Source organism: Pseudochaenichthys georgianus, chromosome 17, assembly GCF_902827115.2.
Source record: "Pseudochaenichthys georgianus chromosome 17, fPseGeo1.2, whole genome shotgun sequence".
Classification (NCBI taxonomy): domain Eukaryota; kingdom Metazoa; phylum Chordata; class Actinopteri; order Perciformes; family Channichthyidae; genus Pseudochaenichthys; species Pseudochaenichthys georgianus.
Window position 1 is genome coordinate 8,902,392 of NC_047519.1, and position 120,931 is coordinate 9,023,322.

The 120,931-nt window shown below is 41.8% G+C and overlaps 5 protein-coding genes across 10 annotated transcripts; 1 reads left to right on the plus strand and 4 right to left on the minus strand.

Annotated features, from left to right (window-relative positions):
- Positions 1 to 20,975: 20,975 nt before the first annotated feature.
- Positions 20,976 to 23,590, minus strand: LOC117462957 (neuromedin-U receptor 1-like). The gene is made up of 3 exons (XM_034105330.1): positions 22,903 to 23,590; positions 22,107 to 22,334; positions 20,976 to 21,277 (listed from the first exon to the last, which is right to left on the minus strand). The coding sequence occupies exons 1-3, from the start codon at positions 23,588 to 23,590 to the stop codon at positions 20,976 to 20,978; spliced, it is 1,218 nt and encodes a 405-aa protein (XP_033961221.1).
- Positions 23,591 to 27,268: 3,678 nt separating this feature from the next.
- On the minus strand, positions 27,269 to 33,506 carry LOC117461711 (deoxyribodipyrimidine photo-lyase-like). 4 transcript variants are annotated; one of them, XM_071206211.1, is made up of 10 exons: positions 33,416 to 33,506; positions 32,463 to 32,794; positions 32,223 to 32,371; positions 31,378 to 31,560; positions 30,978 to 31,136; positions 30,223 to 30,421; positions 29,075 to 29,227; positions 27,960 to 28,081; positions 27,715 to 27,874; positions 27,269 to 27,628 (listed from the first exon to the last, which is right to left on the minus strand). In XM_071206211.1, exons 2-10 carry the CDS (start codon positions 32,713 to 32,715, stop codon positions 27,480 to 27,482), a joined length of 1,527 nt encoding a protein of 508 aa, XP_071062312.1. In that variant the 5' UTR covers positions 32,716 to 32,794; positions 33,416 to 33,506; the 3' UTR covers positions 27,269 to 27,479. The 4 variants fall into 4 exon arrangements, with proteins under 4 accessions (XP_071062312.1, XP_071062311.1, XP_033959486.1 ...); XM_071206210.1 differs by having other exon boundaries at positions 32,463 to 32,809; positions 33,416 to 33,500; XM_034103595.2 differs by lacking the exon at positions 33,416 to 33,506 and adding an exon at positions 33,009 to 33,399 and having other exon boundaries at positions 32,463 to 32,809.
- A 1,469-nt stretch (positions 33,507 to 34,975) lies between these two features.
- LOC117462795 (deoxyribodipyrimidine photo-lyase-like) lies at positions 34,976 to 48,167 on the minus strand. 2 transcript variants are annotated; one of them, XM_034105118.1, is made up of 10 exons: positions 48,088 to 48,167; positions 46,990 to 47,345; positions 46,763 to 46,911; positions 45,669 to 45,851; positions 45,296 to 45,454; positions 37,798 to 37,996; positions 36,866 to 37,018; positions 35,809 to 35,930; positions 35,565 to 35,724; positions 34,976 to 35,476 (listed from the first exon to the last, which is right to left on the minus strand). In XM_034105118.1, the coding sequence occupies exons 1-10, from the start codon at positions 48,120 to 48,122 to the stop codon at positions 35,328 to 35,330; spliced, it is 1,665 nt and encodes a 554-aa protein (XP_033961009.1). In that variant the 5' UTR covers positions 48,123 to 48,167; the 3' UTR covers positions 34,976 to 35,327. The 2 variants fall into 2 exon arrangements, with proteins under 2 accessions (XP_033961009.1, XP_033961010.1); XM_034105119.2 differs by lacking the exon at positions 48,088 to 48,167 and adding an exon at positions 47,552 to 47,792.
- LOC117462796 (UAP56-interacting factor-like) lies at positions 47,811 to 57,129 on the plus strand. 2 transcript variants are annotated; one of them, XM_034105121.2, is made up of 9 exons: positions 47,811 to 47,986; positions 48,113 to 48,253; positions 48,365 to 48,528; positions 53,754 to 53,905; positions 54,954 to 55,029; positions 55,126 to 55,226; positions 55,367 to 55,441; positions 55,596 to 55,722; positions 56,679 to 57,129. In XM_034105121.2, the coding sequence occupies exons 1-9, from the start codon at positions 47,917 to 47,919 to the stop codon at positions 56,778 to 56,780; spliced, it is 1,008 nt and encodes a 335-aa protein (XP_033961012.1). In that variant the 5' UTR covers positions 47,811 to 47,916; the 3' UTR covers positions 56,781 to 57,129. The 2 variants fall into 2 exon arrangements, with proteins under 2 accessions (XP_033961012.1, XP_033961013.1); XM_034105122.2 differs by having other exon boundaries at positions 53,757 to 53,905.
- A 2,882-nt stretch (positions 57,130 to 60,011) lies between these two features.
- On the minus strand, positions 60,012 to 95,891 carry LOC117462535 (TSC22 domain family protein 2-like). The gene is made up of 3 exons (XM_071206204.1): positions 93,544 to 95,891; positions 61,239 to 61,290; positions 60,012 to 60,632 (listed from the first exon to the last, which is right to left on the minus strand). The coding sequence occupies exons 1-3, from the start codon at positions 95,199 to 95,201 to the stop codon at positions 60,183 to 60,185; spliced, it is 2,160 nt and encodes a 719-aa protein (XP_071062305.1). The 5' UTR covers positions 95,202 to 95,891; the 3' UTR covers positions 60,012 to 60,182.
- Positions 95,892 to 120,931: the final 25,040 nt, after the last annotated feature.

A 120,931-nucleotide genomic window follows, 5' to 3' on the forward strand; every position in this document is an offset into this window, starting at 1 on the left:
TGATTTATGCCCTACTCTCTGATAAGAGAGTAGGCAGGTTCTTTCCTCTCCTCTCACATCAGGGAGGGGGGCTCCGGACTTAAGGAGAAACACATTGAGGCCTCAAAAAGGTGGTTATGTCATAGTCATAGAATATGTCTAGTCATGTTTTGTGTTTTACACAAACTTGGGAAGGTGTGTCTTATGCCATAGCCAATAGAATATGTTGGTTGGGTATAGAGGAGGTGTTTGTGGGTTTTCTATCCGGTTTTTTGAGCATAAAAAGACTGGCTTTTTTGGATTTCGTGGGGGGAGAGGGGGAAACCCCTGGTATACTCTCTCCTGGTAAGCTCTGGCCCTCAGAGCTGGGTTAGATGGCTCTCGGTAAGTGATACCTGGAAGACGTTGTTAGAACGTACAGGATACATATGATTAGACTCTACCTGGAAGACGTTGTTAGAACGTACAGGATACATATACATGATTAGACTCTACCTGGAAGACGTTGTTAGAACGTACAGGATACATATACATGATTAGACTCTACCTGGAAGACGTTGTTAGAACGTACAGGATACATATACATGATTAGACTCTACCTGGAAGACGTTGTTAGAACGTACAGGATACATATACATGATTAGACTTTACCTGGAAGACGTTGTTAGAACGTACAGGATACATATACATGATTAGACTCTACCTGGAAGACGTTGTTAGAACGTACAGGATACATATACATGATTAGATTACACCAGGGGTGGGGAACCTCCGGCCCCCGGGCCGTATACGGCCCGCGAGGCCATTTGATGCGGCCCTCGAGGTAATTTATAAACACACGCAAAAAATTTAAGAAATCTAGACCGCAAAATAATTAAACAAGAGAGTGCCTGTTTTTCCTGGCCGAGGTCAGGGTCCTTGAACACAACACACGCTTAACGTGTCATCACGTGGTATATGTCTCGTCTGACAGGGGTGCAGTTCTGCCGGAGAGCACCAGAACCAACCTGATCTCACCAGAATGCGTGACTCCACCACGACTCCTTAACACCACAATGCGTGGTGGAGTCACGAACTTTGTTACATTTGCGTGTCGGCACCACGCAAACAACCCCAATGTAAAGTGAATGAGGCTCCTTTGTCGTGGTGCACACACGCATTTCTACAACGTCCCGCAGTGAGCTTTTATTCTATACAACGTTTTTTAAATCTACTTTATAGCGTGTAGTAACTCACGGGAGGCTTCTTTTATTTTATTTGTATTCATAATTATTTTTATTTTTCGTCAGAATGTAAAAATTACATTAGTTACGAATTTGTGTTCTCAAAAAACAGTGCATTGTGTGTAATGCAAATGTTAATTTTATTAAATTAGTTTGTTTTTAAGGAAGGCCAGAGCTTCAGCTGTGTCAAATAGATTGTTCCTTTTAGTTAACGTTATTTAAAAGATAATGATCATGTCTTGTATTACGAGCGTCCATTCCCATTGGATAACGGAGAATTTTACACCCGGAAGTAAGTAGCCTATTCTCCTTACTGTCGATTGATTTTACAGTGATATCTGCACTACTCATCGACTAAAAAACACAAAATTGTCCTTGGTAATTACACAACATTGATTGGTTTGAATTGTGTGCAATGCTTTTGTATTTTCCCCCTTCGATTCGGAGAAACAAATATTTTTTCGGAGTTTTTGGACGGCAGAAGACACTACACTACCCAGAATCCTCAGCTATCGTTTGGGACTACACCATGAACCCCGTGATCAGCCCTCAAGCTCTTTGATTGGTTGACCTCCAACTGCATTCCATATGAAAAAAAACGTTTCGTAAAAGAGAAAATCATACTTTATTCAGCAGTGCTTGCTTTACTCTTTGATAGTCATCACATGAATGCATTGTAATAAATGGTTTGGCTGCATTAAATATTACACATCTGTCTTAGTTCTTTATTTATCTATAGAGATCGGGCATCAGAATAGACCGGAAACTATTCTTTTACCGTTCTGTTTTAATTTCACAATAAAGTTAGTAGTAATATTTTGTTTTGATATTATTGTTTTTTATTAACTACTAGACGACTGGGTCATGTTAAGACCATCTTTTTTTGGTTGCTATGGGTTTTTTCCATCGCTTTTGTGTTACAAATATCAAAACAATAACAAAATAATATTCGTCGTAAACTAAACCGGAAACAGCAGTATATTTTATTTTGTTAACACTGTAAACTTGACAGCCTTTTAACCTATGCTTTTAACCCAAACCACCTACTGGTTAAAGCACGTTATTACACGTTTAGAGTAATTGCAATGCAGGAAGATTGTGTTGCTTTTTAATGACTGTTTAAAATGCCTTTTTCTTAATGTCTTTCATTTTTGTAAAGCACTTTTGAATGTGTTATATTTTATGAAAACATTCAAATATTAATAGTACATACAAAATAGTGGGAAAGTAGAAGGTCAATTATATAAATATAGAATAGAAAATATCAAGAAGATACTCAAATGATATCTAGAGTAAAACAGTTTAGTGCCTGATAGGAGGATGTGCTAACTAATAAGGCTTTATTTAAAGACATGTGCAGAATACGACAGTGTAATGGTGGAAGTATACACACATTGATAGATGTCTTGTAATGCACTGTTGATGAACCTGTGACCCAAGTTTGTCATTCATTGCATAACTACGCTATTGTGTATATGATATGTCAATAAACCTTAGAACATCTTGAAATCTTGAAAGGGATGTGCAAAATAGCAATTATATACAGTCTTTAATGAACTATTAGAGAATAACGAGTAATGAATATGCTTTAAACGGATCTGCAGATAAATATTTAGTCTTCTCAAGCACCAACTATCAAATATCTCTCCTGATTGTTGGCACTTGACAATCACCTTCACTGAATTTCACTCAGGTGTAACTAAAGTCTGATTTAAGGGTTGTTTATATTTCACATCATTAATCCAAATCTGTAAAGTAACTAAAATAAATGTAGTGGAGTAAAAATACCAGGTTAACCTTAAAGAAAGCCCTCAGGATTATAAAAGACCACCATCACCCCAGCCACAAACGGTTCTGTCTGCTGCCGTCTGGCAGGCGGTACCACAGCATTCGGACTAAAACCACCAGACACAGAGACAGCTTCATCCCACAGGCCAGAAGACTATTAAACACCTGAACTTAGAAATAACATTCATCTGGCTGCTACTTAGAAATTATTTATCTAATATATCATATTCCAATCACTTGTATATAGACTCTTATTGCACTATTTCACTATTTTTTCTGTGTATCTGTTTTATTGCGTAGCACTGTTGGAGGAGCCTGTGACCTAAGGGGGGGAGGGGGTAGGACACGTTCGATTCCTGTTTTGAATAGTGTGCCGTCGATGGGTTTCATTCCATTTCAAAGTCCTTTTGGACGCTCTGTGGCGCATCCAATCACAGAGGTTGAGGACTGATCACGGGGTTTGTCAAGCTAAGCACATGGTGTAGTCCCAAACGATAGCTGAGGATTCTGGGTAGTGTAGTGTCTTCGGCCATCCTAAAACTCCGAAAAAATATTTGTTTCTCCGAATCGAAGGGGGAAAATACAAAAGCATTGCACACAATTCAAACCAATCAATGTTGTGTAATTAACAAGGACAATTTGGTGTTTTTTAGTCGATGAGTAGTGCAGATATCACTGTAAAATCAATCGACAGTAAGGAGAATAGGCTACTTACTTCGGGTGTAAAATTCTCCGTTATCCAATGGGAATGGACGCTCGTAATACAATACAGAGGACATGATCATTATCTTTTAAATAACGTTAACTGAGGGGAACAATCTATTTGACACAGCTGAAGCTCTGGCCTTCCTTAAAAACTAACTAATTTAATAAAAATCACAGTTGCATTACACACAATGCACTGTTTTTTGAGAACACAAATTGGTAACTAATGTAATTTTTACATTCTGACGAAAAATAAAAATTATTATGAATACAAATAAAATAAAAGAAGCCTCCCGTGAGCAGTGTTGGGAAAGTTCACTTTCTACATGAACTAGTTCAGTTCACAGTTCACACATTTTAAAATGAACTAGTTCAGTTCATAGTTCATAATTCAAAATGTTGAACTAAAGTTCATGGTTTCAAAAATGAACTAATTTATAGTTCATAGTTATTTTTTCAATACGTTGCTGCGAGCTATTATTTGTCTCCTGTACAATGTTAATCAGGTGAGATCAATGTTAATGGGCCATTTCAATTTTTACAATATCCTCAGAGGGCCGTACAAGTTATTGACCTCTGCTTAAAAAAACTAAAATCACAGCCCATTCATTTCATTCTGTGCAAAGAAAAAGCAACCTCTTCATCCAGATATCTCACCATGACTCGCGTATGCATGCACGTGCAGGGTGTGGCGTGACCACCAACACAGAAAGATATGGATACAAGATGTGTGCAAATGTATTTAGTTTCCTATCCATGTGAACATGATTTAAAGAGCCTGTGACACGGTTTTCCCCCATCATCCAAACCCATCAATTTGAGTACATATTGTCCCCTTGAAAACCGTTACTGAACTGATTTTGGATATTTGTACTTTGATAACCATTAATCTGCCTTGAATGTTGACAATTTTCTGGATCTTCTCGCGGATTCTTCAAGTCCCGCCAAATGATGTGTGACGTCATTGCGGGCACAGCGCTCCAGCTGCACCGTCCAGGATCCCAGCTTCTGCATGTAAACCTTTATATATATACAGTCAGATGTAAACGCACGACGGCGCACACAGCAGCAAGCTCAGACAGCGATGACAGGTTAATGTTGAACGTGTCTGAGAGCTCATATGAGGCTGAAGGATCGGTTTATGTTGTATCTGTTAGAAGTTTAGGAATGAGGTGCGTCAATATGGGCGATCATACGGTCATGTAGCCAGTGGTGGAATGGGACTACAAATCATCCCGGGACTCTCGACCGGCCCACTTCGGTACCGCTAGTAAATTGTCAACGGGGGGAGTGGGGATGTCAGGGGCGGCGGGTGCTGTAGATAGTAAATGTAAATATGTAAATATTTGTGTCACTGCATCCTGGTAAAATACAAATATAATGTATAATGTCTCTGTCTTTGACATTAGCGCTGCTAGCCACCTGTGCCCTGTACTACGAAGCCAGTTCAACAGACCCTGGATATGTTTGAGTAACAAACAAACTAACAACAACAAACTAACAAACGAGATCTCGCTAAGCGGTCCGACGACGCTGGTTATCAACTCGGTAAATCAAGCCAGGTGAGAGCGCGTTCACGTCTAAGACACGAGTGGATCTGACTTTAATTACATTTGTCTCGAGTGTTTCGTCAACATAATGTGTTAAATAATACTTCTGCATCCAGTCTGTGACACTGTGAGTGTTGCACGGCCAGATGAGGCTGGAGAAGCTGACTCAGATAAGGAAATATATGATATATTATGATATTATATGATCGATGATCTGATTGATGATGTAATATGAATGATAAGTGCGACACGTCGGCGTCTTCTCTGCATACGGCAGTTTAAACTGTATTTCCTTTATCCTGTAATATGACTTGAGGGATTTAAACTCCGCACACTGAGTTGATCTCTTTTCTATAGACGCCGGAGGCGGGCAGCGTCAGGTAAAAGAAGTTATTTAGCCTTCTCAAACCTGAGCCTCACACGCCGCCTATGGGGGATGTGCTGGTGACTTATCCGACCGGCCCACTTCGGTACCGGCCCATCGGGATTCGTCCCGATGGCCAGTCCGCCACTGCACCCAGCCCACGTAAACTGTCAACGGGGGGAGCCTCGCTGCGGGGAAACAGTGGACCTAGTGTCCCGATCGGAGTGGGAATAATAATAATAATCCGTGCATTTTATCCATTAATTTCCCCAACATTGTGGTAAAAAAAACACACGTTTAATCCATGTTGTTGGTGTACTACAACTACAAAAAGCATCGGTTTGTTTTCTCATCAGGAAATGCAGACCGGCTCAAACAAACGATCATTTAATGTATCATATGTTCGCCGAATTGACATGAAAGCACTAATAAATGTAGTTTCATCCACTTGAGTTTACAACCACAAAAATAATCGATTTGTTTTTATATCACATCCGACGGGAGTAAATTCAGCAGCTCTCACTCCCGATTTTTAATCCTAATGTAATCATCATCTTCACCACGATCATCTATGTTTATGTCGCCGAATTGACATGAAAGCACTGACACATATGAATATACTGTAGTCAACTTCATTAAAACGTTATTAACGTGCCTAAACTCAGTAATTCACCATTTCTACGCATGACAACACACTTTGTCCGTGTTTGGCTCTCGAAGCGTTCCCGCATTGACGTCACTTCCGGCTTCCCCCAAAACTTCAAAATGAGTCGCAGGAATTTCCCCGCGATGTTCGAAGTTATTGATATTTAACGGAACGGTATCGCTTTTTCTTTTTTAAACTGACGGTTCGAGATTACTAGTAGCCCAATATTTCATTGCACAACAGTTGTTGGGATGGTGTCACAGGCTCTTTAAGTGGGGGGGACCTAACCTCCTCTAGGGGGGTCCGGGGGGCATGCTCCCCTGGCAAGATTGTTTGCACTTTGAGAGCAACATTAGGAGATCTATGGACACATCTCTCAACACCCAAACACAACTGTAAGCAGATTTTCTTTTAATTTATGGATATTTGACAAATCACTCCCCTTTAAAACTGTATTCTTCTTTATTAATAACTGTCATATAGTATTTTATACCTGTTTACTTTATTCTCTTATTTTTTTTATAACTATAATGATCATATAAAGATGTGCCTTTACCTCACTGGTTGTAGACAAAGCTTCTTATATTCGTTAGCATAGCTAGCTAACCAGATGCTAATGATAACAACACAGTTATTGACTGTATGATCAGTGTGTGACAGATGAGCAGATCGCCACTGGGCTTACAACTAAAGACACAGACACGCAGAAACTGCGGCATGTGTATGGACTTATCGGTACTGCAATTTCTGAAGTGCTGGAGTGGCGTTCTGGTGCTCTCCGTCAGAACTGCACCCCTGTCAGTCGAGACCATAGACTGTATATATAAATCGAGACATATACCACGTGATGACACCTTAGGCTCGTGTTGTGTTCAAGGACCCTGACCTTGGCCAGGAAAAACAGGCACTCGCTTGTTTAATTTTTTATATATATTTTTATATTTTTGTATACGGCCCGGAGGCCGGAGGTTCCCCACCCCTGCCGTAGAGTCTCACTCTGAGCGAGTGCTGCTGCAGCTGCTCTCGGCTTCGTCAATACTAATTCATTCATTCATTCAATGCTCGCCGGTTCCGCGGTTCCACATTGTGTGTTGTGAGGAGTCTGATATATTTAGTATATTTATATTTTAGTGCGACAGCCAGGGGTGACAGGCGCGTACGCGTCACAGGCAGCTTGCTGTTGCCAGATTGGGTGGTTTTCCGCATTATTTTGAAGCCTGTTTACGGTGTGTTTTAACTGGGTTTTCGGCTGAAAGGCATATGAAATCTGGCACACTTTTGAACGCCGTTATAATACAGTGCTGAGAATGAACGCACTTTTGAACGCCGTTATACAGCGCTGAGAATGAACGCGTTCTCAATTACGTTCATCTAGCGGAAATACAGTACGTTCAGTTCACGTTCGCCCAAAATATGAACGCGTTCATGAACGATCGTTCATTGAACGCGTTCAGGTACATCACGGGCCGTGAGTTACTACAAGCTTATAGTAGATTTAAAAAACGTTGTATAGAATAAAAGCTCACTGCGGGACGTTGTAGAAATGCGTGTGTGCACCACGACAAAGGAGCCTCATTCACTTTACATTGGGGTTGTTTGCGTGGTGCCGACACGCAAATGTAACAAAGTTCGTGACTCCACCACGCATTGTGGTGTTAAGGAGTCGTGGTGGAGTCACGCATTCTGGTGAGATCAGGTTGACCAGAACGCCACTCCAGCATTTCCAAAAATTGCAGTGTCCATAAGGAGCCGTAGCTACACATGCCGCAGCTTTTGCGTGTCTGTGTCTTTAGTTGAAAGCCCAGTGGTGATCTGTTCATCCGTCATACTGATCATACAGTCAATAACTTGACTGTTATTAGCATCTGGTTAGCTAGCTATGCTAACGAATATAAGAAGCTTTTTCTACAACCAGTGAGGTAAAGGCACATCTTTATATGATCATTATAATTATACAAAAACAAGAGAATAAAGGAAAAACTGGTATAAAATACTATATGACAGTAAAAAAAGTTGTTAAATAAGCAAGAATACAGTTTAAAAGGGAAGTGATTTGTAAAATATCCATAAAGAAAAAGAAAATCTGCTTACAGTTCGGTGTTGAGAGATGTATCCATAGATCTCCTAATGTTGCTCTCACACCAGATTGATGCTTTTAACATCAACATTTAAAAATATATTCCCGGGGGAGCATGCCCCCTAGAGGAGGTTAGGTCCCCCCCCCCCCCACACACACTTAAATCATGTTCACATGGATAGGAAACTAAATACATTTGCACACATCTTGTGTCCACATCTTTGTGTTTTGGTGGTCATGCCACAATCATGCACATGGTTTATGTTTATTAAGGATCCCCATTAGCTTTTGCTCTTGACAAAAGCTACTCTTCCTGGGGTCCACACAATACAACAATAATACAACAACATTCAAGACATAATTCCTGACATCATTAACAACATCACCAATATCATCAACAATTTCCAACATCATCAACAATCTCATCCACTTTCAATATCAATCTCAGTCTCAGCCAAGGATGGTACATGGTAAGAGTCATGGTCAAATGTCTGGATGAAGAGGTTGCTTTTTCTTTGCAAAGCATGAAAGAAAGGCCAAATGAATGGGCTGTGATTTTAGTATTTTTAAGCAGAGGTCAATCATTTGTACGGCCCTCGGAGGATGTTGTAAAAATTGAAATGGCCCTTGAGAGAAAAAAGGTTCCCCACCCCTGGATTAGACTCTACCCGGAAGGCGTACGCACGGGAATAAAATGAATATGAATTAAGATTTTAAAAAATATAACCCCAGCATGATATGTTTTGTATGATTATAATGTGTTAAAAGGTAAAGACTCTGTATTGGTTTGGACCTACTTTTTCTTCAAATAAACTGATCTCACCTTTTGGATTGGGACAATAAAAGGGAAAATCTGTGCTCTCCTCTCCTGCTTCAAAGGTAAGACTGCACCCTGCCACACACACGTTTAGGTAGGAACACACCCCATTTACTGATACCAAAATCCTTCGGGATCGCTTAAACAGATTAAAAAGAGTTGTCTGAATAGAAACAGCAGTTAATTGAACCTGGTTCTTCGGGGAGTTGATAGAGGTGAGATCTTGCTGACGTTTGGTGGATCTGAGCCAAGCAGTAAACTTACATAGACTCAGTAACTTCGGTCAGGTCAATTAGTGAGGTCAGAGTAATTTACCGGAATAAATTATCAGGACCTCATCTACTCTAAACAGTAAAAATAAAAAAAACTCATAAAGAGAAGAAGGAAGATATATTAAAATAGGAAAATAAGTAGAACGAAGAAGAAGAAGAGTGCCAGAGTTATGTGGGGGCCCAATCTGTACACTGGCTTCCCGTTTCATAGATGAGTGATATAATTGTAATCGTAGTCCTCAAATCACTCAGTAATCTCGGGATGAAATCCATTTGTGATTTATTTGAAGATTAGAAACCCGAGGTATAGCCCTTAGGTCTTTAGGAAGCAGTTAATCGGCAGTACCTTAAGACACCAAAACAGAAACAAGTGCGCTTCTTCTGCGCTATGAGATAGAGCCAACATGCTTGCCATTTTCAAATCTAAATGTGAAACTGCTTTTCTCCTGTGTCTGTGATTGATTGACCCCCCATCAGCATTTTTATTTCCTTGCATTTGGGGTAATCTCAATATGAATTCAGAATTTGTAGATATTAGTACTGTAAGCGTTGAGGTTTTTGTTGTGGTCCAAGTAGAATTGACCAATCACATTGGTTATGCAGGTAAACATCGCCTGAAGTCTTGATTTTGATTTTACAGCTACTTGTGAAACAATGTGGCCGTGCAAGTCGTCTCTCAACTCCCCCCTCATGTTTCAAGTTGCTTTTAAAACTATAAACACTGAGTAGCACAAAGAAAAAGTAGTCTTATTATCTAAAGGCTGTTATAGTGACACAATGCAGTTTTGATAATTAGACAGATTTGGGCTTAAATCTTTCACAGAGGAAGATACACTTTATGGATGAAACATTACAACTAGAAAATTAAGTACTTTGAATAGATTTTCTTTAAGATTTTGACTCTTAAAAGCACAATTTAACGATATTTCAGTGAATCAAAGCAGTTTTGTTAACATCAATGATTTTTTGCTTTTTCTTCTACACAGATACTTTTAGATACACTTTTATTCATGCAAAACTTTACACCTGGTAGAATATTAAGTACTTTGTAAGGAGTTGGGTTTCTTTATCGGCAGTTTGTGATTAGTGACAGTTTTGGGCTTATTTCTCTCACAAACGTACTGTAAGATAGACTTGTATCGATGAAAGCTTACAACTAGAAAGTACTTTTCTTTAGGAATGTGAGTCTGAAAGGCCCTTTAAGATTTCAAGGCTATTTCAGTGGAATGCAGTTTTGTTAACATCAATGATTTTTGCTTTTTTTCTCCTACGCAGATACTTTAGCATCAAATGATATAATTATATTATACAGCTTAGTTGAATACTCGATTCTGATTGGTCAATTTGGACATTCTACAGGTTATTAATTTTCGCTAACAGACCACCGCTCCAGTCAATTTAACATTAACTGTGGACAACAAACATTAGTTTTTTCCATCAGAAAACACTGTGGAATACTTTTTGAATATTCGTTTTTATTTGTGTGGAGAACACGACCTTTGGATTCTTTATTGTCCCCAGTAACAGCGCAAAAGAAAGACATTTGCGTGGGGATCCTGATCACCTTCTCTGTGTTCTTTATTCATTATACACCGCTTCACTGCACATTATGACTTACCTAATAGTCATAATTAAATAATCTTTTCTTAATTGATTTAATTCTGTTCTTTACTGCTTATTGTTCCTAAATGTCATTCTAATGCTTTTAATTGCCTATATTCAGCACTTGCCTCGGGTAATGAAGTGTGTGCTGTATAAACAAAGCTGCATTGCCTTGCCTACAAAACATCAAAATGGAAAAACACTCGTCACAATTTCCAAATAGCCCATTGTAACATCTTCAGGCTGCTTCTTTTGTTCGACCAACAGGCTAAAACGCAAAGATATTGACAATAGCATATAACAGAAAAAGCAGCACATCTTCACATCTGAAGCTGGATCCATAGAATGTTTAGTTTAGTTCATCTAAAATGAATGCAAAACCTTTTGTTAAAGGAATCCTTATAAACCAGTGAAGGTCAGAAAGATGTTTTTGTATCTTTGTATGAAGAGTTGTTCTGTCTATCCAGCAGAGGCTCCTCTGAGTAGTCAGTGTGACGCAGGACACACTCCAACCGTGTCTCCGTCCCTAATGGACACTCTCATGGAGGCGTGCTGATTCAACCGGGCAGACTGAGAGGCAGGCGGCCTTTTTAATGGATTCACTCATTAACAGTCCACACACACACTTGTAAAATGTATGTAAAAGATGCAATTATAAACAGTGAGAGAGTGCTCTTAAATGTCAGATTTGTTTAAGTGTGGCTGCATTTACTGCTGTGAAAATACCAGCGTCTAAGTAACCTGCTGCCATTCATTCAGGCCGGCATTACAAATGTCTGCAACTAAATTAAATAGATGAATAGCTGAGGTGGCTTGGTTTTAAAGCTCAAGAGCGTGGGGTTTTGAGAAGAAAGTTGGACGTGCGTAACTTAGTTTTACCGTCAGAATGTATAGTTTTAAAAGAGCTATGAACAAAATACAGCGATTAATTTGAGTTTAAATAATTATTTTTTTAATTAAGTAACATTGTCATAAGATGATGAAGAGTTGACAGTGTTGAAACCTACTGTATGTTTACACTTTACAGTGTTTGAATTATGTTAAATACTAAGTTGAATGTGTATTTCAGAGATACTGAAATTAGCATGATAAGCAGCTAGCCCCAGCCCATCATATCTTGTAATAAAAAGTCGAGAAGAGATACTATGTCACTGTAGCGTAAAGGCAAAGTAGTCCCAGTGGCGGGAGTGAGGGCCCGCTGGATGAGCTAGCTAGCAAGAATTAGCTAGTTAGCTAGTTCTTTCGTCCTTGTTCTTAGTCCCAGAAACACACATTTCCTCAAACCGAATGCTCAATTACTACATTTTAACAATACTGTATCTGATTTTTTTTGAGGGGCCATCGTTTTAAAATGCAACAACAGCTGAATGTTGCTTTATATGTCAAGTAAAGTTTTATGTCAATATGAGCATGATGACCAACATCAACATGCATCAGGCAAACGACAGTAGTGAGACTGGGTTGTCTTTTTACACACACGGAGTTTTGAGACAAACCTTCCGCAGGTCTCGGCTAAAATCTACTCGTGTCACTGGCCGTTTCTCAATCGCGAGGATGCTGGTTTGGTAGTCGCGTACTTCCAAGTCACTTCCTTCAGAAACTAAGCAAGTATGCTTCCAAGCCACGGCTTCGGAAAAGGAGGAAGAATGGAACAGGCTAACAAGTGTGCCACTCTCTCTAACGGTTTCAACATACACTGTACCGAAAAAAAATACCTCACGATGTCTATCTAATTATGAACTTGCTTTACTTTCACGGAACACATTTTTGGTGATAACAAATGTAACAAAGTAACATATTTACCAACACATGTTCTACGCCACTACATACTTACATTTAAATGTGTGCTGTGTCGGTTCAGCCATTCTCCGCAAGGGTTTTTGAAATTGGTCCGTGCGCAAAGCATTGTGGGGATTTTAAGGACGCGAAGTCTACCCATGTGCAGCCTCGAAATTTCCCCCAAACCAAGGACGCGGCCTCGGTGGAATTCCAAGTATGCTGGAGATTGGAACAGTCCTTCGGCGGCACTCGATGACGTAGCATCCTTGAAATATTGGCTTGGAAGCCAGTATCCTCAAGATTGAGAAACGGCAACTCAGTTATTTTCGGAAACCACGTGATGGCCTGCTGATGACGAAATTTCCGCATGATTTCAAAGTAAGAGCATGATGGTTTGTTTAATGCACCATTTTGTATTATTATTATGAACAGCGGAATGTTAGATGCATTCTTTATCACCATCATCATCATCATCATCATCATCATCATCATCATCATCATCATCATCATCATCATGTTATAGTGATACAGTTAGTTTTATTAGTTTATTTGTTCAATACAGCATATATCGAGCACTATCGTATGCATTGATGTTGAAGTAGGCTACGCTACTGTTGGGTCCCGGGAGCTACAGCAGCGAAGCAGCCCAGAGATAACTCTTTCTTCATTGTTTTTTTGTATATTCAGTCAAGCGTGTCAAAGTTACAAAGCACTTCACATCTTATTAATTGGCCTAGTTTTACCTTACCAGTGCAGTGGTAAAGTAATCTGTAGAAAAACACCGTATTTAGGTTAGCCTTCATCTTAAGGCTACATTAAATGTTATAATATCCATTGTGTCCTTTCTACTGTATATGTATCTATTCCTGTCTATTGCTTTTATTTGTATTTAATCTTATTATGTTTATACTTGTTTCCACATATACATTTCACAATTGTATATCTATATATCTATCCATCTAGATAGATAAATAGATAGATCGTAGGGACAGGGATAACCTGTCCAATTTGATGTTTATGAAGGATGAAAATTGTAATAAAGTGTTATCGCTTATGTTTCCTTCCCCTATCATGTGCAGCTTGACCAGATTTGCTTTAATTGGTTTACCATTGTGATTCTAAATTCAATTTGGATCTCTCTTCTTACATTGATTACACCGCGAGTCAAAACATGTCAGGATGATGCATGTAAAATAAAGTACAAGTTTCCATGAGTTTGAACAGATATAAGCCAGCGATGTGAGTCAGAACTATTTGCATTGCATCTCCACAGCGCATCATATTGACATCAATGTTTTTTTGAACAAGCCGTTTCTCTAAATAAAAGTCAAAGTGGAATGCATCATCTGTCTCATTTGGTTTGATTTGTGCTTTAATTAATTCAGCAGTGCCCACATTCCAAGAGTTCTATAAAATTAATTATACAAATGTCCTTTTCGTCATTAAATATTAACCACACTTTTGATTGCATACAATTACTCGGGCGATACTGTGATGCATCGTCTTCAACAATTATATTTCAGTGTTTTCTGTTATTGCGATGGAAGTTCTGGGCTCGTTGTGTTTCATTAGTGTAAAGATCAGGCTTGGGGAGTAACGGATCTCGAAACAAAGAAAGGTTACTGTATTTTCTTATAGTTACATACATTCAAAAAATTATTAAATCAGATTACTGTTACATTTCTAAAACTAGGATTATTAGCAGTATTACTGCTGGTTTTCACTTTCTTTGTTCTGTTTTTAATTCAGTAAGTGAACCCATATGTTCATAAAATGGTGTGTGTGAGCTTAACTGTGTGTATTAAACTAAAACTGAGCATTTTATGTAAGCTCATATTTTATTGTTGCTTTTTAAACTATAGTATGTGCTCATGTGTTTCATTGTTGGTGTATACTGTACTGTATAGGATACTGCCTGAATATGCTTCATGAAAGGCAGGCTTTCCTATTAAAGGGGCCCTAATATTCTTTATGTGATGTTACTTTCCTGTAGTGTGTTATTTTGTTTTTTCTACGTGATAGGCTCATAAGTGGCACATCTAAGTGGTTGACCAATCACAACAGATCCGCCCAGCTAACCAATCAGAGCAGACTGGGCTCTGGTTTCAGACACAGGGTGAAAAGAGGTGCTGCAGCACAGGCAGTATGAGAGAAATAAAGAGCTTTTTGAACATTAAAGCATGGAGACATGTAGAGACACTACATACTATGAAACCTGAATATCAGCAGAATAGGGCCCCTTTAATAAAATCTCTGAGCAGAGGACACGTTTTTTATACTAAATATCTTGGGTTCTTCTTTTCTAAGGTTCCATTGTTCCTACATAATACACATAAGAAAAAAAACATCTCATTGATATTTATTTTCTATATATTTGCATTGCATTTGATATTGATGTGTTCCAAAAGTAACGGAAAGTTATCGGGTTACATTACTTTTATTTTGTGATACTCAGATTACATTACTGATTACATTTGTTTTTACAGGTAAATAGTAATTGTGACAGAATACACTTTTTAGATAACCCTCCCCACCCCAGGGCTGATGTATCATGACTAACCCAGTGACTTTCCCCTCTGCCCTCTTAATCACATTTCCATTTGTATAATGAGTTTTTACTGTGTCCCCCAGAGTTTGAGATGAGACAGCCAAGGGGAAAAAGTTATTGTGGCTTTTGGCAGATGTTGCTTCTCATAACTAACTTTTCACTTTTCACTAAGATGTTTACACAGAAGCCCTGGAGCTGCTCTATAGGAGCTTGAAAACAAGACTCGTTATAAACACATTTGTCCCCAACACTAAACCAGTAATAAGAACAGCATACATTACCTTCAGCACTAATTTTCAAAACAAGGTCCTTTAATCATATATAGTATTTCAAGGGTACAGAAACATGTTTTCATTAAATATTAAAGAATACTGCACCAGGCCTGAGCATTAACTAAATAGATTAATATGTACAAGCCTTTATTACAATTTGCAATAATTCAACACAAGAAACAACAACCTACACTTACACTTACATGTTTTTCTTATCGGAAAGCAATACAGGTGATCTGCTAAACCTGACCGTTTCTAAAGCAAAAACGTTATACATGTAGAATTAATATCGTACAATGTAGATGTTTGAAATACTTACATTTATGTTTAAAATGTAATGCTTGCAAGGCACATGAGTACTCAGCTGCGCCACTGGTTATAAATACCATATACAAACCATTACCTCATGTTATAACACCGCTTGGTTGAATACTTCATTCTGATTGGTCAATTTGGACATTCCAGAGGTTGGCTAAGGAGGATCAAGGGACTTTGTGCAGTCATATCAATCCACAGAAAGAAGTCCGGTCAATTACATGTCAGCTGTGGACAAAAAACATGGAATACTTTTTTAATATTGTGGAGAGCACGAAACTTTGGACTCATGATGGCTAAACTGTCCCCAGTAGAGAAAAGAAAAACAGAACAAGAGAAGGAAAGAGGTTAAAAGACAGAGTGTGCCAGAGAAATCCAAATGCCATAAAAGATTGCATACATTTCCAGTTTCTTATTTTTCCAGTGTGATAGCTGTCAAACAGAAGTTAAATCAATTTAAATCAATTTCTAACAATATACTTATATAGCGTATACAATACACTAAAAGGATTTATTCTCAAATAATCTGGAAATTACGTTGTTAAAACAATAATCATCTCTCTCGTTCAGATTAATGCGGTCGTTTTTTTTTCTTCTTTGCGAAACGCCGCTTTGTCAAATGTCCTGTTTGGATTGCCGTACATCGCTGTCCAATATGGCGGACCAACTCGCGCTTGCACAGTGCAAATCGGGCTGACATGCAAATCGGGTAGTGACACGATCAATGGAAAATAAATGTGAACAGACTTGGACAGTTACCCCTAGATTCCACCGGGTCCGTCTGCGGTACGTTACGGCAGCGCCGCGGTTTTGGTCCGGCCTCCTCCGGCATCATACCTTACCGGGCGCGTTTCAGAAGCATTTCAGAAGCGGAGCGTCTTGCCTGCCGGCTCGCAGTTTTTGTTGATTTGGGCATATTTCCTGGACAGGCTACTTTGTACAGACAAAGTTAATAATAATTGTAATATCCCAGTTATAAACGACATGAATCAAAGATGTGTTGCTGTATTTCAGTGGTAAAAAAATGCATTCATCATCATAAAACGCAACACTTTTGTTTTTGCTCCCATTTTTCATGAGATGAACTCAAAGATCTAAAAAAAAATTAGAAACACAAAATAACCATTTCTCTCAAATATTGTTCAAAAATCTGAAAGACTCTGTGATAGTGAGCACTTCTCCTTTGCCGAGATAATCCATCCCACCTCACAGGTGTGGCATATCAAGATGCTGATTACACAGCATGATTATTGCACAGGTGTGCCTTAGGCTGGCCACAATAAAAGGCCACTCTGAAACGTGCATTTTTGCTTTATTGGGGGGGTCTGGGGGGGTCCGAAAACCAGGCAGTATGAGGGGTAGGGGTAGGGTTAGGGTAATGTTGTGAATCGAGTGGCCCATGGTGGTGGTGGGGTTATGGTATGGGCAGGCGTATGAGGCGAAACGCTTCTGGGACGCTTCTGAGCCGTAACGCGGCGCGTCTGGTGGAATAGCACCCATTGACTAGAGTGGCCGCGATCCTTGCGGACGCCGCGGCGCAGCCGTAACATGACACAGACGGACCCGGTGGAATTTAGGGGTTACAGAAAACCTCGATCTGCACTGTCGCCATTTTAAGTTACATTGCTGTTACGCCACTCCAGGTTTTGGTACGCAGTGGGACAGAATATTTGTTATTAGTGAAAGCAATACGATCGTTTTTTAAATCAACCAAATATTTTTAAATCATTTTTGTCAGTCAAGTTGATGGTATAATTAGTAGAAAGTTGTGTAATAAGCGGGATAATATACAGCGAGGTGGTCATTCATTTAAAAAAAACGACACGGTGACCAAGATCGCAAAGTGAAGATCCTTTGGGGGGCCTTACATCACTTTTCACCCATTACACTTTCCTAGAGAAATGCTCTTTTTTATACAGGATACATGGTACATTTATTCTTTCATATGAAATCTTCATCATTAGTCAGCCTGGAATTGTTTTGCTTCACAATATACACAATAAATACATTTATCATGTACAACAACAGTTAGCCATACACAATCACAGGGAGAAAATGCAAACACCAGACAGTAAGGATTAAACCCTTCTTGGTGTCAGGCGTCAGTTCTAACTACTGTACCCGATTTGGAATGTTGAGACAGTCGATGGGTTGTAATCCCATGAATAACAATGCTGTTGTATCATTTATATGATAATTTCATTGTTCACTGGAACATTGGCGCCAAGAGAGGTCGATGTCATCACTTTTTGCGCTTCATTACGTCCTATAGGTCCTCTCTCTAATAGGTTTTGAGTTACTGTATATATTTCTGGAGACTGGAGGACTGTCCCGGAGCTTAGCTTGTTTTTTCTGAAGTGCACCTCATGAGGCTTGTCAAGTAGCCTTTGGTTGTATCTATATGGGAAAACATCTGTTCAGCGCCATGTAACATTCTCTACCATACCACTTAGATGTCAGGATGTGTGGAAAAAGTAGGAGCCACATGCAGTATTAACAAAAAGCGAGCTTTAATTTACAAAAAAAGCCGATGACAAAAAGAAAACAAGAGACAAACTTAGCATTACCAAAACAGGGGAGCACTAGTAAATAATCCAGGACCAAAACTTCAAGGACAAACATGGAGCGTGACATGAAGGGAAAGACAAACAATGAACCGACAGGGGAACACAGGAAGAGACAAGACTAAATACAGGGAGGGGTAATCACAAGACGAGAAACAGCCGGGCAGGGGAGGAGAAACACAAGGGCAACAGGTGAACACAATTAGACAATCAGACACACCAGGGAAACTAACGACAGGGTGGAAAACACAGGGAGAAAAGAACAGCAAAACAAAACCCATTACCAGACACAAAACTAAAACCGTGACATGACATAAGAATCGTGACAGAACCCCCCCCCCCCCCCCCCCCCCCCCTCAAGGGACGGATTCTAGACGTCTCTAAACACACAAACAAAGTCCAAACTTCGAAAAGGGTGGGTGGAGGGGGTCCAGAGGACGGAGCTCGGGCGGATGGCCCGGGGGCAAGGCAGAGTTCGTGGTGGGGGTCTCAGGCTGACGGCCCGGGGGAAAGGCAGAGTTCATAAAGGGGCGAAGGCCACAGCGGGCGAACTCAGGGGGCCGGGCCCGAGGGCGAGGACCGTGGCCAGGAAAGTCAGGGGGCCGGGCTCGAGGGCGAAGACCACGGCACTCAGGGGGCCAGGCTCGAGGGCGAAGACCGCGGCATTCAGGGGGCTGGGCTCGAGGGCGAAGACCGCGGCTGGGGAACTCAGGGGAGACTGGAGAGGTGACTTGAGAGGGAACTCGAGAGATGACTTGAAAGAGGATTCCAGAGGGAACTCGAGAGGAGACTCGAGAGGGGACCTGAGAAGGAACTTGAGAGGGGACTCGAGAGGAGACTCGAGAGGAGACTTGAGAGGGAACTCGAGAGGAGACTTGAGATGGGACTCGAGAGATGACTTGAAAGGGGACTCGAGAGGGAACTTGAGAGGTGAATCGAGAGGGGAATGGAGAGGGGACTCGAGAGGAGACTTGAGAGGTGACTCGAGAAGAGACTCGAGAGGGGACCTGAGAAGGAACTTGAGAGGGGACTTGAGAGGGGACTTGAGAGGGGACTCGAGAGGAGACTTGAGAGGTGACTCGAGAAGAGACTCGAGAGGGGACTCGAGAGGAGACTCGAGAGGTGACTCGAGAAGAGACTCGAGAGGGGACCTGAGAAGGGACTTGAGAGGGGACTTGAGAGGGGACTTGAGAGGGGACTCGAGAGGGAACTCGAGAGGGAACTCGAGAGGGGACTCGAGAGGAGACTTGAGAGGTGACTCGAGAAGAGACTCGAGAGGGGACTCGAGAGGAGACTTGAGAGGTGACTCGAGAAGAGACTCGAGAGGGGACCTGAGAAGGGACTTGAGAGGGGACTTGAGAGGGGACTTGAGAGGGGACTTGAGAGGGAACTCGAGAGGGAACTCGAGAGGGGACTCGAGAGGAGACTTGAGAGGTGACTCGAGAAGAGACTCGAGAGGGGACTCGAGAGGAGACTTGAGAGGTGACTCGAGAAGAGACTCGAGAGGGGACCTGAGAAGGAACTTGAGAGGGGACTTGAGAGGGCACTCGAGGGGAGACTCGAGAAGAGGACATAAGAATCGTGACGTTAGAGGGTAACAACCTTCTGTTTGAGGACCTTTCCCATTAGACGTTTAATCATGTGGTACTCAAGTACAGATAAGTGGTGTATAACAGAAGAAAAAAAAGTGTAATGCCGCAAGTGAGGCAAGGTTCCGCTTAGAAAATAATGAATGCAGGTCTATCGTCCTGGAGGATGTTAATGTCATGGAGAAATATTGGTCAAATATAATCAGTTTCGTGAGCTTGAAAACAATTGATGGGTATGCCAAGCCATGGCAACAGCAATCTCTATGACTTCAGACTGTAACTCATACTCATTGAGTCATTGTTTTTAGACTTACTTGCATTGGTGTTGATATTGGGAGGCTGGAATGATCCACCTTGCTCATAGCGTGACAGACAGACATTGGTTTAGCCGACCCTTCTTGTTTCTTTTAACACACGCTGTTCAAATGGTTGTTTTGAATTCCTAACCGCAAGGCTGATTGCTCTTGTCGCTTGGGCTTCATCTAAATTAAATGTAACGTAATGTAACCAATGTGTTCAATTTCTTTTTCTTAATAGAAAAAAATATTAAAAAATATTTTAGCCTCTTATCAAATTCAAATTGATATTGATCAATACCGGGTAATTATTGTTAAAGCAAACCCTGCCTTTAGATGAGCTTGAATTATTCTTGCTGTACATTCTTCAAGTCTCTTAGCTCTACTAGTGGTGCGTTGCTGATACTGGTAGCTTGAAATGAGATCTGGCAATGATGGCGTATAGGTCATAAAATCCATACATTTGTCCAAACTAAACCATTCAATGACCCTTTATTCCATGTAGGCCTACTATCTGCACTTCTCTACTCCCAGGTCTTAATTGATCACCTATCCATGTATACAGTTCTTGAATTTCCATTGGCCAAAACTAAGTACTGCTGGGCATTTTCTCACTCAAGGTGCTGCGTTGGGTCATCTGTTGGCTGAAGCGTGCGGGCCAGCTGTTATGATAACAAGTAACGTGACTGAACATTTCTCTGAACCTGGTGGCCATGAGGTTGTAGAGGATGGGGTTGATGGCAGAGCTCAGGTAGAAGAAGACCTCGGAGACGATGTGGACGAGCTCGAAGACCTGGAGGTGCTGCTCGGACAAGGGATCAATGTAGCTCCACATCAGGCGGTCCACAAGGAAGGGGGCCCAGCAAAGTCCGAACACAATCACCAGCACACCTGAGAAGGCCAGATGGATAGTGTAAGGGATTAATGGTCAAATGGGGAGATACAAATTGTATACGCTGTAATATTCCTGGACCATAAACTGTAACCTATAGCCACTTTGACCTCACACAGTTGTTTATGGACTAACATTTAGAAGCACTAAGACGGGCATTTTCATCACCACCATCTCAATTATTCGGTGCCAGAAGTGACCATATTTGAACAGGAAGATAGAGCTGGAGAATACCATGTACCGTAAGACAAACAAAAACACTGAATTTCCAGCTCAAACTAGCGCTAGCTAGTTAACTTGGATAGCACGGTTCGTTCTTGATAACTCTAATAGTGTTTGGGAATGTTTTGCTCGGGAAAAACATGCTGAACACAAAAGAAAAAATGTTGGTATTGATCTGTCAATCATAATGTAACCAGACAACAAAGCACATCCCACTTGAACCACAATTGAATGAACATCAGCCCTTTTTGAAGAAAGCTTGATTATAGACTTCTATACAATCTGAATTATGTTTGCAACCAGTAGAGTTGCCCTGTGTTGGTCATTAAAAGAATACAGGTTTAAGGCAACGTGTCATTGACCTCACTTTTCAGAATCAGAGGTTTTCCTGGACATTTCAATCATACTGTCAATCCAATCACCAGCATGAAACTGACTGCAAGACATAGCTTGGACAGATGGACATGTTACTAAAAATATAGCCTTTAAAGAATATCTTCATATGGGAACAATGGGTGTAAAGACTTACGCACACGCAGATATGGTGAATTGAATTTCAGTTTCTATTTAGCAACATTGAATCAAGCAACATAAAATGAAACCCACACAGCATTTTGGTGACTTGCACGTTGCGTCTGCTCAGTTTCTGCTTGTGGGACCTGGAGAGACTTTCCGGTCCAAAGCTTGTGTCCACCACAGTCATCAACCTGTCCCTCTGCAGCCGCACACCAATAATCAGGTAGAGGATGCTGATTATCATCAAGGGGAGCAGGAAGAACACAAACGTGGAAATCAGGATGATGAGGTTGTACACCCAGATGGGCTTCATCACATCTGTGGATGGAGATGTAAGGACCCAGTCAGCTCAAGGACCCAGGTGTGCCATGGCCATTATAGCTTCATACATTACATAACCAGTGAGCCCTTATAAGAAAGCAGCATGACTCCAAATCCTTTGGGAATTGACTTTTCGCTAAGCGTCATTAGCAGGCTGATGTTTTAGATTTTCTTTACCACTACCTGATAACGGGAATTTGTTACAGATATTAATGTTGCCCATACAATGTACCTTAATGTCTTCAATGATCTTTCCCTGGTTGATTCACCTGTGATTGTTTATTTATTTTCTGTTGAAATGTCAAACTAGCTTTTTGATGGGTTGATATGACATTTTGTACATATAACCTTCTTCCTCAAAGGATCAATGGTAAATACTTTAGGGACCATCTGACATTTCATTTGCACAATCATTAGTTCAACATTTAAATGTGTCCAATAATTGTTGGTAGAAATAAGCTGTACTTTCTTCTAAGTGCAATTACCACATGACACCATGCTAATGCTAACACAAATCTGTAAAAATAGCACCAAAAATAATCTCGATGAATAAATGTATACGTACGGCAGATAGCAGATCGGGGGAACTCTCGTCCAAACCATGAAGGCAGCACCACGATGCCATGCAGACTAGTGTTTGGCACAGCACACAGCATGGAAAGCACCCACAGCATGAAGATGACCCTATTTACGTGAGCCTGTGTGGTCATGTGTTTGACCTTGAGGGGGTGCACCACCACCATGTAGCGCTCCACGCTCAGCGCTGTCACATTAAGGATGGAGGCGAAGCAGACGGTCTCAAATAAGAAGGTTTTAAAGGAGCAACCACCCCCCCCGAGCAGGAAGGGGTAGTTCTGCCACATTTCGTAGAGCTCTAATGGCATGCCCAGCAGCAGCACCAGCAGGTCAGAGACTGCCGGGCTCATCAGGTAGTAGTTGGTGGGCGTCTGTATCACCCTGTTGCGCAAAATCACAGTGCAGGTGAGAGAATTGCCCAGTGCGCCCACCATAAAGATGGTAAGGTAGGTGACACAGGCAGGGAGGAACACAGGGGACTTGACCGGGCCCAGGTGCATGGATAGGTACTCCTCCTCGCTTAAACACATGTAATGCAGATCCTGAGCAGTAGCATTAGCCAACACCCAGGAGATATTCACCCCACACACCACAGAAGCGTCGGGGCAGCCCACGTCACTGAGGACTGTGGCATCGGATGTGAAAAGAGCAGTGAGGGAGCAGTTACGCTGCAGCATTTTGTTGATTGACCGGAAGGTAAATTGGCTTCTAAACCTAATGGAGAGAAGAGAAAGGGTGACTTTAAATAATACCTCCACACATTTTTCACATGATGTGTAGTTTACTCATTACATTCCAAAAGATAATGACTTTTTTGGCTCGAGGTGGAAAAATGTTTGAGGGCAATACGATTTTGGATCGGTTTCCACTGCTGACTTTCTCTCTCAAACTATTTATCAGCAGTTGTTTTGGGTCGGGGTGTTTCTCATGACTGTATGTATTCTTTGCAGTATTAGTATTAGTATTATCTTTGCAGTATTAGTTTCAGAAAATGTAATGTCAAACTGTTGCCAACATCTTTGTAGCTACCAACATATCTCCCCAAGGCATAAAACCCTAACTCTAGCTCTATATGCAAACAGATGAGTTCACACACTTCTGGTACCAAGCAGCTTTGGTATAGCTTCTATTAGAGAAACTGTTCTCATAAGTCCAAGCCACTTCAAGCCAAAACACCTTTTAACATATAAAGAAAGAAAGGATTTGTAGAATGTTCTTGCTAACTTAATAACAATGCTGTCCCTCAGAATGTTAAACAGTCCCAACATTTGACATGAATAAAGTCTTCTATATAATTCAATCTAATGTTGTCTTATCCAGAGTTTATTGTCAGCAGAACACAGACTCTTGAGAGTCTGTGTTTTTAGATTATACAAAGGATTGGTGAATTCGGCCCTGTACTGAGTGATATCATACACACTGCTTTGCTTTCTGCACGGACCTCACAGCTGTTCTCACTGTAAAAATTGTGTTGCGATTCAAGAAGTTCATACAATTATTCAGGGGATACATGCAAAGCTGTCATTGGTTGAGATAAGTCCGGCCGTGCGTCACGACTCTTTTAAACATCGCTGTTGCCGCCGGTAATACCTCCGCGGAGGACCCATTAGTGTATCCTCGATTATAGCTCCTCCAGCAACACTCCAGAGCAGGGGCGGTTCTAGGGGGGGGCAGTGCCCCCCTAACACTGACCTCTGACCCCCCTGTGGCACCCCTAACAATGAAAAGTGTTTTGTTTTTTTAAATGTATATTTTCTGGTACTCGGTTTGCCAAAAACCGCAGGATTTTGTTGCTGTAATGTGAGATTGTGCAGACACCCTTATGTAAAGTAGAGATGTAACTGTTCATTGCCTTTATTTTTATATAAATAGTGCACTATAACATAAGCTGAAGCTAACAGTAATAACTATAAGATCTATCTGAAATAAATAAGTGTACTGAAACAAATACCAATAACTGTATTGCATTGTTTTCTTATGCGCAGTTACTTCATACTGTCTAGTTCTCTTTTTCGTCCTGCATTTATTGTGCCCCCCTCAGAAATAACTGGCCCCCCCCAGTCAAATTGGTCTAGAACCGCCACTGCTCCAGAGAGCCTCCTCCATGCTCGATCCTCGATGTGCATTTAGAGAAATGAGGGCCCAATCCCAAACCACGCCCTACACCCCACCCCTACACACTACCCCTCCGTTCGCGCGGAGGGTCGGCCACAAGTGCTGTTCCAAACCAACGAGTGTGGAGCGGTGTGGAGGGGGAGTGGGCTATCAAGCCATCAAACAGCGAGTCTGCAGCGGTGCTGACTGGAGACCGGTCTTTACCTGACCGGTCTCAACGCTGTGTGTGTCCGTCAGGAAACAAGCTGTTAAGTAGTTCCAGCAAACATCCACTGATAAATTGCGATGTTAACAACCTCATGATAACCTCATATGTTTTTAATTTAGTATCATACCTGTGGTTAGTCTAGAAAAAGGTCAATGTGTGCATTTTATTATAAAGTTGTGTATACAGACTGTTGCAAAAACTAAGAAGCTTATAAAAATCAGGTTTAAAACTAAAAGAGCTTTCCAAAAAAACAAAATTAAAGATGTTTGTTACACCGTTGTTACATACAGTTATAGCATTTCCTGTTTCTGCCGGAGAGAGGGGAGTTTGTCCCAGGGCCGGTCGGATAAGTCACTAGCACCCCCATATAACTTGACATCTAACTGTGATAGCAACTGTGCAACTGAGGTGATAATGTGAGCATGGGACAAACGGAACTAATACCTTGTGTTGGGAAACCAAATATTAGCAGCAAATCATACCAGCAACAAGACTTCTGTGTATTTTTACAAAACTATGATCTCTTGGTATTCCATGCAGCTTATTGTTTCAGAGCATAACAAATCATCAAAGATTAGAAACCCTTAACTCTTCTATATAGGCATGACAATATAGATGGACTGGTAGGAAAAGCATTCTGAATTAGATGCGTATTGTAAATAAAAGCTTTAAAATAAAACACATATTACAATCGAAGCAATTCGTTTTAAGAAATCCATTCTATGTGAAGGCAAATAGCCAGTATGTTAGTAACTTCCAAAAAAAAGTATAAAGTGTAGCAGACCTTAAACCAGTGAATTACAATATACATAAAACAATGTTATAATATCACACTGTCATATTCATCTTCCCTGGAACCATAAAACTGGTTTCGGCTAATTAGCACAAGAAAGAAGAACCTTGAATATATCTCAGTACCTTGTAATGAACAAAACAAAAGATATATATAGTTGGGGAAGGTTTCATATTGTAATTTGTGAAATGGTGTTAAGAGTTGTTACCTGAAGGGTTGTTTTTTATCCACTGAGGGTGCAGTTAATTATGTTGTGCAGAAGTGATTTTAGTTGCTGTGCTTTATTACACCAGTGCTCGGTAAAACCACATTTGGAACCCTAAGGTGACCCAGTCCCAATAGTAGCATGTGATACTGTAATATTCATCTATTTCAAATGTTTTAGTGTCAATGATTTTTCCTCCATTTGACGGATTTGTTATCTCAATAATGGTTTGATTACATTTCCTGCATTACATCAAAGTGGGGCTGCTCTTGATTATGAATAAATATTAATTTGATCAGTTAAAAGTGATTGTGATGAGTTTATGCCTTTGAGTAAAGAATAATCAAACACATCTGTTATTTATTGTATTTACTATTATATATGTGTATTAATTCCAGTAACTGCTAGAATCCATTTCAAGACAATGGTACTTGCGTACCATGCTGCGAATGGATCTGGCCCTTCCTACATCCAGGACATGGTTAAACTGTACACCCCAGCACGTGCACTCCGCTCTGCATCAACCAAACGGGGGGACCCAAGTTCCCATCAGCAAAAACACGTGGGTTTGCTATCCTGGCTCCAAGATGGTGGAATGAGCTCCCCATTGACATCAGGACAGCAGAAAGCTTACACACCTTCCGGCGCAGACTGAAAACTCATCTCTTTCGACTCCACTTCGAGGGATAGAATTACTAACAAAGCGCTGATATTCTAACAAAGGGCTGGCTTATCTAAAGCCAGTTGAGTAGCACTTCAAATGTTTTTGCTCTATGAAACCTGATGTACTTATATGATTCTGTTTTCTTCAAGGTTGTATCTTCCTGGTCGAATGCACTTATTGTAAGTCGCTTTGGATAAAAGCGTCAGCTAAATGCAATGTAAAATAATTAATTTGCTATTATATGTGAAGCATAAATCACATCTGGAGGACTAACTATATATATATATATATATATATATATATATATAGAGAAAAATATACAAGCGAAAATGCCTTTCCAATTAAATAATATTTTTATTAAAACATACAGACAAAAATAAAAGTAGCATACATAGAATGCAATGGCATATAACACTAGCCAGGTAGGAACATCAGATCAGAATTTAAAAGGATAAACAGTTTTTGACAAAAATCGTCAAAATATATTCTATAAGAAATGCGGTACGGACATTCCCTGAGGCTAATGGTGCAGGAGATGTATGTCAGGCATTTTATCCATATCCTCAAAAAAGGGTTAGGCTTCAAAGGTTTTTGGGACAGTACTTTTTCTCAAACCGAGCTACGTCAAACTTCCGCTGGCAGCCTTTGTAGTTCATGTAGCGGACCTTTCCGAAAACCTTTCTCTCTCCCCAGGCTCGGTCGTGGATGCCACCAATAGACCACATACAACCTACAGGAGGGACACGAGGGGCAGAGTGAATAAATATGTGAGATTTTCTAAATCTGTAACATTAACACTTTAATCCATGTCCTCACCGACAAAGCCATTGGGGTCCTGGCCATCCAGACTGTAGCGGTCGTTTAGGTAGAGCGCGATGGAGAGCGCCTCCTCTGGTGAAGAAGTCCACTCCAGAATCTTTTTGGCCCAGTACATCCTCAGGAAACCATGCATCTTCCCCATAGTGATCATCTGGTACTAATGGAGATCATTTGAAATAAACAGCAGTAAGAAAACATATCTTAACACAGACTGGTGATCAAACACTGGAATAAGAAGGTACCTGAGAGGCATTCCAGAGTTTGTCATGTGTCTTTGCTTTCTCCAGCTGCTCCCGTGTGTAGAGATACTCCCTCTTGTCTTTGGCATGAGCCTTTAAACTCTTCTGAGCCCAGTCATGCGTACCTGAGGAACACCATTTATAAAATGTGAAGAGAACGAGCATCATAATAATAATAACTTGAATTGATATAGCGCCTTTCATAACCTCAAGGTCGCTTTACAAAGAAACATATAAGGACAAGACATAAAACATCAAACATAAACATGGTTTGAATAATTCCTTTACAAGCTTTCCATATTGCCAATTAAATTGCGGTGGGCTCCCAGTTCGGACAAGCAGACAGGAGTGCCAGAATAAAGCAGAGCAATATACTTCTGTCGACAGGGGGAGCAGCAAAAGGCATTTTAGACTTATTTGAAAACTTGAATTATTTAATTGCTTTCAGAACTAAATTATATAGTTCCTCACATGTTAATAAACAAGAATATATATGATTTTCATGGTAAAAATGACAATTATTAAACAATATTTGACTTCTCCTCCTGCTTCTATACAATTTTTTGTTTTGTAAAAGAAGCCTACCCAAAAACAAAGGTTGGTGGATTAACTATATCTATATTGTTTATTTTGAATGTATTATTGTGTGCCTATGCAAAGTTCGGATTCATAAAGTCACACAATAACAGAAACAAACAGGTCAGCATTAGACCGGCAACCCCGGTGTTCTGCCAGTTAAAATAAAAATAATTCTGAGTAGAGCCTGGTGGATTTGACAAGAGCATGGATAGATATAACGGCTTCAATTCCGCATCAGAAACAGACTGCATAGGTGTCTCTCAATGTAAATGTGTGAAAATACTCTAAATATAGCAGAAGCAAACAGTTATTAGGTGGCTAAAATATATGTTGCTGTTGCCCCCGTCTGCAGCAGTCAATTACTTGACTCCCATTGGGTATTCCTGTTTGATTTCCTAAATTAGAGTTGTGCAAACAAACATTTACTGACACACTGACTAAGGGTTAGAACCTCACACAACTAGACTTCAAATCATCTGAAACTGAATGATGTCAGAAATAGGACGAACAGGATGAAACTTAATGAGATCTAAACTAACCCTCTACGCTGTCGTATTTCTCGTTGTAGAAGCAGAAGTTGTCCGTCAGCTCCCTGCGCACAACCAACTCCTCGATGAAGGTAGCGACAGATGGACCTGCACATTTCCCACTGCTCTGAACCTGCAGCGCCACACGCTGGGCTGAAAGGTGACCTGATGGTCGGGAAAAAAGATGGTGGATAAGAAAGAGTAATGGACAGAATGAGGAGGCAACGTTAAAAAGGGTCTAAATTGGTATCAGTGACATTTAAAGCTAACCTACTTTGTTATGTGTTATGGTTTTTCACTTTGAGCTCAATATATGTTGTTAATGATCTCTGCAAAAGTGGGAATAATCTCGGTTTACATTAAATCAATTAGAATATTCTGTTTTTTGAGCAAGGTGTTTTGTAAGACAATCTGCAATCTAAGTAATGCTCTACTGCATATGTTCTATACACATTAGAGAGCGTTCTAAATTGAACAACAGATGTCCGAGTATTGAGCCTTGTGGGACTCCTGTCACCATTTTGGAAGGACTATATTTTCTCCCAGAAAGAAAATTCAGCACTTTCAATGTACATCCACTAAAGTGCTTGTTTTTTGCCACCGACAGTCTCAGATTGTTATTCAAAGTGTCTAACCCACATGATGGGAGGGAGCCTACATAGGATTTGTTGGGGATTTTCTGGGTTCTTCTTTTCAACAACAATAAGTTGGACTTACTGTACACATCGAACTATGACACCACTATTCAAACTCTCACTCATGTTCGCAATGTTGTCCCCTCGCAACAAGTAACATGACCCAAAAATAAAACAATCAAGCAAAATGTTCAATTTCTCTGTAGGGTTACATACAATGGTCAAAACACTTATATTATTAATTCAAGCCTGTCAGCCAGGTGCAGCGTTTTGGCTTAATAGTCAATATTGAACCAATTAAAATGCGCTGTCCCCATTAGTCACTTCGACACAAAAACGTGGGGATATAAGTTGCAGGTTAAAAAAATACCAAAGACCTGCTAACCAATTATTCTAGATATTTAGAAAGGCAATGAAGCTTAGATGGATGAGAAAGGGTTTATAAAATGTTTAATTAGAGCTATAGTTGATACAGATGTTCCATACATGTACCCATATACAATTCATTTTCATGGTGCTACTTACCAAAGCGGATCCAGGGGGACAGCTGGCTAAGGCCTGCAATGTTTGGGTCGTTGCGTTGAGTAGCGAATAGTTTGAGGCGTTCATCAATGAAGGACTCCAACATGGCCACTCCTCCCTTGGTGCCCGGCATAGCCCACTCCGGCTCTCCTACATCTCGGTCTACCTGCAGGGAGGCTAGGGTTTTTTCCCAGTCTATGAGCTGTAAGATAAAACAACATTTTAAACAATTGACCCCATTGGCTGGGTTATCTCTAAGCTGTTGAACATTCATAACAGAGCCGGCAAAGTAACCAATCAGAGCAGACCTGGCTCTGGTTTTCAGACAGAGTGTGAAAAGAGGTGCTGCAGCATAGGCAGCATGAGAACTTTTTGAACATTAAAGCATGTTCACATGTAACAGTGGGGCTACAAAATACAAATATGAACCTGAAAATGTGCAGAATTGGGCCCTATTAACATATATTGCTTGTAAGGACATTTTAACTTTTGGACGGCACATTACTATTAATATCTATATGTCAATAATTAATGTGCAGAGAGGAACTCTTCCGGGGAGTACATACGTTTTTTATTGCAGACTCAATATCTTACTGTTGCTTATAGTGATATCTGAAAACACTTTTGTTAAGATAAATGATGATCATGTCATCCTAACCAATTCAAACGCCATTGAATGTGACACAAAAACATAAATACACGACTTATTTTGTACTCAATAGCAAAAAAAAATCCTTCACTCTTACTGCAGCACTTACTTTGGCGCTTCTTGCCGTTGTGTAGGGGTGTTTTTCTACCAGAGGAAAGTCTGTGAGGAACTGCGGGAGAAGCTTTGTGAGTTTTCCTCTGATTGTCCTGGCGGCGTACTCAAGTTTAGGTGAGGCTACCCAGCAGGGGACAATATTGTGGGCATCTACCTACAGAAATTAAAATCATATATTTTGTGACAGATAAAGAACAGTAGTAATAGTGACAGTACACATACACACAAATCAAAGCAATCCGCATACAATAAGACAGTGTGATTACACTGTCTAAATCAATTTCTTTGTGACGAGTACAAGAAATAAAGCAAGGACATAATCAGTGAAAAATGTGGGGAGAAGTCGAATAACCAAAATTCAGAGCATCCTATCGACACTGAGTGAGAGTGTGTACCTGTATGAGGGGAATATCTTTTGGAAGAGTCTTTTTAACATCCTCCAACCACTGCAGTGGCTCTCTGAGGGGAGAGAAGTCTGTTACCACTGCGCCCAGTTCTCGATCAGACACAAAGCCTGGGAGAACATCTCCAGCTGAACCATGGAGCAGGTGGAACTGGATGTCTAAGGATCTGCACTTCTGTTTGGTGGGAGCAGAATAAAGATGAATTTGAGGGTAAAAGTGCAAATGTCATAGCATCAATGTAACCTGTGAGTCTTCTAAGTGCCTCTCAATCATCACAAAATACACATTTAACTAGAGGTATACTGATTTTAGTTATTATTTTAATTCTCACACTAAGGCTGCTAATAATGATTAATTGTATTATTGATGTTTCTAATTTTGAAATGCGTTTTATTTTATATATCAAATTTTGTTTTTTTCCCTTAACTTTATCTTTTGGTCATTAAAATCACATGCAATTGTCAAAAAATACCTGTATAATCAGATACAGAAGCGTATATCTGTAATCTACTTGACATTTTACTTTAATTTCCACCTTTACAATGAATAAATCAGAATTGTAATTGATTAATTTGCTGTCAATCCAATAATCATCCAATTGTTTCAGCTATACAACATTCAACGAAAAGCTAGAGCCTTTAAAGGGTTTACTTTAAATAACTTAAAAAGAAAGAACGTGGTGGTTCTTTACCTGGTGATGTACTAATGGAATTAAGTACATGTTTTTCAGATTTTGCAAAACGTGCTTTTATTTAAATGGTATGCACCAATACTCTATTGCTTACTCCTTGTATGTGAAACCTACTTTGCAATAAACTGATTCTTGTAGTGAATACCTTTTCGACTTCTTTCAGACCTTTCAGCATGAAGCTGTAATGTCTCAGAGTGGACAGCTCTGATTTTGGGACAAACAGGCAGAAACAGACGTGCAGAGGAAGCTTCTCCTTCAGAGCAAGCTGCTGGGCATGGATCAGAGCCCAATTATCTGAAACAAACAAAACATGTTGACCACTGAGAGGACACAAGCCAATACAAAATATCTTGTTACTTTACTGGTAGTTGCTTTAAGCGTTTACCTTGTACTCTGTGGTCTCGTGACATCCAGTACAGGACACCCTCTGAGCCCTGCTTTATCCTCTCAGTGTTAGATGTGTAGCGGAGGCGTTCTTTGTTGAATTTCATCAGCTTGTTCTTTGTCCTCTGCAGCTTCAGACTGTCCTGCAGCCAGCCCTTATCCTTCGTGGGATCCAGCTTCTGCTGCTTAGCACCGGGCTCTTTAACAGCAGCAGCAGCAGCAGCAGATGTAGACTTTCGTTTTTTCTCAGACATGATGGTGTGACTGGTGCTGAATGCCTTGTTCTTTGAAGAAAGTACTGAAGTGGTATCCAGATAACTGTGGGTAACAACTCTAAAGAAAGATGAGCTGCAGTCAGATAAAACAGAGTCAACATGGTGAAAAGCTGAAGATACCACGCGAACCTTAGCAAAACATAACAAACCAAAACAAGTTCCTTGCCATGAACTAAGACACAATAACCACATATTAAATGATAGAAAACAAAGCACGACACCATTAGAGAAGCTTGTCAATCAAAACACAGGCTCGTTGGGATTGAATTTACCTCCTGCAAATGCTGTGCAGCATACAATGAAAGAAACGTTATGAATCTGATAGAGGTAGGCTACTTTAAGCTAGTGTACTGAAGCTAATGGCAGACGACGTCATTTTAGCAGTCAAACTGTAAGAAATTCTTTAGCCGTCATTGCCTTTCCTTTAAACAACCACAAACATGAACACGCCGATGATGTTTAGGTTTCCTACACAAATTAGTTTTTGGATGCATCTACATTTCCCACAGTGCAATTCTGTACAGGGCATGCGCACTGCCGTTTAGGCTCGGAGGAGGACATCCATGGAGGAAGACCGCGTAGAGGCTTCTCAATTCTTACATTTCCCCTCCTCGTCTCCTATCATCAAGATTTAGGCCCATTCCCAAACCGCCCCCTACACCCTACCCCTACCCCCTACCTCTCCGAGGGCTGTTCCAAAGCAACGAGTGTGGAGGGGGAGTGGACTACCAAGCCCTCAAACAGCGAGTCTGCAGCGGTGCTGACTTGAGACCGGTCTCTACCATAGATGTATAATAAGAACTGGATACAGCGTGGGAGGCGGGGCCTCATTCATTCCTATGAGAGTTGCTCATTAGCGCCATGGATGTATAATAAGATTAGCGCATGATGATAAAATGGCCCAATTTTTGAGAGAGCGAAACGTCACAGATTACCCGGCATGCCTGAGAAGTACCCGTATGTGTGCTCATAGCGCATGTGCAACTTTAACTAAATTGTTCGTTCACATCAAGTACGTCAATTTGCGTACACGTAACAGCACCGCACGTTCATGACAGCATGGTAATGGGTTGTTGTCATGGATTTGATATTAACGAGGCGGCAGTTAGCAGCTAGCGGCTAGCTAGTCATTATGCTAATGTACACATCAATCATTATGTAGCTACTTATATATATACGTATACTTATGTATGTACGTGTACAAGATTTAATCATACCGCCCATGTAGTATGATAATGAATTATAGCAAACATGTGCAATATATCCATTATTACAGCTCTGTTGGATGGTAGTAAGACGATATGGGTCCGTTGTTATTGTGCATCCATGGGTAAAGATAAACGCAACTCACATTGGTTTTTCAAACAGCATCTCTGTAAACTACGTGTATTGTATTCACTGAATGTCACTCTCTGCCTTTAACGGCTCGTTGTAGCTCCAATAGCTCCAGTATGAAGGTAGATATGGTGCAAAATGCGAAAACCTGATGTGAGCACTTGCAGAAAAAAAATCTGAGCTTGTGTGCATACATTTACACTTGTATAAAATATCCACGTAACTGTGAACCAAATGTACACTTGTAAAACATATCCACGTAACTGTGAACCAAATTTGAAGTCACAGAAGAAGAAAAAAAGTTTTGTAGCTTGTAGAAAAAAAATGAACTTAGTGATGAAATGTTCACTTGCAGAAAAATACATATTTTTTAAATATATTTTCCATTACAACTGCAACTTGGTTACTACAACCTCTCAAATCAGTCATTACAACTTGACGAATCTGCTCTGTGGCAGTATAAATCGACGAATCTGCGGACTTGACTTTTGCTACACTTCTTGCAATAAATGTGTCGCAAAAGACTGTGTGACTGACCCAAGCCTCGTTGTTCGGATAACTCCACCCCTTCGCTCCAACCCCCCTCCCTCCCCCCACATCTACAGGTGAAAATTACTTAAAGTGTAAATGTATGCACACAAGCTCAGATTTTTTTTCTGCAAGTGCTCACATCAGGTTTTACACGCTCTCGCATTTTGCACCATATCAATATTCATATTTTTCATTTCCATTATTGATTCCAGAATGCATCCATGTTTACATTCATTTATTGACAGTTCATCTAAGTTCAGATTTGATTACACTTCTAAGTCTGGCTATATCGTTGGTATACAATGTTTATGAAATCAGTTCAAGTGATGGAGAGTTGGTGTGTCTATATTTGTAAACAATAATCAAACAAGTCTTACTAATTATTATTTTAATTATAAATGCTGTATTTCTGATCTTACAGATAAATGACAAGTGTAAAGCTGAAAATGAACAAAAAAACTGATAAGTAAATAGAAAATAGTTTGGATCAAGGACAAGGCATCTTAAGTGTAAAATAATGTTTATGAAAAACAAAAAAGTAGCATAAAACAAAGTTGATAGCCCTGTATGCGTAGCTTGCTGCATACTGTACAGTAAACCAGCTTGATAAGCAAAAACCACATTCCTGAAGTGCATGACAAAAATAGGCAGCGAGTCAAAAAAAGGATGTACAGATGCTCTCTGGAACTTAAGGTGTAGGAGATGTATACTGTATACTTTTGATGCTAGAGGTTTTTGGAACAGTACTTTCTCTCAAACTTAGCTACATCAAACTTCCGCTGGCAGCCTTTGTAGTTCATGAAGCGGATCTTTCCAAAAACCTCTCTCTCTTTCCAGCCTTGGTCATGGGTGCCACAGATAGACCACATACAACCTACAGGAGGGACAAAGAAGGGCATGAATATGTGAGAAAAGTTCATTGAGTTAGTCAGTTACACTGAAAATGTAATCCATGTCCTCACCGACAAAGCCATTGGGGTCCTGGCCATCCAGACTGTAGCGGTCGTTTAGGTAGAGCGCGATGGAGAGCGCCTCCTCTGGTGAAGAAGTCCACTCCAGAATCTTTTTGGCCCAGTACATCCTCAGGAAACCATGCATCTTCCCCTCAGTGATCATCTGGTACTAATGGAGATCATTTGAAATAAACAGCAGTAAGAAAACATATCTTAACACAGACTGGTGATCAAAACTGGAATGAGAAGGTACCTGAGAGGCATTCCAGAGTTTGTCATGTGTCTTTGCTTTCTCCAGCTGCTCCCGTGTGTAGAGATACTCCCTCTTGTCTTCGGCATGATCCTTTAAAGTCTTCTGAGCCCATTCATACGCCCCTGAGGAACACACAGACACTATTTAAAACAAAGACAACTTCAAGAGCTGAATCATTCTAAACATGCTATACAAGCGATCACTATAGACACATTAAAAGAGTAATCTTGATGTTTTGAACTGGGGTTGTACGAGGTTCCTCTCCAGATGGTTTGTTAGCTACAGTACCTTACGCCCCCAGATGAAGAAGCAGACAGTATACCTTGCACGAAAGTAAAGCAATGTACTGCTGTGTACAGGGTCAGCAGGAAAACATTTTAGCAAACTAAAATAAATGCTAACCTAACGCACTACTTGTTTTTCCTTTGGAGTCCGGTGGCTTTGGCGTTAGACTACATTGATAAATGTTTCAACTGTACAGTTCTTATCTTCTGTTTGGTAACTCCTGTCTGGTTCTTCAAACTGCAGCATTCAAGATGCCATCTACACAGACATTACAAAAATGCAACCTCCCCCCGCGGAGTGAGTAGGTGGAACTTAACAAACTCTCTCAGGTTGATTCAAATAAACACACAATATTCAACCAGTCGACAAAAGAAGCTGAGATAAGAGTGGGGGAATTCATCAAAATAGCCGGAAAGAAAAACGAAAAGCAAGACAAAAGTTTAGGAACAACCTGAAATGGAAGAAATCTCCAAAAGCTAGTGACCATGAGGAAGAGCTACAATGGAAAATTAAGCTACCGGATAATGAAGAAACGCTACGTGTGGGGCTCACAACCTTCAGCAACGATATCAAGGAGGTCAAGCAGGAGCTACTATGCCAGCTTTTCACATTTAAAGACCAACATAGATGAAGTAGGAAATAAAAAACCCAGACAAGAAATAAATCAACCCATCCCGTAAATTCAGCCCGCGTTTGATGTTAATGACATCGATAATGGGGCATTAATCATAACGGATTGAACAGGATGCAACTGCAAGAGATCTAAACTAACCCTCAACGCGGTCGTATTTTTCGTTGTAGAAACAGAAGTTGTCCGTCAGCTCCCTGCGCACCACCAGCTCCTCGATGAAGGAGGCAACAGCTGGACCTGCAGAGCTTCCACACTGCTGAACCTGCAGCGCCACACGCTGGGCTGAGAGCTGGCCTGATGGGAGGAACAATTATGGAGGAGGAGGATAAGAAAAGAGCAGAAGTCTTCTGGAGTTAACATTCTCTGATCTATTGTCATGGTCTTTCACGTTTAACTCAAAGAAAGAGAAGCAAGGAAGTACCTCTGTTCCGGTATAAGATTCCTATTTCACTATATCATTTTGGAGAGAGTTGTGTTACTGTTATGTAGGACAATCTTCAATTTGACTAAATTACTAAATTGTTATTATGCTGTACTGTATCTGAAAGGGTGACCAGGTGTCCTGCTTTTTGCTGGATTGCACAGCAATTTCATAATTTGTCCCGCGTCCCATGAATTGAGACATGTTCTGCATTTTATTGACAGTCGCGCCTTCTAAAACTTGGCTTTTATCCCATGGCTGTTTAGAAAGCAAGAGAAGGCTTTTGTCATTAGCTGTGTCAGATGTCAATCAACCTACAAAGTCTGGAAACAAATTGACTTTTGGGTCGGTGGAGGGCGATTCCCAGAGAGTTCAATCAGGCATGGAGGTGAATAGGATTTTAAACGACACTACATGCAAGACTCACAAGAAATGCCAGGCTCAACATTTAAAAAAAAAAAAGAAGATAACCAAACACATAAAGGTAACAGCGTTTACCATTCTGTGAAGCACTCGCAATCATACAGGTCAGCAGTCTGTGATAGTATGCTAGCTCGGGTCCTTTTACTTACATATGAGCAAATGGTTGTTTAATCTTGTAAGAACATGTGGTAATTAAAAGAATGAATAAGAGCATCATGGTGCAACCTACCAAAGCGGATCCAGGGGGACAGCTGGCTGAGGGCCGCAGCGTTTGGGTCGTTGCGTTGGGTTGCAAATAGTTTAAGGCGTTCATCAATGAAGGACTCCAACATGGCGACTCCTCCCTTGGTGCCGGGTTTAGCCCACTCCGGTTCCTCTATGGTTCGGTCTACCTGCAGAGAGGCCAGGGTTTTTTCCCAGTCTACCTTCTGTAACGTCAAGGAAAGAAGAAGAAAATCAGCAGAGGTCATAACTGACAGTGAAGAGCCAAAAATCTAAATATGGTTTTGTAATGACCAACTACAAAAGTGAAAGAAGTTCACTATTCTTTTTTCTTTTAAAATTCGGGAGGATCAAACTAGTTTCCAAGCAATGAATATTGTGTTTTTAGGTTTTCAATTATGACCGTCTAAACCAGCGGTTCTCAAACTGTGGTCCGCGGATCGGTACTGCAGATGGTCCGTGGACAAAAGCTAAATAAAATCCACTTTTTTTCCGTCAAGGATTTTCGGGGACCACCGATTTCGATTGCTATATCGAAATCAGTCGCATTGACCCCAAGACACATTTTGAGTTGTATACACTGTTGGAAAGAGGAGATTCCTAGCTTTCTAATGATATCAGGCAGTGTGGTAGTGGTCGTTGGGCTCATCGGACATTTATGAGAGAACATTTCTAATGTCCGAGTGCAAGTGAATGCAGCACAAGACTTGAGCCTTGTAACCTCTCCCCCGGCCCTGGCGCGAGCGTGGAAATATGATTGGCGGCGATTTCATTTGAATGGGACGGTGCAAAACGTGAAGCATCCGGACCGGACCCAAGTAGACGGAAGGAATGAGGTATTTGCGGTCTACAATGACAGAGAAGAGACTGTCAAGTTTGGCTGTACTCAGCATTGAATCAAAACGCACTAAAGCTTTGGATCTTAATAGGTTTGTGAGTCGTTTGCTGAAGCAGCAGCAGCGCTAAATCTTGAAAATCTTGGAGGTGGGCGTATCTGAAAGCTTGGGGATTTTTTGCGAGCAACGCGACCAACAACCAATCACATGAATCTCCCGCCCCCGACAAACAAAGCAATAGCAATGTTAAAACGAAGTAAACTGGATATAAAATCCCCAAACCGGCGAAAACCTACCAGTTTCACCCACTGTCTCTGCCACCTCCCTCCATGCCTGGTTCCTCCGGTTTGTATCCCGTTACGTTATTAGCGACTGGTCATAAAGAACCGGGTGATTTGCTACCGCAATAACTAATTTCTCCTCCATTTTCAGGAATATAGAAAATTAACTGCGGTCTGGCTCTCCCAGCTTGCACGCGGTTTGATTGGCTTGCGCTTGTACTGTCAGATTTGCATAAACAGGATTTGATTGGCTGACGCTTCCACCTCAGCTTCAAAGTTGAACATTGCTCAACTTTTGAATCCTGAAAATCCTGGAAATCCTGGAAATCTTCGCTTTGCTTCCCCACAATGCAATTCGGCGAAAAGCGAGGCAAAGTGACGTCACCCCATTCAAAGTCAATGGGCAGAAGTGTTGGAAGATTTTTTTAAAGCTGCTGTGTGGACGGGCCGTGACAGTGATTGACAGCTGATAGGAATAATATGATTGTTAATATTATCATATTAATTCAGACAAACATCGATGAGACAGTTAATTAATGTACTTATCGCAGCAGACTGCATACATTCGGTACCCCTGTTTGAAGAGTGAAACAAACTCATTCAGTTATTGTTCAGTTAAAATTCATTCAATTATGTCTACCATCTTATAGGCTATATTTATATTCAAGGCTTTACTGATGTGCCACAATAATATCACCTAATATTATTGCAAGGTGCTATTTCCTGCTCTTCCTGTCTCATGTTTGGTTACTTCCCGGACTCCCTTACTGGTAAGGATACATGTGTTAAATGTAGTATAGTTGTTAGGTTGGAGGCGGGAATCATAGCCATAGAAGCCCGGCTCCGCATCTTAGAAAGTAACTCAGCTAAAGTAAAGCCCATGTTAGCATGTGCGGACCGGCAAAAGGAAGCTCCTCTTAGCCGTCCCCCGGCAACTCCCGAGCAGCAGGGAGGCTGGGTGACTGTTCAGAAGGGGCATAACGCGAAACCCGCAGGTCCCCACCAACCCGTTCACGTATCTAACAGATATTCCCCACTCAGCGAGACACCCGCTGAGAAGCCAACTCTGGTTATTGGTAGCTCTATTATGAGACACGTGAATTTAGAGACCGAAGCCTCCACAGTCACATGCATTCCGGGGGCCAGAGCGGGCGACGTTGAGGCGCATCTTAAACTGCTGGCTAAAGCTAAACGTAAATACAGTAGGATTGTTATTCACGTCGGTGGTAATGATGTTCGTTTACGCCAATCAGAATGCACCAAACTTAATGTGGAGTCGGTGTGTAGTTATGCTAAAACAATGTCGGACACCGTAATCTTCTCTGGTCCCCTCCCCAATCTGATCAATGATGACATGTATAGCCGCATGTCATCATTTCAGCGCTGGTTGTCTTGGTGGTGCCCAGCAAACAATGTGGGCTTCGTAAATAATTGGACAGCCTTCTGGGGAAAACCTGGTCTGATTAAGAGAGACGGCATTCACCCTACTTTGAAAGGTGCAGATCTCATTTCGGCAAACATTTCAGGGCTTTGTGGACGTAATCCATGACAAACTGGAGTTGAGACCAGGAGGCAGAGTCGCAGTCTTACACGCTTCTCTGCGCTCTCTCCTAGGCAGTCACCCATAGGAATCCCGAACCCAATAAAATACCCAATATTAGCGGTGTGTGTGTCTGCCCAAGGACAATTTAAGGTAAAACCTAATAGAGGTGTCATACATAATAACCTAATAAAAGTAAATGTAACAACTACTACAGTGCAACAAAACAGGAAGATTAAATGTGGTCTCTTAAACATAAGATCTCTAGCATCTAAAGCAATATTGGTAAATGATTTAATATCAGATTATAATATTGATATGCTGTCTCACTGAAACTTGGTTGAGACATGAAGAATATGTCAGCATAAATGAGGCCACTCCACCCAGCCATGTCAACACTCATATTGCTCGAGGCACGGGCCGAGGAGGTGGAGTTGCAGCAATCTTTGACTCAAGTTTACTTATCAATACTAAACCAAAATGTAATTATACCTCTTTTGAAAGCCTCGTTTTTAGTCTTACGCATCCGACCTGGAAAACTTTGCAGCCAATCTTATTTGTTACAGTGTATCGTGCACCAGGTCCTTATTCAGAATTCTTATCAGAATTCTCTGAGTTTTTATCAACTTTGGTTCTTAAAACAGACAAAGTAATTATCGTAGGTGACTTTAATATTCATGTTGACGATGATAAAAATAGCCTTACTGTTGCATTTAACTCTATATTAGATTCTGTTGGTTTCTGTCAGAGTGTAAATAAACCAACCCACTGCTATAATCACACTCTCGACCTTGTTCTGACTTATGGTATTGAAATTGAGCAACTATTAGTCGAACCGCATAATCCTGCTTTATCCGACCATTTCTTAGTAACTTTTGAAGTACTGTTACTAGACTACAAAGCATTAGTCAAAAGCTCTTGCAGCAGAAACCTATCTGTTAGTGCTATAGCCACATTTAAGGAAGAGATTCCACCAATACTTAACTCGATAGCATGTCTGCATGTAGGGGAGGAAACTTATACAAAATGTACACCACCCCAAATTGATCATGTTGTTGATAGTGCTATAGATGCGCTGCGAATAAAATTAGACTCTGTTGCTCCTTTGAAAAAGAAGAAAATAAAACAACATCGATTAGCTCCATGGCATAATGCCGAAACCCGCAAAATAAAGTAAAAGTCTAGACAACTTGAAAGGATATGGCGTTCCACTAAACTTGAAGAATCTCGTTTAATTTGGCATATTACTCTCAATGAATATAAGAAAGCACTGCGTAAAGCGAGAGCAGCCTACTACTCTTCATTAATAGATGAGAATAAGAATAATGCAAGATTTCTTTTCAGCACTGTAGCCAGGCTGACAGAGAGCCACAGCTCGATTGAGCCTTCTATTCCCATAGCACTCAGTAGTAATGATTTTATGTGCTTTTTTAACGATAAAATTGTTACTCTTAGAAACAAAATTAATGACCTCTTGCCTTCGACCAGTATAGTGTTATCAACAGCTCCCGGAATCGTAAGTTCTAATATTACACTAGATAGTAAACTAGAATGCTTTTCAGCCATTAACCTTGAACAATTACATTCAATGATTCTCTCTTCTAAACCATCAACGTGCATGTTAGACCCAATTCCAACTAAGCTGTTGAAGGAAGTTTTTCCATTAATTAGCACTTCTTTATTAAATATTATGAATATGTCTTTATTATCAGGCTATGTTCCACAATCATTCAAAGTAGCAGTGATAAAACCGCTTCTTAAAAAGCACAACCTCGATCCAGCTGGTTTATTTATTTATTATTTATCGGCCGTTGTTGTGAGTGTGGACGGTCGGAGCATATATAACGTTAGCTTAGCCTCCATTCAGTAAACACGCATTTTAAAAGGTTTTCCGCCTGCCGTCTGTCTGCAGACTTGTCAAAGCATTAATTCATGGCTATAGACCTATTTCTAATCTTCCGTTCCTCTCAAAAATTCTTGAGAAAGCGGTCGCAAAACAGTTGTGTGATTACTTAAAAAACAATGATTTATTTGAAGATCTTCAGTCTGGCTTTAGAACACATCATAGCACAGAGACAGCTCTGGTTAAAGTCACAAATGATATTCTAATAGCCTCAGACAAGGGACTTGTCTCTATTCTTGTTTTGCTCGATCTCAGTGCTGCATTTGATACTATCGACCATGATATCCTATTGCAAAGACTAGAGCACTTAGTTGGCATACAGGGAACTGCTTTAGGCTGGTTTAGGTCCTATCTATCTGAACGCTCTCAGTTTGTACGTGTTAACGATGAATCTTCCACGCAAACCAAAGTTAGCTATGGAGTGCCACAGGGCTCAGTGCTCGGACCTATTTTGTTCACATTATATATGCTTCCGTTAGGCAATATTATAAGGAATCATTCTGTAAACTTTCATTGTTATGCGGATGATACTCAACTATATTTATCAATCAAGCCTGATGAAATTAATCATCTAAATAAAATTCAAGACTGCCTTAAGGACTTAAAAACGTGGATGACCTTAAACTTTTTGATGTTAAACACGACCAAAACTGAAGTTATTGTACTTGGCCCGAAGAATCTACGAAACAAATTATCTAAAGACATACTAACTATGGATGGCATTAATTTGGCCTCCAGTGAGACTGTAAGGAATCTTGGTGTTATATTTGATCAGGATTTATCCTTTAACGCCCACATAAAATCAATTTCAAGGACCGCCTACTTCCATCTACGTAACATTGCAAAGATCAGGCATATCTTGCCTCAAAACGATGCAGAGAAACTAGTCCATGCATTTGTTACTTCTAGGCTGGATTATTGTAATTCTTTATTATCAGGGAGTACCAAGAAGTCAATCAAGTCGCTTCAGCTGATTCAAAATGCTGCGGCTCGTGTACTAACCAGAGTTAGGAAAAGGGACCACATTACTCCTGTTCTGGCTGCCTTACACTGGCTCCCTATAGAACACAGGATAGAATTTAAAATTCTTCTTCTCGCCTACAAAGCCCTTAATGGGCAGGCGCCATCTTACCTTAAAGAACTCATTATACCCTACTGTCCTACTAGGGCATTGCGTTCCAAGAATGCAGGGTTGTTGGTTGTTCCTAGAATCTCTAAAAGTACAATGGGAGCCAGAGCCTTTTCTTATCAAGCTCCACATTTGTGGAATCAGCTTCCAGTTTGTGTTCGGGCGGCAGACACCCTATCCGTTTGTAAGAGTGCGCTTAAGACCTTCCTTTTTGATAAAGCTTATAGTTAGGGCTGATTAGATTCAGCCCCTAGTTTTGCTGATATAGGCTTAGTTTGTCGGGGGACAATCTTACTTCTTCCTTCTCTCTGTCTATACCCGTGTACACTCATGTTCCGATTAACCCAGCTTCCCCAAATGTCTTTCTTTTTGGTGTCTATATACGCTGGGATCCGGAGTCATGGATGATCCTGCGGTCCTGGATCGCGAGCGCTGGATCTTGAGTCGTGGCTGTGGTCCTGGATCATAGGTCCTGGATGGATATCCTCGTGGATTCATCTTCCTATTATATACACACATGCATTTCCAAACATTTGGACTACCTATGTTGCAAATGTATTATCTTTTCAATTTACACATGGCATCTATTGCACGTCTGTCCGTCCTGGGAGAGGGATCCCTCCTCTGTTGCTCTCCCTGAGGTTTCTCCCATTTTTCCCTTTAAACTGGGTTTTCTTTGGAAGTTTTTCCTTGTACGATGTGAGGGTCTAAGGACAGAGGGTGTCGTATTGTCATACTGATATTCTGTACACACTGTGAAGACCACTGAGACAAATGTAACATTTGTGATATTGGGCTATATAAATAAACATTGATTGATTGATTGATTGATTGATTGATTGATTGATTGATTGATTGATTGATTGATTGATTGATTGATTGATTGATATTGAGTTAAAATATCAATAGTGTCAGTGTGGCTTTCCAAGTTAACATTGATTGATATGACTGCGATTAAATCAGCATATACTTCTGCCAGGGGATGCCACCCCTCAAAATCTCCTGCCACCCTCTTGCCACCACATGAATATGTTTCTAGATCCGCCCCTGAGTAGGCTATATTTTTCGTTTTGTTTATTTAATAAGTTAATTTCAGGACAACTTTGGGAATTTTGTTTGTTATGAGATTTAAATTGTGTGAAAGTAGAGATAGAGAGAGAGAGAGAAGCAGCACTGTCTGCGTAGTTGCAATACTGTAGCTCAACCATTTATGCAACTTAGGCCTATACATTGTTTATGTTACTTATGTGCCGGTGTGTCCATGGGTTTGAGTCTGTGTGTGTTGAGCGCAGCGCCGTCTGCTTTTTGCAGTACAGTAACTAAAGTAGGACTAAGCATACTGGTAGTTTTTGTTTCTGCCCGTTTTGTGAGTTCACTGCGTGCGTGAGCACTTGTGGCATTGTTTGGGATGACCTAATTAAAATAGCGTCCGCCGTCCTCTTTGAGAAACATACACAACGCAGACAGACACCGGTCACACATGCGACAAAAGTATCAGATAGGCTTCAATTGACTTTTGATTGTCTATAATTAACTATAAAAATATATCAGCGTTTTAACACTACGTTTATATATGTACTTATTTTTACGGTTTGCATATGAGGTGGTCCACGAAAATCCTTGATAATAAATAGTGGTCCGCATAAACAAAAAGTTTGAGAACCCCTGGTCTAAACCAATCAAAAAGTCCTACAAATGCCATACTTCTGTTATTCTCTTTATAATATTGAATTCACTTTTATTCACAATCACAACTCTCTGACTGTGCTGGTTAATCACTGTTCAAAGGTACTCTCATGGTTACTGCAGCACTTACTTTGGCGGTTCTTGCAGCTGTGTAGGGGTGTTTCTCTACAAGAGGAAGGTCTGTGAGGAAATCTGGAAGAAGCTTTGTGATTTTTCCACGGATTGTTCTGGCTGCGTACTCAAGTTTAGGTGAGGCTACCCAGCAGGGAACAACATTGTGGGCATCAACCTATAAAAGAGAAATATAGGTATTTATAACAGATAATAAAGGAATACTGACAGCACACATTTGCAAATACAAAAGGGAAATACATGTACAATGAGAGTGCTATTACAGTGTTTCTCAAAGCCATTTTATTTTTAACAAACATGATGAGGACAAGATATCAGTGAAAGACGGGGGGAAACGCATCGACACTAACTTCCTCTCTGAGTGAAAGTACCTGTATGAGGGGAATATCTTTTGGAAGAGTCTTTTTAACGTCCTCCAACCACTGCAGTGGCTCTCTGAGGGGGGAGAAGTCTGTTACCACTGCGCCCAGTTCTCGATCAGACACAAAGCCGGGGAGAACGTCTCCAGCTGAACCATGGAGCAGGTGGAACTGGATATCTAAGGCTTTGCACTCCTGTTTAGTGAGGGCAAAACAACAACAATGAATATGAGTAAAGGTGCAAAGAAATTGAATGTCATGTGTAAAATGTATTTGTATTGTCTTTATGTAACTCACAGCAAGCTTTAAATGAATAACAGAGGCCCAATAATTGATCCTTGTGGGACACCTGTGAATAATCCACAATACCTGCATCAGATACCTAAGGCGTATGTCTCTAATCTGCTTGTTTCAGGTTGATATAATCTAATGTAAAACACCACAAAAAAATGCCCCTTCAATTATTTGACTAGTTGGTTATAATTGGTCTAAACCAATCTAAGATTTCTTTAGTCAATAAATAATTATTCCATAATTTGAGAATCTTCCAAGCAAAACTCTTGTAAAATGGTTCTTTAGAAAATCTTTTCGGAGGAACTCCGTTTTACAGATCTGTTAATTAAATAAACAAATCAATCAGTCGACAATATGTTTCTTTCGTAAAGGACAGCCCTATAACAACAAATCCTTGCAATCAAGAAGCATCATTAAGAGAAGGTCTGCATGTTTTAATCACCATTGTAATTGATTTATTCTCTGCCTATCCAAATAATTGTTTAAGGCATACATCCAATACAAATATAGTCAAGCTAGCTTTAAGTTTTCATTATACAATAGTATTATATTAAACGGAAAGCGATGCATTATTTAGGGACTGCAAGTATTTGGTGTTATTGCTAGAACTGGTTGATGTGCCAACCGAAAAATAGACAAACTAAATCATGCATTTTGATTTGATTGATTGTATTTTTTATATTTATATTCTTGGTTTTGCAGCACATCTTTTTTATTTTTTATCGTGTACATAAATACCCTAAACAAAAGGCCTTGTATGTGTCTACTGAATGTACAGTACTCGGAGCATTTAAAAGTCATGACATGAATACCTTTTCAACTTCTTTCAGACCTTTCAGCATGAAGCTGTAATGTCTCAGAGTGGACAGCAATGATTTTGGGACAAACAGGCAGAAACAGACGTGCAGAGGAAGCTTCTCCTTCAGAGCAAGCTGCTGGGCATGGATCAGAGCCCAATTATCTGAAACAAACAAAACATGTTGACCACTGAGAGGACACAAGCCAATAAAAATGCCCTTGTTGCTGTGTTAGTGTTTACCTTGTACTCTGTGGTCTCGTGACATCCAGTACAGGACACCCTCTGAGCCCTGCTTTATCCTCTCAGTGTTAGATGTGTAGCGGAGGCGTTTTCTGTTGAATTTCATCTGCTTGTTCTTTGTCCTCTGCTGCTTCAGACTGTCCTTCAGCCAGCCCTTCTCCTTCGTGGGATCCAGCTTCTGCTGCTTAGCACCGGGCTCTTTAACAGCAGCAGCAGCAGCAGCAGATGTAGACTTTCGTTTTTTCTCAGACATGATGGCTTGACTGGTGAATGCCTTGGCCTTTGTTGAGAATAATGAAGTGGGTCCCTGATCACTTTGGGCGACAACTTTCAAGTATTGCCTCAAGAAAGATGAGCTGCAGATAAACCACATTGAACATAGTCAAATACTAAAGATACCACGTGAACGTTAGCCAAACATAAGAAAAACATAACAGAAGTACGAACACAAGCCTATGAGCTAAGAAACATTAGCGAGACATTCAATTATAGAAACAATGCCATCAACACGACGAAGTTAACTTGTTATTCAAACTACCCGCGCGTGGAACATGTAACTTACCTCCTGCAAATGCTGTGCAGTATACAATTAATAGTAATGGCGGAGCTAATTTAAAGCCGACAGAAACGTCATTTTAACAGTCGAACAATGAAAAACGCGTTAGCGGGCGTTGCATTTCCTTTATACAACTAGTTACATGAGCAATTCAATGTTACGGTTTTGTAACACACTGTTTTGATTGGATTTAACTACATTTCCAACAATGCAACGTGATTTAATGTCTTGAAAGCGCATGCGCAATGCAGTTTGAAGGAGGGTCGTGTATTTTTGTAGCGTAGCCTCAAAAGGGACGAACAGTTAGCACGGCTGCTGACTACTACTACTATAATTTCCTTTGCACTCAAGATTTATCGTGATTTGACAGTATGAACGGTGATAATGCAGCAGCTAGAGGGAGAACACCTGCGGTTACGGACAAAGTCGACATGTCATTAGGTAAGGTCCTCGATAGAAACACTATAAAGTACTAGCTAATGCTAGCCACTGACAAATGGTAGGTAGCTAAATATACCTAATTTGAGTATTCAGACGCTCACATTGCTCTTGTGTTACATTGCACAGATGACATCATTCGGTTAAACAAGAAAGAGCAACAGTTACAGAGGAGACAGGCCACAGTGACCCGCAGACCAGTGAAAAAGAAAGGCCGTCTGACCCAGGGAAAGGGCTTCACAACCCGGACAGCTGGACCAGTGCAGAGAAGTGTGTGTGCGCGTGCGCGCGCGCTTTCTCAGCTGTTGTATGCTGGTAACATGGACCTTTTGCATGTTATTACTTTCTCCATACATGTGTCGCTAATATTATCTTTACCAGGAGGAGGTGTGCCCAGAGGAGGAGCAGCTACATTAAGAAACAGAAGGGTCCCTCCCCCACCTGGTCGACGGCGGGGTCAGGGGGTTATCACCGGGCTGGCAGCACGGCGGCCCGGGGCCCTGCTGAAGAGGGTCGGTACCCTGAACAGAGCCGCAGTCACCCAGGTAATGGAGACATACTGGAGTGGAGACATGTGGGATGTATTGTTGTCAGATCAGATGTGACAGTCCCCAGGCAAATCACAACATCAAGAAGGCAGCCTTTATTAATCCCCTAGGGGAAATTCAGGTTTCACACTGTTTTTGTTATTCAAGTGTAGTTCAAATACACAAATGCATTGATGGAGAGGTTTCAGAGCAAAGGAGCTGCCGTGTTTTGGCATCCAGGAGTAGAAGGGTTCAAAACAATAAAACATAGACTTGAAACCTGTTAAGCCAGAGAGACCCCGGTACCGGGGCACTGCCGCAACTTCTTGCAGGAAACAGTGGCCATTTCTCAATCGCGAGGAAACTGGCTTCCAAGCCAATATTTCAAGGATACTAACTCATCTCATGATCATTTTAATTTTTTTTTCAAAAAAAAACCCACAATGCTAACGCTGAGCCTCTGAATTAGCAACGAGCGAAAAATGCTAACAGATGACCCGATGCACCGAAATTCACTCACAAAACCTTATCATTTATGCACATCCAACCCATTGTTTCACATCGTGAGGTGACACAGAATCGAAGGGTACCCTCATTATCTCTCAATTATACGAACTCGCGGAGATAATAACAAGAACAGACATCAAAACATATGGCGCTAGGTCGCTAAAAAGGCTAACATGGCTCACCTGTGTCGCAGTCTGGTCAAAAGTGGTCTTCAATGGCATTAAAACAATAAAAATGCTGCTGAAGTTAATCCATAGGTTAATCCAATGTGTCTGTGTCCCTTTTGAAATGATTTCTGATAATCCATAAGCAATAAACCTGCATTTCCGTTTCTAGAAGTCAGACCTAGAGATAGCTTCACTCTGTTGCAAAACTGTGCGCGAAGCCCACACCTTTTTGTTTTAGACTGTGTGTGAGTGGGTTCCAGAGAAATGGTAAAACCCCCATTTCCACCCAAATCACCTCAGAGGTGGAGTTTTTTTTGCTAAACCTCTCTAAAAAGGTCAAATGTCACTTGTTTTGCATCAATCTTGAGACAGGGTACTTATTATATGTTGTACTTTGGATTCCTAAAGCTTTTAGTCTACCTTACCATCATCCAAGGGTAGTTTTCACTATAAGTAAAAAAGAATTTTTGGACAGACACTATAATTTACAGTTTTTTACTATGTTCAATCTGAATTTTCTTTAAAATAAAAAACATCTATATTGATTCTGACTTTTTTACATCCAACTCACAGTTTTTCATTACTTTGAGAAAAAAGATTATTAATTTAACCCTTTTTAGAAGTGAAGATATGGTCATTTGTTCTGGGAATGTCATTTTCGAGCCTGAGACCTGAAAAACAGGCTCAGGGCTAAACTGGTTAAAATATAGCCTGGCCAGTAACCACTGTAAAACCATTACAAACATATTTATAAAAAACATCTGCATTCAACGTTGTAATTTGTGAGTTGATCTTTGATCTTTCAAACCTTTATAGTTTTGATACTTTATCCATAATAGGCGTACCAACTGTGGACCCCTACTGCTCTATGCCGCCTTACATACCTATCTTCAACGCATTGTAGTTCGCCGTGTATAAGTGTACATTAATAGGCAAAACATTTATTGTATGCTTTTATTCAGCATCCCACTTGTAGGTACGCTATTTAAGCTTGATATGATGTTGCTAAAATGTCCATGAACATCAATATATATCAAAACTAAAATATATTTGCATGCACACATGAACACAAACCTATATAACACACTACAGGAAAGGGAAACCCCCAAAAAGCGTAATAGGACCCATTTTAAAATGTTCTGTCCACTGAGACACCACATCTTAAATACAAAGTATAGTGGAGCATTTTGGGGGGGAAATGTAAAGTAGTGGTGTTGATGTCAATATCTAGCCTAGTTAGGTTTACAAACTTCCTCCTGCGGAATTGGAAGATATAAACACAGCAGTTATTTTTATGTTAAGAAAAAGCCCAAGAAGAATGAATGAATACATTCTATCATTACATTATAGCTGAGAAAGAAAGACTCCACTAAGACGTCACTCAAATACTTCTTAATAACTTATGCATCAATATTATTTGTTACCTTGGTAACCTGAGGCCTGTACTACGAAGCCGGTTCAACATAACCTGGATATGTTTGAGTTACCCGGTTTACCTAATCTAAAACAAACGCGCTCTCGCTAAACGGTCCTATCTAGTTATATGCGTGTGTTCACATAAAAGGGGCGGGGTTAGCAACATTTGACCAATTACAAACATGGAGAAGCGTACTGACAGCGCAGCGTCATAGAGTGGCGAAGTCCCTCCCCTTCCGGGGGAGCTCCATGGGACCTTATTTCGGAAAAATTATGTATTGAAGTCAATGGAGAGAGAAAGATTATCTTTCGATCCCGTTTGAATTGTGCCACGAATTACACATATGATGTTTGTCAATGTAAAAGATAATTTTGCAAGTCAAAATCTTTTAAATGTGTCGTAAAACTGTGAAGTAACACGTTTTTTGTGTGAAACCGCTCAATGAACTACATCTATGGTCTCGCAGACTAGCACAACAACACACGTCACCAAGATGGCCGTCACTACTGTCTTGCCAAACAAGGGATTGACTACCCTCACTATCACCACGTCCAGAAGAATGTCATGCAAAGCTGCCTGCCTGCCTTCCTTTGATTCTCTCTGAACTGCCTGATCTTTTTAATGTTTAATGTCAACCATTTGTGCAGATAGCATGAAGTAGAACAGATCGTCGATGCTAATGTAGCGTTAGCATTTCTCCCCCGGGCTTAAATGGTGTATTATAGAATGATCACACCGGTGACAGTACTCTTCAAAGGGTTCACGAAATATGACTACTACTCTTACTGTTTAACATGATGGGTTACTTGATGTTACTTCATGTTAAGGCTAATAAAAATGACAAGGCTAAGACTGTAATGCTAACTAACGTGCTTGCTACTAGCTAGTTAGCTAACTTGATCCAGCCACTCCTGGTCCTCTCATCAGACGGGAAGGGAAAGAACGAGCAAGACCCATTGCTGGTATGATAACAACCTGGCACTAAGCACACAGGCATCTTAAAGTTATCTTATCTTCGCTATCTCTAATTTGGTGAAGGAAAACAATTGTGACATCAGTTATGACATCACTTACGCGACTCTGGGATTTGTAGTCTTTCTAGTTGCATATTTTTCATAGTCTTATATCTCAACAGTTTTACGACAAACTGTGACTTTTTTTACATGGAAATTATTTGTAAGATTGACAACCATCATATGTGTAATTCATGGCACAATTCAAACGGGATCAAAAGATACGTTTTCTTTCTCCATTGACTTCAATACATTATTGTTCCAAAATAAGGTCCCATGGACCGGAAGAAGATGGGCGTGACTTCGCCGCTCTACTTTTCCCACAAAGGTTCATGAGAACTTAGTTCATGAGAACTCTGTAGTTCTTTAGTCATGAACTGGGGAAGGATTAGGCAAATGAAGCCGCTGACGTCACTTCTTCTTCTGCTTTGGGTTTACTGGTAGGCTGCAACTGAAGCCTTCCGAGTAAATCGCCAGAACGCCGACACCTCCTCATCTCCACTGCTCCCATGTTTTCTTTTGTGTTGCCATAAGTTAGTCTCTCTGCGTTTGTGCGCTGGGCTAATGCTAATGCTAATGCAAGGATAATAAAATGCCGGCTTCACAAAACTTTTTTGGAGTTTTACGTGGTGGTTTGCAATCCGCCCAGCCAATCAGACACAGGAACCTTTTTCTCCTACAAAAGTCCCTGCTCTCTAGCAGGGACGGAAAAGGGGGTAAAAAGGTTCTGATGAACTCATTTTAGTTCCGGCTCTTTTTGGTGTGAACGCAACATTTCGGAACTATATTGGAACTAAAGTGGGAAAAGTACTGCGGTGTGAACGCGGCTATAATATACTTCCTGAATGAAAAGTGAACTATAATATTAGACAAATATTAAGACTTTAAACAAACATCCATGACTTAAACACTTTATCCAGGATAAAAGCCACATACCTGCAAGGTGAATACAGCTGGTAAAAGAAAAGTGTTTGAATGCGTTCAGTAACAGGTTTATGATATCACTGCCCCGTCTAAGACACGATCTGACTTTAATTACATTTGACTCGAGTGTTTCGTCAACTTAAAGTGATGCTTAAAATAATACTTCTGCATACAGTCTGTGACACTGTGAGTGTTGCACGGCCAGATACGGCTCAGCTGACTCAGATCAGGAGATATATGATACATTCACTTTTATTTTGTCATTTACAAAGCCATGTTGGATAAACTACCATCTTATATCTGCTCCCTGATCTCTCTGCGAATTGAAAGTACTTATTGCCTGAGATCGCATGCTGTGGTTTTATTAAATGTGCCAAGTGCTAGGACTGTCTTGGGGAAGAAGGCTTTTAGATGTGCAGCTCCACTAACTTGGAACAGTCTGCAGAAAGAATGGGAAATTACCAAGCTAGTACCTCTACATGTTTTTAAAGCTCGGTTGGATGCTACTCACTCAGATGCTGTTGGTACCTGTACATGTGGTTAAATATGTAAATTGTAATCCCTGTACATTTTGCTGTATGATGTCCTTTTGTTGTTCTGTTGTTTATGTTGTTATGTCTTCTTGTGGAACCTACTGCTGCAGGTCTCCCTTGAAAAAGAGATCATTGATCTCAAAGGGATTTTACCTGGATAAATGAAGGTTTTGAATTGAATTATGATGTGATATGAATGATAATGGGACACATCGACGTCTGCATTCACAGTGCAGACTGTACGTAATGTTACTTTGACCCGGTTACTTATGTTGTGGCAGATATTTAATTAAGCTTTCTTAACGCTAATGTTATAATAGTCAGATTGCTCTGAAGATGGAGGTGATATTCTATTAATGTTCACAAAGTCGGTGATTTTTGCCGGCCGTCTTTCCTGCGACAGCAGTTTAAACTGTATTTCCTTTCTCCTGTAATATGACTTGATCGCTTTAAACTCCGCACACTGAGCTCTGATTGGTCAGCAGGCAGTGCTTTCACTGAGTTGAGCTCTTAGCCTGCAACATAACCTGCTTTTTTTTCGAGGGAGGGGGGGTCAGAGGGCCTAGGTATAAAAGGCACGGCTCGCCACTGCATTTTGAGTATTAATCTGAGTTATGCTATATTTCAGGCAGTACGTTTTCAAAATCTTGCCTTACGGTTATACTGTGTCTCTCATTCGCAGCAGAAAACCAGGCCGAAAGCGAAGCCCTTCATCCAGCGCCCCGAGGCCCCGTACAGGAAGCCAGAGGCTCCGAGGCGGCCATACCGGCAGCCGGACCCCCGCAGGGGACAGAGCGCAGCGGGGGTCCGAAAACCCTTCCAGCTGAGACGCCGGTGAGAACAGCTTCAGGAACCACCTGTGCAATGTGTGGACCTCTCAGATGTGTACATACCTTTTAGCATTATATGTAATGTAATGTTTTTAACAGTCATACACACATAGACATTTGCAACACCCCTTGCCCGCGCCCTTAACGTCAAATATTCTGAGAAAAATTACAAAAAGTTAAATTCATAATTTGTTTAATTTCATCTTGGGTTTTTTGCGGTTTTTTTATGCATGTTTGTTGTATGCATGTGTGAAATGTTTCTTTGTAAAGTGTCTTTAAAGGTGGGGTAGGTCATTTTGGAGAAACCAGCTCCAGTGCCCTAGAATTTGAAAACACACAGCCGGAAAAAATCTGCTACTTCCTTCCAGAGCCCCTCCTCCAACACACACGACACACACATGACCAATGAGGGCACGAGATAAGTTTGTGCACAGATGGAAGGCTGACAGGCAGGTAGGCCACCCAGTTACTTTAGCCGGGCCGGCTCAGATGATTGGTCGTGCTTTTTACAGAACCACGGCTTCCACTGATGACATTTTTGTATGGATATTTTGTCAAAGCACTTCAGATGTTCATTGCTATCGGGACGTTAAGAGCATTCCATGGAATATAACAAAAAGTGTATCTTGAGCCGGTTTCTCAAACTTTCTCAAGCATTTATATAAATGTAATATTATAAAACTAATAATAATGATTATACTTATATAACTATATATATTTGTTATAATTATGGTCATAACACTAATAATTATAATGTATTATTATTATTTTAATACTATTCTATACTTCAATGAGATATGATATTTTTTTATAGGGTTTTATTATTTTTATATGATTTTCTGATCACTTCCAGAAATAGTGTAAAATCCTCTCATATTTCTTTAAATTATTAGATTCTTACCACATAGGTATTTGTTTCCAAACAAAGGCATCATTCAATTATCAAGGTGTGTTCAGCTATGTCAACACACACACAACACTGTAATCTGTACAGCATCACACACAGTTCACATGCAGCTGTACTTAACACTGCTGCCCTTTTACTCCTGCAGACCCCTGCCCCCTGTCCCGCCGCAGACTCACAGAGACGCCCGCCAGGCCACCTTCCTGTTCCACAGAGGACTCAAGGTACGGGATGGGTTACATGACATCCAGAGTGTTGAAATGCAGTGTATCCGTAAATGAAACTGAAAGTGTTTTCTGTTTTCATCTCCAATTGTACAGGTGCAGGCCCAGGTGATAAAGCCAAGTCCTCACAGTCCTCAGAGTCCTCACAGTCCTCAGAGTCCTCACAGTCCTCACAGTCCTTCAGCCAGAACTCGCCAGTGAGTATTATAGGCTGACACAGAGTCTAATTGTCTCTAGTGGTTGAATGTCTGTATGTCTCAGTATTAACTATGAGGAAAGGAAGTTCTGTTTGCCAGTGTTTGTGTGCTAAAGCGCAGTGTCTCTGTTTGTCCACCAGGTGGCGCACATCATCAACCAACAATGGGATCTTGACTATTTCAATTGACAACCCCACAGCCAGGACTCAGCCTGAGTAAATATCTTTAATTTAATTTGTACACAGTGACATCATTCGCATAAGCATGTATTATTTATTACTGCTGTATAGTATTTTATTATATTACACACAAATAAATACAGAAATATTCACCCCTACACACCTCGTGATCAAAGTGACTTGTTCCCAGGCCCCCCTCTGCTTGGACCCTGCATCCCCCAGCAGCCATTGCAGCCCCTCCGAAGGTAGAAACGGTGGAGAAGAAGATCCCCAAAGGAGTGCCTCTGGAGTTTGACATCAACAGCGTTGGGAAACCGGTGAGAGCGCAGTACTCATCACTCAGTGTGCTTAGATACGCAAGCACTGGACTGTTTTGATTTCAATTGTTTGTAAACCCATATTGTCTAAAAAGAAAAACAGGGGAACTGAATTTTGAGGAATGAAAATCAAGTATTTGAACACCATGAAACAAGTCCCATTTTCTTAACCAAGTGCTTAGAAAGTCCTCCGAATAAAAAAAAGTCTTATGTGATAGGATTCTCCTCAACGTTTAAGTCTTGAGACACGTTGTCTTCATACTTGGTCTGAATACTATTACTAATGCCGGCTGGTAAAGGGAAAGATCTCTATGTTTTACAAGCACTTAATCTTGGGACTATTTGTCTTTTCAAAATAAAGCGTCATTGCTGGAACTACAGTTAGTAAGACACTGTCTCACTGTAAAGTCTGTGAGGACGGACGCTCTGACGGGCGTCACTGTGACCGCTTGAGAAGTGTTGTGATGGGGGTTTGAGCCCTCAGCGTTGTTGTCTATCAGGTTATATGTGTGTGTGTGTGTGTGTAACACTGCATGTGTGCATGTATGACTGTATGCTCAAAGCATTACATATGAAGTCTCATCAAATACATATACTGCACTGTATTATAAATACATATTACATCTATGTAATATGCAGGCCTAAAGAATCACACAAAGTTAGCAGGAAAAAGCCATTACAAAGAGCTTATAAATAATTGCTCAAAGTAAAATACACATCAGTTTCCAGCTTCACCGATAAGTTTAAATTGGTGACTTGAATATGTACATTAGATAATAAAAAACAAAAACATTAATCACATCATTTATTTGTAAAAAAAAAAACCGATATACTTTTGACAATTATTATTTAGAAGTCCAGAAAACGACGCACATGTCTTTGAATGTAATTGTGTAACGTCTGTCGGACCACTGAAATCATTTCTCTCAGTAAAGTTGTCTTTTTTGTCCGTGCAGCAAACGGCGCTCACCCTGAACGAGCGGTTCCGCATCCTGAAGGATCAGCGCTCCTCCACGGCACAGAGCGGCAAGGGCAGCAGATTTGTTACCGTTGGTTAGTTGTGAGGCAAATTACCCAGAAGCCCCTTTGTCCTGTTCTACACAGTGAACCCAACCTTCCTGATGGAGGGGACAGACTCAACCACTGACTTTACTAAAGAAAGGGAGGATAACAACATGTTCCCATTCATTGTCCTCCACTGTCTGTTGTGGACGTCCCACACCGGGGAGGAAGGGACTCGTTCTCTCCCATGGCCTTGGACTGTCGACACCATCATGACGACTGTTCGGACGCGCCTCTCTTCACAGAGAAGCGCTATGTGTTTGCAAGGGTGGCACGTATGATCTCTAAACCCTTTTTGTGAGGATTGTTTTGTAATGTTTCTTCAAATAAATGAGTTTTCTCTAATGATGTGTACAGGTTCAAATCCCTGTGAAGTTCCATCTGCTCAACATATTCACCCGGCCCCCCTCTTCACAGTGTGAGGAACCCACGTTAATGGGTTTAAATGTTGTTAAAGGGAGACGTTGCCGCCTCCTATCTTTCTATTAGCCTTCAAACACCTTTTGAAAACAGTCTGTTTTGACTAACTTGGCAGGCTGGCTTGATATGCAGCTCGTGTGGTAAGTCCAAAATAAAATGTATTCAAAGTTAAAAACAAAAGATGTACAACTCAAATATGATTAGCAAACTTAGATTGTCCTATTTTCTTCAAAAATAAACGGTTGAGAACTGCGTCTTGTTGGCTTCTCCCACTCAGGTTGCCAATATCTGTCTCCTGCCGTTGTGGGAAATGTAGTCTTTTATCTTAAACTACATATTACAGATTTGACCACCAGGTGGCAATAGTATTTGACCTTTGACATACAAACAAAAACGGGCTCTAACGGGACTATAACTGTATGACCCAGAAAACAGTGTGCATCCACTAAAGGGAGAATATAGTTCCTCTGCTTCAGCTTGTGAGTCCGACTGGAGCCAGCACTATTGAGTCAGACGGAGTTCACAGCCAAATAAAACCATTCTCGATGTCTCGTGTTGGAGATATCCGCTTTATATGCAACTAATTGGTTTGTGGTGCTCCAAGCGCCAAAGAAATACATTTCTGTCACTGGGTCATATCTGAAAAGAGACAACTGTTGGTTTTTAAAGACATGTTATTGCGGATAACGGACACCGGAACAATCTAGATTGATAAATAGCACTCCAGGCTAGAGGGAAAATATACTTGTGATTTTATGGCAAATTGTCCCTTTAAAAATAAAATATTGTATTAAACTAGTTAAAATGAGACAAAAGAAACCCATATTATGGAATCTGAATATTGCTTTTATTTAAATACATTAAAATTTGCAATGTAACAAAACTATTGGCATATGAATCTCAAACACCATTTAAATGAACAAAACATGGCTCACTTCATTTTTCTGTGACTAGTGTCAGTAACACTAGGTTATTTTCCTCTGCTCCGCATCATCCCCCCCCCCCCCCCTTCTCCCATTTACACTGTTCACAGACTATCTTACAATAAGAGTGCTGAATAAAAATGAGGTAAGAAAGTGGTTTGAAGATTACAGATCATGCAGAACATGCTGACGGCAACAAAATATCGTGAAGGAGGAAGTAACAAAAAAAGAAATACATGTGTGCATTTAAAAATAATCAATTTCTTTACACAGCTTTGCATCTTTGGTTACAAAGTAGGTTGAATGATTTTCACAGCTTCCCCCCCACCTGGCCCCTCAAGATAAACATTGGGAGGAAAAAAAAAATCATGAAGGTGGGGGTGATGGCAATACTAATTCCTTTTTAGATAACAGAATGATATCTTCAAATACCTTTCTGCAGGCTCACGTTACGATTTGATGTCGACGGGTGAGGAGACACCCGTCAAGGCTCTTAATACTTTATATTTGACAAAAATGTACATTCATAGTTGCGGAAAAGGATTACGGCCACTGTGAATGTGTTTGAGATTCGACCAAGTGATTTCTTTTTTTAATTCTGAGGAAAAAAATGTAAGACTTAAGACTTTTTCTCAGAATTTGAAATAAAAATCAGAACAATTACTATTTTTCCTCAGAACTCTATAATTAAAGTCAGAATTCCAACTTATTATCCGATTCATTGAGAATTCTACTTTTTTTTTTCTCAAATTAACATTTATTTTTCCAGAAATCTCACTTTTCCTCAAGATTCCGAATGTTTCTCAGAATTCAGAAATGACTTTTTTCTTAGAATCATGAAATTAAAGTCAGAATTCCTACTTTTTTTAAGAGAATTGCCCCAAAAAAATCTCAGAATCCTGACTTCCCAAAACTACATTATTTTAGAACTTTTTGGTCAGATCGCAAAAAAATATCAAATATGGCCCTAATCCTCTTCCGTACATACTGGATCTGCTGATTTGAGTTAGTGTTAAACATTTGTCAGATTTGTTTTAAGCTTACGTTTTCAACAAACGTAAAGCATCACTATTTTCAAAGCATGGCCGATCTGTTGAAACACTGAAGAAGAAAGCGGAAACGAGTCACCGGGCTACTGTTGGACAGGTTCGTGATATAGTTTAGGCGTGAGAATAGCAGCCCTGTAATAAATAAAGACATGAAAGATGCAAAGGTTGATGTAAAGATGGCGGCAGCGGTGGTGCGCTCCGAGAAACTTTCTTTCCCATTTCTTTCTGTACAACATGAAACAGCAAGGCGAAAAATACCCTCGTTACCCACTCATATGTCACTTAAAAAAATAATCGCTCTTTTTGACAATCACTCCCGTTTGTCCCTTATGCGAGGTGACGTCCCCCCTCTCTGTCCGACACCCCAGCTGAGGTCACGGGCCAGTCTGGAGAAGACATCCTGTCCACGAGCTCCGCAGCAGGGAACACAGCCAAGATGAAACCAAACACTCTCACCCCCCCCCCCCCCCCCCTCTCTCTACACACACTTTCTCTCGATGATTGCATTAACACTGGAAAAGGCCCACACACACACACACACACACACACACACACACACACACACACACACACACACACACACACACACACACACACACACACACACACACACACACACACACACACACACACACACACACACACACACACACACACACACACACACACACACACACACACACACACACACACCACACACACACACACACACACACACACACACACACACACACACACACACACACACACACACACACACACACACACACACACACACACACACACACACACACACACACACACACACACACACACACACACACACACACACACACACACACACACACACACACACACACACACACACACACACACACACACACACACACACACACACACACTTTGTGGTCAAGCTGGTGGCTAAGAAGACAATGTTTTTTTTTTTTATCTTCTTTTTTAATTTCACAAACTAGATGTAATAGATTTTTTTCTTTTGGGATGCACTTCAAGCAGACGTGACGTTGGGCTGCGGTTGGCTGGGGTCGAGCGGAGTCTGGAGCGGCTGGGGTTTGGGGTGGAGCTGCGGCTGGGGGTGGAGCTGCGGCTGGGGGTGGAGCTGCGGCTGGGGGTGGAGCTGCGGCTGGGGGTGGAGCTGCGGCTGGGGGTGGGGCTGCGGCTGGGGGTGGGGCTGCGGCTGCGGCTGGGGGTGGGGCTGCTGAGGCTGAACTTGAAGCGGAGGCTGAGGCTGGCTGAGTCCTTGCTGGGGGGGTGTGGTGCTGGAGCTGGGGGCCGGCTGTGCGGGCAGCTGAGACAGCTGCTCGCTGTTGGCCAGAGATTTCAACACAGCGTTCTCCTTCTCCAGCACAGAGTTCCTCTCAAACAGCTCCTTGATCTGCTCCTTCAACACCTCCACCTCCTCCCGCACCGCGTACATCAGATGGCTTTTCACCAGGTCCTGCAGGAACACGTGACATCAAGAAATTAATATATAGGACCTGACCGGAGGCAGCGGGGACACGAGGATGATTTATGATGTTCAGCATGCAGCAGACAAGGACATCAGAGGGAGGCTACAGGCTACATGTGTTCATGCTAGCTGTGTGCCCCTGCTCAACGGCAAAGACGAACAAATATCAAGAGTGCTTGGTTCTTATAAATATTAGAATAAGTAAGAGACAAATGCATTCAGGAACTTCCAATAATATAAAGAATGAAGGTCAAGTCAAAAGACACAGGATATGTCTCTGTCCTTCCATGTAACGGAACACATTCTTACAATACAAATAAAAAGTGCAACAACATTTCTTTCAATCGAATAATCTGCCCATTTGTATTTCAATTACTGGTTTCGACTATAAATATGTCAGAAAATACTAAAAAAACGTGTCCATCCCAGTTCTACAAATTGTATTTAAATGTTTATGATGTGAACAGAAAAAACTGTCCTCTGATATTTTTGCATGAAATGTCTTTCAAAAATGGCTGGATTATTAAAATATGCGCTTGGTCCATTGCAGCTCTAGAGAAGTGCACGATGCACGGTAAATACTAGAGTACTCACCATTGCCTGTTCAATTTTATTGTCAATGGCAGCAACATTGGTTCCCGAGGACCTGTGAAAAAGAAAAGATATGGTCCTTTTAGAATTGATCCCAAAGCTTTCAGGATTCAAAACCTCCAGAGGATAGTCATCTTTAACTCAGCATAAAAAACAGAAACACCACCACATTAATAAATAAAAGAAAAAGGATTAGACAAGACATTGGTGCTCAGTTTACCAAAGCAACCGCTGTGGAATGCCCACAGGAATGCAGACCATATGAAATGACTCGTCACCACTCGTGGTCGTACTGTGCACTCTAGCTCTGTTTATAGGTCAGGGCAGGAGACATGCAGGAAGCGTGGCTGCAAGCAGCACAAGGTAGGTGCAAATGTGGAACTGCTGTATTAGGTGTGCTCATGTCTCAAAAGGCTGCTGGCAACAATAACAGGATATAGTAAGAAGATGCACTGATGGAGGCGTCCGAGCGAAGGGTCTGCCATGTTTCAGTGCCCTCAAGGACATCTCGAAAGCTCCCATGGAGTGAACCGTCACCTCTCCGATATACAATGTATACATTTCCTTTTCAAAGTCCGCTCAGGGACTCGAATCAGTGACCCTACGGTTCCCAAGCCAAGACCCTACAACAAAGCGCTGCTGCCTGAGTATCACACACACATTCTCCCACCATCTATTAAAGTATATATGATGACGCAAGTTGCGTGTCAAGACCTGGGAATCTTAACCCAATTAGTCGCCAGTGACAACAATTAACCCTACCCCTAACCCCCCCGTTACCTGCGGCGGGTCCGGTAGGAGAGCAGCGGGCCACAGGTCGCATGCCGGCCGGGGTCCTCGGGGCAGCACGGGGGTTTGTAAGAAAAAGTGCACGGCATGGTGCTGCCTGCGGCTGAAGCTACATCGAGAGCAGCGAGAGAGGAAAGGGCCACCGGAGTGCACTCGAGGGGGCTTAGTGGGCGACTGTGACCACTTTTAGAATAATGTAACATGAACCGCCGGGTGAGACGTCAGAGGAGCTGACAGGAGGCGGGGAGACACGGCAATCCGCCCGCTTACAGAGCCTGTCTGCTGAGGACAGTAACTGCAGGAGTACGGAGGCCCACAAGTGCCAACGATTAATACATTCAACTCTGTTAATTAAGCTATTTAAAAAAGGGCCAATGCAATGCGCCAACACAGATGCATTGTTGCAGTTCTAAAAATGAACCTTAATCTTTATAAGTATATTTACAAATCACAACTTACTTATATTGTGACTGCTCAGTAACATTCCCAAAACTACTTAAATCAAAAACAAATGGCGGCATCAGATCAGTTAAAATGTTGGAAATCAGAGCGATCTGACCAGACCAGAATGACACGCAACACTTCCGGGTCAACAACATCTCCATCGGCTATTATTAACTTAGAATTGCTTATAACCCATTTGGGTATTTACAAGGTCAGGTAAAAAGCTTAAGGTATATTTTAGAAACTGTGTCACCATAAAATAGTTCCTCCACCAGAGGGCACCGACAAGCTGTTATCTCAACTGGGAGTGTGGCACTCGGGGACTAATTGGGCAAAACAATATAATTCAGACGGTTTGACTCGTCAAATAAATCAACACGAGCCTGTAAACTAAGATGTGGGCTTGTTAACGGAAGTATGTCTCGGCCCATCGGTGGAAGGACCTCAGGAATCTAGTATCTGTTGAAGATTCCTAAACTTGGGTTGATGTCTGCAACAAAGGGCGATGGGAAGACGTTGAAGACCAATACAAGAAAACAGCAGGTTAATTAGAGAATAGACTTCCCCCCCCCCCCCCCCCCCAGGACAAAATGTTCTGTTCCTTCACACACCATCCAATGTATGTGTGTGAGTGTTAGGCCAGCGGAAGCACTCAGTCGATTGCTATCAGTGGGCTGTACCAAGGAAGGAATGTTCCCCATACGTACGTCTGCTGCTATGAAACACTGTCAGTCTCCTGTCCTACATGCCTCTGATCCCGGTCAGTCAGATCGGACCACGTCTAACACACGTTACCTGAGAGAACATCATACACTGACCAATGCAGACATGTGTTGAATAAGATGCATATTGTCTCGAGCCTATACCAACAGACGCACACACCCATCTCCTGAAGATGTAAATTACAAGCAGGAATGTACTGTCAGTATTATGTGACCCCAGGAGCGGTTACATAACCAAATAAAACAACAACATTTCCAATAGGCCGGTACCCAGAGGAGTCGGTCACTCTGTAGAGTACAGGCCATGGAAGGGCTACACCCCTTGTTGCTTCACAGAGTGCAGACACAAACATACTTAACCATTAACAGAATCATACCGTAGCTGTAGAACATATTGAATTCAACACCCTGTATATTCAGTACACAGGGAGACGGAACGGTTGCCAGGTTGACATTGGCAAACATTTATGGACTTTACTAATTGTTAATATTTAAAGCAAAATGTACAGCAACACGTGGACCCAACTTCTAAACACGGTACACGCGTGCGGTACATGAATCTGTTTCAGTGACTAAATTAGGTTGTCAGAATGGGGTGAAGAGTTCAACTGACTAAGAACCAGCTCAAATAAAAAGTGTTAAGTTCGGGAGGGAGAGTAGTCTGGCGTCTGAACTGACAGCTGCATGCATTACATGTATACATTTCATATGTTATTGTATATTCTATAGCTAACGTGTAAATGCATATTTTTCAAATTATTTAAAAATATAGGGATTTTCAGTTTTGTCCCCAAAAAGAAGATACCTGGTTGCCATCCTAGAAACACATTTGTAAAAGTTAGTGTTGAGTACATGTAGAGTAACTTATCAGAAATGGCCAAATATAAACCTTCAGAAATTGTTCAAACATCTGAAAATAATTCAATCAATTCACATAACTCATCTTAAAGTGTTATCAAAATGTTATTGCTTCCTTATTTGAAATCAAGCCAAGCACAATCAATTAAAGATGTGAATTAAATGTGTAAGCTGTTGCAAGTTCACAACAAATTAAAAAAGGAGAATGACGAAGCACTATCTTTATACAAAGTGCGAGAACCTCAACAATTGCTACATTATTAAGGAAACGCTTAATTTTTTTATTTGTGGTCATAACTGTCCGGAGAATTCTGGATTCAGATGTGAGCTGAATATTTGCTTTATGATTCACACTCAATTTTCATGATTGGACTAATGATGGCTGGAAAGACAAATGCAGTGAACGAGAATGAAACTGATGGTAGCATTTTAGAATGAGTGAATGCAGCCGTTCGGCAGACATCAACTCACCAAAGTGTTTCCGGACAACAAAGGGCAGACGCTCCCTTGATTATAGCAGAAACAGACCAACGTTGCAATTTTGGGAGAAACCGTACATCTGGGGAGGGAAATGTTGGCGTATCTTCATGTGACAACTTGCATCCAAACAACAGTAAGTGCTGAGAGGCATATTACGCAACCATCTAGAGCAGGGGTGTCAAACTCAATTTCAACTCGGGCCACATTAGCATCATGGTTGCACTCAAAGGGCCAGTTTTATATATAAGACTATATAAAAATAAATATATAAATATTTAATATTAAATAATGTATTACATTACATTATTGCCTCTGCATTGGTTTATTATCGGATAGGGTAATAACTTCATAATTAACTACGTCTGAAAGCAGAAGTCTGGGCAAACAATTGCAAGTCTCTTCAGTGCGCATGTCACAAAATGATTTAAAAAGAAAATCCAAATTCTCGAAAAACAAAAACAAAAAAGTGACATTTTGAAAAAAGTAACATTTTGAAAAAAAAGTGCATTGAGATGCATTGTAGGACATGTAGTTTATGGGCAATGTGCTTCTGTAAAGCGGCATATAACCGTATAATACACTTATTATATTATTTGCAAGCTCTTGTGGGGCCACATGAAATGAAGTCGCGGGCCGGATTTGGCCCCCGGGCCTTGAGTTTGACACCCCTGATCTAGAGCTTTGTACTAATCTGCAGCATTTTTGTTATTACGTTCTAGACGTCTGGTCTGTCAGAAAATAGTAGGAATTCCCATTAAAAGAATGCGTCCGATGTATTCAAATTGCTTATTTTGTCCAACCAAAACACAGTATCATTGAGTTTACTGCAACAAACAAGGGCAGTCTTACACCGAAGACAATGTTGTATTCACATGCTTTTCAGAATGCTCCAATTGAGCAAGTTTGGAAGTTCTTCCGTCAAGGTGGGTTCAAGTCGTGATACGGACAAAAACTCTGCTCTTTTTTCGTAATCCTTCCGACAGAAGAGGACAAAATAAAACATTAACTCCTTGGCGGTGGCAATTGTTACCGATTTAGTTTCTGCCAGATGACTACTCAACTTATAGTTTCAGCGTCGTCATCCCGCTTGACAGTGATTCTTTGTTTTGGCTCCTTCTTTCTCCAGCTGGCTTTAGTGGAGGCAGTAATGAGATGGAATGACACCACTTAGATCAAACCAGGGAGTACAAAGAGAGGAAACTCAAAGCACCCATGTGACCGGTCGCTGGGGACATGTGCCGGGCTGGTGATGAGTTTGTAGCTACAGAGACTGGACAACATCAACACAATAATACTTCTAAACGTGTGGGACGGATTACCACAGTGAAGTCAATCTGAGTGAAAGTTGGTAAAGACGAGTTTGTTGAGTCTCGATCGTTTTGGGCGGCTAACCGTCACATTTCTCGTTAAATCGAATCAGGCCACAATAACAACGAACTGAATGAAACCGTATAAGAACACCATCTGGCACTCCAAGTAGAACTTCCAAGAACAACTGGCACTGGGGGAGTTTCTGGAAAGCAACATGAGTGAGGTTACCTCACATGAACTTGTTTAAACCTCTAGATGTCAAGTCAGGGCAGAGAACTTGCTTAAGCTGCTGACTTAAAAACACGACGTGTTGAATGTACAGTAAATCCTCCTCCAGTTTTTTCCAGCGTTACAAAGCAAACAGTATATAACAATGGTAAGTATAGTCAAACTCCAGAGGACTGTGGGCTGGGCTAAAACAGAACGCTCATGAGGGTTTCAGCTTACCCCGACACTGATTATGCAACACACGCTACTGTGAACGTCACGGGACAGACATGTATAATAAGCCACGGGTAGAGTTTGGCGTTTCCCTTACAATGCTGTAAAGTAGGAATGTCAATAAAAAAGTCCATTAGCCGCAGAAAAGTTTGCACCCACACAGGGGCAAGTTTTGAGGGTGAATAACTCGTGTGGACATTGAATAGTTGTTGGCTGCTGCCTGTGGCAGAACAGCTGGTATATTGAAGAGCAAAAAGGGTTTTCTTCAGCAAACCAGAAACAACAAAGCCAAGTCTTTTACTCGCACTGAGACATGCCAAGACAAGTTCAGAGAGTAAGAGGTGAGGCCAGATTTATGTGCACAAGGATAACAGGTATACAATCGTACCTAAATGCCTGTGTTTCTTAGCTTTAAATTGTAATTAATCTAGATCTTACATTTCTAACACAAGTTGACATAAACACCTTAAGTAAACAGAGCATGTTATTTATTCAAACAACTTCCGTCATTCGTGACACATTTTATTGCACAGCTGTGTATGTAGCGGGGTATTGGTATTCTGCCCGCAGAGAATTAATAAGGAAGTGCGAAAAAGCGACAATCAAGCAAGCATCCAAACTATTCAAGAAGTATGACTCGGGTGTAATACCAAAGCGAGCAATAGATGAGATAGGAGATGGTTATGGAGGCTGTCTTTTTGAAGTTCACATTTTGCATAACATAACAGTGACACAAATGATAAGATTGGAAACGTAATGGAAACAATTACAAGTTAAGGAAAAATAAATAGAAAAACAGTTGAATGGATACGTTTTTTATCCTGTTTTTTTTCCATAAATGCTACTAGAATGGTTCTGGTTTCAATTTCGTAATAATTTAAAGGGGACATGTTATTTTTTTTTTCAGGTTCATTCATATTGACATGCTTTTATGTTCAAAAGACACATTATTTTTGTTGTACTGCCTATCTGAATATACATCCTCTGCCTGAAAGGCCCCGTTTAAGCACCCTTCCAAAAACTGTCCTGATTGTCTTGAGAGAAAAACTTTTGGTGCACCTATGCAAAAGTAGTTCTCAAGCCGTGGGCGAAATATCGACTTTAAAAATGTCTACAGTAATGCTAGTTGCTTACAGCAGCATGCTAGCATACTACTAATGACAATGCCAATGTGTTTAGTATGTATTTCGTGTATTATCTTTATTTTATACTCTGCCAGGAAGATGTGCCAGGTAAGCCATATGGATGAACACAAGATAAAGATAAGATATATGTTATTTATCCTAAATTAGGAAATATTTTCGTTGCGGGAAATTTTGACAGCCCCGTTTTTGTTGCAATGCATTGTGCACACTTTGCATTTCAATAGTATATTCCATCAAGAAAAGGTGTCATCCAGATCAGTTTTCCTATATGGAGAACTTTATGGTAATAAATAGGATCTGTATGTTGCATGTTGTCCCACCCACACCCCTTGCACCCTATCTCCCCATTTCCTGTCTATCTTCAGCTGTGCTAAATATAGACAGTAAAGTAAATCAAAAAAAGGAAAAACTAAAACTGCTTGTATGTATAGGATCATGCAGAATCAATGCCTCTGGGTAATGCAATAAAGGAACGCTCTTTCAACAATCAGAGTTGTATTTGTCTGCCCTGGGCTACCATAGAAACATGGCGGTGCAACATGATGGACTCCGTAAAATAAACGTGTTCCTATGTAGATGTGAAAGGCTCATTGTAAGCAAACAACGGTTTCTTAGTATCAGGTGATTACACACCAATGAAATCTTAGTTGAGAATATTATAGTCTGTTTCTGCCAATAAATCCCCCTAAATCCTACACACTGATCCTTTAATATCAAACAGGTTTGAACATGTTTCACACTAGCCCAACACAATGACTTCATGTGTCGCTTCGGACCTGATCCCATATAATGCCAATAAAATAGACTGATTTAGGGTCAATACCAAAGGCCATCACCATGAGCTACCAAACCGTCTCAAACAAAGCCCTGGTTATCTTTTCCACGGAAACAAAAACAGCCCTTCGCAGAACAGCGTATCCACAACAGAAATAGAAAAAAAAGTTACGCATGGGGCCCATAAGAATTTTATAATTTTGCAGAGTTACAAGAAGGGAAATCACCTGAAATCAGGAAAATTGAGCTCGCAATAGTAAAACAGATATTGAGTCTTCAAGGAATAACAACAATGGAGTTTAGATAATGCCATCACAATGCACATCAACTGTGTGTGTGTGTGTGTGTGTGTGTGTGTGTGTGTGTGTGTGTGTGTGTGTGTGTGTTGTTCCTCGGAGGCTAGTGATGGTGTGTCAGCTCTATATAGAGGCTTCTCAATACTCAAATTTCCCCTCCTCGACTCCTCGACTCCTCGGTCCTCCGGTAGTGACCTGGAAATGAATTTCAGCGCGCCATTTTGAAGGACGTCTCATTTCTCTAAATGCACACCGAGGACCAAGGATCGAGCGTCGAGGAGGCTCTCTGGAGGAGCTATAACCGAGGATACACTGATGGTTCCTCCACGGCTCCTCCGCGGATGCATTTCCGGGAACGGTGGAGGCGTGACACACGGCCGGACTTATCTCAGCCAATGACAGCTCTGCATGCATCCCCTGGATATTATTTTAGAAACTGCTCTCATCGCAACGCGATGTTTACAGTGAGAACAGCTGTGAGGTCCTGCAGAAAGCAGAGCAGTGTGTAAAATATATCACTCAGTATAACAGGCCTACATTATTCTCTTTATTTGCTTTAGTTTAGTAGATATATACAAACAAAGAGTCGATATTTTTCTAAAACCATTTAGTGCTTCGCATAATAAAATACACAACGGCTGTAGCCTGATTATGCTTTAGGAGCTGTAGGTGTGTGTGGTACAGTGTGTAGGTGTGTGTGTGGTACAGTGTGTAGGTGTGTGTTGTACAGTGCGCAGATGCGGCAGACAGACAGGTCTTAGTTGGTTTGGTGTCCTCTGCTTACTTTTAATACTTTTAATACAACTTTTGGCCCGTCATTTCAATTCCCCATTTCAGCGACCAGAGAGAGTGGGGGGGGATATATCCAGTCTCTGATTGTGTTACGTTATTATGAGAGTGCTCTCATACTTTAAATTGCATATATTTATATAAATATATTTGTGTGTGTGTGTCCGCATCTGTAGCCTGTTATTGTCTCATTATACCGCACTCTCAATGAATTCAAGGTAAATATCTGGGGGAACAATGTTCAGATGATCTAACAGAGATTATAAAATATGACAAAACACTCGACAGCTGATGCAGCTGTTGCCACGTAATAATGAACGGACGTCGCTTTAATATGACCACTCAGAGGAGAGGAGTTCTCATTTCTTTAAACGTCTGCTGCTTCCCCTCCTCTCTCCTCGGTTCCCCTCCTCGGTCCTCCGCTCGCATCTCCTGTGGGTGGGACTAAGTCTCGAGGAGGGGAGTCGAGGAGGGGAGTCGAGGAGGGGAAATTTGAGTATTGAGAAGCCTCTTATGTCTCTAAAAACAGTTTCATTTCCTGTGCACAGTTATGGTTTCATGTCCTTCCCTTTTCATTTTTGAAAGAGGCATGGTACAAATGTTGAAGGCACTCACTATTTTGTGTCAGGGTAGCTGTTAAAACACAAGGGCAGAGTCCTCATACTGCAGTATCCTTTATGATTTAAACAGCTCGTTGATGCATTTATAATGTAACTGATTCAAATGTATTTGAAAGACAGTGACACAGTGGAGAGTGTTGCAGTATAAAGCAGGCTGTTCTTACTTTGTGTAAGTGTTACAGATGGCATGCACACACATTTAGGCTAGTCTCATCGACTTAAAAGCAAAAGCAAATGTAGTATGTTAGCATTTTTAATTTACTTCAATAATTATAGTTTGGCCATTTCTATAAAAGATCAAAACATTACTAAACAAACTACCCTCTGAGATATTGGGAAGTTATTCAGTACAGCACGCAACATGAGCAGTCTGATGATCAGATCGTTTTACTAAATTACTAACTGGGAAGTTGAATAAAGGAAAAAGGTTCAAAATGTCTTTAAAGATGTCACTTCCTGCTTAAAATTGTATCATTTATTGTTAAAGAACTATCAGTTTTCACAATGGACAATTAGGAGGGATATTTTGGGTTAGGGTTAGGTATGTTCAAATAACCTTGCTTAAATGATTGGTTTAGAACTAAAATGATCAACAGAAATTCATTGGCAAATATTTGATCATTAATTGTTTTGAGCTTGAGTGAAGCAATAACAAAAAATGTGCCCAGTATCTGGTGCTGCTTTCTGCTTTGTACAATACTAACTATATTACATCGTTTTTGAAGCCAATACTGATGAAGTTATTTCAGGGTTCCAAATATCCGGTAACATATCTGTCACTCAAACATTATCAACTCGAGAATGGATTTGAAGATGAGACAATGTTGACAGGGAAATGCTATCCATCTCATCTGCTCTTTTCCACCTGCATTCAACATCGGCCCGCTCAAATGTCATTTAGTGGGAATGCTGATACAACATTCCAACTACTTTATTCTTATTCCGCCGGGTTATTTTGACGCTCTTCTGCTCCCACATTCCACATCACAGAAATGTCGTTCAAACATCAAAACGTTCAGCTCGGTCGGGAATCGATTGCTATTACTTTTCTCATTCATAACTTTCATAATTCCCAAGATATATCCCATAATTCATCACATTTTTAACATGGAAGTCAATGGAGAAACTCTTCAGACTTGAAAAATCTTCATGCGACTTCAACTGCCAACTGTTCCTTCATACTTTCACACTTTCAAACCTCATTCCAACTTTAAAATGTTACACATCTTTCTGACATTATTCATGTTACACAGCTTTTAAATCAGATTCATACTTTTAGAGATATTAAACATTGTTCAGACCTTGGTAAAGAGGCCTTCTTCAGATTTTGACATTGGTGTGTATTGCATTGCGCAGCTCGTTAAGGGTAGAGTGCGTGATGTCACAGCTAGAGTGAAGGAGAGCTTGAAATTCGCCTTCATATTTTTTTTCAGATAATGGTTAATGGTTCGGCCCTCAACAGCTCTATGTCATTTATGGGGTGTCATCATATGCCGTTTCCATGGAAACGCATCCCTCGCCATAAAACACAATGTCGCTGTAACTCCTCCAAAGGACACGGTCCGATCGCCCCCCAAACTTTGCTTGTATATCACCGGTCCGTGCCTCAACAGCTCTACGCCAAATCTGAGATGAGATGTTTTTCTGAGATGATTCCATGGAAACGCATCCCTCGCCAAAAAAACACGATGTTGTCGTAACTCATATGAAAATGGTCAAAACACCACCAGACTTCAGATGACAGTTAATGGTCCAGCCCTCAACATGTCTATGTGCCATTAGTGAGTTTTATTCAAAAGCTGTTGCCATGGCAACGCATCCCTCGCCGTAAAACACGATACTGCTATAACTCCTATGAAAATGGTAAAAAAGTGCTCAAACTTTACATGTGTGCTAACAATCCAGCCGTGAAGACATCTACGTGACAGTTTTGAAATTTCTTCAAATACCGTTGCCATGGCAACACAATGCTCGCCATGAAACACGGTTCACATAACTTTAGTGAAAATATTCCAAACGGCCCAAAACTTCACAGGTTTGTTAACGATGCAGCCATCAACACATCTAAATCTAAATCAGGACATCTAAATTCTTCACTTTCTTCTTACACATTACATTTCAGCATAGCAGTTTAGCGTCAAATTTTCAGCATAAAGCATTCCCACAAGCAATTTCTTCAGGAATTGCATTATCTAGTTGGTAAATACTATACAGACTACAAAAGGAAACCACAATTCTTCCAACACCAAAATATTGTCCCGTTGCGTTCATTGGCCAACATCTGCAACCATACTTTCAATTAGCTCATATCAGCAGATATATCAGATTAGGGAAATAGATTAATCAGAAAATAGATTCTCGATGACCAAAAAGTAATCGTTGCATTTGGTTTAACTTGTAATTAATCTACTCAACAGTAGGGCTGCAACAAACGACTAATTTGATAATCGAATAATGAAACGATTAATCGACTATTTAGACTATTATGCCTTGCACAATTTCTCAAACGCTCTTATTTAGCCATCAACTTTTAGATTTTGCTTAAGGCATGTGGAAACTAACAATGAAGACAATAAAGATGAATACAATAAAGATGAATACTTGATTCAAAAATACAAATATTATTAAATTAACTAAACAAATTGTGAACAAAATGAACATTGCTTTTTATTTAAATTAAATAAATAGTATTTCACATCAAAAGAAACAATGTTTTAACAAATCATATTAAATAATGTGATAACAGAACTGTAAACAGAATAGCTGAAACTTTAACAAAATAAATAACTCAGTTACCTCTAATCATTAACCCATGTTTGTATAATTTTGTTAACTCCGTGTGTTGCTGACGTGGAAAAGTTATTAGTGGATGGGGCTACAGAGCTACTAGAAAGACAGTCGAACCTGGTGCATTTCTCTGTCTGGATGTGGTGCACTTTTGCTAAATGTTTAGACAAATTGCTCGTGTTACCACCCTTACCGATAACGTTGGAGTTTTTGTAGCAATAATACATATGAAATGTTTTTTTAAATGTCTCCAGTACGGATAAAAAGACCGATAACGTTGGAGCTTAACGGTGCGTAAAACACACGTGATGGCGTCACCAACGAATCGACGACTGAATTAGTTGGCAACTAATTTGGTCATCGATTTTAATCGATTAAGTCGATTAGTTGTTGCACCCCAACTCAACAGTTTAGCTCTATTGGGTTCATGGCCAAGGATCTCAGCAATTTTGATAGTACAAAAAACAATGGAGATGAAACTTGTGGCAATAACACTCAAACAGTAAGCAAACCAGAACAGTTAGTGCCAAAGAAAGCATCAGAGACAGACGCTGAAAGCTAAATTACAGAGATGTTGTTGAAAAGTCTATTGGCCAATCCTGCCAGGCTTTGTTTCCAAACTCAATCAATACACGTGGAGAAAGCAAAGCTTGCTGCTACTGAACACTGCACACATGTTGCTTCACTTCTGCAGGACCGTCCAGTCCAAAACTCAGCAGAGTACCGTACCTATCATTGTGGGCCTTTAAGTTCCTTAATCTGCTGTCAGACTGGAAGGCCTGGTAGAAAGCCTTGTAGGGGTTCCTGTGTCAACCATATTCAGGGCGAAAAAAAGAGAGAAGAGAAAGATATAGGGAAGAGTTGAGACAGTGAAAACAGACTGATTCCTAGAAATATCTCCTCACGTGACTTCATTTCCTCCAACCCCCCCCCCCCTCAGAAAACTCTGAGCACTAAACTTGGCTTGGCTAACGCTGCAGTTAACTTGGCTGCAGGAAAGGCTTTCATGAGGCGCATTCACACCGCAGTACTTTTCCCACAAAGGTTCATGAGAACTTAGTTCATGAGAACTCTTTAGTTCTCATGAAATAAGTACAGATCGCGTTCACACCGGAATAAGTTCCTGGGAGAGGAGTAGGCAAATGAAGCCGCTGACGTCACTTCTTCTTCTGCTTTGGGTTTACTGGCAGGCCGCAAACAACTTCACGGCGTATACACCTGAAGTCCCCGGCCAGAAGTCCCTGGAGTTGGGGACTTCCGAGTAAATCGCCAGAACGCCGACACCTCCTCATCACTTGACCGCTCCCATGTTTTATTTTGTGTTGCCATAAATTAGGCCCAATCCCAAACCACTCCCTCGACCCTACCCCTCCATGACGGAGTGAACTCCTTCTGTAGCCACACTTGCAGCTCAACGAGGCTCCCTCCTGTCAGATGGGGCGTGGTTTGCATTCCGCCCAGCCAATCAGACATAGGAACCTTTTTCGCCTACGAAATGTGAAAAGGGGGTAAAAAAGGTTCTGATGAACTCATTTTAGTTCGGGCTCTTTTTGGTGTGAACGCGACATTTCGGAACTATAGTCGGAACTAAAGTGGGAACTAAAGTGGGAAAAGTACTGCGGTGTGAACGCGGCTAATGAAACTAATAATGGACATTTGAACAGAGCAAAGCAAAAGGGAGTCTTGACCACAACGCAGGAATGTATGTTCAAAGGTGAGCACATCTTAATAAACTTAAAAGAGCCTCCCTCAGGCCATCTTCTACAGTGGGTTGGCCATTACTCATGCTTAGGTAGTCTTTTTCATAACTACAAAACAACAAATTCTGCCATTACAATTTCAGCTGCAAATCTGAAATCCTTACTCAGTAGCGTTGACATGTATTGACTTCTTGTATTGATTTTAGCTTCACCATTACCCCCTATGTTCCTGGTGATTAGCAAAAAAGTACACTGTGTTCCTGCTAGGGGATGTATATGCGGGAAAGGGAAAGGAAATCCCCCAACACACACACCTCATTTAATCTACTCCAGGCGTGTGCCTTTCAAAAGTTACTGCTTCTCTCCCACATTCACACAAATGTAAATGCACATTGACATGATCATATGGACACATGTGCAATTACGCAAACAGAGGAACAAGTCAGCGCGGGCAGACCCACACACAAGAGGGACTGAGGAGTTGATTTACAGCATGTGTGTGAATATTGTAGAAGTCAAGGCTCTTTTCCTAGAAATCCCTGGCACAAACTCCCTTTGTCACATTACCTCATGACTAAACACTCTCACAATCCTCCCCCTATGCCTCTGCTTAATTTTACTTTGTGGGCAGCGGCTGTAGAAAAAACCGTCATGGACACACGCGTGTGGCGAGCATGCACCTCTGCAAAAAAACTCCCCCTTTTTTTTTTAAGAGCTCAAAATCAGAGCTCCTTGCAAGCCAGTTATCGGCTAAATTCCTCGAGGTCAGATGACTCCAGCCACATCTATATGAATGATGTAAGGAGAAATGGAGGAGTCATCACTCCTTGTTTTCAAGTAGCAAACACTCAGCTCTCAATGGCTCTTTTGTAAATCTAACATGTCAATATCCATTTATGAAAGCCCCTCTTTGTCGAAGTGTTAAGGAGTGGTGAAAGTGCCGTCTCCAAGTAAATGAAGAGTACAGGAAGACAAAGATAATAAAAAATGGTATGAACTGGCAACAGACTAAAATAACCTTTTGGGTGCATTCTTGCTGGTTGATGTCACTAGCTGGAGCACGACACATGGTTTTTCCTTCAATGTGCCTCGACGGCAGGGCAGTGGCCGCGTCAAAGGTTACGTTTCACGATGTTGGATATTTTAATACCCCTGCTAACTCCTACAGCACGAGAAAGCTCACAGTAGACTTAAAGCCATACTTCACCAATCAATAACTCACCCTGTGTTACCTTGAATTTTTGAAGAGAACTTTGTTTTCGCGCATGCCTCAGAAATCAGAGAAAAAAAATAGTAGTATTCGTTTATTAGTCCCAGAGGGGAAAATGGGTTGCAGCACATCACAGAGGCATTTAAAAAGTTAAGACAATATATCACTGACAACAACATAGACACAGATAAAAACAAACGGACATAAGAAAACCAGATATCGGCAGACATGACAAGGGGCCTATAGGCCCTCCTTTGCGAAATAGGGGGGACAGGGCCAGACCAGCTGGGTAAACAGTGCGTCCTAGCCATCATTTATTCAGGAGTTTGATGGCTTGTGGGACGAAATACAGCCTAGATCTATTCTTTTTTAAATAAGGGGCACGATATCTCCGCCCGGATGGCAACAGTTCAAAGTAAGAGGCAAGAGGGTGCCTCAAGTCACTCACAATATTGTGTGCCAATTTTCAAACTCTGTCCTTATATAAGCATTCTATATTAGCAAATGAGATTCCCGTCAATCTACTGGACAATGTTATGGCCCTCCTGACTGACTTTTTCTGTGCCTCAGTTGCGTTGCCGAACCAGCATATAATGCCGAAGGAGAGCACACTTTCGATAAAAGCATGATAAAACATCTTCACCATTCTGTTGCCGACATTAAAAGACAATAATTTACGTAAAAAAAACATTCTTTGTTGAGACTTAACATTTATTTTCTCAGACCAAACATCCCATCTGAGCTTGTGGTCAAGCACGACACCAAGATACTTGTACTCAGTGACACATTGAATGGGCTCGCTATTTAATAAAAGAGTAGGGTTGGGCGATTGTGCTATTCTAAAATCAATTTCCATCTCCTTTGTTTTTGAGGTGCTTAGAAGCAGGTTTGACTTCTCACACCGGTTAATAAAGAAGTCAAGGACAGGCCCATGCTCCTCTTCCTCATCAAAGAGGAGGCTGACCCGGGCCGTAACATCTGCATACTTAATAAAGTGCCTATTGGGAAAAGTGCTGATGCAGGAGTTGGTGTATAAAATAAATAAAAGAGAGGATAAGACACATCCCTGGGGTGAGCCTATCCAGGTAGTTGTTGTGTCAGAAAGTGCCATGCCTATTTAGACCTGCTGAGTTCTACAGCTGAGGAAGTCAACGATCCAGGAGATCAGACCAGGTTCAAGTGAGAATTCTTCAGTTAAAAAGTCTCAATGCTTTGAATTCATTGTGTGGTCTATTTACAAACTCTCACACAACCTGTGCAGTATAACCCAGGCCTCAGTTATCCAGTTGATTGCTCACAAATTCAGAAAGATCCTTGTTTTTTGCCAAAATCAACTATTTAAAAATATGTTGGAATGTCACGGATGAGTTGCACGTCTCCGATAGCGTGCGACCATTTAAATGGATTGTCTGGGTAGTGCTGAGCATACAAAAGACTTCGGTTATACAGCACATTTGTTGTGAAACATGGCCCCCAATGCATCTGCATCTATGACGAATTTCAGTGGCTCAGTCATTAGGGGTAGGGACTGGGAGCCATAGGGTCGCCGGTTCAAGTCACCGAACAAACCTAAATATGGAGTGTGGACTGGTACTTGAAGAGGTCCCAGTTCACCTCCTGGGCCCTGCCGTGGTGCCCTTGAGCAAGGCACCACCAGACTACCCCCCCACCACTCCAATTGCTCCCTGGGCACTGTGCAATAGCTGCACTAGATGGGTTAAAAGCAGAGCACACATTTCACTGTGTGTGCTGTGACCATTAAAGAGGGTTTCATCCCATCACTTTTTTGAATATTCTTTCATGTTAGAGGAATGTGGGTAAAAATATATTATTCCTTTAGTTCAAGATAACCTATGGTGAGTAATGGATATATAAATGGTTAAAAGTGTTCATTTAAGTGAGGAGCAGATGGTGAAGGGGGGGGTTGATTGATTTGTCTGTTGTAAAAGGAAGGGCAAGTAAAAGGTCAGGTCAGGACATGTGTAAATGTAGAGAGTGCAAAGAGTGAGATAAAGCATACAGAAAACAAATATATCAAGGTGCAATGCCAGTGGGGTAGCTGGTAGTAAGCTATTGGGGCCATTTAACCAAATTCCACAAAATGGTTGCTTTAGTGTTTTGGGGCACAGGATAGAGGGCTGCCAAGGTGGGGGGAGCAGAAGACGGACAGGTAGAGAGTAACAGTAAGGGGGTGCAAAGAAGGAGGGTGGAATAGGGTTGCAACTAAAACTCATCGTCGATTGATTTGCAGATTGATCAATCACCGTCGGTTCTATAAAATGTCCGAAAATAGTGAAAACATTTTTTAGTTTCTAAAAGTCTGGGGGATGCCTTTAAATATCTTGTCAGTCCAAATCCCAAAAGATGTTGGTTTTAATATTTTATAAAAATGAAGGAGGCACAAAATCTTCATATTTTAATCATTGTCGGACATTTTCACGACTCCATTATCAAAAATAGTTAGAGATCAATCTTCTGTCATTTGACTAATAAACTCAGTCTCAGCTCTTTTGGCGATTGAGTTGTCATGGTTGGTGCTCATGGAGCTTCAGGTTCTCAGCACCATCCATCCTCCTGCCACAGAGCAAAAGTAGGTCAAAACTATTTAGATTCCATCTGCCCTATGGGAGTTTCTTTCAACAGGTTTTGGGTTGTAGACGAGGGAGATGGAGAGCAGGGAGGCCCCAGAACCATCGGTGTAATTACAGCACGGCAACCGACGGATGGTAGGAGCTGGGATGCTAACATACCACTTGCATGGGTAAGTGTCAGAACCCCAAGGAATGTTATCCCCATGACCAATGCAGGAACCTAGTTCAACTGTTTGATAGGGAACCTTAGCTCCCCAAAAACATCCCCTTCTTACTGGGAACCAACAAGGTATTTCTGAGAAGTATCAGTATGGAAACTGTCAAACACCATCTTTTTATTTAGTACAGAATGCAGTCAGAATGCAGTCAGGCAGGACTATTCCTAGAGACAAAATGTCAAAAGCAGGATTTTCTTCTTTCTATTTAATGAAAAGCAAACCATGATGCTGATAAGTCCCCTAAATAGAACACTAGATAGAAAATGGGTAACCAGGACAGGAAGTGAAAGAAACTACACCAAAATTAATAATTGAATTACCAAAATGTATTAACCAGTTATACCCCACGGCCCGGCGGGTGCAAAACGCAACATCTTGCAAGAAACAGCGTCTGAGGGCTTCTTAACATTTAATAAACTATGAATGTGTCATACTCACATAACGGGAAAAAAACTCAGCTTTCAGACAATATTAACCATGTTTAGCTAAACGAAACAAAAGGGTGATAACAAAGGCTCTGAATTTGCCCTGAGCGCAATTAGCACAGAACTCAAGGTAAAATACCCTTATATCGTATCTGCACAAACAAGATATCGATTAGCAAACTGGGATTCCACAGATTCCAGACATATAAGTATCATCACCGAGCGATCAGAACTCGTGACATGGGAAGCAAAACCAGACATCACACCACTTAGCATTACGGAGCAAACACGGGAGAAAGTCTTACCTATGCTGTTGTTTTGATCAAAAGTTGTGTTCAATGGCATTAAAACGATAAAAACGCTGCTGACGGTATAGGTATATAATCCATAGGTTAATCCAGCGTTTCTCAAAGTGTTGGGCGCGTCCCAATGGTGGGGCGCAGAGATGTTATATCGAATGGACGCGATGAACGGGAGAGCCAGTGGCCCACCGAAGGCAGCAGCCCACCAACGGCAGCGGCACACCGGGAAAAGTCCCGAATCTCCCGATGGCCAATCCGAGCCTGCTCACGCACACACACAACTGAATCCAAAATCATTTACAGACATATGTACAAATCTTTCAGACACACACACACACACACAACAGCATTGCATTCCAATGTGTACTATAGGAGGGTAAAAAAAAAAAACAGTTTAAAAGGGGAGTGATTAGTAAAATATGCATAAATAGAAATAAAGAATGCTAACTAGATAACATAAGATAAGAATAAACAAGTTTAAATTATTTGTTATTGGTTGTGATCATATTCTAAAGATGTTTGGATTATTGAAAAGTATACAGCTCCCTTTCATCTGAGTGTTGAGAGCTGTATCCATAAATTCATTGTGGGCTCAAAGTGCACCAGATGATGCATGTAACGTCAACATTTAAAAAATCTTCCCGGGGGTGCATGCCCCCGGACCCCCTTAGAGGATGTGAGGTCCACCCCCAAATAAAGCAGGTTAAAATAATTAAATTGAATACATTTTATTTTAGTAAACACTGAAAACGGGTCCCACAGACCCAAACAGCACACAAAGGTTAAAGGTAAGCATATAATAATGTTAAAATGTGCTAAATATATACACTGCAAAAAAACTAAAAAAAGAGTAAAAGTAGCTCACGACTTGTTTTATTTTTTGAAAGTAGCTCTCATCCTAAAAAAGGTTGTAGAACGATACATTTGACAATTTTAAGCTTGGCCTACCATTTTATTGGAGCGATGAGGAACAGGTGGGGCTGTTCAAAGTGGGGAATGGCAGAAAAAGTTTGAGAACCACTGCGTTAATCCAATGTGTCTGTGTCACTTTGAAATGATTAATGATAATCCATCCTCATATTTATGTAAATAACAGAAATGTCATATTAGCTGCTACGAGAGTGTATGACAGCTTCCGGTTTTGGGCATTCTGGCTACGCATCACTCATTCACCAATGGGTAATTTTTAGATGGATTTTAGGAACTTCCCCTCGATTCTATTGGCTCTAACGGTTAAAAAGAGGTGTCAATCATCAAAATCGACCAAGGGGGCCATAGATATGGAAAATGCACCCAAATGACCCCAGAAGTGGGTTTTTTGTGCTAAACCTCTCTAAAAAGGTCAAATGTCACTTGTTTTGCATCAATCTTGTAACAGGGTACTTATATGTTATAGTTTGGATTCCTAAAGCTTTTAGTCTTTCATCTAGTCACCATCATTCAAGGGTGGTTTTCTCTATAAGTAATGGTTTTTTTTTTGGACGGACACTATCATTTAAAATGTTTTACTATGTTCAATCTGAATTTACTTTAAAATTTTAAAAAAATCTATATTGATTCTGACTTTTCTACATCCAACTCACAGGTTTATCATTGCTTTGAGAAAAAAGATTATTAATTTAACCCTTTTAGAAGTTAAGATATAGTCAATTGTTCTGGGAATGTCATTTTCGAGCCTGAGGCCTGAAAAACAGGCTCGGGGCTTAACAGGTTAAAGGGAACTCACCAATTTACATGCATGCATCTACTGCATATTTGTAAAGTATATATATATGAAGTTGTTGATTCAGAAAAAGTTGACGAATAAGAGAAATGGAAACAGAATTGTATTATTTTAGAAAGAAATTGCTAGAGGATGTGAAAAAAATGTGTAGCTAAATTAAAAATAATGGTACCAATAAAAAGACAGTTAGATTTGGACTATTTAATTTAAACACACATGTACATGTCTATCCCGCTGTGTTTGAGTTGAAAAAAACAACAATATATTGTGCATATAGAGTAGTGCAGTTATTACCTAGTTTGCAGGCTGACCCAGAAGTCAGCGTCCCAAAGGCCAATGGGATTTCTCGATTGATTTTGGAATACTTCAACGTTTTGTTCAGCAGGATAATCTCCTTGTATTAAAATAATTTTGACCAGTGTAAATGCAATCGCCAGAAAAAAAGGCTAACGCTTTAAAAGCTTACAAACGGACTACATGACATGTGCATGACCTCAGGTCAACACCGCTAAGCTAAAGTTAGGCAAGATGAAATGTAGACGTCTCATTTAGGTACTTGTTAGTAATCACCGCCAGCGTTTCCGCCAGGGGGGCGTCTTTCCGTCATTTGACGCCCTTATTCAGCTCAGGACGCCCTGAACGCGAGCGTCCAAAAATATTAATAATTCGAGAGAAGATCGAGAGTTTTTATCGCTTCAAATGACGAAAAGGAGAAAGGACAAGGACATCCCTCTGTTGGAGGGGCAAAGGAGTCTGGTGGGCTTCTTTTCGGAGTATTGAAGATCGTTTCCCCGACATCGGCGGTGCCTGCTTCAGGACAACACGGAACGTACGCGATGAGCGGTGCTAGTGGAGCGTGAGCTGCGAGCACCAGAGCCTCGTAGCGGCGAAACTGAGGCTCCGTGGTAAACTGTGGTAACATGAAGAGCCGTTTGGGAGCCGGCGCTTTAAGAGAGCCGAGCCAAATGATCCGGCTCACTAACGTAAAAAGACAATATAAGGGACGGCAGAACAGTACAGCACATCCCCAGTTTAACAAGCCATTATAAACAGCTTGTCAGAACAATGGAGGGCCTCCACACCTGGGGTGGGGTGGGTTGGAGGTGATGACTGAAGCAAAGCCTACAGACAGACAGGCTAGTAGCGTTGGCCCGAGAACAATCCATCTTTCTTTTTGAAAAAGGCTCTAAGGCAGCGATCAATGGAAACATCTATCGATACACACAGAAGATTAATTATGACTATTGCCACATTGTCTCCTTCAGCAAAGCCTTATTTACAAAAGACGATGATGTTCAGGTACTGTTGAAACAGTTTGAGTGATGTTTATTTAATTTGTTGTAGGTGGTGTGGTTTATTACTGCTGCAGACAGGGTATAAACATTAGCATCATTAAATATGCTAGTGGCTAGTACACAGCGTCACTCCATAGCCGAAAAAACAATGAAGTTGATGTTTGAAATTGTTGCAATTTGAACTACGTTAAGTATATTATGCAGTAATTAGTCAACAGTCCGAAGCTTCCATGTCAGCGGTTCCCAGCCTTTCTTTTACCAAGGCACACCTGAAAATATTTCTCGACCCCAAGGCACACCAACTTCTCGTAGATTTAAAAACCACTTCAGAGCTGAAAACTACAAACAATAAATTCACCATAAAATTGGTTTTCAAATGTGTATTTAAGAACATTTTATAGAACAAAATCAAATATAAGTCATCCTAAAAACCATATAATCCATCATATAATGACAAGAACCAGACTAAAAACTACTCTCCTTCTGAGTTATTATTTTACATTTGGATTTCAAAAGAGGTAGGCCTATGATAACTTAAAATTAATAATAATTATAATCAGTTTAAACAGCTAAACTAAAATAAAACTATGATAGTCACATGTTAGTGCGACACATGTGCCTGCTTTTGGGAGCAGAGTCTCTTTATGCGTGGGGGGATAGTGGACAGCACAACGCGGAGGTCCTGCTCCACTGACAGCCGGGGGCGGGTCTTGTTTTTGACGTATGCGAGTGAGTAAACCGCCAGCTTGCACAAGTAGGAGGTTGGAAACGGTAAAAGCACGTTGATAACACTGAGAGGGATGGATACTGGTGTCCCACAAGCAGCCAAAAGATATCCAGAAGTAGTTCACCGTGCTTCAGTTTCAGGGAGCGGTCCTATATTTCTGCGAGTTCATCCTGAGCTCTGCTGTTTAAACTAGTGGCTGATATTAATGAGAGGATTAAACGGATACCGCAGCCAATCAAAGTCTTCATTCATAGGAGGGAAATATGACTCAAACCTCTCCTCCAGCACTCTCACTACTCTCTTGTAATATTTTGGCACGAGGATAAAAAGCTGCTCTGCAGTCATGAGAATTTAAGCAGTCGGCATTTAATATTTCTAAATCGGAGCAATGTTTTATTAGCTTATCAGCTCCGTTGTACATGTAATACAATAAAGTTTATATGAAGTAAAGTTTAATAAGTGAGAAAAGAATGTGGAACGTAAAAAGATCCTACGGCACACCTGGACAGTGCTCACACCGGTTGGGAACCACTGTGCTATATGTGTGTCATAAAAAGTGGTTGCCAACAAGTGACTTCAAGTTACAAAACGCCATCACACCGGCATGAGACCGCCTTTACTTTAGCGGTGTTGATGCGCAGCCATGCGACCATAATATTGTTCATTATAGCATCATGTTAGCTTTTTACATCTACCGATTGAAATTACACTGTGCGTTTGCCATATAGTTTATTTACTACAATATAGCAAATCCTATTGCTTTTAGTCCAGGGAACCCAATGCAATGCAAACTTCCAGGTCGGCCTACAATGTGCCATTTAATGTACTTTACCTTTGAATGGAAAGTGTAAATTATATGTTTGTATATATATTGTTAGTCTGTTTAATCTGCTGCAAAAATCAACACATCTGGAGATTTAAAAATTAAGAAACAAAGCGAATAATCTATAATAATGTACTCCACCACTTCCGCTTTTTTTTAGTTCCTGCTACAGTAGGAGTCTCCAGTATCACATGTTGACCTGATGACAAGCACACAGACTCGGAGTGAAAACAATACCAGTGTCGTCGTGGCTTGTAAACACCAGTGTTCAGTTACAGGTAACTATACTCCTCCTTTACAGATAGTACATGCGAAGCTGTAGAGAAAAGTACACGAGACCTGTGGTTAGATCTATTGAGGCCAAAGATGTCCAACACACAAGAATAAAAGTGTACCTCTTCCTCTTTGGAGGCACTCAGGATAACATGTGCCCACTACATGTCATATGATAGGTCCAGAGAGCCCCTGTGAGCGGAAGTGGGAGAGTGCTGAGGAATATTAAATGAATGGAAGGTGGAGAGCAGTGGAGGGACTTTGACTGAAAACAGGATACAGCAGTTAAGCAGAGGTCACAGAGGGGAGGGAAAGACCCTGTGGTACAGCAGCAACCATAGAGGGAATATGAAGAAGTGGACGTAGTCACTGTAAAGTCCCCCATAGGTTTGTGGACTACAGTTATGTAGCCTCGGGTTTGGTTTGTCTTTGAAACAAGAAACGGCATGAGAGGCTGACGTAAAACCAAATGTTGGACCAAAACGTCCTAATTTACTACAATTAGCTTAAAAAAACACTGAGAAAGGGCAAAAGTGCTAAGACATCAATGCAAGCAACATCTTTGTAGCAACTTGTCAATCTAAAGGTTGGCCACCCTAAAGCATACTGTACCCAGGTTGCAGTCGAATTGTCCAAAAATCCGCTCCTATTGTCTTTCCCTATCCACTATACCAGGGGTTCCCAACCTTTTCTCCCAAGAGCCCCCCCAAATGACTCCTGTTGGAAGTTGCGGGGGGGGGGGGGGGGGGAGCAGCGGTAATTAAAGTTTAAAAGTCTCAAAAATGCTACAGCTACTGTCACAAACTGGATGAATGTGAAGTATGTTGTTAAAGGAGGATGAAAGCGTGATTAAGGAGCACTATTGGAGCGACTTTGATGGTTATTGGATTCCTGCTGTGTGAAGAAACCTGTTAAACCCCAAGGTCCCCATCGGCGGGGACCCTGTTTTTTTTTTTCACGACATTGTGTATCAGGGGATCTTAATATTTAAGAACCTATTAATGTGTTATACCAGATTACCGGAAATAATCTCAGCTAACTGACGATACAAACCATTTTTACCAAAACACAAGTCTCATAAGAAGCATCTAAATGACCCCTTAGCGAAAAATGCTAACGGACATTGGCACAGAAGATAAAAAGTACCCTTATTACTTATCGTTAGTGCTGGAGCGACGCGTCGACGACAAAATATCGTCGACGACATATTTCCGCGTCGACGCGTCGCTACACACACGTGGGTGTGTAAACAAAGCAACAAGCAGTTCGCAATCGCACTTCAAACACAATGGAGACTGAAACGGCTACCACCTCCTCACAGGATTGCGCACGAAGCCCTCAAACGAAAACATCTCGCCCTAGGTCTTCAAAAGCATGGGAATATTTTAAAGTTAGTCCAAAACGCAAAGATATTGTCATTTGCAGTCTTTGCCAAATGGAGTTGGCATATCACACAAGCACAACGGCTATGTTGGAACATTTAAAGCTGTGGTGGCTACCATTAGCAGCTAGCATTTGCTCTCCGATTTTTACATACAAATGGAATTATGGATTATAAATTCAATCATTTTTGTATACATAGACGTTAAAAACCTATGGATTAACCGATTCAGCCGCGTTTTTTCTCATTTTAATGCCATTGAACACGTCTTTTGATCAGATTGACAGCTACGGTGGTGAGACGATCTCCCTAGAAGCTCTGTAAAGGTACGTGTTGTGATGACTGTATTTGCTTCCCCTGTCGCGAGTCCGGATCACTCAGTGATGATACTATATACCTACATAATCTGTGGAGTCTCAGCTTTAATCGGATATCTTGTAAGTGCAGCTACGATAAGTAATAAGGGTACTTTTATCTTGAGTTCTGTGCCAATGTCCGTTAGCATTTTTCGCTCATGGGTCATTTAGATGCTTCTTATGAGACTTGTGTTTTGTTTTGGTAAACATGGTTTGTATCGGCAGTTAGCTGAGATTATTGCCGTTAATCTGGTATAACACATTAATAGTTTGTTAAATATTAAGATCCCCTGAGACACAGTATTGTGAAAAAAAAATTGTTTACATTACGTTTTTTTTACATTACGTTTTTTATGAATTGAACAAGAGAAAAATAATCGTTAGATTAGTCGACTAATCGATCAAATAATCGCCCGATTAATCGTTTTCGAAATAATCGTTTCCCCCCAGCACTACTTATCGTAGCTGCACATACAAGATATCCGATTAAAGCTGAGGTTCCACAGATTATTTAGGTATATAGTATCATCACTGAGTGATCCGGACTCGCGACAGGGGAAGCAAACACAGACATCACCACACGTACCTTTACGGAGCTTCTAGGGAGATCGTCTCACCGTAGCTGTCAATCTGATCAAAATACGTGTTCAATGGCATTAAAACGAGAAAAAACGCGGCTGAATCGGTTAATCCATAGGTTTTTAACGTCTCTGTATAAAAAAATTATTTAATTTATGATCTATTATTCCATTTTTATATAAAAATCGGAGAGCAGAAATGTTAGCTGCTAATGGTAGCCACCAGAGTGGCTGCTGCTTCCGGTCTAGGCTATGCGGCAGTCTCACACACACACATTACCAAATAAGGACTAGGTGGGAGTTCCCCTCGATTCCATTGGCTCTGATGGTCAGAAAGAGATGTCACATGTCAAAATCCAGCAAGGGGGGCCAGAGATATGAAAAATCCACCCAAATGGCCCCAGAAGAGGTTTTTTTTGCTAAATCTGTCTAAAAAAGGTCAAATATCACTTGTTCTGCATCAATCTTGATACAGGGTACTTATTATATGTTGTACTTTGGATTCCTAAAGCTTTTAGTCTACTAACCCATCATCCAAGATTAGTTTTCACTATAAGTACAACATATGTTTTGGACGGACACTATAATTTACAGTTTTTTTACCATGTTCAATCTGAATTTTCTTTAAAATAAAAAACATCTATATTGAATCTGACTTTTCTACATCCAACTCACAGGTTTATCATTACTTTAAGAAAAAAGATTATTAATTTAACCCTTTCAGAAGGGAAGATATGGTCATTTGTTCTGGGAATGTCATTTTCGAGCCTGAAACCTGAAAAACAGGCTCCGGGTTTAACAGGTTAACGGACGGCGCAAGTGCAAACAATTCACAAAGGGATTAAACGGTTTAAAACAAATGTCCAAAGTAAACCGGATTTTGCCCATGTGTTTATGTGGATTCAAAAATCGTAAATAATCTACAAAATGGAGGAGACCGATCTAAACGGAGCAACTGTGACAAATAATCCAACTGAAACTGGCATGGACAATGACTATGTTTTAAAAATGTGCTGATCCAGAAAAGCCCGGTTTGGACACTTTACGGGCAAAAGAAACATTTATATTAAAGACATATTTATACATTTCTGTCTTTTTATGCCTTTAATAGCTACTAACTTTTATTTTTCTTCAAATTAATTAATCAATTATTTTTTATATTGTATTGTAAAGTAGAGACAAGGCTTTTAGTGACAATCATGTATTGCTTTACAATTATATGTAAAACATTTTTTTTTTTTTTTACAAAGCCTAAATATGATATTTGGCCTCAAATCATCTGAGGCCTGAGGGCGGGCCCCCCAGGTTGGGAACCACTGCACTATACCTTAACCTCACAGGGTTAAGGAATAGTGGATAGGAGAATTCAAATTAGCTTAATAAGCACCGTAACTTTCATGATACACATTTCTCGGTCATGATCGGTTGTTTGCGTGAACGGCTGAATGTTGTGTCACGGTAAATGTTACGGCCGGAAGGCATTGTGGGGCAGCATTTTCTCCTGTCCTTTCGTAAAGGAAGGCCCAGTGTTTCCTAAGCTAAAGGAGGTTATAAAGGAAGTTTCAAAATCTCCTTTCCTATCATCTAGAGCAGTGTTTTTCAAAGTGGGGGCCCCGACCCCCCGGGGGGCCGGCAGGGGGGGGGGGTCACACAAAGTTTGAGGGAAAGGGGAATTTATTTTTTTTAGATGTTATTAATAACTGCATATCTATCAATCTATGTGTCCTTTGATGCCAATCTTTTCATATTTTTTATTTATTAATATTTTATTTTTTAAATCACACGACCGCCCTTCAAGCCAATCAGAATCGAGCTGCCGCTACTGAGAGTGAAACTGAGTATCTGCTCAGCTTTTGGAGCAAGTGAGAGCTAGTGAATATTTTGCTCTTCAGCTGGATGAGAGCACGGATGTAGCAAATATTGTTATTTATATAAATATGTTTATTGTTAATATTACTGTTGAATATTATATATATATATATAATATTATTAAGGCATAAGTAGCTTTAAAAAATGCTAAAAATATATGTTGATTGTTCATATTACTGTTCAAAATTATATAATATTATAAAGACAGAAATCACTTTAAAAATATGTTTACTGTTGATATTACTGTTTAATATTGTGTTAAGAATGTTTATAACAGAAGACACAATTAATGTAATGAATGACAAACAAAAGATAAATACAAAAATGTTTAGAAGAATAACTGATTATTAATTATGAATACAAATATATATTAAGAAAATGTATTCAGCTGTATGATTAATTTGTCATATTTTCCATCATAATGTACTCATCATTTAAAAAAAAAATGGCAACAGGGGGTCCCCGCCAGAGGCTAATGCTTTATGGGGTCCTTGGCCTGGCCACGTTTGGGAACCCCTGATCGAGAGAATTCGAACAGCTCTCATCATGGCTGCCACTGAGGAACCTTCCAAAGCTAAACTGACAATTCGACCGCAACCCCAGTTTTTATCATTTTCTTTAATCTGAATTGGACAAAATAAATACACATTGCGCAATCAAAGAAGACTTTAAACTCGAGATTAACACTTTAGATTCATCAAGAATCAGCAATCAGGACTCATCCCTACTGTTCATTTGAAGAAAGACAGGTTTATGGCACTTTCATTTGATATAATAGGGACAAGCAGGAAGTCTCTATATTTAAGAGGCTCAAATTAGAATCTTGTTACATTCTTGCATGAAAAATACTTCAATAATTAGTGGATTAACAAAATAAGTGGTGAACAGCTGACTAATCGTTGCCGCTCTACATCTACCAGAAACTAAAATGAGTTGGCCTGCCGAGAATTCTCCGAAAACTCATGCCCCCTAATTCCTCAGAGAGAGGCCCCCGACCCCCAACATGGATACACGCACACGCTCAAGTCAACCCATCCCCTTTTTCAGACCCACCCCTCACTCAGCCACACGGACACAGTCTCTCAATTCATCTGGGCTCTCCTACATCCCTCCCCTCCCTCCATTTTTACATAAGCTCCCCATTACGCGAGGACAATAAACCATAGCTCCCCAGCATGGGTTCAATTCCACACAGACTACAGATGCATATGCAAAGGATACCGCAACTCCTCTGAGGGCAACAAAGACAATATGACAGTGCATCAGTTGTAGAAACCATCTGGGAAACATTAAAGCTGAGCGCATCATTTTCTAAGTATGAGAATAACGTCTTTATTAAGTAGAACATATATCCACTATTCTGCTTTAATTACTTGCAGGGAAAACTACAGGGTGGAGGAAGATGGGGACAGACATGTGTTCCTAAATGTGGAAGAAAGGAGCTTTTCCAGGCTGTGCAGACTGCAGGAATTGTACAAAATGCAGTCAAAACGGCGTGTCTGCACAAATATCTTTAGGCGCAGCGGAAATTAAAGAAATAAGCAAGAGACAAAAAGGGTGGAGGCAATTAGGGACAACAATGTGCACTTAAAGCAGAAGAAGAGAGGTTTTCCAGGCTTGTCGAGATGCAGAAAGTGTGAAAACGGTGTGCTTGTACATTTATCTTTCAGCCCATTAAAACATTTAAACTTAAGCAAGGAAAAATGGAGAAAAAATTGCTACTAAATGTGGAAGATGAGAAGTTCTCTAGGCTGTGCTAGTTGTGCAACATGCAGTCCAAACTGTGTGCTTGTACATATATCATTCAGCGCAATAAAAATATAAAGAATCAAGCAAGAGAGAAAATGACAGGACAATAATGTGCTCCTAAATGTGGAAGAAAAGAGGCGCTATGCATATTCATTAGGGCTGCTCAATTAAAAATCGTACTTTAAATCGCAATTACGATTTTGACTTGCAACGATTATGAAAACAACATAATCTAAATAAAACGTTTTTTTTTTTATTGGTTTTTCAGTTGAATTATAAAGTTCAGGGTAATAAACTGTTAAAAACATACTGTCCACATATTTTTTTTCAATAAATGGATGTTTTCAAAGTAAAAGGGATAATTGTTTTTAATAAATCGTGATATCAATTATTGACCCAAATATGCGAGATTATGATTTTTGCCACAATCGAGCAGCTCTAATATTCATACATCTTTCGGCACAGTAGAAATTCACATGTTTTAAAAGAGTCAAAAAAGGGTCGGGGAAAATGGGGACAATAATCTTCCTGATTGTGGACGAAGAGAGGTTCTCCAGGCTGTTGGAGCTGCGGGAAGTATGCAACATGTATCTTTCAGTGCAGTGGCATTTTGGAAATTAAGCAAGAGACAATGAACCATCTGGGGGAGGAGCTCAAGGATGGTGGTGGACTACCAAGCATATCTAAAATGCTTGGTGAAGTGAGGCACACCACGTTTCACTCTGCAACTTCCTCCACTTCTGCTGCAAAGGAATGTCCTTCAGCACTTTAACTGTACACGAGCGACTGTCGCCCGGTTTCTGTCAGTCACCCAGTGGAGAGGTATATCGCATCGTTGCTGGCCGAACACAAACACAGCCACTATGGCTCTGAGTGACTGGTTCAACAGCCTGTTACAGGGGGAGTCCAAAGGCCCTTACATTACATACCGCGCTTCAGGCCACAATGTGTTGCAAAATGAAAAAAGGGCCACGACGCAACGACCACAGTTAGTCGACACACCCCGCTGTCGGGTCTCTTATCCGCAGAATAGGGGCACGGTGGAAAGACTACTGCTCCCTGTCTGATAGGGCGTAGCTGTCATAAGAGGCTCCCGCTCTTATCAGCCTGGGAGCTGGGTGCCCTCACAACCAGTGCATAGGTGCTCCGAAAACACACCGCCAGAAGACACAAAGTTAAACCATGTATTTATTTATGGCACCACTGGCATCAAAGTATATTTTCAAAGATATTAGACAGATATTGAAAGTCCGTAATTGTTTAAATGATCTGAAGTGCTTCAATCATTCATTTTTAATACTTTAGAAGAATAACTTTTAATGCATAACATAACTCTCTTACTTTCTAAACGACAAGCAAGGTGCATGTCTTCTAAAAAAATATAAAAAGAAAATGTTTCTATTTGATTCGACACAGCCGTGACAAACATACTTTCCATTTAGTATGACTTACACTTAATACGATATGATTATCACGCCATGGCACAACAATCAGCTTATGAGACATTTGAGAGAAAGATGCCTCGTGACTCCAAACTTGCCTTAAAATCATTATGTTTAAGTTGTCTTAAGTGCCAAAGAAATGTGGTGATGGGTATCTGTAAATCTATGGTTGGTTGCATTGCAAACATTATTTGCTAACAGCTAATTCAGCATACTTATAATGGTGCCAATGTGCTGTATAATACAGGCTAGGAAAACTGAGTCACTTTTATTTTTTCATTTAATTTCCCATAAAGCAGGGGTGTCAATCTCACTTTCATCGCGGGCCACATTAACATTATGGTTGCATTCAAAGGGCCGGTTGTAACTTTAAGACTATATAAAAATATTGAATATATATAAAATAATGTATTATATTACATTATTGCCTCTGCATTGGATTATTTTCGGATAGGGTAATAACTTCATAATTAACATGTGAAAGAAGAAGTCTAGGGTAAATAATTGCAAGTCTTTTCAGTGAGAATGTCACAAAATGATTTAAAAAGAAAAGCCAAATTATGGAAAAAAAGGAAGTGACATTTTGAAAAAAGTAACATTTTGAGGGAAAAAAATGCATATTTTGAATTTATAAAAGTCAAATTCGGGGGAAAAAGTACAATTTGAGATGCATTGTGGGACATGTAGTTTATGGGCAACGTGCTCCTGTAAATCGGCATTTAACCGTATAATAAACCTATTATATTCTTTGCAAGCTCTTGTGGGGCCACAGAAAATGAAGTCACGTGCTGAACTTGGCCCCCGGGCCTTGAGTTTGACGCCCCTGCCATAAAGTGTAGTGATAGATGTCAGTAAATCAATGGGTGCATTGCACACATTGACTGCTAATGGCTAATGCTGCTTATTTTTAGTGCCAATTTGCGATTATGTAACCAAATCCAGGGTAAACAGGGCTCGACTTGTAGTTACACTGAATGAATCATCTGGAACATCACTGCCCATTAAATACGCCACGGTATAATGCAAACTGCAGCTGGAAAGCTTGGAGTACGATTACCTCCCGACGACAGGCAAAGAATAACAATGGGAAGGAAATCCATATCATAACATACATCATATCTGTACGGCAGAGGGCACAGCTGTTTAAATTGTGTAGCGCAGGTTGAAACTTTGAAAGCCTGTGGTATGAAGTGTCAAAGTTTGGATAAAACGTCCTTTAAGTGCAAAGCATACGCTTCAAAACACCGTTCAGCAAACTGTCCACCCACGGGAAGAACATATGTAAGGCTACAGTTATGTAACCCTGTCTGGCTCTATAATGTCTGTTAGACTGTAAATGGAAACCACAAAGTTGTCAAGCACTGTATCATTTCCGCTCATGTGTGCCATCTTTAACCAGCGCTAAAACGCAGGGAGAGAGGGACGCCATGGACGGTAAGAAGAAGAGAGGCTCCTGTGGACTCGTGTATTTCGTCCCTTACAATCCGACATACAAACTTCATTATCCCTCGAGTAATACAAGATGTGGATTTAACACCTCTATCATGACGTCTGCTCTAATCTGTGTAGATTTAGTGTGCATTTTTGAAACCCTGTTCATCTGAAACTACACGACAAACACTACCTCCTTGTGATCCCAGCATAGAGCCAGAATAATGTTGTTAAACATTAAACACTGCTATAACGATATAGGTACAACCTTTAAAAAGAGCAATTCACTTCTTGTCTGACATTGGAATCAAAATATTCCAATAAATAAATTACAAAACAATAAATGACTTTTAGGCTCTATTCTGATATCGGTTGGCCTTTGACGTTGGTGGTATTGTTATTCCAACACACACACCCGTGTACAGGTCCATATACATATCACACGATAAGTCATTACGCTGAAGTGATCAAAGTCAGTCCAAATGTCATGATAAGTTGATAGTTCATATACTGTACGATAGTCGATGATCTAAAATGAATAAAGGTCATGTCTCTATATATCGTACGATAAGTATATCATGTATTTATCGTGCCCTAACAGCATGCTTCTCCCCTAATGTACACAAAGAAAAGTGCCAGTAAGGCCTTAACATAACTATTTGATCCATTGATGTGGATAATGTTGCACAGACATGGTGATGTGCTAGAAAGGGTGAAATTATAATTAGTAATATTGTTAAATATAGTAGAGACTATTACCTGTCCACATCCCCGTCGACAGGTATGTGGATTCCAAACAGGCTGTTGACAGTCGGGGTGGCGAGCTGCAGGCTCTCAGGATTGAAGGGCCTTGCCGCTTCCCTTCCAAAGACAGCAGGAGACTGTGTGTTGAAAAGACCCTCGAACCTCCCTCGAACCCCACCAGCCCCCTCAACAAGTCCAAATCCAGTTGCTCCGAGGCCCTGCATCCCTAGAGCCCCTTGAGTCCTGCTGTATGCTACCTGGCCTTGAGGCATACTTGAGCTTGTCACATTTGGCATGGCTGCACTGGAGGCACTGGGCACAGCCGGGGGCACAGCGGTGGGCACACTGGAGCTCGCTGCGATGGCAGGCACGTTGTGTACACCAGAGGAGGCGGGGTGGAGGCCGTGGGGCTGAGGCTGTCCGGCGGCTGTGTACTGACTCACAGCTTGCTGCTGCAGAGTGGATCCACTGACCAGTACACCGCCTCCAATTACCCCAGTCTGCTGCAGCAAGAGGCCTGGCTGTCCGCTCGCTATAGACCCCCCTCCTGTTACATCTGCCACCTGACTTGGCACAGAAGCCCCCGCGGAGGATGCAGGTAGGACCGAGCCTTGTCCCATGGGCTGTGGTCCGCCAGAGAGGCTGGACACTGGGACGGGCTGGCCAGTCAGAGGCCCTGGCTGCATGGAAGGGGGCTGTTGCTGCTGATAGAACTCTGTGGGGTTCTGCGGCAGTCCAGAAGACTGGCCGGTCAGGTGGTGGCCCATGGGAAGCTGCTGGGCAGGGTAAACGACGGGATGGGCTGAAGGAGGCATCCCGTCGTTGTAGTTTTGATGTTGGATTTGTTGTTGTTGCTGCTGTGGCGTCTCCACTGAATGCATGCGGGATGAGAGAGAAGCATCCGCCACCGAGCCCAAGCACTGACCCGAGTGCGATGCGGGGGGAACCACAGATCCTCCTGTATGCCCGAGCCCACTGTCTCTGTCAGCAGCAGGGTCCAGTGTCGTTGCACTGTTGTTGACATGCCTAATGCTATCTGCAGTCCTACTAACAGCAGAGCTCTCGGAGTCCTTCTCATAAAACTCTGTACATGTCCACCGGCCTCTTCTGAAAGGTTCTCCAGTACCATGATCGAGTTTAATGACCCGAAAGCGAGACGTGCAGCTCACGGTGGAGGTGGCAGGAGGAGGAGCTGGACTGGTCACTGCAGCGGGTTGGGATGTGTTTACTGACACACTGGCTGCCGGGGCAGGCTGTTGCTGCAAGGCCCCGGGCTGAGGGATGGGGGCTCCACCAGCTGCAGCGCCGATCCCCGCGGGCTGCTGGCCACCTTGAGTGGAGGCCGACACTCCCACCTTTCGAAACTCCCCCGCTGCATTGCCTGACAGCGCAGGCAACTGACCGGCTTGAGGTATGTGTGATGGCGCAATAACACTGATTGCCTCTGGCTCTCCGACATTATTCAAGGCTTCTTCAGATGAGCTCCTGTCACAAACAGGTTCGTACTCAGCCCGTGACATGTCGTAAATCTCTGACGACACATCTTCCGTCCGGGACTCGTCCGGGTCGTCCAGACTCTCCGTGTCGTCCGCGGCACCTATAGCCGCAACCTGGGCCTGAGTCACACTGGTGATCTGAAAGCAGCTCTTCTTCTTGGCCGGCATGTTCGACATATTGACAGCCTGATTCCAAGTGCCGTATGGCTGTGTGTATCCTTCGTCAAAAAGGGACGAGCTGGTTGCAGGCTTCTTAAGACTTAGATCATATTCCACAGCACACTTGCATGTGTAATACTTAGCCTAGCTAACTGTAATCAAGATGAATTTACGCCATCCCTCTTCCTCTCTCGGTCTCCTGTTGCGTTTCATGGGCTCATAACGCTTATCGTGTCGGGTTGTCAGGCAATGCGTCTTTAGACAGTGATACCAGCCGCCTGTTGGAGGATTGCTCCTCAGCTCCCTGTCGATCCTGACCGGCCTGCTAATGTCCCGGTGGTCCCGTTGTGAGACGGCCGTTGTCGCAGAGTGTGTTGCCCAGCTGCAGGACCTACTTTAGGCTGAGGAGGGCCCGCAGCCCTCCACTCACTGAGCTAGCTAGCAAGTCAAGCAACTGGCTGCTGCACACTCCCCCTACGTCGGAACAAGTCTGTGAGACATCTTCCCAAAAGCAGTCCTTTGAGTCCACTCACCTCACGAGCCTCAGGTTATTCAGTGGCGACACTTACTGTGAAGCTGGCGGCGTTAGAGAGAAGAAACCGTCCTCTAGTTTCACGCTTTAAAACAAACGAGAGTCCAAACAGCGTCTGCAGTTACCTCCCTCACGTAGTCACTGACAAGATGGCTATGTTGTAGGCAGCCGCGCTGCATCGTGGGTACGTAGTGTACGTAAGGGTGTTGACGTACGAGGCGTTAGAGAATCCCCTCCTCATGCTGCCTTCATGAACTGTCCGAAATACTATAACTCAGGAAGGGCAATTGAGAAAGTGACATTTTCTAAGTTAGAGGATGCAAGTTGTTATCCCATCAACCCCCTATGTAGTCTTTACTCATATTGACTGGCCCACAGCAACAGTTCGCACCAGCAATTATGAATCAGAATTCCAAATTCCTTTATTAGTCCCACAACGGGGACATTCACATTTTAACTGATTATATTGTTTAAGAAAAATGCCAAATACTGTCTGTATAGCCTTCTAATGTAAGTATTTGCAGTTTTTTTCATTCTCAAATAAAAAAGAAGAAGAAGTTGGCAAATTGTCTGATAATAATCTCACTTTTATTTCAATCTTATTGACTCGAAATGATATCTTAAATATGCAGAACCATAGACTGATATGAAGGTCTCAAATTTAGATTGATCAATTGATCATATTTGAGAACTACATTGCAATTGAATGGCTCAATCCATGTGCTAGTCATAGCAATAAGTGATAAAAAGAGCAATGGAATTCATTTTTTATTAAGATTGAGCAATCGTGTGAATAATTGATAATATTGAGAACTTTCCCTTGTCTTTTAAAAATGATTTATCAAGCATGTCTTTATATAAACACTAATGCAAAACACTGAGTGAGCTGTGGTATATTTTCTTAAGACACATAGTCGTCAGAATACTACTGGATAAAACACATTTCATTTCACCAGTGTTGGGTGTAACGCGTTACAAAAGTAACGGAGTTACAGTAATATATTGCTTTTTGCTGTAACGAAGTAATGTAACGCATTACTAATGAAATGTGGGTAATATATTACCCGTTACAATGCTCAGTAACGCAGTTACAACACATTTTAACCCGAAATTAAATGGTGTTTTGTTTTTTAACAATGTACTAACATAGCGAGACATTCCGACACCAGACAAATTGTGCGGGTAGTAGATTAGTAAACCTGGTGTGTTTACCCTTCAGGCTTCGCGTCGGGATCTTCGGGGCAGTTGAATGTTATGCACTCTCTAGTCAAAAAAGAGAACGGAGCGAAAAATACTAACAACAAATTGTGTCAGGTGCGCGTGACCTTCTCCGCTGCGCGTGCATCATTTCCAAAGTGCTTCCACAGCAGTGACACACGTCTGTGGATAATCATTTATACGAAAATGGTTAAAGCAACCATCACTAAACGCCAGCAACACTGCATCTACTCAGGCCCGGTTCCAGAACAAAATGACTAAGGGTGCAACTGAGATTAGAGAGGGTGCAGTGGTAAAGTGCTATTTTTATAAGTGGGGAGTGGACCTAACACCCTCTAGGGGGTCCTCACCTCCTCTAGGGGGGTCCGGGGGCATGCTAAATATTGAAGTTAAAAGCATCAATCTGGTGCACTTTGAGAGCAAAATGAAGAGATCTATGGATACATCTCAACACCCATATGAAACAGAACTGTAAGCAGATTTACTATTTCTTTATGGATAATTTACAAATCACTCCCCTTTCAAGACCGAAATGTCTACATGCATAGCAGAAGATGGCATATTTTTTTGAGGAATATTCCAGCCAATCTCTGTTGTGAAACCATGAGCTGTAAAATGAGCACTTTACCCCACTGTACAGGCGAGTTGGGTACTTTTTTTAATATACCTGGGCAGGCTTTGTTTTGCCGAGGTCCTCTGGCACTTGCGGGCCGCCGAGGGGTGGCAGTGTTTGGGGCAACGAAGAGGGCGAGACGGGCAAAGCCGGCGAGTTGGGCGGGAGGACGTTAGTGTCCACGACAGTGGCCGCGGGGAACGTAATCTCCCCATGATCTGAACTGTTATTACCTGCAGTAGATGCAGTGTTACTGCTGGCGATAAGGGCTGGTTGTTTTAACCATTTTCTGATGTCCATCACTGACTGCTGTGTCAGCACTTTGCAAATGACGAACGCGCAGGGGCACAGGTCACGCGCACCTGACATAATAACGTTACTTACCGTTTAAATTGACCAAATAAATGCAGCAGACAATGTTATTTAACCACAATTAAAAATTCTTTTATTTCAACTATATTATTATTCTTAATATTATTACTACTATTGTTATTATTGTTATTGTAATATTTTTCACTTTTAATAATAATAAAAACTTTTCACTTTAATTTTTTTTTTCACTTTTAATTTTTCAAATGAGGGTGCATAACAACTCAACTGAGGGTGCAATGCACCCTTATGCACCCCCTTAGAACCGGGCCTGCATCTACTACAGGCCGTAGCAACGGGTCAGATGGGGACATCACGTTACCCTCCGTTGTGGACACTAGCTTACTCCCGCCTGACTCGCCGCCCTCAACTCCGGAGCAGCACTCTTCGTTGCCCGAAACTACGCAGCCCCTCTGCGGCCCGCAGGTGCCAGCCAGGATACCACGGCAAAACAGAGCCTGCCCAGGTAGGCTATATCTAAACAAGTACCCGCCTGTACAGTGGGGTTAGGTGGTCATTTTGCAGCTCGTGGTATACAAATAGACAAGGGCTAGAATATTCATGTGAAAATAGTGCCATATTCTGCCATGCCTGTAGAAATGTTGGGTCAAAAATAATTCATACAATAGCACAGATACCTTCACCACGAATGGCTACAAAACTATCTCATATCCCAAGCTTATCAACGAGCTGATGTTGCAGCTGAAATGTTCTCCAGGTCACAAAGTGATACCAGTTTTCAAGCACAGTAAATATTCTCTTCCCAGAGTATATGATTTGACCAAAGTGATGATTTAGTAGGCCACATGGTTTTAATAATACTTTTGCTTTTCAATGTTTGCCATTTCAAACATTGAGCTGGTTCAAATAATATGTGCCTTGATTTACAATATGTTCTCATTTATTTTATCAGTAGCCTACAGTTTTGAAGCGTTGTGCTTTTCTTTGCCATAGTCCACTTTGGACTGTATGAAATATTTCAGGATTGCACTTTTAACTCACTTGAAATGTTCTCACTTGCTTGGTTTCAAAACATAACAAATGCCATAATCTGTTCATTGGGGACCATCAATGCTATTTTTCATTGCTGTTGCCGGCGACTATTGCTCATGTAAACCTACTACTGCTGCGCCCCCTGTAATCTCAGTGGCACACTGAGTCATTTTGTTCTGGAACCGGGCCTGTACATGGCCATACTAAACAAACTACAGGGACCATTCCGTGGCCCTTTCTCATTTCTCTAACTCCCCTCCTCGACTCCTATCCTCGATACTTAGTCCCGCCCACAGGAGATGCGAGCAGAGGAGCCGAGGAGGGGAACCGAGGAGAGAGGAGGGGAAGCAGCAGGCGGTTAGAGAAATGAGAACTCCTCTCCTCTGAGCGGTCATTTTAAAGAGACGTCCATTAATGATGACAGGAGGCACAGCAGCCTCTGTCTGATGGACAGATGTGTTCATGACGACTTATATATTTACTTTGATTCATTCACAGTGCGGTATAATGAGACAATAATGGCTACAGATGCGGACACACACACACACACACACACACACACACACACACACACACACACACACACACACACACACACACACACACACACACACACACACACATATATATATATATATATATATATATATGTATATATTTATATAAATATATACAATTTCAGAATCAAGCAGAGCACTCTCATAATAACGTAACACTATCAGAGACTGGATATATCCCCCCCCCCCCCTCTCCCCTCTCCCCTCTGGTCGCTACAATGTGGAAAATAAATTACGGGCCAAAAGTTTTATTTACAAGTATTAATAGTAAGCAGAGGACACCAAACCAACTGACACCTGTCTGTCCGCTGCATCTATGCACACACTGTACCACACACACCTACACACGCATATACAGCTCCTAAAACAGGCTACAGCCGTGGTGTATTTTATTGTGAAGCACTAAATGGTTTTAGAAAAATATCGACTCTTTGTTTGTAGATATCTACTAAACTAAAGCAAAAAGAGTAGGCCTGTTCTACTGAGTGATATATATTATACACACTGCTCTGCTTTATGCACGGACCTCACAGCTGTTCTCACTGTAAACATCGCGTCGCGATGAAAGCAGTTAATACAATAATATCCAGGGGATGCATGCAGAGCTGTCATTGGCTGAGATAAGTCCGGCCGTGCGTCACGATTCTTTGAAACATCTCTGTTGCCGGAAATGCATCCACGAAGCAGCCGTGGAGGACCGTGGAGGACCCATCAGTGTATCCTCGGTTATAGCTCCTCCAGAGAGCCTCCTCGACGCTCGATCCTCGGTCCTCGGAGTGCATTTAGAGAAATGAGATGTCCTTCAACATGGCGCGCTGAAATTCATTTCCGGGTCACTACCGGAGGACCGAGGAGTCGAGGAGTCGAGGAGGGGGATTTGATTAAATGAGAAAGGGCCCGTGTCCTGTTATCAGAGTTGGGTGTAACGCGTTACTGTAATAATATTACTTTTGTCGGTAACGGAGTAGTGTAACGCGCAACTTTTATAATTCAGTAATCACACTACAGTTACTAACATTGCCCCGACACGCATTACTTCGTTACTTACTAAAATCAGTCATAATCAAACCTCAACAAACACCTGCAAAGAACACATGCTAAGGTGAAGCTAACGCACAGCTATTTGTTGTATGTTTATATCACGTATTCTGTTCTTCTTCTCTGTTTTCCGGTTGTTGCCTGTTTTGAATGACGAATACACACTACCGCCGCCTGCTGGTAAGGAGAGTTATTGCCACTCACGCATGCGCAGTTCGTACGTGCTCGGCTGAAGTCTTTGCGGTGTCTGGTTCCAGTGCAACACATGGCCAACACGCAGGAGAACATGCCGACGCAACAGCGTGAGCAGAGATAGACTGCGCAAAATATACAGATAGCAGGAGACAGAGGACAGCCACGGTCAGATAGGAAAACATTCAGGATCTGGATCAGTCTTATGCGACAATGGAAACTGAACTAAAGAGAACATTTGAAACTTTAGCAGTCTGCGTGATCCGCCTGCAGGGAGGGGCCCGGCCCTGCGAGTAAAGTAACGAGTAAAGTAACGAGTTACTTTATGTAGACCAGGGGTGTCAAACTCAAGGCCCGGGGGCCAAATCCGGCCCGTGACTTCATGTAATGTGGCCCCACAAGAGCTTGCAAAGAATATAATATGTTTATTATACGGTTAGATGACGATTTACAGAAGCACGTTGCCCATAAACTACATGTCCCACAATGCATCTCAAATTAGATTTTTTTTTTCAGAATGTGTCCTTTTCTCAGAATTCGACTTTTTCTTAAACATTTTACTTTTCTTTTTAAATGTCACTTCTGTTTTTGACTTTTTTTCCCAGCTTTTCTTTTTAAATCATTTTGTAACATTCCCACTGAAGAGACTTGCAATTATTTGCCCCAGACTTCTGCTGTCAGACGTAGTTAATTCAGCCTGTCCTCCTACAAAAAACGACCAAATAGGTCGATTGTTTAAGCACCAGATTACGACCCATAGCCACGTTTTAAAGTGTAGCACCTCTAGTGGTCGTGTAAGAAACAACATGCTCCCGTTTATTTACAAATAACCCTCTCTGGAAAATCCTAAATTGTAGAACAGTTTGGCCATTAAAATGCTTTTTGATTAGATTTCTAGCGAGAAGTGTATATTGTACTTTTATAATCCACGTCCAGTGGAAGTGTAGGATCTATAGTTTGATAGATATTACGAAGATGATTTGAGGTCTCGCCAGGATAACGTGTATATGCGGCAGCTTCCATGTAAAGTTAGCGTGGGTGAAAACAGTATTTCCGGTCTCGAAGTTTTCATAATAAAACCGGATATATTCCCCTCACTGTCAAATGATTACACAGTGATATCTGCATTACTCATCCACTAAAAAACATCAGTTTATCCTTGTTAATTACACAATATTGATTGGTTTAAATGGTGTACAATGCTTTTGTGTTTTTAACCTTCGAGTCAGAGAAACAAATAGTTTTTTAGGAGTTTAGACACTACAGTTTCCGAAGACACTACACTACCCAGAATCCCCAGCTATCGTTTGGGACTACAACATCCGCCTTGCTTTACAAACCCTGTGATTAGTCATCAAGCCCTGTGATTGGATGTTGGAGTGGCAGTGCGACAAGGTTACGCTGTCAAACAGCTCTTTGAAATGGAATGGAACCACGGCAGACTTTCCAAAACTGGAATTGGACGGGTCCAGCCCCCGGCTCCAGCTCCCCCCCCCCCCCCAGAACTACACATGCTGGCTATTGTGTGTTTCGCAATATATGGCACGTCTCTTTATAAGACGTTTTCGTATTTCCCACAATTAGAAGTTGGCAGTATTAAACGTGTACACCCTGGAGGTTTAGGGGATACGAAACACAGTGGTGTTATCAATTGTAAAACATATAATTAATAAATGGTGAAATAATACACATGACACCTAAGGTCAGAAGAGCTTTATTTAACAGATGGTTTTATGTCTACCCCTCCTGTTGTTCATTGATAAGCCGGAAACATGCACTTGTCAAGGTTCAGAGGCACATTTTGCAAATATGGCAGTAGCCATCGATCATCTTAAGATAAGATAAGATATACTTTATTGATCCCAAGTTGGGAAATGTTTTTGTTACAGCAGCATGTACTACTTTGTTCTACTCCACTACAATTCAGAGGTTAACCTGGTATTTTTACTCTACTACATTTATTTTTGTTACTTTTCAGATTCTGATTAATGATGTGAAATATAAACAACCCTTAAATCAGACTTTAGTTACACCTGAGTAAAATTCAGCCTTATCAGTTTGTCTGTTTTGCACATCCTCCTGTTAATATCTTTGGATGTCCTGCACTAAACTGTTTTATTGTAGAGATCACTACAGTATCTTCTAGATATTTTCCATTCTATATTTCTATCATTGACCCCTATTTTGTATGTAGGCTACTCTTAATATTTAAATGTTTTCATCAATAACTAAATAAATATAACTTATTCAACAACTACATTCAATAACGTGCTTTAACCACTAGGAGGTGCGGTTTAGACCAGTGGTCTAGTTAATAAAACATAATAATATCGTACATAATATGATTATACACTTTATTGTGAGTTTAAAACAGAACGGTAAAGGAAAATACAGTTTCAGTCTCTCGATGTGAAGCTTATGCATTGTACCATGAACCTGTATAGACCTGTAACAGTCAACTGCATGAGGAGTTGGAAAGGTAGTTCAGAAAATCAGTAATATCTTTAAAAAGCTGTGCACCGTTATGGTGTAAATACAGACTATCTACTAATTGGATCAAATATAAAAGTCAGCCGAATTAGTGTTGATACTGCAAGGAGACGTATTGTGTGAAAAGAAATGGAAGATGTTGTTTAATTGTTGATATATTTATGGTTCACGTCACGTATTCAGTTTTGGCGGCATCTCTTCCAGTTTGTCAAAAGGTCTTCTGATCAGGGCTCTATAAATACATATCTAGGGCAGATATGTAATATTTAATGCAGCCGAACCGTGTATTACAATGCCGTTATGTGATGACCTTCAAAGAGAAAAGCAAGAACACTCGGAATAAAGTATTATTATTATTATTTTTAATGTTTTCCGATTTCATATCACATAAACACCATATCCCGACGTGCATTGCGGCGTGATTTTAGCCTATCAAAACCTCTGAAAAAAGAAATGTGTCTCTCAGAATCGAAAGAGAAAAACCTATGGGAAAAACACAAAAGCATTGTACACAATGTAAACCAATTAATGTCGTATAATTAACTAGGATAAACTGATGTTTTTTTAGTGGATGAGTAGTGCAGATATCACTGTTAAATCATTTGATCATTGGTTTTATTATGAAAACGGCGAGACCGGAAATACTGTTTTCAACCCGTAACTTTACATGGAAGTTTGCCGCATATACACGTTCTCCTGACGAAATCTCAAATCATCTTCGTAATATCTATCAAACTATAGATCCTACATATCGACTGGACGTGGATTCTAAAAGTACAATATATACTTCTCGCTAGAAATCTAATCATAAAGCGTTTTAATGGCCAAACTATCCTACAATTTAAGATTTTCCAGAGAGGGTTATTTGTAAATAAACGGGAGCATGTTGTTTCTTACACGACCACTAGAGGTGCTACACTTTAAAACGTGGCTATGGGTCGTAATCTGGTGCTTAAACAATCGACCCATTTGGTCGTATGAGTTGGAGGACTTGTTGAGTTAATTATGAAGTTATTACCCTATCCAATAATAATACAATGCAGAGGCAACTATGTAATATAATACATTATTTTATATATTTATATATAAGTTACCCCCGGCCCTTTGAGTGCAGCCATAATGCTGATGTGGCCCGCAATTAAATTGAGTTTGACACCCCTGATGTAGACAGTAACGAAGTAGTGTAATATAATTTTTTTTAAAGTAATATGTAATATATTACTTTTTTTTAGTAACGACCCCATCTCTGCCTGTTATTGTTTACTTCCTGCCTGCCTTCTTCTGGGATTTTATCTGACGTCCAGCGCTCCGTCTTTTAACCTCTTTTCCTTTCTCTTTCTTTCCTTAGCAACCTTCATTATAGTCCTTGACAGCTGTCTGTATGACTGTATTAACAACGTGTCACATGTTAAGAATTTACAATCAGAATCGAGTATTCAACTAAGCCGTGTAATACAAGTTATTAGTAGCCTTAAGGGCCTACACAGTTGTTATGCTATACCACATTGCCCTTCACTGGATGTATAATGAGCTGCACTAAACTACATTTCAGCATTTAAAATGCCATTCTTTTGCGGTTATTTTGGTGAATGTAACTAAAAAAGTAACTAAAGTAGTGTAACTCATTACATTTCAGAGACAGTAATTTTGTAATGTAACTTATTACTTTCAAAAGAGAGTAATATGTAATATATTACATTTTGGAATCAACTTGCCCAACACTGCATTTCACACGTCTCTTGTTTCTGTGATCAATAGTTTCCTTGAAATTATAATTATCTGACTTTATGGTAATGCCCATGAAGGCATCACCTTCTCTCTTGGTATTTGTATATGCTGCAGTGAATGTGCCAACTGATAATATCCGAGCTATCCTACAGGAGGCATTTCACGTAAAGAGATCACAGGATCCTGTGGTTCTTGTTTTGTGAAGGTTCTTTGTTGAAAAAGAATTCCCCGGGACTTTAGCAGAGTCATGGAAAGGATCATGAGAATATGAAGGGGTATACCACAACTCAGCAATAATCCCACTGCCTTTCTTAACTCATTATTTACAACACAGCATATCTCAGTTAACCACATTGATATGACCTTCAAGACAACTTTTTAATGAATTTAAACTGCATTATTGCTCCTTTTTTTACACAAGTCTTCAGTTTTCTTCTGTGTTAATATAACAGTCAGCATGTGGCAGAGCATGCAGTACCTCCTGTGATCACCACAACATGTTGTACTCTTTTGGTCTAAATTCAAACCCTTTTTAAAAACGCATTTGTTCTGGATGAATTGACTAGAAGTGCATTTACTAAGCTGTGTTTAAATAAACATATTGCATCATGCATGTCATAGAATTGCCTTTTATCTGTAGCATTTGGAAAGAAAGAAGGGAACTCTGAATAAGGTTTTATTTAACAATGTCAACACAAATAAAATAAAAATATGCATGTACCCTTTATTTCCTTACCATCAAAGGGTTAAATACTTGTTTTGAATAGCTCTGCACCAGACAGATACTGTATACTGAGTTACGAGTCTTCCCAAACCATAGAGAACACTGTCCCCTGTGGCCAAGGAGGGAATGTGTTACTTTGAAAGGGTCTCGTGCTTCTTTATCCTTTTTTGGTGATTAACCTTGAAGTGTCAACCATCTAAACTGGTTTATATCCTTTATTGCTATTTTTATTACAGCATTTGGATAGTAAATGCAAACACTGTACTGTCTACAATGTTCTTCAAAATGCACATAAATAAAGAGACAAAATAGGTGACACAAGGTGGTGAAAAAGTATTTTAAGAAATAGCACCATGAATTTTACACATATTTACTCATGTTATATAATCCAATCCCATATTATATGCTGGCTTTACTGCTTTCATTCTTTCTGCAAAATACATTGTTTGCAGCCTCTGCTTTATTGATGATCTTTGTTTAACATCTATTTACATATCAGAATCAGAATATCTTTATTCATTCCACATGGGGGCACATTTGCATTTGTTACAGCAAAAAGACCCAAAGACAGCTTCATATTAACCAAGAAGCATGCATAAAAAATATTAAAGATAACAACATCAAACAATTTACAAAATACACATCCTGTAACATTTCTGAGATATAGTAGCCAGGTACCGTATGTATTATTGCACAGCTAAATGGCAAATATATATACTGGATCCGCACCAGTCTGGTTTCAAGGCAGGTCACTCAACATAATGTAATGCAATGCAAGGTAATGTAATATATAGAACATATTGCAGATCATTGGTATTGCACAACAAGCGGTGTTATAGTCTTTGTTGTTATGTGTAGGGGTCTACCAGGGGCCGTGCTGGTTGTATAGTCTGACCGCTGCAGGAAGGAAGGCACAGAGGGTGCAGCAGCCTGTCGCTGATGGAGCTGCACAGTGCAGACAGGGTGTCCTGGAGAGGCGGCGGGACACATTGTCCAGCAGGGAGGACAGCTTGGCTGCCATTCTCCTGTCTCCCACCCACTCCGCAGTGTCCAGAGGACTCCTGTCTCCCACCACCTCCACAGTGTCCAGAGGACTCCTGTCTTCCACCACCTCCACAGTGTCCAGAGGACTCCTGTCTCCCACCACCTCCACAGTGTCCAGAGGACTCCTATCTTCTACCACCTCCACAGTGAGGACTCCTGTCTCCCACCCCCTCCACAGTGACTAGAGGACTCCTGTCTTCTACCACCTCCACACTGAGGACTCCTGTCTCCCACCACCTCCACAGTGTCCAGAGGACTCATGTCTCCCACCCCCTCCACAGTGTCCAGAGGACTCCTGTCTCCCACCACCTCCACAGTGTCCAGAGGACTCCTGTCTCCCACCACCTCCACAGTGTCCAGAGGACTCATGTCTCCCACCCCCTCCACAGTGTCCAGAGGACTCCTGTCTCCCACCACCTCCACAGTGTCCAGAGGACTCCTGTCTCCCACCCCCTCCACAGTGACCAGAGGACTCCTGTCTTCTACCACCTCCACAGTGAGGACTCCTGTCTCCCACCACCTCCACAGTGAGTGTAGAAGTTGTCGATACTTCTTAATACAAGCATGTGTGTATGTACAAGGAATACACAATGCATAGGCAAGTGATGGCTTTATTTATGACCACAGCATGCACAGTGAACATGCACAGTGAACATGTACGTTGCATGCCGACTATCAACTGAATGCCTATTACCTTAACACGTCACCGGGTGGCGCACCAGCTACGGTGGCCTGCAAAGGACAAACTTAAATCATATGAGAATGATCTACATCCCTTCTCTTTAGCTGATGTTTCAATCTGAAAGTAAATAACATTTAAGGCAGATGATATTGAACATTCCTTTAGCATTTGGTGACATAAACAATAAACCATTACTAAATACCTTACCAGGTAACAAGAAAAGGAAATGACTACACATATCACTTTAACAAGTATTGTCCAACAGTGGTACTGCACATATTAGGGTTTGGTTTGCGACCTGGTCGGTGTTTTGAGGGTCGAAATCTTGAGGCTGCTGTTGCTGGGGCGACGGCTCGGGAACAGGAATGATGTGACGACGATTCCGTCTGTATGAAGTCCTGTCGGCTTGGATTATGTACGAGCGTAGTTTCTCGCTCACTTCCTTGACAACGCCAAGCCGATCGTATCCTTTTGGGGTCTGCATCCCGATCACTTGTCCTTCTGCCAGGGGTTTCAGAGGAGAACTTGAGATGTCATAGTGGCTCTTTAAGATGAGCCGCTTGTTGAGGTTTGGCTGTAACAGTTTGGTGCTCACAGGGATGGCTGCACGTGTTTGTCGTGACATCAGGCGTTCAGCAGGAGAGCCTCACGTCAGATCACGGGGAATGTTTCTGAGATTTACCAGGTTGAGGAAGACATCTGTGCCATCTCTGTGTGAACGTTCCATGAGCTGTTTTGTACTGCGAACTGCTCTCTCTGCTAGTCCGTTTGACTGTGGGTATTCAGGACTGCTGGTGATGTGAACAAAGTCCCACTGTTTTGCAAAGTCCTTGAAATGCTGACTGGTGTACCGTCCAGCATTATCAGAGATGAGTGTGTGTGGTGTGCCGAAAACAGAGAAATGTCTCTTCAATTTAGTTATCACAGTTGATGAGGCCACATCCCGGAGAAGGTCGATTTCAAACCAGCCAGAGTATGAGTCAACCAGCACCTGATACCGTTTTCCATGCCACTCGAAGATGTCTGTTGCCACTGTGGACCATGGGAGATCGGGCACAGGATGAAGCTGGAGGGGCTCCCTTTGCTGATGGGATCTGGTGCTGTTGCACACTGCACATGAAAGCAACTCCTCAGTGATGTCTCTAGACATTTATGGCCAAAAGATGATGCTTCTTGCTCTGCGTTTGGTTGCTTCAATGCCGGGGTGTCCTCTGTGCACTATTTTTGATGTACTCTCTGTGCAGGGACTGAGGAATGACAGCTTTGTGGCCTTTCATGACAATTCCCTCTTCTACTGTCATTTAATCTCTGTAGGGAAAGAAGAGACGGACAGCAGGTTGGAGCTGATTCTGTCGGATGGGCCATCCTCTATTAATGACTGCACTGAGGGCTTGCAGATCTTCGTCCTCTGCTGTGTGCTTTCTGAGTTCTTCCAGGCGGGCTGTGGAGATGTAGCTCACAGACATAACTTCATACGCATCATTTTCAGCAGGGCTTTGAGATGTCTGTGTGGTTGGGGCACTTGAAAGAGTGTCTGCTACATACATATACTTGCCCTTTTTGTACACCAAACTGATGTCGTAGCTCTGCAGCCGGAGCAACATTCTCTGCAGACGGGCAGGGGCTGTGTGGATGGGCTTCTTTAAGATAGTTACTAAAGGTTGGTGGTCAGTCTCCACCACTACAGGCTTTCCATACACAGTCTTTACATTTTGTACAGGCAAACACGACAGCTAGCAGTTCTTTTTCAATGTGTGCATACCAATGTCTCTGTGTCAGTGAGGGTGCGTGATGCAAACGCTACTGGCCTGCCATCTTGCATGCACGCTGCTCCAAGTCCGTAGCATGACGCATCACAGGTGAGCGTGACTGGTCTTTTGACATCATAGTATGACAGGACAGGTGGACTTGATAAGCATGATCTAAGAAGGTCAAATGCATCCTGATGCTGCTGGAACCAACACCATGCAGTGTCCTTGTGGATGAGTTGTCTCAGTGGTGCTGCGATGTCGCTGAAGTTCGGGATGAACTTGCCGAGGTAGTTAACCATACGGAGGAAACGCTGTAGTGAGACAACGTCTGTGAGGACTGGCATGTTAGTGATTGCATCTGTCTTAGAAGGGTCTGCCTTTAGGCCTTCACTTGTGAAAATGTGACCTACATATCCTACATGATCCAGGCGAAACTTGGACTTGGCTGGACTCAGCTTTAAGGCCCTGACACACCAAGCAGTCACCAGAGGACTAGCCGACGCTGAAGTCGGCTGTTGCCTGGCCGTGTTCTCCTGTGTTTTGGCCATGTGTCGCACGGGAACACACCGCACCGACTTCAGTGCGTGAGTGGCAATAACTCTCCTTACCAGCAGGCGGCGGTAGTGTGTATTCGTCATTCAAAAGAGGCAACAACCGGAAGACAGAGAAGAAGAAGAGTATCTTTTCTCCGTAATATCACACAGAGCTGGCCTCTCCTGGATCAAGGTGATGAGCACGTCTTCGTTTGCATCATTCCAGATCGCCATGATGAGATGAAAATGAATAGCAGTCTGTGTGTGCCTTCTTAAATCGTTTGTTTACGTCCCTCACTTCCGCTTCGCTTCTCATGCACTGATTTGCTAGCTGAACAGCCAATCAGAGTGATTATTTGGTCCGACTGCCAGACCCGATGCATGGCCGATTCAACATGTTGAATCGGCCATGCATCGGGTCTGGCAGTCCAAATAAGGCGTGTCACGGTCGACGGTGCGGGACACACCAACCTGACTACGGCGCCGCGAATGCCCGACAGCCTCTGACGGCCTCTGACTCCCAAAATCGGGTTGGTGTGTCAGGGCCTTTAGGTTGACTTCTCTCACTCGTTCCAGCACCTTCTTGAGGTTGGCATCATGCTCAGCAACTCGACTGCCACCAATGATGATGTCGTCAACGATGACAGAACATGGGTAACCTGCAAACAGCTGTTCCATCGAGCGTTGAAATACCTCACTAGCAGAGCTAATGCCGAAGGGCATCCGTAGGAATCTGTACCGCCCAAATGGAGTACTGAAGGTTGTCAACATGGAGGATTTCTTGTCGAGATGTATCTGCCAGAAGGAGCTTTTAGCATCTAGCACAGAAAACACTTTTGCTCCTGACATCTGTGCTGCAACTTCTTCTACTGTTCTCATAGGGTGATGTGGTCTTTTCAGCGCTGTGTTGAGGTCTTGTAGATTGATACACAGTCTTATTTCCTGCTTGTCTTTTTTGTGTGCTGCCACCATAGATGAGACCCAGTCTGTGGGCTCAGTAACTGGTATAATGACACCTATGTTTTGCATGCAGTTAAGTTCAGCTTTAACTGTGTCTTGCATTGCAATAGGAATGCGGTGGGCAGGTCTCACCACAGGTTGTACACTAGGATCAACTGTCATGGAGTAAGTGATTGGTAGTTCTCCAAGTTCATCATCAAACAGGTCTTTGTACTGCATGAGTGTCTGTGTGGTGAAATCCGTGTTGCTTTCCGTAGTGATCTGGTGGACATCTTTGCTCAATGTGACAATTCCCATGTCCACGCATGCCCGAATTCTCACTGGTGGCTGCACATCTGTGTTCACTATGAAGAAAGGCAACGAATGGTGCTGCTCCTTTAAGCCTTTGGTCTCAATCCTGATTCCCCCATAAGCAACAAGGTTTATAGCAGTCTCTTGCTTCACAAGTTGCTCGCCATTGGTCACTTGTGTGAACGTTTCTTGAGACAACACATTGCATTTAGCTCCTGTGTCAAATTTCATTTCAGTTGGTGTGCCATTAATGTGAATTGTAACAAATCCTTCTTCTTTGTCTTTAGCTTGAGGATTAACACTATCAACACGTCTTTCGATATCTACGCCATCCACGTAGAACGTGTCTTCTCTGTGTGTTGTGGGCTCTTCCACTGTTACTTCATGTACAGACTGGTTACAATTATTTCTATTTGAATGACTGTAGCTGCGTGGTTTAGACTTGCAGCATTTTTTGTAGTGATTCACTTTTTCACAGTTATGGCACTTTTGCCCGAAAGCTGGACACTTTTCTCGCATAGCTGCATGGCAGCCTCCGCAATTATTACAGTTAGAGATGCTCTGGGAGTGAGCGAGTGACTGTGGCTGATATTTTCTGCTAGAAACAGGTCTCACTGCATCAACACTGGTAGCTTGAACGGCTAACGTCCTGCTGCTTTCCTCTGTCATTTCGTGTATACGGCAGACTGAAACAGCTTTAGCAAGTGTCAGTTCACTGTCTCTCAACAGAGTTTTTCTTAAAGAGTCATTGATTATGCCACATACTATTCTATCACAGATTAGTTCCTCAGCTAAGTCTCCAAAATGGCAACTTTTAGCTTTTATCTTCAGATCGCTGCTGAATGACTCAATTCTCTCACCTTGCTTCTAATTTCTTGAATGAAACTTGTGCCTTTCCATTATTTTGTTATGTTGAGGGTTGCATATTTCACGGAATTTCCATATAAAACAGTCCGGGTCCTCCCTTGATTCAGCTGGGGAGATCACCGCAGCGCCGGGGCCTGGCGCGCGCACTTCAGCTACATACATAAAGGATCGTTCACGTTCAATGGCTTCTGGTCCAGCGAGATTGAGGAGGATATAAGCCTTAGTCCTGGCAGCCTCATAGGTGCGCTGCGGCGATGAAGATTTCATATTCCCTCTCGAAGATCCGCCAGCTCTCCGCAACGTTTCCTTCAAACATAACTGTGAGGAATTGCAGTATCTCCTTCTCCTTTTTTCTGTTTGTTTGTCTATCTGTTTGTCTGTCTTCCTGGCTGGGCGTGGTTGACCTACTTTCCGTTTTCCGCCAACTCACCTCCGCTCCTGTTTCTCATCATCACTGATTACCACTACTCACCTGCTGCTGCTTAAAACTCCGGTTCGATCATCAGACTTCGCCAGTTCTTCGTATACTCACAGTGGTAAACTCCAGTTCCGGCTGACTAGTATTGCTAGTCTTTTTGTTTACTCTTCCAGTTGGATTTTTCATATACTAATCCTGTTCTGTTTTGTGCCTGTTCCAGATACTCCATATTCCATTCCGTCCTGCCTGCCACGTCCAGCCCAACCTCCGTCTCAGCCCTGCTCCACGTTCTTCCCACTCTGTTGAGAGTCTACTTTGTCTCCTGCCTGTTTTTTGAGGAACGTAAATAAATCCAGTTTTTTTGACACTACACCTAAGTCTCCGTCCCAAGTGTTCTTGCATAGCGGGTTCAAGTTTTGAGTCTCTTTACGAGGAGCGTAACAGAAGAACTGGCCAAGAATGAACCCCGCAGGATCCGGAGCGGATTCTACCCCAATCCTTCATGCCCTGTCTAGTCAGGGCTCCCTCCTGGGTGAACACGAAAAGCTCATCCGAGCGTTGGTGGAGAGTAACCGGTCCATGGCTCATCATGTCTCCGAGTTGGCGTGCCAGATCTCCGCTCTCACTACCTCGACGGTAGCATTTCAGGCTACTCCCAGTCCAGCCCCTTTGCTCCCTCCTCGCCAGGATTTTCCTATCACCGATCCTGAGCCATTTCACGGAGATGTGGAGAAATGCAGAGGTTTTTTGTTCCAATGTAAAAAGGTTTTTCGCCAGCGTCCTGTTGCATTTGCTGCTGAAGCAACGAGGATTAATTTTGTTTTGGGGTTGCTCCGCGGGAGAGCTTTAACCTGGGCAGAGGCTTTAAACTCTTCGGTGGATTTTGACACTCTACGTTTTGAGGGCTTCTCTGATCGGTTCTCAGCTGTTTTTGATCATCCCAACTCCTCTGGCTCCGCCGAGAATAAGCTGCTTAGCCTGCAACAAGGAAGCCGGACAGTGGCTGATTACTCCATCGAGTTTCACACACTCGCTGCAGAGGCTCGATGGGACGAGGCGGCTCTCAAGGCGGTGTTTTTAAGAGGATTAAGGGACCAGCTTCGGGACGAATTGGCAGCACGAGACGTTCCAGCGGATCTCTCAGAGCTGATCTCCTTAGTGTCTCGTTTGGACAGTCGTCTGCGGGAGCGCCGAGCTGAGCGAACACGGAGGGATTCACCAGTGTCACTCAGTAAGCCCAGTTTTTCTTCCTACTCTGCTCACTCGGTGTCTAGACCTCCCTCTTTTCCCCCGTCGTCCAGTGTGCGCACCTCTTCTCAGGAGGAGCCCATGCAACTGGGTCGTGCTAGACTTTCTCTGGAGGAGCGTCAGCGCCGGATATGTGCAGGCCAATGCCTGTATTGTGGAAAGACTGGGCATAGCATTCCCAACTGCCCAGTACGGCCAAACTGGGAGGCTCGTCAGTAAGATTGGGGGTCCTGACGAGTCCACAGCAATCATCTCTAACCCCATCCTTGACTCGTTTTCTTATTCCCGCCAAGCTCTGTGTTAGTTCTATGACATTGCCTCTCCAGGCTCTCATTGATTCTGGTGCGGAGGATAGCTTTTTGGACCAGGAGCTAGCTGAACAGCTGGGACTCTGCTTGGAGCCGCTAGAGGAACCGTTAACTGCCTATGCTCTAAATGGACAAATCATCTCCTCAGTCACAGCACAGTCACCCCTTGTGACTTTAATCACCTCCGGAAACCACCGTGAAGTTATCCAGTTTAAGGTAATATCCTCTCCTTCTACACCTCTGGTTTTGGGTTACCCGTGGCTACGTACTCACAACCCACACATTGATTGGGCAAAGGGAAGGATTATTGAATGGGATCAGCACTGTCTCGCTAACTGCCTGTGTTCTGCCCTACCTTCAACTTCTGTTTCCCCAAATCCTGTTGTCTGCCCTGATGCATCTGTAGATTTGACTGGTGTTCCTACTACTTACCACGACCTGCGTTGGGTCTTCAGCAAAGAGAGGGCTCTCTCTCTTCCTCCCCACCGACCCTACGACTGCCCTATTGATCTGCTCTCTGGAGCTCCTCTACCCTCCAGCCGCCTCTACAATCTGTCCCGTCCTGAGAGGGAGGCTATGGAGCTTTATATCACGGACTCTGTGGCTGCTGGTATTATTCGTCCCTCCTCTTCTCCTGTGGGTGCCGGGTTCTTCTTTGTAGGCAAGAAGGATAAGTCGCTACGACCTTGCATAGACTTTCGGGGGTTAAACAATATCACGGTCAAGAACAAGTACCCATTACCCCTTCTCACCTCAGCTTTTGAACCTCTCCAAGAGGCAACCCTGTTCACCAAGCTTGACCTTCGAAATGCCTATCATCTGATCCGCATCCGCCAGGGGGATGAATGGAAGACAGCGTTTAACACTCCATTGGGCCATTTTGAATATCTGGTCATGCCTTTTGGTCTCACTAACGCCCCAGCAGTTTTCCAGTCTATGATCAATGATGTCTTGCGTGACTTCCTTAACCGCTTTGTCTTTGTCTACTTAGACGACATCCTGATTTTCTCCAGGAATCAGGAGGAACACGAGAACCATGTCCGCACGGTCCTACAGAGACTGCTGGAGAACAAGTTCTATGTTAAGGCGGAGAAGTGCGAGTTCCACCAGAACCGGATCAGCTTCCTGGGCTATATCATCAGGCAAGGCAAGGTGGAGGCAGACCCTGGAAAGATGAAGGCAGTGGTGGAGTGGCCAGTCCCAACTACAAGGAGGGAGCTCCAGAGGTTTCTGGGATTTGCCAACTTTTACCGTCGCTTCATCCGGAACTTCAGTAAAGTAGCTGCACCTCTCTCCAGACTCACCTCCGTCAACATCACGTTCTGTTGGACTCCAGAGGCTAACAGAGCTTTCATCAAACTCAAATCCTTGTTCACCTCAGCTCCCATCCTTATTCAGCCAGACACAGAGAAGCAGTTTGTTGTGGAGGTGGACGCGTCTGATACTGGAGTAGGAGCAGTTTTGTCTCAGATGGCTGGTCTTGATAACATCCTCCATCCCTGTGCTTTTTTTTCACGTCGCCTCTCTCCTGCGGAGCGCAATTATGATGTTGGTAACAGGGAGCTTCTGGCTGTTAAGTTGGCACTAGAGGAGTGGAGACACTGGCTCGAAGGCAGCAAGCAGCCTTTCCTGGTCTGGACGGACCACAAGAATCTCTCCTACATCCAGTCGGCGAAGCGACTGAATTCCCGACAGGCCAGATGGGCTCTGTTCTTCTGTCGCTTCGACTTTTGCCTCACCTTCCGCCCTGGCTCCAGGAATGTAAAGCCCGATGCTCTGTCTAGGCTATACTCTCCTGACTCTCCTGATCCTCCAGATGCTTCAATCCTTCCCAAGAGTTGTGTATTAGGCACCCTCTCTTGGGAGATTAATAACACCATCCTGGAGGCATTGAGAGAGCAACCAGATCCAGGCAATGGTCCTCCGAACCGTCGGTTTGTTCCTGATGCTGCCCGCTCCAAGGTTCTACAGTGGGTCCACAATTCCCGGTTCTCAATCCATCCCGGAGTAAACCGCACTCTTTCTTTCCTGAAGAGACATTTCTGGTGGCCAACGATCAACAGGGACACTCTGGAGTACGTTTCTGCCTGTCCCACGTGTGCTAGGAGTAAGTCCTCCCACCAGTCTCCTGCAGGGTTGCTCCAGCCCCTTCCTATCCCTAGTCGTCCCTGGTCACACATCGCACTGGATTTTGTTACCGGCCTGCCCCCCTCCCAGGGCAACACCACAATCCTCACTGTAGTAGACCGGTTTTCCAAGTCAGCTCACTTCGTTGCTCTTCCAAAACTCCCGTCAGCCCTGGAGACCTCCCAACTCCTCACAGAACATGTTTTCCGGTTACATGGTATCCCTTCCGACATTGTCTCAGACCTCGGTCCCCAGTTCACCTCTCGAGTTTGGAGGGAGTTTTGTCAATCCCTGGGAGCCTCAGTCAGCCTGACTTCTGGATATCACCCCCAATCAAACGGCCAAACAGAACGAACTAATCAGGACCTGGAGTCAGCTCTCCGCTGCATCACCGACCGAAACCCCTCTACTTGGAGCTCTCATCTCTCCTGGGTTGAGTACTCCCACAACGCTCTTACCTGCTCCGCTACTGGTCTCTCCCCCTTTGAGGCTTCATTGGGGTACCAGCCGCCCCTGTTCCCCGAAGAGGAGCGAGACTTGGCAGTTCCCTCAGTCCAGCAGCATGTGCGTCGCTGTCAGAAAATCTGGAGAGATACACGATCTGCCCTTCTCCAGACTTCGGCACGGAACCAGCGATCAGCCAACCGTCACAGAAAGGCAGCTCCTCTATACGTCCCAGGCCAGTCAGTCTGGTTGTCCTCCCGCAACATTCCTCTCATCTCTGAGTCCAAGAAGCTTTCCCCACGCTTCATTGGTCCTTTTCCCATCCTAAGGATCATTAACCCTTCCGCAGTCCGGTTGAAGCTTCCCAGAGCTCTGAGAATTCACCCCACTTTCCACGTGTCTCAGATTAATTCGGTTCACACCAGTGAATTGAGCCCTCCAGCCTTACCCCCTCCTCCCGCCCGTATCATCGACAATCACCCTGCTTATACGGTGCACCGTCTTTTGGACGTCAGACATCGGGGCAGGGGTTTCCAGTATCTGGTGGACTGGGAGGGTTATGGCCTCGAGGAGCGATGCTGGGTTCCTCGTTCCCGTATCCTGGACCCAATCATGGTGAGGGCCTTTCACAGGGCTCATCCAAACAAGCCTGGTGGTCGCCAGGTGGCTCCCATTGAGGGGGGGGCGGTACTGTGAGGAATTGCAGTATCTCCTTCTCCTTTTTTCTGTTTGTTTGTCTATCTGTTTGTCTGTCTTCCTGGCTGGGCGTGGTTGACCTACTTTCCGTTTTCCGCCAACTCACCTCCGCTCCTGTTTCTCATCATCACTGATTACCACTCACCTGCTGCTGCTTAAAACTCCGGTTCGATCATCAGACTTCGCCAGTTCTTCGTATACTCACAGTGGTAAACTCCAGTTCCGGCTGACTAGTATTGCTAGTCTTTTTGTTTACTCTTCCAGTTGGATTTTTCATATACTAATCCTGTTCTGTTTTGTGCCTGTTCCAGATACTCCATATTCCATTCCGTCCTGCCTGCCACGTCCAGCCCAACCTCCGTCTCAGCCCTGCTCCACGTTCTTCCCACTCTGTTGAGAGTCTACTTTGTCTCCTGCCTGTTTTTTGAGGAACGTAAATAAATCCAGTTTTTTTGACACTACACCTAAGTCTCCGTCCCAAGTGTTCTTGCATAGCGGGTTCAAGTTTTGAGTATCTTTACGAGGAGCGTAACAATAACAGGGTCGGGACCATAGATATATATAAACACTAGATGACTCACCCGCGCTGCTGGCCAATGGAGACCGACGTTGCCACATGACGGCCATCTTGCCACAGGCAGCTCACTCATTCATAACATTATGTCTATGGTTGAAATAACCGTAGATTGCTCCATTTTCAACCAATTTTCAAACGGTTTGGTTCGTTAAAAACATCAAAGATGTAGTTATGATACTGCATACTTATAATTATAATCATTAACTTTTTTTTTTCAACATGTCTTGTTGTCTCCTGTATCATAGCCATGCTAATAACATTTATAATAAACCAAACCGTTTGTAAATCAGTCAAGATTTCAGCGAGTTAAGAGTATTTTTGTGCAGATCACTCACCTCACAACAGCTGTAGCAGTAGTTGTTGACTGTGGCAAGATGGCCGCCGGTGAGCTACACTGGCGACTTCCCCTTGAGCCATCCAGTGTTTTATATATATCTATGGTCGGGACGGCGAAATCTATCCGCCATTGTAGCTGGGGCTAGCTTTAGCCAGCTAGTTAGCGTTAGCACGGTCCGTGGAAAAAAAATTCTCCAGACGAGAGGAGAGGCTCTTCTGACACCATGTAGAAGTTGTCGATACTTCTTAATACATGCATGTATGTATGTACAAGGAATACACAATGCATAGGCAAGCTTTACTTATGACCACAGCATGTACGTAAGGCAAGGCAAGTTTATTTATATAGCACTTTTCAACACAAGGCAATTCAAAGTGCTTTACAAAAAATGAAAGACATTAAGAAAATGGCATTTAAAATCAGTCATTAAAAAGAAAAGCTCATAAAATGAACATTAAAAGAAAAAATACATGGATAAAAGTTACAGTGTAGTCTAAGATATGTAGTAACGTAGTACGTTGCATGCCGACTATCAACTGAATGTCTATTACCTTAACACGTCACCGGGTGGCGCACTACGGTGGCCTGCAAAGGACAAACTTCAATCATATGAGAATGATCTACAGTGAGGACTCCTGTCTCCCACCACCTCCACAGTGAGGACTCCTGTCTCCCACCACCTCCACAGTGTCCAGAGGACTCCTGTCTCCCACCACCTCCACAGTGTCCAGAGGACTCCCCAGGACAGAGCCGGCCTTCCTTACCAGTCTGTTCAGTCTCTTCCTGTCAGCAGCCGAGATGCTGCATGCCTCAGCAGGCCACACCAGAAAAAGTCTGAAGGAGTGTCCCCTGCACCCCGAAAGACCTCAGTCTCCTCAGCAGAAAGAGTCTGCTCTGTCCCTTCTGGTACCGAGCAGCAGAGTTGTCTTACCAGTCCAGTTAGAAGCTGGTTGGTAGGGCTGCTTGTGGTATTATTGCTGTTTTTTTTTTTTAATGATATCGATAGGGGGAAAAAAAGTGTGATCAAATATGTGCTTTACAAAGTTGAGAAAATGTGGCATCTCTTTTTGGACCACGCCGAATCTAAAGTTTCTAAATATCCAGTTATTTAAAAGTGTTTCATTCTTGTTGCTCTTGTTTTTTATAACTCAACATTTTTTTTGTTGCATTGAACTTATCCGTAAACCTCATAACAAAGAACACAATTAAGAAATATAAAATTAATCAACTATTTTAGTTATCTCATGACCTTATGGTATCTCAAAAGTGTTAAGCATTAACCCTTTAACACAAACTGTGAATGCACTTTAAATGAAGGGGACTGAGAATAGATATAAAGCATTTCACGACACAGAACCTTATTTTATGTCTCTTATCCAGAGGTGGGAGGAGTACTCAGAACTTGTACTTAAGATATGATAAGATGGAACTTTATTTATCCCTGTGGGGAAATTCAGGAGTTAACAGATTTGTCCACAAAAATAAGATATACAGTAGTAACTGATAAGATATATACATGTTTAGGTTCGGATAGTTAGATATATTGACATGTAAGTGTGCAGATCAAAGTCATTTGTATTAACAGCGTAGATTTTATGTATGTACAGTAGAGGTTACGGTTAGCGCTTGATCGTGCAGTCTGATGGCTGTCAAAGTACCAGAGTGTAGGAATATTCTGTTACAAGTAAAAGTCCTGCATTCAAAATGTTACACCCAGATCTAGGGGAACGTATGGCGCAGCATAAAATTGCCCTCTCCCAACTCTTCCCACTCCCAAGAAATGGTAAACGACAGGAAATCAGCTCTTTGAGATTTAATAAGTCAAAGAGGTGAGACAACCCCAACATAACAAACATTACATTTAGCTGACGCTTTTATCCAAAGCGACTTACTATAAGTGCGTTCGACCAACAAGATACAAACTTGAAGAAAACAGAATCATATAAGTACATCAGGTTTCATAGAGAAAAACATTTCAAGTGCTACTCAACTGGCTTTAGATAAGCCAGTCCTTTATTAGTATACAAGTGCTTTTTTAGTAATTCTATCGCTCGAAGTGGAGTCGAAAGAGATGAGTTTTCAGTCTGCGCCGGAAGATGTGTAAGCTTTCTGCTGTCCTGATTTCAATGGGGAGCTCATTCCACCATTTTGGAGCCAGGATAGCAAACAACGTGTTTTTGCTGATGGGAACTTGGGTCCCCCTTGCAGTGCGGGTGCAGCGAGCTGTTTGGCTGATGCAGAGCGGAGTGCACGCGCTGGGGTGTACGGTTTAACCATGTCCTGGATGTAGGAAGGGCCAGATCCATTCGCAGCATGGTACGCAAGTACCATTGTTTTGAAGTGGATTCTAGCAGTTACCGGAAGCCAGTGGAGGGAGTGGAGGAGCGGCGTGGTGTGGGGAAATTTAGGAAGGTTGAAGACCAGACAAGCCGCTGCATTCTGGATGAGCTGCAGAGGTCGGATGGCACATGCAGGTATACCAGCCAGGAGGGAGTTGTAGTAGTCTAGGCATGAGATGACAAGAGCCTGGGCCAGAACCTGCGTCGCTTTCTGGGTCAGCTGGGGACGTATCCTCCTGATGTTGGAAAGTATGTATCTGCAGCAGGGGGTTGTAGCAGCGATGTTTGCAGTGAAGCACAGTTTGTTATCTAGGATCACACCCAGATTCCTTGCAGTCTGAGTCGGGGAAACAACAGAGGTGCCGATGTTGATTTTTAGGTCAAGAGTGGGATAATCTTTTCCCGGAAGGAAAAGCAGTTCAGTCTTGTCAAGGTTGAGCTTGAGGTGGTGAGCAGACATCCACTGAGAGATGTCAGCTAGACAAGCAGAGATGCGTGCGACCACCTGGGTCTCTGAGCGGGGAAAGGACAGAATTAATTGGGTGTCGTCAGCGTAGCAATGGTATGAAAAACCATGCAGGCTAATGACTGATCCGAGCGAGTTTGTGTACAGGGAGAAGAGGAGGGGACCAAGAACAGAGCCCTGAGGGACCCCTGTAGTTAATTGACAAG

What these genes read in the sequence shown, in the direction of transcription:
- LOC117462796 (XM_034105121.2), top strand. Translation starts at nt 47,917, where the DNA reads ATGAACGGTGATAATGCAGCAGCTAGAGGGAGAACACCTGCGGTTACG. An exon ending in CAAAGTCGACATGTCATTAG is followed by an intron (nt 47,987 to 48,112) that starts GTAAGGTCCTCG and finishes TACATTGCACAG; the next exon opens with ATGACATCATTCGGTTAAAC. An exon ending in CCTTCAGCCAGAACTCGCCA is followed by an intron (nt 55,227 to 55,366) that starts GTGAGTATTATA and finishes TTTGTCCACCAG; the next exon opens with GTGGCGCACATCATCAACCA.
- LOC117462535 (XM_071206204.1), bottom strand. Translation starts at nt 95,201, where the DNA reads ATGTCGAACATGCCGGCCAAGAAGAAGAGCTGCTTTCAGATCACCAGT. An exon ending in GTCGACGGGGATGTGGACAG is followed by an intron (nt 61,291 to 93,543) that starts GTAATAGTCTCT and finishes TCTTTTTCACAG; the next exon opens with GTCCTCGGGAACCAATGTTG. An exon ending in ATAAAATTGAACAGGCAATG is followed by an intron (nt 60,633 to 61,238) that starts GTGAGTACTCTA and finishes GTGTTCCTGCAG; the next exon opens with GACCTGGTGAAAAGCCATCT.
- LOC117461711 (XM_034103595.2), bottom strand. Translation starts at nt 33,031, where the DNA reads ATGCTGCACAGCATTTGCAGGAG. An exon ending in ACGAGACCACAGAGTACAAG is followed by an intron (nt 32,372 to 32,462) that starts GTAAACGCTTAA and finishes TGTTTGTTTCAG; the next exon opens with ATAATTGGGCTCTGATCCAT. An exon ending in GAAATACGACAGCGTAGAGG is followed by an intron (nt 28,082 to 29,074) that starts GTTAGTTTAGAT and finishes GGTGTTCCTCAG; the next exon opens with GTACGCATGACTGGGCTCAG.
- LOC117462957 (XM_034105330.1), bottom strand. Translation starts at nt 23,590, where the DNA reads ATGCTGCAGCGTAACTGCTCCCTCACTGCTCTTTTCACATCCGATGCC. An exon ending in CCCCCGATCTGCTATCTGCC is followed by an intron (nt 22,335 to 22,902) that starts GTACGTATACAT and finishes CTCCATCCACAG; the next exon opens with ATGTGATGAAGCCCATCTGG. An exon ending in GCAAGTCACCAAAATGCTGT is followed by an intron (nt 21,278 to 22,106) that starts GTGGGTTTCATT and finishes TGGCCTTCTCAG; the next exon opens with GTGTGCTGGTGATTGTGTTC.
- LOC117462795 (XM_034105118.1), bottom strand. Translation starts at nt 48,122, where the DNA reads ATGATGTCATCTGTGCAATGTAACACAAGAGCAAT. An exon ending in GTCCCCCTGGATCCGCTTTG is followed by an intron (nt 37,019 to 37,797) that starts GTAGGTTGCACC and finishes TCCTCCCATCAG; the next exon opens with GCCAGCTCTCAGCCCAGCGT. An exon ending in AAAATACGACCGCGTTGAGG is followed by an intron (nt 35,931 to 36,865) that starts GTTAGTTTAGAT and finishes TGTGTTCCTCAG; the next exon opens with GGGCGTATGAATGGGCTCAG.